The sequence below is a fragment of the Lithobates pipiens genome, unplaced genomic scaffold, assembly GCF_037356315.1.
Source record: "Lithobates pipiens isolate NorthernLeopardFrog02 unplaced genomic scaffold, aLitPip1_a1.2 Scaffold_13, whole genome shotgun sequence".
Classification (NCBI taxonomy): Eukaryota; Metazoa; Chordata; class Amphibia; order Anura; family Ranidae; genus Lithobates; species Lithobates pipiens.
This window is the reverse complement of record NW_027507718.1, coordinates 424,484,032-424,620,059: the sequence shown is the minus strand read 5'-3', so window position 1 is coordinate 424,620,059 and position 136,028 is coordinate 424,484,032. Positions and strand designations below refer to the sequence as shown.

At 43.2% G+C, this 136,028-nt stretch overlaps 1 protein-coding gene across 2 annotated transcripts; it reads right to left on the bottom strand.

Moving 5' to 3' along the window:
- Positions 1 to 23,754: 23,754 nt before the first annotated feature.
- Positions 23,755 to 122,101, bottom strand: RELL1 (RELT like 1). Of its 2 annotated transcripts, none has more exons than XM_077477656.1 (8): positions 121,926 to 122,101; positions 65,173 to 65,397; positions 61,424 to 61,498; positions 58,872 to 58,947; positions 48,597 to 48,815; positions 40,821 to 40,956; positions 31,960 to 31,989; positions 23,755 to 24,897 (listed from the first exon to the last, which is right to left on the bottom strand). In XM_077477656.1, the coding sequence occupies exons 1-7, from the start codon at positions 121,990 to 121,992 to the stop codon at positions 31,966 to 31,968; spliced, it is 822 nt and encodes a 273-aa protein (XP_077333782.1). In that variant the 5' UTR covers positions 121,993 to 122,101; the 3' UTR covers positions 23,755 to 24,897; positions 31,960 to 31,965. The 2 variants fall into 2 exon arrangements, with proteins under 2 accessions (XP_077333782.1, XP_077333780.1); XM_077477654.1 differs by having other exon boundaries at positions 31,956 to 31,989; positions 121,926 to 122,098.
- Positions 122,102 to 136,028: the final 13,927 nt, after the last annotated feature.

Below are 136,028 nucleotides of genomic sequence, written 5' to 3'. Positions count from 1 at the left end.
CACTACACAGGCGGGGGAAGCTTCTCATTCGCCAGGAGCGATCGAGAGGGGATGGCCAGAAACCAACGGCCATCCCCTCATCCCGGATCGCTCCTGAAGCGAAACGGACCACTGCAGCCAGCGGGAGGGGGTCCGATCGGACCCCCAATAGGCTGGAAGGCAAGCACGTACATGTACGTGCTTGTGCCTGTCGGTGCCATTATGCAGATGTACATTGACATGCGGCGGTCCTTAAGTGGTTAATATGGGAGGCAGGATGGAAACTGGTAGAATGTAAAAGAGTATTCCCTGCTGTCTCTTTATGGTACAGGGTGGTACTGATACTCCCATTTTCAATCATAACAGTTGTATCCAAAAATGGGATTGATTGTTTGTTCTGATGCATAGTGAATTTTTAATTATATACATTGTGGCCCAGGTCGAGCATGAAGTTAGCTAGGTCAGCGGTGGAACCAGTCCATAACATCACAACATCGTCTGTAAACCGATTCAACGTAAGGATAAAGTCCCAGTATTTTAGATCTCTTAAACCCCAAAACACAGTTCATTCTCACCCCCCCACCCCAGGTACAGGTTGGCATACGATGGGGCACACAAGGTCACCATCCCAACCCCCTGCACCTGGAGGTAGTGGGAGTCATTGAAGGTAAATACATTGCATGTAAGAATGTGCTCAAGGATAGAGAGAATAAACTTGCTAAAACACCATGAATTCTGTGCCATTTACCTTAAAAATTCCTGTATGACAGAAAGTCCACAGGGGGTGTGGAATACTGCTGTAAAGTGCTTCAATATCAATGGCTACCAGAATAGTATTGGTAGGTACATGGATATTCTCTAAGCGTCGTAGAAGATCTGGTGTACCCTGTACATAAGACAGAAGTGACATAATGTGGGTACGAAGATATATGTAGACTAGTTGGCTGGTCAGTTCCGTATAGGCACCATTGCCTTATATAATTGGCCTCCCAGGGGGACATAATAGGTCTTTGTGAGTCTTTGGCAAGAAATAAAAGGTTAGAATTTTAGGATGTTTGACTAGAATGGCTTCATATAGATCTTTGGTAATGACACCTTGGTGAAAACAGTCCAAGAGGAGTAAATGGAACTCATCCTGGACTTTGCTTACATCGTCAGAACCCGTTTTATATCAATCCCCATTCTCTAGTATCCTGTCACACATGGCAATATATTGAGCTTTATCCATAAAGACAATATTCCCCCCTTTGTCAGAGGATTTTATAATAATTTCCTTGTGTGAACAAAGCTTTTTCAAAGCTTGTTTCTGGGTAGGGGACAGATTGTCTACATTTTGGGGGTAAATTTCTTGAATTCTTTTGTAACCTCTGTAACTAAGGCCCAGATATTTGGATTGGTTTGTAAGGAGGTATCTGATCTGGTACCTGATTTATTTCTCATGGACATATAGGGAAGGAAGATGAAGCAGACCAGAGGAAGAAGCGGAGGAAGATGGAGGACGAAGTGAGGGAAGAAGAAGCTGGAGGAATAAGGAGAAAAGAAGGCCGGAGAAAGGTGCGGGAAAAGAAGAAGACATTTAAAAAACCGGCTATTGTCTTTTGTCACGTTTCACTACTTTTTTGGGTGAATGTGTAGGGGTATAATATACCCCATACCCATTCACATGAGGGGCAGGATCTGGGGGCCCTCTTTTTAAAGAGGGCTTCCAGATTCCGATAAGCCTCCCGCCCGCAGACCCCCACAACCATTGAGCAAGGGATGTGGGAATGAGGCCCTTGTCCCCATCAACATGGGGACAAGATGCTTTGGGGGAGACTCCAAAGCACCCTCCCCATGTTGAGGGCATGTGGCCTGGTAGGGTTCAGGAGGGGGGGCGCTCTCTTGTCCCCCCTCTTTTCCTGTGGCTTGCCAGGTTGCATGCTCAGATAAGGGTCTGGTATGGATTTTGAGGGGACCCCCATGCCATTTTTTTTTCAAATTTTGGTGCAAGGTTCCCCTTAATATCCATACCAGACCCTATGGAGTTTGGGGAGACACCTACACCATTTTTTTTATTTTTACCTGGAATTCCCCTTAAAGTCCATACCAGATCCGAAGCATACATAGAAAATACTATTACAAATGTTTGATTCCTTTAATTGTATGCAATAATGTTTTGTATTTGAGGCATTAATATATTGGTACCAACCGTGCTCATGTGCCATTGGGTAGGGATGAGCCGAACACCCCCAGAACAGAACTTGCGAAGAGGCCAAAAATTTGTGCGAACATCATTAAAGTCTATGGGACTTTACACACTGGAGTGAGAGGAGTCTCTTTACAGGCGCTATTTTTTAGCACTATAGCACCTGTAAAGCGTCTCCAGTGTGAAAGCAGCCTAAGATATAAAATATCTTGCACTTCCCCAAAACCACCACCCCCAAAATGAATTAAAAAGAAGAAAGAAAAGAGAAAAAAAAAACGCAACAAGCTCAATAATGTTCTTTTATTTTGCCAGCATAAACAAAATGATGTACATTCATTTACTAGCTTCAAAAAAATGTCTACAGGATATATGGTGCTACATTTAGCTAAACCTTAGAGAGGACACAGCTTTACGTTCAGTATAACGGGCAACACATCACATTTTTTGGTGATGGGGAATTGAACCAGCAACCCCAGTGCTAGCTAGACAAAATTGCTACCCAGACAGAATTGCTACCCACTTAGCCAGCAGGCAGCCTCAAACATGTTCTCTGCGGTGTGAACCAGCCCTAAGTCCATAGCCATGCTCAGTGTCACAAGCAATATACAATATATTGACCTAAGCATTGGGATGCCTGCATTTAAACGCACATGAACTGTAATGGCATCCCAGTCTTAGTCCGTTGCAGCTATAACAGCTTCAACTCTTCTGGGAAGGCTGTCCACAAGGTTTAGGAGTGTTTCTATGAGAATGTTTGAGCATTCCTTCAAGTGCATTTGTGAGGTCAGCCATTGGACGAGAAGGCCTGGTTTACAGTCTCCGCTCTATTTCATCCCCAAGGTCTTCTGTTGTGTTGAGGTCAGGACTCTGACCAGGCCAGTCAAGCTCCTCCACCCCAAACTGACTCATACATGTCTTTATAATTTGTGCACTGATTCAAATCATTTGGTGGAGGGGGGGATTATGATGTGGGGTTGTTTTTCAGGGGTTGGTCTTGGCCTCTTAGTTTGGGGATAGCCCCTTCCTGTTCCAACATGACTGCATAAAGCAAAATCCATAAAGACATGGATGGAATTAGAGCAGCGACTGCGAGCCAGGCCTTCCCATCCAACATCAGTGCCTGGCCTCACAAATGCACTTATAGAAGAATGGTCAAACATTCCTACACTAAACCTTATGGACAGCCTTCCCCCAAGCTGTAGAGAGAGATATCACAGCTCCAGGTAGGTCAAGCAACAGTAGAAAATCTTCTCATCCAGCTTGGAAGCCCAGGTGCCGGCAATGCATATAGCAATCAAAAACAGGACGAAGATCTGGACAGCCACACTGAAAAAACGTTTTTTTTCCTTTTATTCAAAAATTCTTGTGAACAAAAATACAAGCCACAGCAGGAACAGACAGGAGATAATGCATTTTGCACTTCAATGTAGTGTTTAGTCATAAGCGATGACTAAGCACTACATTGAAGTGTGAAAAGCTCCTGACTGTTCCTGTTGTTCCTACAATGCAAGTTTATAAGTATGGTCATATATACTGTTATGCTTTTCTTATAAGTACTACATTAACTGACAATTGCTCAGTCATGCAACAATTTATGCAAATTACATTTATATCATTTTACAAACATAATCCTTTCTTCTGGTGGTATCTGGTCACAACTGGGTTTTTTAAATTGTTGCTATACAAATAAAACAAAAAACCTGAACATTTTGGGAAAAAAAACGAATAATGTACTCTGCTACATGTGTTTGGTAAAAAAAAAAAATCCAATAAGTATATATTAATTAGTTTTGCGGGAAAGTTATAGTGTCTACAAACTATGGTATATACAGTATATTTTTAAAATTGATCAATACTGATGTACTGATGACCATTTAGTGAGGTCCTTAAAATGCCGGGACAGTACAAATAACCCCCAAATTACCCCTTTTTGCAAAGTAGACAGTCTGAGGCATTTAGTAAGAGGCATTGTGAGTTTTTTAAAATGTTTATTTTTTTGTCATAATTTTTGGGAAAATCAAGAAATTCAATTAAATTGGGGGGGGGGGTTCTCCTTTTTTTTCACATGCAGTACAATGTGATCATTTGACAGTGTGGCGGTGATGAGGGAAACTGACAGGTAACAGTATGTTAAAAAAAATTAAAATTATATATATGTATATAAAAATGTATAGCTATATATATTTTTTACTTTTTGTTTTACATACCTTCATCAGAGTAGTTCAGTGTTACATTAGTGACACTGTACAACCCTGAGGGGTGATCAGTGATTATTTTATTTTTTTACACTTTAATTGCTGTTACAGTGATTATCACTTTAACAGCAATGTTTTGAACTGTCATAGTTACACAGTAGGTGAGGTGGAAAAAAAGACACAAGTCCATCAAATGTGTGTGATTATATGTCAGTATTACATTGTATATCCCTGTATGTTGTGGTCATTCCCACAAAAGTGTTTTTTATTTATTTTAGTGATAAATGTATATACACACATGTGCAATTAATAAATAGAAAGTAGCAAAGTATTATACAGACAGTTGGGTTTTATCTTTGTGTTTTTGTGTTACCTTCTCAGCTCAGCGAAGCTGGCCCCCCTACAATCAGCACAAATAAAAATTCAAGTGTGTTTCTTTGGTGCTACATTTGTGCTGTTTTGTGCTGTAAAAATTTACATTTGTGCTGCTTTTATTTTTAAGATATTGGCAGACTATGACATCACATAGCCCCCCTACAACAGCCAAATGGCACAAAACTGGTCTCGTTGGTTAGTGCTACGTTTGTGCTGTTTTGTGCTGCTAAAATTTCCATTCTATCTTTTTTGCGTTAGTAATAATTTATTAAAGGTCACCAAAGGTCACTGAGCCACCCTACAACACCCAAAAGACACAAAATTGAGCTGGTTGGTTAGTGCCTCATTTGTGCTGGTTTGTGCTGTTAAAATTTTTATTTGTGCTGTTATGGTTTTTTAGTTAAGAGCTTGTTAATATTTGATAACACCCCAGCCACTTTGCACCCCATGTTATTAAATCTTAAAAACAAACATACTATTTGTTAGTGCTACGTTTGTGCTACTTTGTGTCATAAAAAAAAAAATTTGCGCTGCTTTTATTTTTAAGATAATAGCAATTTAGTTTTTTTCCAGACGATGACATCACCCCGTCCTCCTGTCACGTACCTGGTTAGTGAGCTCCTGGTTAGATAGCAGCCATGGGAGCACAGGAAGGTATGAGTGTCTGTGATGAGTCCAGTAGACTGCGTGGTGGCAGCAGTCAGGAGGTGGATGTGGCAGCAGAACCAGCTGGTGGCAGATGAGCTGGCACTAGCTGTGTGAAGTTGGCACCCCATGTTTGTAAAACCTGAATACTATTCGTTTGTGCTGATTTGTTCCGCAAAAATGAGCGTTTGTACTGGTTCGGTTTCTGAGATATTAGATATTCAATTTAATGTAAGCCCCGCCCACTTTGCACCACATGTTGCTGAATGCCATCCGTTTTTGTGCCGCATTTGTGCTGGTTTGTACCGCAAAAATAAACGTTTGTGCTGTTTTGGTTTCAGAGATATTGGGGTTTATTTAACTAAAGGCAAATCTACTTTGCACTACAAGTGCAGTCGCTGTAGATTCGAGGGGGACATGCAAGGAAAATAAAACAGCATTTTAGCTTGCATATGATTGGATACTAAAATCAGCAGAACTTCCACTCATTTCAGATTTACCCCTTAGATTTAGAGCGACTGCACTTCCAAGTGCACTTGTAGTGCAAAGTAGATTTGCCTTTCGTAAATAACCCCCATTGTGTGTTTTAGTTGCTGAAACCCCACCCACTTTGCACCCCATGTTGCTGAATTTTAAAAACAAACACACCATTGGTTTGTGCTGGTTTGTGCCACAAAAATAAACTTTTGTGCTGCTTTGGTTTTGGAGATATTGTGCATTATATGTTGCCAAACTACACTGATTTTACACCTCGTTATTAACCACTTGCTTACTGGGCACTTAAACCTCCCTCCTGCCAAGACCAATTTTCAGCTTTCGGTGCTCTCACACTTTGAATGACAAATACTCAGTCATGTAACACTGTACCCAAATTAATTTTTTGTCCTTTTTCCCCACAAATAGAGCTTCTTCTTCTTTTGGTGGTATTTTATCACCTCTGGGTTTTTTTTTTTTTTTTTTTGCGCTATAAATGAAAAAAGACTGACATTTTATTTTAAAAAAAAAAAGCATTTTTCTTTGTTTCTGTGATAACATTTTGCAAATTATTAATTTTTCTTCATAACTTTTGGCCAAAATGTATACTGCTATATATCTTAGGTAAAAATAACCCAAATTAGTGGATATTATTTGGTCTTTGTGAAAGTTAGAGAGTCTACAAGCTGTGGTGCAAATCATACAAAATTGATCACACCTGATGTACTGGTGGTCTATCTCATTTCTTGCAACCCGAAATAGCCAGGAAAGTACAAATACCCCCCAAATGACCCCTTTTTTGAAAGTAGACATTCCAAGGTATTTAGTAAGAGGAATGGTGAGCTTTTTTATGTAATTTTTTCCCACAATTCTTTGCAAAATGAAGATATTTTATTAAACATTTTTTCCACAAAATTGTCATTGTAATAGGTTATTTCTCTCACTTGGCATGTGTATACCACAAATAATGCCCCAAAATAAATTCTGATACTCCTCCTGAGTATTACGATACCACATGTATGGGACTTTTTCACAGCCTAGCCACTTAGAGAGGCCCAACATGCAGGGAGCGCCATCACATGTTCTAGGAGCATAAATTACATCTAACTTGTTGACTACCTATTACACTTTTGAACGCACTGGAGCACCAGGACAATGACACGTGACACCGACGTGGCACTGATGACAGATGGCACTGATGACATGTGACACTGATGACAGATGGCACATACATGGCACGTGGCACTAATACGTGTCACGGATGACACATGGAACTAATACGTGGCACTGACAGATGGCACAAATATGTGGCACTGATGACCTGTCACACTGATGACAGATGGCACTGATGCCTGGCATTGGTGACACTGATAACAGATGGCACGTGACACTGATATATGTGGCACTGATGACAGGTGGCACTGGGGGCAGATGGCAGTGGGGACAGATGGGCACTTTGTTTTTTTTTTGTTTTGTTTTTATTTACACTAACCGCTGCAGCAGTTCATCTCTCCCTCCTCACACGCTGTCTGTGTGAGGAGGGGAGCCGGCGATGAGATCTTCTCTCATTGGACACGCCGTTCGCGCTGTAAACGGCTGCTGTGCATGGCCGTTTACAGCGATCTGTGACTGGCTGTGGCCGAGGGACACGGCCAGCACAGAACTTCCCCGATGTGTGCCCGCGGCGGCGCGCAGAGGGGAAGTAAACAGAAGGACATCCAGGGATGCCCTCCCGGCAGTTAGTGTCCACGCTGTAGCCGTCTTTTGGCTATAGCGCGAGCGCGAAGTGGTTAAATCTTGCATACAGAACTTACATAACCTATACTCAGCTTGGGTTTCCTTCATTTAATGCTCCTCCCACTGTAATGGGCACTGCACTTCATACTTTACCCTGGAAAAGGCATGACCATTATAGAACAGATGTTCCATCATTAGCCAATAACTGCCAGACCAACCCCATACTCCATCCCACCCGTACCATTAAATCCCATTAATGGAGACCACACCATAAATGGAGTAAAAATTTGGCCATAGGAGCCTCTTTATTAACAAATAAACGTAAATGAACATAAACTGTAAAAAACATTAGTTAAACCAAAAACCCATCAGTCACTAATCGTTGGTCTTTGCAGGAACCCCAAACTATTGTATGTTCAAGAATGCACTCCGGTACCTTTTACTATACACAGCCTAACCGCAGTGCACCCATTAACCAATTCCAGCTAAACCACGTTACCTGGAATACACCAGAGGGACCTATACCACCAATGGGTCCCGAATTCTTCCTTATAGGTTTCTTCATTCACCAGCAAAGACCAACCTCTGCTACAGCGCACAAGGAGAAGACCTTACCCTTGAGTGCCCCTCCACACCCTCAAAGCTCTCTGAATACCATCCTGCAACACCAGGGCCCAAAAAACGATTCCCACCACATTGAGCTGTAGTCCATCACCCCAAAGGTATCCCCAAGTATCGGTTTCTAGTTCCAACTGCCAGATAACCAAGCCCCCATTCCTAACTACAAATCTGCCTACCTCCCTGTTGACCTTCCTGGGGGCCTTATTGAGCCGATCCACCGACTTAGCCAAATGCCAAGTCGTCTGTGCAATGATGTTGGACCACATGACGAGCATATCCGGGAAGGCCATGAGGCACCACAGGAAATCAAAACTTGACATCACAAATGATGTCCAACATGGACCTCAGTCCTAAATCACTGCCGCCAACATGTAGCACCAGAACATTCGGTGGTCTATCCAGTCGTGCAAAGCGATGCACTTCCGGAACCACTCTGCTCCACAGCATGCCCGGTACATCCGACGAGCGAACGCAAACTTCCTGCCTAGAAATGCCTGGTTGCCTACCATTGGGCCTAACATCTGCTCGCCTGGCCCCCCAAAACACATAGGAGTGGCCCAGTATCCAGACAAGGCCCATCACGCCACCTGAAAGAGAAGAAACAACACCACAAATAAACCAAACCAGCACGCAAAACACAGGTTTACCAACACAGAACACTCACAAAATGAACTAGCCCCCCCTAATCAGACAACAGATGAGGATGAACATATAGCTGGAACCTCTTCGATTCCCACCTACCAATACCCTTGGCCACTTCGTCATCCAACCCACATCTGGCGGCTCCCGTTGGCTGCCCCAATTCAGAATGAGTGCGAGATGAATTCTTTCTCCTCCAAACCCAATGCCCTTAAACATTTACGGAAAATGGATATGAATTGAAATATGGACAAGGGAGACCCATCTGCATGTAACAAAAAGGACCCAGCCAAACCCGGGTGCACTGTGAGAAACTCTCCGACAGCACCCACTGGACACAAGGGCAAAGCCGGCACAGCAAAAATCTGAACCCTTCTGCCCCTACCAGCCTGATCCGTTTTGGACCATCGCAAAAGCAGTGATACCCTGTCCTCCCACAGGTGACCTCCCGATCCAACATACCCCCACGGACCCTCTTGGAAGGGCTGACTAGTTCCCTAATCTGAAAAGCTACAAAAAAAGCCGGAGAGAAGGCCAATTTAAACAAAGAGACCTTGTAGGCTGAGGAACACAGGGAAACCAACTGGGCTAAAACATTTTGCAGAATATCAAATGAAAAACAGGGCGCCTGGAATCCCTGCGCTTCTGAGACCTACAATACCCCTTTAGAGCCTGTCAGACCCAAAACTATTTTGTGAAATCACGACAGCCCTGCAATTTCAAGAAAAATGCTAATCCTGCCAATTTCCGCTCCACGAATGACACCAACACCCCCTCCTCAAGGTTCCATGAAACAAAGTAAAGGACCAGCAACCTCACCTCTGGGCCCACCTCAGCCTGCTGCAGCAAAGACAACCTATCTTGCCATAATTTATTATAGGCTGCACACGTTGTCACACACGGACCGTCTGATCCATCAGGAGATGACCCAAGGCAATCCTCCACAATCATTTGGGACAAGGGACCCTGCATTGCTCCACTGCCAGTGCCAACTCTTGGAACCTGCCCCACTGAAAGCGAGACAATGCGTCAGCTAAGCCATTCTCAACTCCTGGGAGGTAAACAGCATAAAGAAAAACATTTAACTGTAGACAATGTAACACCAGGTGCTGAAGAAGTCGGACCACAGGTAGCGACGAGGCTGTGACACGGTTGATAAACTGTACCACCCCAAGACTGTCACTGTGAAAACGCACTTTAAGGTCCTTCTTAGGCACAACCCCCAGGGGCGACGGCACCAAATCTGCTAAAGGCTGCGAGGTGAAAGGGCCACCCATGCTGCCCAATGCAAGTTCCTTTCACAATTTCTCAGAAACCATTGCAGGATGTTGCAAGGCCGAATGTGAGTTCTGGGACACTGGTGGAACAGAGGCTAGGGAACAAGGTACACGAAAGCCTTTGGAGAAACCAATCCCTAAAAGTCGAGAAGCCTCCCAATCGGGATATCCGCATCCTTTCCACCCTCACTAACATCATCCCTTTTGTTAAGACTCACCGGCACGGCCCTTCCCCTGCTTGAAGCAGCGGGACAATGAATGCAAACCTCCGCAGCCGGAGCACTTGTGCTGGCAACGGCAAACCCCTCCAAACTTGCAGGAGCCCTCATACTGCCCGCAGACACCTCTTTTCTTTGCAGGTGGTCGTCCAGGGGTAGATGTGCCACCGGCCCGCCCTGGAAAAAACGTATTAGGGGCCTGCGCTGAGGTCATAAGTCACATCCACAAACTAATATCCTTGTGGTCCCACCGCAAGGACGGGTGCATAGATCTCTGCTGCCGGAACTGCTAGTCTTACCTCAACCATGCGGATACCCCGTAGACTCTGTAGGCATCAAGATAACAGTGTTCCAGATTCTTCTCCAAAACGACACTTGCCATAATGGAAAAAACCTGCAGCCAATTAGGTAAAGTCCGTGGGATCAGCCTGTACAGCCATTTTTCTTCATTCTCCTTTTTGCTCTCCTCTGGCTTGACCCTATCCAGATTTTTCCAGGGGTAGCAGAGAGAATATCCCCACATACTCACCCTTCCAAATTTTTTTGCGGAATTCCGGCCTCAGGTGCGCACCCAGAGGCCCCTCAAAACAAACGTAAACCTCACATTTCACAGAGACCGCCAATCTGACTGAATCCGGTTTGGCAACAGCCTCCCTTGATGACTCAGCCTTGTCCCTCAACACCAACTTGTGCCCCGCCACAAACTGGCCTGGCGCCACAGGGGGGATCAACCCTGGACACTGAAGTCAGCCTCGTCGCCTCTGACTCACCGACGGGATCCACACCGATGACGGCATGGCTTGGTCACTCGTTTCTGGTTCAAATGGCTGGACCAGCTCCCTCAAACCCAAAAGGAACCCCTGCAACCCCTCATCTGACCTAGATGGAGACGGGAGAGAAGCGATCCAGGGGCCGAGCTCGTATGGACGCCTGCCCCCCTGTCCCTGACCCGGAGGCTCGATCTCGCAGGACAGATGAGATCTGCTCCTGCAGCCACTCCGCTCCTCTGGATGCCTCCTCCACCCTGAGCTGGAAAAGCAGCCTGTCTGCCATCTCATCCAGCAACTGCGGGGGATCCAAGTTGCTACCCACGCTGTGAGATCCTCTGGATGTGGGGTTTCAGCAACTATAACACACAATATCTATATATTATAATATAACCAAAGCGGCACAAAGTTTATCTTTGTGCCGCATTTCTGCTGGTTTGTGCCACAAACTAATGGCGTGTTTTAAAATGCAACAACATGGGGTGCAAAGTGGGCGGGGTTTCAGCAAGTATAACGCACAATAGCTCCGAAACCAAAGTGGCACAAAACTTTTATTTTTGTGGCACAAACCAGCACAAATCCGGCACAAACGAATGGCATGTTCCATTTTAAAATTCAGCAATATGGGGTGCAAAATGGCTTACATTAAAATGAATGTTTAATATCTCAGAAACCGAACCGGCACAAACGAATGGTATGTTTTTATTCAGGTTTTACAAAACATGGGGTGCCAACTTCACACAGCTCAAAACGTAGCACTAAGCAACGAGACTAGTTTTGTGTCATTTGGGTGTTGTATGGGGGCTAAGTAATCTTTGGTGACCTTTAATAAATAAATCATTAATAACGCAAAAATGATAAAAGTCATAAAGGAAATTTAAACAGCACAAACGTAGCACTAAAGAAACACACTTGAGTTTTTATTTGTGTTGATTGTAGGGTGGGCAAAGTGAGTGTGGTTTGAAAAAAAAACGGTTATAACTTAAAAACCATAACAGCACAAACCAGCACAAATGTAGCACTAACCAACGAGACCAGTTTCGTGTCATTTGGGTGTTGTAGGGGGGCCGAGTGACCTTTAATAAATCATTCATAATGCAAAAATGATTAAAGATAGACCAGAAATTTTAGCAGCACAAATGTAGCACTAACCAACGAGACCAGTTTCGTGTCATTTGGGCATTGTAGAGGGGCTGAGTGACCTTTAATAAATCATTAACGCAAAAATGATAAAAGATAGAATGGAAATTTTAGCAGCACAAACATAGCACTAACCAACGAGACCAGTTTCGTGCCATTTGGCTGTTGTAGGGGGGCTAGGTGATGCCATAATCTGGAAAAAACAATTACTAATATCTTAAAAATAAAAGCAGCACAAATGTAAATTTTTAGGGCACAAAACAGCACAAACGTAGCACCAAAGAAACACACTTGAGTTTTTATTTGTGCTGATTGTAGGGGGGCCAGCTTCACCGAGCTTACCTTCTCTACATTATTTGTGTAAGCTTTGGCTCTGCAAAAGGAAAGAAAGGGACTTCTAGTTAGATGTATGATACAGTTCACTATGTACCAGAACAAACTAGTGAATGTCAGATAATTGCAAGAGGGATTCTCTGTATTTTGAAAATATATAAAGATCAAGCCACAAAACAGAAGCAATTTTGAAGTTTCTACAATGCAAGTTTATTTTTTCATAGTGAGTAGAGCATAAAAGCATTACAGACACGAATATGTTAATGTGTTTAAGCCAATTCTGGCCTAAGTCATAGCAAAGTATGGACAGATCCTCCTATATTTATATACCCACCTATCAAGCAAGGCAAGATGATTATGGCAATGCCAAAACTGGATTACCAACGGGATCCTGAAATTACACATATTTTAACCACTTCAGCCCTGGAAGAATTTACCCACTTCCTGACCAGAGCACTTTTTGCTATAAGGCACTGCGTCTTTTTAACTGACTATTTCGCGGCCGTGCGACATTGCACCAAAACAAAATGGGCATCCTTTGATTCCCACAAATAGAGCGTTCTTTAGGTGGCATTTGATCACCTCTGCGGTTTTTAATTTTTGCGCTATAAACAAAAAAAGAGTGACAATTTTGAAAAAAAAAAATATTTTTTACTTTTTGCTATAAGTATCCCCAAAAAATATATAAAAAAAATAATTTATTTCTCAGTTTAGGCTGATATGTATTTTTCTACATATTTTTGATAAAAAAAATAAAAATAAATCACAATAAGCTTATATTGATTGGTTTGCGCAAAAGTTCCAGCATCTACCAAATAAGGGCTATGACTAAGCAACGTGTTCGGTGTGAAACATGTCAGCGGCTGTGCAGTCTGTTTACCAGCCTAGATGCTATGATTTTAATTACATTTTTTAAATAAAGTTGAATAATTCGGAGTGTGGCTATCCAGCTACATCTTTTCTACTATCTACAAAATAAGGGATAGATTTATGGCATTTTTTTTTATTTATTTTTTTTATTAGTAATGGCAATCTGCGATTTTTATCGTGACTGCGAGATTATTGTGGACACATCGGACACTTTTGACACTATTTTGGGACCATTGTCATTTATACAGCGATCAGTGCTCTAAAAATGCACTGATTACTGTATGAATGACACTGGCAGGAAGGGGTTAAACACTAGGGGGCGATCAAGGGGTTAAGTGTATTCTAGGGAGTGATTCTAACTGTGGGGGGGTGGGCTACCACTGACACAACAGTGATCACTGCTCCTGATGACAGGGAGCAGTAGATCCCTGTCATGTCACCAGGCAGAACAGGGAAATGCCTTGTTTACATAGGCATCTCCCCATTATGCTGCTCTGCGACATGATCGCGGGACACCGGTGGACATTAAGTCCACGGGACCCACGGACACGGTCACGGAGTATGCATGTGCCCACAATGCCGCTTCTTAAAGGGGATGAACAGGTATGGCCATTTGGGCAGCTGTACCATTGTGCCAACGTATATTGTCATTGACTGGTCGGCAAGTGGTTAAAAAAATATATCAACACATACAAAAATGCTTCCCAGGCATTAAACACGGGCAACACTATGTGAACAAAGGGAGAAAAAATCAACATTGCCTGCTGCCATTTTAAAACGTCAAAATACTGTCTTATTAAAGCTGTACCAGTGGGTGAATTTACATGGGCTAAAAGGAATTGTTTGGATAATAAGTAATTTGGTTTAGAAACTGAGGTCATTATGGAATAATTAAGACAGAGAAAATATCTAAAGTGTACTCTGAATTTATAGTGCTTTGAAAAAGTATTCATACATGAAATTTTCTACATGTTGTCATGTTACAACGAAAAACGTAAATGTATTTTATTGTGATTTTATGCGATGGACCAACACAAAGTGGCACATAATTGTGGAGAGGAAGGAAATTTTTTTACAAATAAATCATTGAAAAGTGTGGCATCAATTTGTATTCAGCCCCTTTACTCTAATACCGCTAACTAAAATCGAGTGGAACCAATTGCCTTCAGAAGTCACCTAATTAGTAAATAGAGTTCACCTGTGTGTAATTTAATCTCAGTATAAGCACACGTGTTCTGTGAAGTCCTCAGAGGTTTGTTAGAGAACCTTAGGGAACATACAGCATCATGAAGGCCAAGTAACACACCAGACAGATCAGGGGTAAAGTTGTGGAGAAGTTTAAAGCAAGGTTAGGTTATAAAAAAAAATATCCCAAGCTTTGAACAATTCTGGAGCAGTGTTCAATCCCTCATCTGAAAATGGAAAGAGTATGGCACAATCACAAACCTACTAAGGCATGGCTGTCCACCTAAACTGACAGGCCAGGCAAGGAAAGCATTAATCAGAGAAGCAGCCAAGAGGCCCATAGTAATTCTGGAGGAGCTGCAGAGATCCACAGCTCAGGTGGGAGAATCTGTCCACAGGACAACTATTAGTCGTGCTCTCCACAAATTGGGCCTTTGTGGAAAAGTGGCAAGAAGAAAGCCATTATTGAAATAAAGTTACACAGCAAACACATGGAAGAAGTTCTTCTGGTCAAATGAGACCAAAATTTTACTTTTTGGCCTAAAAGCAAAACTCTTTGTATGGCAGAAAACGAACACTGCACATCACCCTTAACACACCATGACCATCGTGAAACATGGTGTTGTGGGGATGCTTTTCTTCAGCAGGGACAGGGAAGCTGGTCAGATTTGATGGAAAGATTGATGACGTCAAATAAAGGACAATCTTCGAAGAAAACCTGTTAGAGTCTGCAAGAGACTTGAGACTGAGGCTAGATTCACCTTCCAGCAGGACAACGACCCTAAACATACAGCCAGAGCTACAGCCCGACCTACTAATGGTTTAGATCAAAGCATATTCATGTGTTAGTATGGCCCAGTCAAAGTCCAGACCTAAATCGAGAATCCGTGACAAGATTTTAAAATTGCTGTTCACAGATGCTCTCCATCCAATCTGACAGAGCTTGAGCTATTTTGCAAAGAATGGGCAAAAATGTCACTCTCTAGATGTGCAACAGTTATAGAGACATATCCAAAAGTTGCAGCTGTAATTTCAGCAAAAGGTGGTTCTACAAAGTATTGACTCCGGGAGGGCTGAATACAAATGCACTCCACACTTTTCAGATATTTATTTGTAAAAAATCTTGAAAACCATTTATTATTTTCCTTCCATCTAACAACTATGTGCCACTTTGTGTTGATCTATCACATAAAATCCCAATAAAATACATTTATCATTTTGGTTGTAACATGACAAAATGCGGAAACTTTCAAGGGGTATGAATACTTTTTGAAGGCACCGTATTAACTTTGTATCACTTGCCCATCCCTTTAGATTGTAGGCTCTCGCAAGCAAAGCCTTACTAATGCCTAGTACACATGGGTCAAATGTCAGGCAACATCAACCGGTTCAATGGCCAACTGATCAACATTCGGCCCGTGTGTATAGCAGCCGATTCCGACAGAAGCTGGCCATTCTGCCAGCTTCTGTCAAAGGGTCTTTTGTCCAGCTCTCAATGCCAATGGCCGAGAATTCTGATTGAAGTGTTCTGGCAGGGGGGAGTGTCCCCTGTCAGAACACAATAGCTCAGCAGGGGAGATCACTTTTCTAACATTGGTTTGCTAGTTCAGCAGCTCCAACCTGAGCGGTCAGTTTTTTTTTCGTTCAACCAGCTGGGTTGGACAAAAAAAAATATATAGTGTGTACCAAGCTTAACCATCTTGCCTTGAATTGTAACTATACAGTCTCTCTTTATTTTGTAAAACACTGTTGGTATTGTATAAATTCTGTATAACAATTTCTCAAGGTGGGTTTCCTGATGTGAAGTAATTTAACATGCCTGCATAATGTGTGTTGAAACAAACAGACAATCGTGCGACAGGGTAATAACACAACTTTAATCAACATGTTAAAGACTATATGAGATTTTAGTGAATGTGTTTACATATATTTTAAAGACTGCTGTCTCATTAAAGTATTCATTGTTTTTGATATGTTTTCAGTCTTTTGTAGCTTAAGTTTTTGGTTTGATTATGCCCAAGCACACTAGCTATATAGAATGCATCTGTGCTAGTCTGAGCGTAGCATATAAAATTGCTTTTATTTAATTAAATTAAAAGTTAATGCACTCACAGTGTGGGAAGTAAGAAACAGCATTAGCAGACAGTGGGACGTTCTGTATCCATCCCAGGAGGCTGTAGGTGTGTGCCGATAACCAGACGTGGCTGAGCTGGGGTACCCAGAGCTCCAGGGCTGGCAGGCGGGCACTGGCTGACAGCTGTGACATCACCCGATCAGGACAGCAGAGGACTTAGTAGCACGCCTTTGGAGCATGCGTGCCCCTTCTTCAGACCATCTGAAGGAGCACATGTGCTGCCATGTCCTCTGCTGTACATAGAAACACCCCTTATGTAGGCTTTCACCAAGGAGTAAGAGGCAAGCAATCTTCAAAAAATATGCATTCCAGGTGAAATAGTAGACTTTGCAAGAAATCCATTTCCCAGCCTTTAAAAGAATATGGATAGCTGATGCCAACAAGAACTATCTACAAGGTTGGCACAGTGGTGTAGTGGGTAGCACTCTCACCTAGCAGTAAAAAGGGTTACTGGTTTGAATCCCAACCACAGCATTACCTGTCTGGAGTTTGCATGTTCTCCCCATGCCTGTGTGGGTTTCCTCCCACACTTCAAAGACATGCTGGTAGGTTAATTGGCTTCAGTCTGAAATGGCCCTAGCATATGAATGTAAGTTAGGAACCTTAGATTGTAAGCTCCTTGAATGTAGGGGCCGGTATGAATGTACAATGTATATGCAAAGTGCTGTGTAAATTGATGGTGCTATAGAAGTACCCTAAATAAATATTAATGATAAGGCCTTGGGCTTCAACAATTAGGGTGGTAAATCCAGTGACAGAGAAGCAGGGTGGTAAACTAGTCCCTGGGGCAGAACATTTGGACAATCTGGCAGGGCCCCATTGTGAGTTCGCCAGAAGTTTAATGGAGTATGAATACCACATTCACCTGGCCAGTTTGGTGGGATCACTGAATGCAGTCAAACCTACAGATTAGGTGAAGAACTAGTTTCAGTAGAGGAAGGGAATATATACATTTGAATTGGTCCCACAGAGTCACCAGTGCATCCACTGTGAAGGCTAGAGGATCCCTGGACCTGAAGACAAACCTGCAACCCAGAATTTCCACATCCTGCATCAGATATCTCGAATCACCACAGGGTGGTGTACAGACATTGAAAACTGAACAAATCCATCTGCCAATATTTTCCATGCTTGGGAAAGGCATAGGGGACAGGGCTGAATGTGACATTCTGCCCAAGCAAGAATCAAATTCACTTCCCCTTAAACTGTGAGACTTTGTTTTTTTTCCCCTGCAGGTTGATGTAAGCCACTGCCATGGCATTGTCCGACTGAATCCTGATCAAATGACAATGTAGTTGAGAAGTTCAGTATTGACAGCATAACTGAACTGCTCTGAGCTCCAGAATATTGAACGGAAGACAAGCTTCCTCCAGCAACCAAGACTCCTACACTTAGTATTGTCTCAGTACTCTCTGCACACAAGGGCAAAGCCAGGACTTATCAAATGGCGAGTGCTCACGGTTAGTGATGCCTCCAGGAACGCGATTCGTTTTTCCATATATACTGGCCTATGGAACATCTACTAAATCTATTGGTTGTCGGTCATCCATCTACTACTGTATATCGCCTCCTTGATATATAGAACCTATGGAGACTCTTATGGCATGTTTGCATAATACCATAGATGAACATAATGTGATTTGGACTCTTGGTATAGCAAGGAAGACATGCCTTACCTGGACCTCTTGACACCCACCCACCCTTGTGTGGCCGATGTCTGAATCGAGGGGAGGTGGAGAGATGGGTACTTTCTTCAATTTGTTTTTGTATTTTTAAGCCCCCTTTTGCTTTGTATTTTTTTTCTCTCTATTGGTTCCTTTCTTCATCTTATCCTTTTCAAGTCCATTTTGATAGGGTGGTCAAATTAGCATGCAAGATCGACACATTGGGGGTTATTTACAAAAGGCAAATCCACTTTGCACTACAAGTGCAGTCTCTGCAGATCCTAGGGGGACATGCAAGAAAATAAAAAAAATTTCCTTTCGTAAATAACCCCCATTATGTGTATTATAATGAGCCTAATTTTGTTAGCTGGCTCATGATCATTCCTATTAGGTACAGCTTACCCTGGTAATTATAGCTGAATACAGGATGACCATCTATTCTACTTAAAATGTACCTGGTCTACTATATGATCCTATTTGGAGATTTTTTTTTTTTACTGGCTTATTGTTATCTTGTTTATGAATACCTGACGTCTATTCCCAGATTTCTACTGCAGAATGTTATACAGCGTGTGTATATATATATATATATATATATATATATATATATATATATATATATATATATATATATATATATATATATATAAATAACCCAATTTTTTTTTTTTTTTTTACAAACATGAATTATAACTAAATCTAGCTAGAGATAACATTTTGATTTTTAAACCTTTATCATTTGGTTTTGTCTCCCTCTGCTGGACATTTATTAGCTGGTTCATAAGGGTCTATAACAGGAAAATAAAACGTAAAACAAATTATTTTTCCTTTCCATGGCAAATCTGCTTAATTTAGTATAAATTTGTTTTAAATAGTTAAAAGCCATGTCATTTAACTCTATAGCACAGAGAAGGGTTACAGAGTTTTGCTCTACCTAACCTCTCTATCTGTGCTATACAACGCTCACCGCCAATCCTGGAGACAATGTGACCAGCACCTACTGGACTCAGCCTTAGAATACATGGAGAATGCTCTCCTTCAGGCTGGGTTCATATTATTGTGAGTTGGATGTGCAGTTTCTCCTCATCCAATTCTCAATAGCAGGAGATTTTGACCAGCTCTCTATGGTGTCGGTTCACATATCTCCACTGTGGTTCCGGAACGAATTTGCTCAGGAGCCCTGTGCGTCTTTTGGTCTGTTTCAGGTCTGAATTCAGACAAAAAATCCGTCTGAATCAGACCTGAAACAGTGAACCGGGAAGCACTGGACCTCTGCTGTGAGCCGGATGTGGCGATAGTGTGAACCCAGCATAAAGTAGAAGTGTAGGCAAAACTTTTTTTTTTCCCCCCATTTTGGATATAGTAGAGGGGGGGTTATAATCCCTGTCAGATTTTTTTTTTCCCCGCCATCTGTTTACCATTGCGAAGATTTTCCTTCACTTCCTGTCCGATACCGAAACAAAAAGTGAGCAGAAATCCCTGAAAATCAAGGGAATTCCTTGGGGACCCCCAGGTCACCAGAACTAGTGTCCCCATTTCCCCACTATTACTTTCCTTGGGACAACCCACAATTTGGGTTTTTCTTTTACTTTCAATCATAATGGTAAAAGAGGGTGAATCACCTTAATAGGGCACAGACAGCAATACAATCTGACAGGGTTTCTAATCCTTCTCCACTCAGGCCAAAACTAAAAAAAAAAAAAAAAAAAAAAAAGTTTTGCTTTTAGTTAAGTCTTGTAGTAGTTTAATCTTGGGAGAGGCCACTGAGGCTGGAAGTAAGAGGAAATATTTTGAATGCAAAAATACAGTACATAGAGACCTGCAGAACCCCTTCCCACTCTATACAAAACATAGGGAAGGCGATTGATAGTCCAAAGAAATAGCTGGACACAAAATTATAATAATAAGTGTGTGATACAACATGATAAAAGTGATGTGATGAGGTGAAAGTGCAGAAATGTATTGACTCAGATTTCAGCAGGAACAACAGGTATTTTTGGCATCAGATATAAAATTCAATGGCAGAATAAGCAGGGGGATGACCTAATCAGTGTACTGCTGCTCGTATACCGTCCAGTCAGAATGCTGCAAGTGGTGTCATCCTCATTACTGTGCAAACCTCAGAAATGGGTAGACAAAAAAAAATACATGTTTGTTATGCAAAACTATTCCCAAACATGCATTTCATTGTTGCATTTGGCAATTTCCTGACATTTGGCTTTATTAAATTTGAGCAAAAAAAAAAAATGCTCTGTTGTAGCTCTTTGGATGCAGTCTCGATTTGCAGAGTTTATAGTTCTGTTCATAGATACAGATACTGTCATCATTTTATATCTGTATCATAACCCCAAGATTGTCATCGTCTAGCCTGCAGATTTCCGTTTGTGAAATTCTTAACTCCTTGCTGCAGTGTTCTCCTAGATCGGACTCCATTTCACATGTGCTGCTGGCCTCTCTGTTTACCTATGTCTGTCACCTTCTCTAATGGGGTTTTATATCCTTTTCCCCTTCTTTAACTTTCTTGATTGCCTCCCATACATATATACACATATATACACGTGCTGAGTGCAGGCAGCACTGCCTTAGAAACGTTTCAGTTGAGCCCCTGTCGGTATACTACTCGTGTATCCTGTCTGATTACGCATGTACCAATCCCAGCTCAGTTTACGGTCTTTGCATCACTGCCGCCAGCTCCAACCTTCACTTGTTTCTTGGCTTTTCATTCCATCTCCTGCTGTTGTACTCTGCACTCGCAAAGTGGTCTCCCCATTCTCAGCTAGGCATACCTGGGGGCCATGTGTTTGATATTTTTGGGAAGCACACCTGCACATTTAAATAGTGATTTGCTAGGTTTTATTCCAAGATTAAGTGTGCTGCATTTGAGTTTAGACTGAAGCGCACAACATTTTACTTCATTATATACCTGGGGGCAATGAGCTGGTTCCACCTTGCTGCACGGCCATCCCCAAAACAGGGAACTGGTGAAGCAGAAGGCTGGGGCTTAGACTCCACGCTCTTGGAAACCCCAAGTTACGCCAAACTACTATTACAGACAGCTGTCAAAGATATAATCTTCTCCCTCGTCTTCTACCTTGTGATAGCTAATCTGAAATCATTTATCTCTGATAATTTGTAACCCAAGGTAGCCAATCTACCCTACGAAAGTTTGTATGTTCAAATGCTCAGTGTTTGATTTCGTTTCTGCCAAGAACTCTGTGTGTTTGCGTAATGTTTTTCCAGCATGTTGTAATTTTCTGTACATCTATGCATTTTCCTCAATAAAAACTGTCTTTAAAAGAAAAAAAAAAAAGAAGATATAATCTTGGGACCCAGTAGACCCAATCCCAATCTGTACAATATGCTCACAAGAACCACCAAACACCAGCCATTTCTGAACCACTACCCCAACTACACAACCCATTTCAAACTAAAGATTTCTGGATCTGGTGTCAGTTATGCCATGGGCAGAACAGTGGCCAAATTAATTAGCATCTTTGTCCTGCAGCACCAGAGGCCCATGTTTGACTTCCACTAAGGACTTGCTTGCATAGGGTCCCTTAGGCTGATTTAATAAGAACGTGAGAATTTTTACACAATAAATATTCAGATAAAGTATCCTGTTTACTTATCTCATCTGTATGATTGGGTAACTAAAGTAAATATTTACAACACTTATTTCATGAAGAGTCCCAATGCTTTTACTTAATTAGCCCAAGTATATCCTCTCCTTGCTTATATTGTCCAGGTACTACAACTCAAACCTACATTGGTAAGCAAATTGGCATTTAAGAATTTTTTGGAATTTTGTTTGTGTCATTTAATGATGTACATAATTACATTAAAATATATGTGCGTTGTGCAAACCTACATATACAAATGAAAACAATTTTCAAACAAAATAGTTTATATTTTGTCACAGTGAGCATACAAAAAATTTAATTTATAAAAGTATGTAAAATTAAAATTAAAAGCTGCACAGAAAAAAAAAAAAAAAAAAATCTTAGTCAAAAAGCATAGAATAGAATAGAAAATTAAAAATACTTTCTTTAGACTTAAACAGCATTAAAAAAGGTCTTAAAGAGTGTATACCATTATTATAAAATTATCTACCAAGTTTAAAACACAATCACATTTGTTTTGAAGTTACACTATAAGGCACCATAGACAATAAGGCATAGATGGGAACAGTAATAAAGGTTATTCAATTTTAGAAACATTACATTGCAGGCAATCTTCTTATAGTGAATAATCTGAATTTGCAATATTATAAATATAATAGTCATTTACATAATTGTGTCTATTCAAATCTACCACTGGGGTTAGAAAAGTGGCTAACAGACCACAAGCTACTCAAATCTACCAAGCTGAAGTAAAACTTTACTTCCTAGAGCAAATCATGGCACTAGAGTTCTAAGAATGTTGTGGTATTCCAGCAATCGCCATAACCAGGCATGTCAGCCAAATTAATAACTAGGTTCTTGGCCAGCAGTGGCATTTGCCAACAAGAGTTTCAGTAAATGAAAGACTTGGCAAGAATACAGAAGGCATTCTTGCCCATAAGGACACAGCTTGTGCCTCACTACATAGGCATCATCACCTAACAGGCTTCTAGCAAACAAATACCTAATGAGGTCTGCAAGGCAAAACAAGTCCTATAGATTACACAGTTCTGCATGTGACCTGGGTAATCAGCTTTTTGTTTAGAGTGAGGTAAACCTGCCTATGAACTGGAATGAGAAAATCGGACTCCGAATTACATTATACTGGCACTACAGAACAGTGCCCCTTTGTATCTGCCAGGGAAAAGAAAAACCAGGCTTGATTTGCTATAACCTTTTGTAATTAACTTTTAAAAGTTGATATCATACAAAGTAATCACATCATACTATTGTTCCATACCTATCCTCACAAATGCTTTGTGGTCAGGCCGGCAATATCTAGTTTACATAATTTATCCATTTATTAGTACGTGCAAACAATAAATATTTGTCACTGGCGTCTGCCATTGATATTTTTCTTTGGTATTGGTGAGCTACTGGGTATAAAAGGCCAACAACAAAGATCTTCAACAGGAACTACAAATATGTTTAGTGAGAACTGCAAACTAGTGAGAACTGCCCATTGGCAAAAAAAAGGTTGGGCAGATGGGGGAAAGCTTGTGGGTACATACATAATGTGCTCAGTGCGGCTATGAGATGTGTGTACAGTAAAACCTTGGACTGTGAGCATAATTTGTTCCAGAAAGATGCTTGTAATCCAAAGCCCTCTTCTATCAAAGGGAATTTCCCCATAAGAAATAATGGAAACTCAAATGGATTCATTCCACAACCATTTATTCACAATTCCTTTGTTTTATAGTCCACATAAAAAGATTATAGCAATGTGATAGGTTGTGTAATCATAATATGTCCATCCACAAATGGAAGCCTCCACAAGGAGATTAGAAGCAAAATCCAGCAGGAGCTACAGAGTATAAAAGAGAAGAGAGGTGCCACTAAGTGTAGCAATATGGTTACAATAATGAAGGTACAAAATTTAGCAACTCACATGGTTGATGATTAAAAGAGGCACATTAAGTATGCAGGCAGCTGGGGTAAAACTGTCCACATAGACCATCCCCCGCACTGCCAGCTCTCACCGTTGTAAGTCCGCAATCGTACCCTGCAGTAGAGCGATCTGAAAGAGGCTTGAAGTGCTCGTGGAGTGCAATGTGGAAGAGATGACATTGATGACAATGCAGAGGATGGTCTATGTGGACAGCTTTACCCCAGGTGCCTGCATACTTAGATGTGCCCGTTTTAAATCATCAACCAATGCGAGTTGCTAAAAGTTGTACCTTCATTAAATGTAACCATATTGCTACAGTTAGAGGCACCTTTCTTATCTTTTATACTCAGTTGTGAAATGACGCTACTTGTATATCAAGACATCGCTTGTATATCAAGTCAAAATGTATTAAAAAAAAAAAAATGTTGCTCGCCTTGTAAAAAGCTCTCAAACCAAGGTTTTACTGTATTACAAAAAAATAATAGTAATAAAAGAAATAATAATCTACACTGGTATGTTGTGCCTTTCTACAAACCAAAAAGTAAAATAATATACAGGCAATAAGTATAACAATCAAAATAGGCTATGAATAACAGATAGGGGGTCCTGGTTTCCGTCCCCTATTCCTATGGGCAATCCACTAGGGTGGATTACCATTATTAGTGTTGTATTAATATACAAAATGTACAAATTTTTTTTATACATAAAAAATTATTACACATTTACAAAAGCGCACAACTAAAATGCTAAGAAAATTCATGAATTGTACTGATAAAAAGAGAAGACCCATGTTTCCTGCTACAAGCTACACACTTCTTCTGGACGCCACCGGCTAGATATGCTCTCTAAAAACATCCCGTTCCCATCTTCTCCAGAACACAGAGGACTGAGGAATTTCCGAACACTAGAGCACTACAAGAGGGAAAATACCGGAGTCAGTAAAAGGAAGCATCACAAATTAAAGAGTCATTTTACCCAAATCTGACATACTAGCGGGGGGGGGGTTTGTTAGCAGGTTGACTCACACACATTCTTTGTGGCAGTAGTGGTCAACTTTCTTGAAATAAGCATCAAGTGCAGCCCCCAGACTTCACCAAAGGGCAATGGGCAATACATAACATTCAGAGGACTACTACAGCAACTGGCCCGAGACTACAGCCATACTATTAGAAATAGTCAGAGATTACAACGATGACTTAGAAACTACTACAGACTACAGACGTTTTGCAAAAAATATATAGTCAGACGTTTCTCAAAACTGCTAGAACTCACAGTTGTTTTTTTTCAATCTAATAGATAGGTTTCCTTTACTGGCTTCGAGTATAAATCTTGGCTGGGATATCTATCAATCAGACTCTAAATCCTGGTACAGTCTTCTTCCATTCAACCCAGCGGGTTGCTGTCAGCTCCGGGCATAGCCAATGTACTAACCATGCAAAGTTAGTGCAGCGATCTCCCCTCAACCCTCTCTGCCATTGGCTGAGCACGCTGTTCAGGAGTTGGTTGGCTGTTGGTTTTCCCAGCATGTTCATCCAACAGACCGACATATACACGGGCCCGAATGTCAGCTTTTTTTTTTTTTTTTTAACTGGCCAATGTCTCCAGACATTCAGCCCATGTGTATCAGGTTTTACTAATTTGGCACTAGGGCTTGAGTAACTAGAGGTAATATACAAGAACTAGACACCTCTGATCTACCCCCACCTCCCTTAAAAAGGCCAAAAAATAGGTCTTAGGCAGGCTCATAGATGATGCGATTTTCTTTCCTGAAATCTGTTACAGGAAAGAAAATCACTGGATTCCCCCTAACACAGTCAGTGTTGATGGAGGAATTCTTCCCATGGAGCTATTGTGTTTCCTGGCAGGGGTGCAGGGAGGCGTCCCTGCCAGAAGAACACAGTGATTATTGCTGGGGGCTATAGCCGCTGGCAATAATTGCATGTAAAACCTGGCATGCTGGTTGTACTCAAGTCGATCAATAGATCGACTTGGGTACAATCGGCCTTCTCATAGATAGTTTGAATATCAGCGGGTCCCTGCTGAATCGACCAAGATTCGAATCATCTATGGCCGGCTTTACTCTTCTTAGACCCATCCTTCGCTTAGGCATTGCACTCAAAGCTCTATGGCAGAAGAAAAGGCTTGTTTAGATAATCTTTTAGATTATCTCTGTTTAGGTTTATATACACTGTGTACTTTAAAAGTTCTTCATTTTAAGGACTATTTAGAGAAGGAAAAGAAAGCGTGCTTGCTCATGCTGCACAATCCTATTTCACCACTTCAGCCCCTGAAGGTTTTACCCACTTCCTGACCAGGCAATTTTTGCGATACGGCACTGCGTAATTTTAACTGACAATTGCGTGGCCGTGCGACGCTGTACCCAAATAAAATTGTCATAATTTTTTCCACAAATATCAAGCTTTCTTTTGGAGGCATTTGATCACCTCTGCGTTTATTTTGTGCGCTATAAAACAAAAACAAACAAAAAATCAACAATTTTTTAGAAAAAACAAAACTTTTTTACATTGCTATAAAACAGTGTAAAAAAAATAAATGTCTTCATAAATTTACGCCAATATGTATTCTGCTGCATATTTTTGGTTAAAAAAATCCCAATAAGCATATACTGTTTGCGCAAAAGTTATAGCGTCTACGAACAACGGGAAAGATTTAGGGATTTTTTTTTTTCGTTACTTGTAATGGTGGCGATCTGCGTTTTTTAGCGGGACTGCAACATAAAAAAAAAAAAAAAAAAAAAAGCACTGATCCCTGTATAAATGACACAGGCAGGGAAGGGGTTAACACTAGAGGGCGATCAAGGGGTTAAATGTGTTCCCTGGGAGTTGTTTATAACTGTGGGGTGGGGGTGGACTCACTGGAGGAAAAGAGATCGTGATTCAGCTTAAACCGCGTGCAAGAAGTCACTTACAGGTATGCGATTTTGGGTGCCCGGGCCGCCCTGCTGCAGTAAATGTACATGGGGCGGTCTGGAAGCGGTTCTAAATTCAGAAGTTTTTTTTTTTAATCTTAATGCATTCTCTGCAATGAAGATGAAAAAAAACCTTCAGTGTGCAGCAGCCCCCCCCTCTAATACTTATCTGAGCTTACATAAGAGCCTTGGATGTCTGGGAATCTCCCTCCTGATTGACTGAGAAACAGCAGTAGGCGCCATTGGCTCCTGCTGCTGTCAAAGTCAGTGAGCCAATGAGGAGATAGAGAGGACATGACCAAGCCATAGTGCCATGTCCCAAAGGACACAAAGAGCAGTGGCTCGGCTCGGGTGCCCCCACAGCAAGCTGTCTGCTGAGGGGGCACTCAGCAGGAGGGAGGGGCCAGGAGCGCCGATGAGGGCCCTGAGAACTAGAGGATCTGTGCTGCTCTGTGCAAAACCACTGCACATAGCAGGTAAGTATAACATTTTTTTTTTATTTTTTGTTTAAAAAAATAGCAAACACGAATCATCACTAAAAATAAAGTCTGATTGGCAAGGATGGGCAGCTTTAAACTTTCCGTTCATTTTTATTCTCACTTTCCTTGTGGAACTAGCTGCCCTTGGCTTACGTACAGTGTGCAGTTGAGATCACCTTGGCTTATAAACAGTGAGTTGACATTTTAGTTGATACACATTTAGCATCATTTACATAATGTCCCTCTGCTGTATGATATTCGAGAGGCTTAGGGGAGAAGCACACACAGTAATGTAATACATTACAATAAAGAATCCTACATTTTTATTACTATAGGGAGAGTTTTAGATTTAAACCACTGACTTTATATGCCTCGTGTGCAACAACTAAGACTAGCAGAAAACAGCTTCACATGTTGGGAATAAGTTTCTTTATTAGATTGCAGACCTGGTTACCCTGCTGTGTTATTAACATGCTGTAAACTCTGATGGTTCTTAGTAGGGAAGTGTGAAATGGCCAAAATACCAGGGGCCTGTGGGACCAGTTGGATTAAACAGAGCAGAAAGAAAGCATGTCAATTCATTTCACAGATGGAAGGACTCCAACATTCCGCTGACACAATATAAAGAAGTACAACAGTAGCATGGATAGCTATAGCGACCCAAGGATGAGGTTATTTAGATAAGAAATATAATGGAGAGAGACAGGAGCATTAAACAATCTACGTATTTTTCTTTTAAAAGGGAATCAGCCACCCTTGACATCTAACTATAGTGTTCTAAAGGACACAGAAGATGCTGCAAAAAGTGTTTTTACGTTTCAAAGTGTACCTACATCCAAAACATTTTTGGAATAGATGGAGCAGGAAAATTTAATGCGAACAAAATGCCAACTCTTAAGCTGGCCATAGGCGGTTCGAATCTTGGCCAGTTCAGCAGGAACCTGCTGAGATTCGAATATATAGGCTGAATGTACCCAAATTATTCAGTTGATCAACTTGAGTACAACCAGCCTGTTAGATCTTACATGCGATTGTTGTTAGCAGCTGTTATAGCCGCTAGAAATAATTACGGTGTTTTCACAGCTTTCCCCCGCAGGGAGAACACAATGGCTCAGTGGCAATTTGCTTTCCTGCAACCCATGATTGCAGGAAAGAAATATTCTCCATCTATAGCAGTGATTCTCAACCAGGGTTCTGTGGAATCCTAGGGTTATTACAGAGGATGCTAGGGGTTCCTTCAGCATTGTGAAATTTCTGCTTCTCAGATAAGTTCCCACTGACACCATTGATCTTTTTAGCCACCTGTAAGGAGGTAATTCTTCCCAATGATCACAAGTGTAAGGACCATTCTTCCCACTGACCATCACACTAATGTATCATGAGTTGTAGATTTCTAATTTTTAGCAGGGGTTCCCCCAAGACTGGAGAACTATTTCAAGGGTTGCTCTGTGTTGAAAAGTTTGAGAAAGGCTGATCTATAGCCAATCTTACCAAGCCTGCAGTATTCATTATTGCACCGTCGTATCCCCACTAAAAATTTTGGCCCTTATTTCCGGTCATCTGTCTCCACCCCTCCGCAAAAGACAAAACAAAAAAAAAACAACTTTCTACTTTAAATTTATGCTGCCACAATCAGCACTGCAGAATTCAGTGCAAAGAATTTATTATGGCTGCGGCCAGGTTTAATTTATTATTCTGTAATAATAATATAGACTAACAAACACGTTGGGATTTATTTACTAAAACTAGAAGGTAAAAAATTTAGTGCAGCTGTACATCGCCAATCAGCTTCTAACTTCTGCTTGTTCAATTAGGCTTTGACAAAAAAAACAAAAAAAAAAAAAAAACAAACACTTAAAAGTAGATCGGTTTCTATGCAGAGATGCACCAGATTTTGCACTTTCCCGTTTTAGTAAACCAACCCTATATGTCAAAAATGAACTGCTATAAGCATCATTGCATTGTTAGGATATACCGTATATACTCGAGTATAAGCCGAGATTTTCAGCCTCTTTTTTGAGGCTGAAAGTGCCCCCCTCGGCTTATACTCGAGTCATCGCTGTCTGCCCGCTCGATCAGCGTGTCGAGCAGACAGACAGCGGCCATTCGATTCAAAAGCCGCGCCTCCGGCTCCGCCTTCGCCTGTGATAGGCGGAACACTGAATTTCCCAGCAGCCTGTGTTCCGCCTATCACGGACATCGTATCATCCTCGTACTACGGACGAGGATGATACGACGTCTGTGATAGGCGGAACACAGGCTGCTGGGAAATTCAGTGTTCCGCCTATCACAGGCGAAGGCGGCGGCGCAACTTTTGAACTTTACAATGGCCGCCGACGAAGAGGGCACGGGACGGCACGGCACAGGACGGGACGGGACGGGGGCAAGGCAAGGCAAGGCAAGGCAAGGCAAGGCACGACACGACACGGGACGGGACGGATGCAAGGAGGCAAGGCACGGGACGGAGGCAAGGAGGCAAGGCACGGGACGGAGGCTCGGGACAAAGGTAGGCTGGACACACACACACACACACACACACACACACACACACACACACACACACACACACGGATGGAGACACACACAGGGATGGATGGATGGATGGATGGAGACACACACACACAGGGATGGATGGATGGATGGATGGAGACACACACACACAGGGATGGATGGATGGATGGACACACACACACAGGGATGGATGGATGGATGGACACACAGGGATGGATGGACGGACACACAGGGATGGACGGACACACAGGGATGGACGGACACACACACAGGGATGGACAGGCATGTCTCACCCTCGGCTTATACACGAGTCAATAAGTTTGCCAGTTTTTTTGGGGGTAAATTGGGGGCCTCGGCTTATATTCGGGTCGGCCTATACTCGAGTATATACGGTACCTACTTTGATTATGAAGTTTGCCCTTCACACCTCCCTTTACCACCATCTGTGCCTTGTTATTGGACATTAAATGTGATGGGTAGCCTCAGATAACAGCAGCGAGGTCTCGGCAAGTGCCACAGCACTAATATTCTAGATGAAGTTGATATTTGCTGAGGCACACAAGTTTCAGGGCTCTTGGGGTACTATGATAAGAAAAAACCCTAAAGGGTCTGTGCTTTAAAGTCCACGTTCCAGTTTATTTATATATACAAATGTAGACTATGTTCACATCTGTGCATGTCGAGAAGCCGTGTATAATAGCATTTTCTGACCCACAGGCAAATCGCTCTGCTCTTCAGCAGACATGCAGGGGCAGGCAGTTGTTAATGGCACCCCCACGCATCGGAAAATACTGTGATTATTCATGCGTCATGTAATCTAGTTTAGCCACTTGGCATCCACGCTATAGTCAAATGATGGCTACAGCGCGGACATGAATTTCCGGGAGGCAGTCATGACGGCCTCCCCTTTGCACGCTCCCCATGCACTCCCTGCAGGGCACACGCAGCGTGCACTGCGATCACCGAGACTCGGGTGATCACAGTTCCCGGCCCCTTACCATGTGATCAGCTGTCAGCCAATGACAGCTGATCATGTGTGTAAACAAAAGCTCGGTAATCAGGTTTTTTTCTTCTCACTCCGACAGTGTAAGGAGAAAAGAAAGCCAATCACTGGCTTATGTGCAAGGGACATCGGTCCCGAAGAGGAAGGAGGCACATCTGCCTCATCTGTGCCAATAAGTACCCCCTGCCAGTGCCCACCAGTGCTACCTATCAATACCCACCAGTGGTGCCAATCAGTGCTGCCTATCAGTGTAACCTACCAGAGCCGATCAGTGCCCATTATTGCCACCCATCAGTGGCCACCTATCAATGCCCTTCAGTGCCACCTCTCAGTGCACACCAGTGCAGCCTATCGGTGCCCATCAGTGCAGCCTCATCAGCGTATATCAATAAAGGAGAAAAAATTACCTGGTTGGAAAATGTTATAACAAAATATAAAAAAAAAAAAAATTACTTTTTTTTTTTTTTAAGTCAGGCTTTTTCAATTTGTTTTAACAAAAAATAAAACACAGCAGAGGTGATCAAATACCGCCAAAAGAAAGCTCTATTTGTGGAGGAAAAAAATGGTAAAAATGTCATCTGGGTACAGTGTTGTATGGCCACGCAATTGTCAAAGTGCGACAGCGCTGAAAGCTGAAGATTGGTCTAGACCGGAGGGGTTTTAAGTGCCCAGTAAGCAAGTGGGGGGGAAGAAAGAAGAACATTTTCCTGCCTTTCCTGTAAGTACAAATAAATAGCTTGCTGTGCCTGTGCAAATGCAGTGTGCAGCATCCACAATAGTGGGAACCTAGGTTAAATTAGGTTTTAGATGCAAAGAATTGTTATCCTCTCTTCAACAAAGAATTTCAGCACTTCTTTTCAAAAACTGCACAATTCAAAACAAAGGAGGAAAAATCTGGTGTAAAAACTAGATGTACCACCAATCATCAGGATAATTTTTGGGTAATTATTTGAGAAGGTACCAGGTTTTCAAATTCTTCTAATTATCCTGGACAACAACATGTTCTATACATATTATAAGAAATCAGAAAAACAAAATGTAGTTTTACCCACTGAACTTCAAGTGTCCACTGTGCTTTGATTCTGAAACAAAAAAAATAAAATAAATAATTATAATAATAATAAAATCAGACAGTTAGTTTTCACACCAATGCCACCAAATAAGTAGGTTACCCCACCCTCTCACTACCTGTTCTAGCCTCCGCAACAATTCCTAAACACTTACCAGAGTCCTGTCACCAATCTAGCACTGTCCCAGCTTCAGCACTGCTCTCCTCCCTTCTATAGGCTTCTGCTGCTGTCAGTGAAACTCCAGTGAGGAAGGAGCAGGGACATGACATATTGGCACTGTGCACTGTGGATCACTCTGCAGTCTGAATCAGAAGCGTGCCCACACAGGTGCCCCCATAGTGTTGCCAAAGAGGAGGTAAGGGACTGCTCCAAGCAGACAAGTATAGTATTGTGTATATATACACACATACATACATATACATATATTAGTCAGATTTCGGTGATGTAAAAAAAAAAAAAAAAAAAAAAAAAAAAAAAGAAGACAAATGAGACAAAGAAATCATTTCAGAACTTTTTCCACCTTTAACGTTACCTATAAACTGTACAACTCAGTTGAACAATAAAATCTTTTAGGCGGAGGGAAGCAAAACTAAAATAAATAATGTGGTTGCATAAGTGTGCACACACTAATACTTTGTTGAAGCACCTTTTGATTTTATTACAGCACTCAGTCTTTCAGGTATGATTCTATCACCATGGCACATCTGGACTTGCCAATATTTGTCCACTCTTCTTTGCAAAAACACTCCAAATATGTCAGATTGCAAGGGCATTTCCTGTGCACAGCCCTCTTCAGATCACCCCACAGAATTTCAATCAGATTTAGGTATGGGCTCTGGCTGGGGCATTCCAAAACTTTAACCACTTGCACGGTGGGGGACCCAATACGTGTGGCTGGCGGCCACAGTGTCCGTGATCTGACAGGGGAGGAGAGACAGATCTTCTGTTCCTAGTGATTAGAAACAGCGATAGGTCTCCTCCAGCCAATCCCATCTCCCCCCCCCCCCCCCAGTTAGAAGCACACATGAGGGAACACATTTAACCTCTTGATCTCCCCCTGGTATTAACCCCTTCCCTACCAGTGACATTTATACAGCAATCAGTGCATTTTTATAGCACTGATCGCTGTATAAATGTCAATGGTCCCAAAAAAAAAGTGTCAAAGTGTCTGATCTGTCCACAACGTCGCAGTCCCACTAAAAATCGCAGATTGCCATTTACTAGTAAAAAAAATAATAAAAAAGCCATAAATCTATCCCCTATTTTGTAGACGCTACTGCAGGGTTTTTTTTTTTTTTACCAAAAATATGAGGAAGAATATCAGTCTAAATTGAGGAAGAAATGTCTTTTTTTTGGATATTATAGCAGGTTTTTTTCGCAAAATGGTTGTTCTTTCAGCGTTTATAGCGCAAAAAATAAAAACCGCAGAGGTGATCAAATACCCCCAAAAGAAAGCTCTAAAAATGTTATTTGGCTACATGGGGACACGGCCGTGCTATTGTCAGTTAAAGCGTTGCAGTGCCGTATCGCAAAAAATGGCCTGGTCAGGGGGAAAATCTTCCGGTCTAAGTGGCGTATTTTCTTCTGGTGGACCCATTCCTTTGTTGATTTGGATGCATGCTTTGGGTTGTTGTCATGCTGAAAGATGAGGTTTCTCTTAATGTTCAGCTTTCTAGCAAAAGCCTGAAGGTTTTGTGCCAATATTGACTGGTATTTGGAACTGTTCATAATTCCCTCCACCTTGACTAAAGCTCCTGTTTCAGCTGAAGAAAAACAGCCCCATTGGTTTCATCAGATCAGAACACATTCTTCCAAATGCTTTTGGGAGACTTCAGATGTGTTTTTGCTAAATTTAGCCGGGCTTGGATGTTTTTCTTGGTAAGAAAATTGGATTTTTGTACTCACCGTAAAATCTTTTTCTTTGATGTTCCTTGGCGGACAGCACTTTAATCCTGACCTTGGGGTTATATCTCCACCTTTAAGAGAGCACTAGGCAGAACACGAACACCACAACACAGCCCAGGGGTGGTCCTACTGTCTATAACCTCTCACTCCGCTTCCAGCAGCTCAGTTCATCAAAAAGCAGTACAAACAAACAGGAGGGGTGGGTGCTATGTCTGTCAATGAACATCAGAGAAAAGGATTTACAAAAATCCTATTTTCTCTTTCGTTCATTGATGGACACAGCACTTTAATCTTGACCTTAGGGACTTCCCCAAGCAGTGTCAAAAACGAGGGGTGGGAACAGCAATAAAAAATAAAATAAAAACTCCACCCATAACAAAAAGAACTCCTCCTCAGAGGAGTCACAACCTCAAGTGGCCGCCTGCAAAACCTTGCGCCGAAGCACGCATCCGAAGATGCGCCCACATCAACTTTGTAAAATTTGGTGAAAGTATGAACGGACGACCAAATCGACGCCTTACACACCTGGGAAACGGATGCTTGATGTCGGAAAGCCCAAGAAGCACCAATTGCCCTGGTAGAATGTGCCATGACAGGAAAGGGAGGCACCCCTTATGGCATAAGCCTGAACGACGATCTGTCTGATCCACCGAGAAATGGTGGCTGACGAGACCGACGGGACCTTCTTCGGACCAGCTACCGTTACAGAGTCCGACCTCTGGAAAGGAGCCGTAGCAGACAGATACACCCGAAGCGTCCAGAGCAAAGCAACCTCTTTGGGATGCAACGGCCAAGGACAAAGACGGGAGCACAATGTCCTCATTTAGATGAAAAGCCGAAACAACCTTCGGAAGAAAAGGCTGTGGATGCAGCACCACTTCATCGCCTTAAGACTACTTTCTGAGAGAGTGTCAACAGGATCTCCCTCTTATTTTCAAATGGCAGTTTCTGAAGCACCGAGAGCACCAGATTCAAAACCCAGTGGTGGTCGTACAGGAGGAGCCACATGCTGAACCCCCTGAACAAACGTACGCACCAATGAGTGAGTTACCAACAGTCGCTGAAAAGACAGCCAAAGCGGATACCTGCCCCTTAATGGTGATCAATGCAAGTTTCTGATGCACTCCTCACTGCAAAAACAGCAGGATTCTGGAAACTGAATATGTACGCATATGCCACCTTATCTTCTCACATTTGGAGATGTAGGCCTTTCATGTGCGATGATAAAACTTCAGAGAAGAAGACTTCCGCGCCCCCTCAGCATAGTGGAAATCACGGAAGCAAACAGTCCTCGGTCCCTCAGCACCTGGCTTTCAACAGCCATGCCATTAAAACCAGCGACGATAAAGCAGGGTGAAGTATCAGACCTTGCGACAGCAGGTCCTCAAGCATCAGCAGCCACCAAGGAACATCCACCACCATTCATACTATGTCGGCGTACCAAGGACGTTGAGGCCAATCTGGGTTAATCAGAAATCAACTCGTCTGACGCGTCCACCCAGGGATCCTTGCCGCTGTCGCTAGGCCAAAGGAAAGAGCTACAAATTGGTAGTGCTTGTCCCCGACTGCAAATCGCAGACACATATGGGGACATGCAAGTATGCGTCCTTGATGTCCAAAGACGCCAAGAAATCCCCTTGATGAAGTGCGACCACGGAACAAACAGATTCCATCCTGAAGCAATTGAAGGCCTTGAGATCCAGGACCGGACGGACCTCTTCCTTCTCCGGGACTACAAACGGATTGGAGTAGAATCCCTAAAACCTTTCCGACATCGGGACAGGTACCATCACCCCACACAGCAGTAGGTCCTGTACTGCCCCAAACAGGGCCTCCCGACAAGCCAAAAGAAGGTGACGGTTGGAGAGGAAAAAAAAAAAAAAAGAAATCTGTTTGGCAGACAAGAAAAAAAAAAAAAAAAAAAAAAAACTAACTAACTATCTTGAAAAATAAAATAGAAAAAATGTGATGCGCTAATTTCAAACTATTCGATAATCGCAGTGAACCACTAATGTGCAATTATAAAATTATATAAAGTGCAACTGTGCGTGAATAAATCAGAGAATGCCTCTGTGCATAAAATCCCTGATTTTGCAAGCCGAACAAGCCTGCAAGCAAATCCTGTTGCCGCATGAAGGTTTGCCCCCACCCGACTCTTGAATGGGGGGTCGCCTTTGGGAGTTTGCTTTCCTTTCTGACCAGTGGGTCCGCAAACTGGTTTCGTCAGGCTACAAGATAGTTAGTTAGTGTATCTAAAGACTTCTGCGCTCTATGGAAAAAATTATAAATTGCCCTTTAGGGATTTACTAATTTCACAAAGGGACGGGAGAATAGAAACCAAGACACACTTCAAAAGTGTAGATAAAAATAGCTATCTCCCGCTGACCAGTTGCCATCACCAAAACTGGCTCTTCAATATCCCTAAAGGGCAATTTATGCGCCTGCGGAGAAATTGCAGCAAAAAAGAAATGTTCCTTGAACAAGCTGAGTCCATTGGACAGAGATTCCAGGAGAAAGGCTACGACAAGAGTGTAATTCAAGAAAAAATATCAGAAGTGGAAAAGATGGACCGTGAATATCTCCTTAAAGACAAAAAAACACAATGTAAAGATAAAAAAGGTGTAGAAGGAGCAATAATTTTAGATTATAATAACCAATATAAAAATATAGAAAGAATAATCAAAAAACACTGGCACATCCTCTTGAATGATAAAGATTTACACAAAGTTCTACCCCCCAAACCGAAGTTCATTTACAGACGCGCCCCTAACCTTAGAGACATGTTAGTCAAAAACATACCCGATCCTCCCGTGAATAACTACGTTTTTCACGGGGAAAGGTTTCTTCCCCTGTAAAAGGTGCTTAGCGTGCACTAGAGCGAGTAAACCAACTAAAGTCTTTGAATTTTTAGCTACAAGTACCGGCAATACCCATAAGGTTAAAGATTTCATTTGCTGCAACACAGTTTACGCTGTTTACGTCTTAGAGTGTAGTTGCGGCTTACAATACGTAGGCCGCACAAAAAGGCCTTTAAAAACTCGACTGAAAGAGCACATACAAAATATACAGAAGGGGTACGATAAACATAATGTTTCTAAACATTTCGCTATTTATCATAATAGAGACCCCAAGCATTTGAAATTCTGGGGTATTGTCCCCTATGTCAAACATTGGAGGGGAGGGCATAAGGTGAGGACCTTGAGTCAGATAGAGTCCAAATGGATATATACCCTTGACACTTTTGCCCCCAGGGGATTAAATATAGAGTTCGACTTGAACTGCTTTATTAGCGATTTTTAGCCCCCCAAGGATATATATTTTTTATGTGCGATTTCGCGCCATGGTTCTTTTATGTTCTGCCAATATTTTTAATTTTTCATATATCTTTTAAAGCGACTCATTTGTATACTATTATCTTAATTCCATGCGTTTTTTAAGACATGCTTCCATGGTTTTAGGTCTAAAATTTTTTTATGCGATTTTATGTATTTTAATCTTTTAGATCCTAATCAATTTGCTATGTTTGGATGTTATCCCTAATATGTACGCCATCTCCGTGTCTCCACAAAAGTATACATTTTTGTGTATATATAATTTGCCTAGCAACCTTCTCTTTTTGGACATTATCTTATTTTAAATTATGTATCTCCGTCTCTCAAATACAGCTGTTCATGCACAGTTTCCTGTACCTGTACCTATTGATACAAGGTGTATATACATAAATTCTTTTTTTGACTGATTATCCACTATCCTCTCTGATCTATTAGGATAGATTAATATCCATTGTGGTCTTGCGTTTGGTGTGGTCCCATATCTTTGCTTTATTAAACTTCGTCTTTAGTCATTACTGATATAAAACTACTGCCTCAGACGCTGTCAGACCACCGAAAATATGGCCACCTACAGACTTTAAAATCAACTCCAACAAAATGGCCGCCGGGCGTGCTCTATCGCCTTAGAGTGACAGATAGCACGCTATAAATGACAGCACGGCGCTGTCTGCAGCTAAAACTTAATACCAAGCTATTATAATTTCTCTAGTTTGCCAGATCCAGTATAGTGCTCGTTCCACCCCTCCTGCCCTTGTATTTGTCCCCCGCTTTGCGCTGCTGTCCATTAATGTTATACATGTTTAGATGGGAAGTTACCCAGCGTATCTATTTTGAATTGGTCCGCCCCCATTGACATTACTGGGTCTACACAGCGGCGCATCGGTATACTAATGAAATGGGCGGCGTAGTTCCGCCCAGTACACCTATAAGTCACTTCCTGTACCCTGTGTAAACATCCCAGTTGAAGTCTCCACGACGTAACGCGTAGGAACCCGGAAGTGACGTCCATATCCGGTTTTGCTTTATGCTGTCTGTCATATGTGCTTACCTCTACTTCGCTTGTGAGTAGTCTTAAATCTTTTAATAAAATTGATACATGTTTTAAATACTACACTATGGCGGTTCTTTTTAATCTATTTCCTTGAGTTTAACTACCATCCATGAAGAAGTTAGAGAAGTCTCCTAAAGATTGTGTTTCACAGCCGTCCCTGCAATCATCCTGGTGTCCATTACTTATTTTGCTGTTTACCCACAGGAGTGAGGTAATTGCATAGCATTTGCATTTTTTGCACGGATCATCACGGATGAATTGATTGCCCAGCACGTTGCACGTTTAATTTAGTGTGCCTACCGAATTGCACGATTTGATTTGATTGTGTATGGGACATTTTTCACGTTGGTCACTTGGATTTAATATTTAATATTTTATATATATTTTTTCCTTTTTTATACCTGTTTTTACCTCATTATATACACATTATATGTTTACACAGCCTATATATGCATCTTGGTCTATATGGTAAATTTGCGTTTTTTGCACATAGAGTCACTTTATGGTCTATGCACTAGTTATCACTCTATTTTATGCACAGTTGCACTTTATATAATTTTATAATTGCACATTAGTGGTTCACTGCGATTATCGAATAGTTTGAAATTAGCGCATCACATTTTTTCTATTTTATTTTTCCAGTAGTGAGAGACAACTCATTCAGTGATTGCTGCTTTTTTCACTAGCTATTTTTACCTTGTCATAATTTTTTCCATAGAGCGCAGAAGTCTTTAGATACACTAACTAACTATCTTGTAGCCTGACGAAACCAGTTTGCGGACCCACTGGTCAGAAAGGAAAGCAAACTCCCAAAGGCGACCCCCCATTCAAGAGTCGGGTGGGGGCAAACCTTCATGCGGCAACAGGATTTGCTTGCAGGCTTGTTCGGCTTGCAAAATCAGGGATGCTTTTGTCCCTCAGTGGTCACCTTGTCGGACTGGGAATGCTTACCTCCCAACCCGGGCAGACGAAAAATCTGCTTCTGAGTGGAAAAGGAGGGCCCCTGCCTATGGCATGGCTCCTTACCCTTTCTGGACTGTGGGAGCAAAGTACTATTTCCCCCAGTAACATTCTCAATAATGTCATCCAGTGAGGCTCCAAATAGCCTCTCACTTTGGAAAGGAAAATCCGCCAGCATTTTCTTAGATGCCTGGTCCGCAGACCAACATTTAAGCCAAATCAAGCACTGAAGAAGTCACGCCTCACCTGAGGGAGGTCTAAGACTGGTCAAGCCAGTAAAGAGAGAAAGGGTGAAACGGATGGATTATGAGCTCCACACCAGGCTGATTCCTTGATTACCCCAGTGGGGATCTGCTTTATCTGACCTGCTGGTAAAACAGGGGTCAGATTTTAAGGTGAGTGGCTAGGATATTGAGGTAGAAGAGAGAACCAGCACTTTTTATTTGTTGTGCACTATTTGGTGACGTTTCCGATTTGGAAGCAACTGAAGACGTGTCACTTTGGACTTTGACCGATTTATAATTGGAATGTTATAATTTTATGTGTTGTTAGCGCAGTGTCGGTCTATTCATTTGATCAGGGACTAGCAGCCATTTGGTGGGGGTGTAGTTTTACACCCTATTTTGCACTGAGATTGTATGTTTTGCACACTGTATTTTGCACATTTTGTTGCTGGTAAAATTGATCTAGTAATAATCTTATTATTCGCACATTTATATGATTGGCAGCCAGCACTGTTTGGTTATATATAAACCACACTGATCATCTTAAGAGACTGATGGGTCACTTCACGTACTACCTGGTTCATATAGGTAATCTGGAAGTCTTGCTTAGAGCCCAGGCTCATAGCAACAGAGAAGGCGGCCAAGAAGGACTTTGCGAAAGGATATACCATCCTGAGAGAGGGTTCCCCCAAATGCTCTACAAATCCCAGACATAGGGAGAGGGACAGAACCCCAGGACTGTAGATGAAGGGCCCGGTGGTACAAAGGATGTAGATCTTTCAGCAGAAAGTTCAAAGAAAGAAAGTTCACTACAAGAGTGGTAACATTCCACATTAAGGAAATTTCCACAGTTCCAGCAAAGGGCACTAGTGTCAACGCTCCGAAAAGTAGCAGTTGCATCCAAACATCCAGAACCGATACTGGTTGACCTTGCAAGTCAGGCAGCCCCCTGGAGAGGAGGGATGCTTGGTACCATGTACCACAGGGGATTTAACAGTATCCAAGCACAGAGGATTTGCGAGTGTCCAGATGGGTTAGCGAAATACAGTATTTTTTTTTCAGCAAGGAAAGGCATTAATCCTCCAATGCTTCCAAACACTGGCTAGAGGAGGGATTTTACAAGGGCTGACTTGCCATTTCTCTGTTTATAAGCCGCCTACAGTAGGTTTGGTAATCAGCATGTATCTGAATTCCTGTGTTGCTCAATGAACAAAAGAAATACATTTTTAAATGTAAGCCGGTGTATTTACCTAAGCTGTAACCTCCTGTATTACCTTGCACAGCAATCAGACACATTTTATATCTGAAAGCGAAGAAATCCTGTCACAGCAATATATTTTTCATGCAGAAGCACCATTTAAGTCTGCTTACCTCTGTTTCTGGGCCATTTCTTTGCCGAGTATCTACACTAACTGGTGTGGCAAGAACATCATCCTTTGATGCTTCTGTCCCAGACATTAAGCGCTTCCGTTCCTTGGACTTTGGCTCCACTTTAGTTACTCTGAATCTGAAAATCAAATGATAAGAACATACTGAACTCATGTTTCCTTATTATTGGCAAATGTTAAAAGAGAAAATATAATGCATTTTAGTCAAATTTTATACATTTGTAAACTGGTATTATATATATTTTTTTTACTTTCAAATAGTTTTATTAAGAGATTAAATAATACACAACAGAAAGAGCAGAGCATTTTACATTAGTAGCAATACTAAAGAGTAACCTGATATACAGCACTTAAAGTTTGCGGATATAGTTACGTCAAAGATCCAAGACAGATCTGAAAACAATACATACACAGTGCATATCCATTATAAAGGACCCAACAGGGGAGCTGGGTTGGAGCAAACTAAGGCTCGGTTCACACAGGGGCGACACGACTTCAGGACGACTTTGTGAGGCAATTTGAAGACTACTTGAACACGACTTTTAGACACGACCTGGGGCGACTTACAAGTCGCCCCAGGCCAGGCGACTTTTGCCGTGGCCAATCAGAGAATGAGCTCTGAAGGGGGAACTCCACGCCAAATTTCTGAAAAAAATTTGGCGTGGGTTCCCCCTCCGAGAGCATACCAGGCCCTTAGGTCTGGTATGGATTCCAAGAGGAACCCCCTACGCCGAAAAAACGGCGTGAGGATCCCCCCCAGATCCATACCAGACCCTTATCCGAGCACGTTACCCAGCCGGCCAGGAAAGGGGGTGGGGACGAGCTTGCAGCCCCCCCACCCCAAAGCACCTTGTCCCCATGTTGATGAGGACAAGGGCCTCTACCCGACAACCCTGGCCGTTGGTTGTCAAGGTCTGCGGGCGGGGGGCTTATTGGAATCCGGGAGCCCCCTTTAATAAGGGGGCCCCCGGATACCAGCCCCCCACCCTATGTGAATGAGTATGGGGTACAATGTACCCCTACCCATTCACCTGTAAAATAAAGTACAAAAAAAAAACCACAACACACAAGATAAAATCGTTTATTGCACAGCTCCGGGGGTCTTCCGTCTTCGGGGGCCTTCTCGCCGGACTCCTCCGCTATCTTCTTCTAGCTCTTTTACTAGCGGAGGAGCCCGGCTTTCTTCCTCGCCGCCGCCCTCTTCTTCCGACTTTGGGGGTCTTGTCCCCCTCTTCGGTTCTTCTGCCGGGCCACCGCGCCTTCTTATAGCTCTTTTACAGGCGGTGGCCCGGTCTTCTGTCGCCGCCTTCCATTCTTCTTCTTCTCCTGGAGATGTTGACTCGACGCTCTCTCCGGCCGCAATGCCAGGGGCGCGCTGCGCGACGACTTATATAGGGACAAGGGGCGGGGTCATCGGTTGATGTCACATGGGTTGATGTCACATGGGTTGATGTCACATGGGTTGATGTCACGTGGCGACAGTCCCAGCATCCTCCGGGACTGTGACATCGTAAGGGGGCAGAGTCACCATGTGACATCAACCCATGTGACATCAACCCCGCCCCTTGTCCCTATATAAGTCGCCACGCAGCGCGCCCCTGGCATTGCGGCCGGAGAGAGCATCGAGTCAACATCTCCAGTAGAAGAAGAACGGAAGGCGGCGGCGACAGAAGACCGGGCCACCGCCTGTAAAAGAGCTATAAGAAGGCGCGGTGGCCCGGCAGAAGAATCGCTCGTCCCCACCCCCTTTCCTGGCCGGCCGGGTAGCGTGCTTGGATAAGGGTCTGGTATGGATCTGGGGGGGACCCCCACGCCGTTTTTCCGGCGTAGAGGGTTCCCCTTGGAATCCATACCAGACCTAAGGGCCTGGTATGCTCTCGGAGGGGGAACCCACGCCAAATTTTTTTCAGAAATTTGGCGTGGAGTTCCCCCTTCAGAGCTAATAATTCTGTCTAAGTTGCCTTTGTACATACAGATATCCGACTTGGAGGCGACCTCCATTGAAATCAATGGGTACAAGTCGTCTACAAGTCGGATTGAAGTAGTACAGGAACTTCTTTTTGAAGTCGGAGCGACTTCAGTAGCGTGCATTAAGACGGCTCTCATTCACTTACATTGATTTTTAAATGTTGTCCGACCTGAGGCGACTAGGGGCGACCTGAAGTCGGATCTGAGTCGCCCCTGTGTGAACCGAGCCTAACGATCACAAAAAGCGGAGAGGCATGTAAACAACATCTTCGAAATGTTAGCCATCACAAGAGGTAACTAAAGATGGTCAAGTTCCGCGTGTCAAATTTTACATACAGAAAAAGAGAAAGAAGAAGGGAAAGTTAGAGAAGAGATGTAAAGACTTATAGGGGAGAGAGGAGGTACATGAGAGAGGGGAAGGGTAAGAGAAAGGGAATGGCCGGATGGCCCACGCGAACCCCGGGCAGCATCTATCGCGCCCAGACGGCCACCGTTCTGGGCTAAGGAGCCATGAGGCGAGTGTCTAAATCTTTTGGTAGAAAGTTTTCTACCCAAGGTTGCCATATTTTATTAAATTGGGGGATTTTGTCCAGGATTACTGCCTCTATCCTACTATGGATCATAGCCTGCGTGATTCTATACTTTAATTCAGAGATATTCAGGTTGGGTGTCCTCCAGGCCTTCGCAATAGTTTGCTTGGCTGCGGTCATCACCTGGAGAAAGAGACGATTTTGGGCTTTAGTAAATTGTTGGGGTAACCAGTTCAATAAAGCCATTGCAGGGTCAGGGTCTATGGGGCGTTGCATCAATAAGGATAATATTTGGAAAATTGTAGTCCAAAAACTCTTCACTACTGGGCATGTCCACCATATATGGACATGGTTGCCCTGATCCTTGCAGCCCTTAAAACAGTTTGGTGAGTAGTTGGGTACAAATTTGGCAATTCTAGAGGGAACCAGGTACCATCGCATTAGGAGCTTATAGTTGGCTTCAGAGGAGACAACGTTCTGTGAGGAATTTTTTGTGTTGGCCCACATGTCAGTCCATGACTCAGCATCGGGATTGACCGATAGGTATGTGGCCCACTGTACAGCGTATCGGAGGGTCATCAGATGTGGAGGATAGGCAGGTATAAAGACATGAGATAATACCCGGGACGTGCGGGTCTGAGGAGCATATGGATTCAAATGGAGACAAAGAGCTGAGGTTGGGACAGGGTTTGATCATTGTCTGGAGAAAGTGAACTATCTGGAGATAGCGAAAACACTCTTTAGGGGGTAATTGCGCCTGTGCCTGCAGATCCAGGAACGCAGTGAAAGAGTTGCCCGAAGACAGGTCACATACACGAGTCAGGCCGGCGCGGGACCACGCCAAAAAGGCACTTGGCTCCACACAGGCTGGATAAAAGTTCGGATGACCCAAGAACGAGAGCAAGGGCAGGTGCAGTGATTGCAAATTTAAAAGGAATGCCTACCGTGTGCCAAATTTTGAGGGAATGACAGGTAACAGGATTGGTGAGTAATTTACGTGTCTGAGGAGGGAGCCAAAGTAAATTTGAAACTGATATGGGATGGGCCTCTACAGCCTCCATACTAACCCACAGTGGGATTTCAGATGTAGCGTGATATAGGGCCTATATATATTTTTTTTTTAATGTAAAACTCCTGGTCAGTGAAACAGAGTAAGGCATAATCAACAGAGATGCAGACATCGTCAGAAACCAGATTGTAACTCTTTTATACTCAAACCAAAAAATTGGTTGCAGTAACACCAAGTCTAGGGAGATTTCCAAACATCAAGGAATATTATATAACTTTCTGGACCCTTATACAGTGCCCAGCTATATAACAGTTTGCCCAGCGCTTTACAGCATTGGGGCAGATAGTAGAATTACAATACAGGGAGGAATCACAGGGCCCTGCTCGTTAGAGCTTACAACCTAGGAGGGAGGGTCAAGCGATACAAATGGTAATAACTGGGAGATGAGCGGATGAAGAAAATGAATGTAGTTTTTAGGTGGAGGCAGGATAGACAGACTGTGTGCAAAGACCATTTGTCTTAAACTCAACAACTATCCAAGCACTGGCCCAGCAAAGCCTTATAGCACTTGTAAAATATAAAACTTTTTTTAATACAAACATTTTATATTTACTTTCTCTGTGCAAAGGTTTTGCAGAGGGGCCCCAATCCTCTTCTGGGGTCCCCCGCTGGTGCTCCTGACATATTTTCCCTTCTGAGTGCCTACATGGGAAGCCGCTTCCAATGGGGACACTTGTGCATGCTCAAACCTTAGCTGGGCTTTTGCGGTCTATTCAGACACATAGCGCAGCTCAGCCTCGCCCCCCCCCCCCCCGCTCACAGGTTTTGAGCGGGGGGAGCCAAAGTATTTGGGGGGGGGGGGGTGAGGACCACTATGGAAAGCGGCTTCTTTTCTCTTCCATCAGCATTAATCACTTCTGACAAGCTTTCCTGATACCAAGAGAAAAAAGATGACCTCCAGCGGATTGAAAGCCTCTGCACTATTCCTGTGTGCTGTGTGAAGGGGGGGTGTCCCTTCCCTCCAATCATCTCTCAGAGCTCTCCTCACTGAGCACAAGAACAATGGAACCGTCACCGAGCACTGAGAACAATGGAATCGCCATTGGTTGTATGAAGGCTTACCGGAGTGAAGGGATTCAAATGGGCATACACTCAATGAGTCAGCAAGGCTTGTGGCGTGAACACCAAAGTATGGAACCTTTGCGCCTGTATTCAGATCAAGATGGAGGATGGTCCATCCGTTCAGGGAATGATTCAGAAAAGCAGTCCTCAGAAGTGGAATATAGTCAAAACAGTGTAACCAGAAAAGTAAATACTCCACATAGTGTGAATCCGTAAATAATGTTGAAATGTAATTAAAAATTTGGGAACACTCACATTTGGTAAGTAGATCAAGCGCTTCATGTCTCTTTAGACAACGCGTTTGAACGAGTCCTGCTGATATTGCATTTCCTAGACTGTAGATTTCAAGCGCTTGATCTACTCCATCATCATTTGTCACAGCTCATATTGACAGGGTTTGCCCACACTTGTTAGTGTACCCGTGGGACCTTTCCCACACATCTTCAGTCTTGTTCTCCCCGCTTCTCTCTCCTTGCCCTGGAAAACATCCCCCTTGGACAGCACTGGGCTGTTCTTGTCGGCCTTGGTCAGGTGGTGTGTGTGGCTGCATAAACGTCCTGGGTATAGGTCCCAATTAGGACCTATGACGATTCTGGTTGCTGAGGCTGTGCCAGTGTTGTAATCTCGGCCCTGGCCCATCCCATTGAGCCGTTCTGTCCTATCCGGCTTGCTGGGCAGGTCACCATGCAGAGGTTAGCTCTGCCTGCCTCCGTCCATACTTCCGTGCCATGTGATGCAACGTGTCACGTGATGGTCTGTCCACCGCTTTCGCACCCTGGAACGCGTAAGTGAACTGACGTCACCGACCGAGTGGGGGGTATATAGGGCCGTTCTGTCCAGCTCCCCATCACCTGGATTTTAGGGACAGCCATTTCGTCACATCAACTGACTTTAGGTAAACTTGTAACCCACACTTTCTTTGCTCCTGTTATTGTGGGACTGTGGTGTTTGACTGAACTCATTTAGTTTAGTATTGTAAACACTAGGGTGTTTACTTGTATACCTGACAAATTATTGGCATATAACACACACTTTTTTCCCCCTTAAAATCAGGGGGAAATTGTGGGTGCGTGTTATACGCCGATCCCCACTGATTGTCATGATGGGCATAACACAGGGACTGGGCGTGACCAAGCGGAGCTATCCGAGCCTAGCCGAGTACACTCGGCTATGTATGTATATGGACGGTGCTCGGCTCGCTCACAGTCACGCCCATTGGACCTGTGTTATGTCCACCATAGAGCGGGACTACGAGAGGAGCCGAGATACACAGGACCGGCTCTGTATCTCGGCGGCACCATTTTCAAACTGCAGTGACACTGACATGTCACTGCAGTTTAACTGCAGCCTGGGCAAGGTTGCAAATGACACTAAGAAGGCTGCAAGGCTGCAGATGGACGCTGTGCAAGGATGCATTGATGGGCATTTAAATGTAAGTTTTTTTCCTTAAAATTCCCTCCTAAACTTGAGGTACATATTATACACTGATACATACGGTAAATGAGTGTCTGTATCCTTTTCTCCACTTATTCTCTACTTCTGCTGCATGTCCACAATAGGACATATGCTAATGTGTTCTGTGCTATTACGTTATTTGTTCTTTTTTTTTTTTTATCATTACCAATATTTCATCCCAACCCTATTCCACTTTTTTATTTTAACTTGTATATCTCAAACTACTTCATATAACACCCCCCCCCCCCCCGCTCCCTCTTTCTACTTTTACCTACCGTACAGTTAATTTTTTGACTATTTTTCTATTTTTTTCTCTTCCCCCCCCCCCCCCCACCCTCCCTTCCCACTCATTGATCGATTCTATTCCTCTTATCCCATTTATTTCTTGCCTATATCCCCCTTTTTTTTTTTACAGTGGGTTTCTATGATGATGACATAACCCTAACCTTTGTAAATTGGTTTCTGTGACGCCCTTGTGCCCACATTTTTCCATAGCAGAGTATATGTAATTATTCAGGCCATGTTACCCACAACATATGACTAGGTTATGTCCAATAATATAGACTGTCCTCTTCTCCTTTTTCAATTTTAATTTAGCCTGGGGTCCCTGTATGCCCCCTGCAGCTTCATGAATACAACCCCCATTGCTGCGGCTGCTGGACTGTTGGGATGCAGACACCCTTTGCAGGACTCCTTGGTAAGTTGGGTGGGATTTGCGCGGTGGGAATAGTTATGACACACGATTTTTGTCTATTAGGTTTCTTTTTTTCACACTTGTTATTTTTTTTTTTATATAATCTTGTTATGTTTGGATTATTGAAATGCTGTTTATGTATTTATTATTACTAGAGCCATTGCTGAATACTGGTGATCACATAAACCCCTGAAGAAGTCACTGACTGGCGAAACATGTAGGGACCTGCTATGCATCAGTAACCATCCTACACATATGGATACTTTGGCCAGTATTAATATTCATACGTTTACCCCATCTTTTATGCACTCTTGACTGCTCTTGTTATATATTCATGTAATAAAAATAAAATTCAAGTAAAATTGTATATCTTAAGTATTTAGGCACCGTTATAATCCCAAACTCAAATCCCTTTGTATCTATTCTATCAATAAGGGATGAGGTGCCAGATCTCATGAGGTCACTCAATTCACACCCTAACTCTATATGACAGCATATGGACTTCGATTATCTCAGTTTGTGATCTTCAAACCACTTTTCACCGTTTTGTTATTCCTTTTATTGTTGTGGTTATTTCACACTATATATAAACATTGGCTTTTATACACATAAGTTTGTAGTAGTACAAATTTAAGCGCTGCAGATAATTTTCTCTTTATATTTAGTTTGTTTATACTTGTTCTAGTGTTGTGCTAGCTGCTATCTGATAGTATTTTGGGTGTCAGCGCTATATACACCATTTTTCCATGTCTGAGGGTTTACAACCAGTTTAATGCAGAGAATAAAAGAAAAATGCAACTTTAATGCATTAAGAAAAAAAAAAGAAAAGAGAAAAACATTTTCCTTGACAATCACTTTAAAGCTCTGGTAAAACTGCAATACCCAAGCCTTCTCCAACCACAACTACTACAAAATATCAACCAAATAAGCTTTAATGGAAAAAATATGAACTCTGAACACTGTAGAATATGGCAACTTTACCTTCCCACCGCCAGAACAGTGACAGAAGGCCGGGTCTTCCTTGAATCTTTATGTTTCGGTGGGGTCTTAAATGGGTTCCAACGTTTCTGGGCGCATCGACTACATACATTTTTATCTGCCACTCCTCCAATAGTGTGAAGGTGACAAGAGTGTTTAGTAGGTGTTCCGATTGGTGAGGTTGGGCTTGTAGGACTTAAAGGAGTATTTGGTGTTGTAGGTCTACACAAAAAAAAACAACACAATGATAATACAGAAATGGAAGAGTTTAAAATAAGTTCATTTTAAATACTATACAGTATTTTTACTTTTCTTCTTCTGCTCTTTTTGGATAAAAAAAACCATTTAATTGAAACGGTTTAATTTTCAATTAAGTGGAGAATCTTTTATGTACGTGTTACTTCAAGGAAAGGAATGGCTCCCGATATTTGGCCCCTGTGTACAGCCCTTTAAACATTTAATCAAACAACCTCTTTTAGCTACTGTACTTTTCCAGTTAACTGTATCACAAACATATAATTTGCGAGCTACATTAATATTACTCACACCTTCATAGGCATTCGCCAACATGACAGATTTCACAACAGGGCATACAGTTCAAAATTTGATTAATATAGTAATAAATTATAACAGGAGTTCCCTTTGTAAAAAAATTTAACATACACACATTGAAAACAGCATTTTTTTTTTTTGCAAGAAAATTTACATAGAGACCCCAAACAATATACATTATAGAAATCAGACGTTCTGAAGAATAAAATGGTGTACTGCCATTTATCAAATGCATATTTTTGGGAAAAAATTACTTTTGTAAATGTATGGACAAACAAAACCCAATTTTTTTGGTGAAATATAAAAGATGTTGTTGTGTCAAGTAATTAGATATCAAACATGTCAAGATTTAAAATTGTGTGCACCTGAAATGGCGACAATCTATGGTACCAAACATTGTCCACAGGCAGAGTTTTAAGTCTTGACAGGTTACCACTTTAGAGTTAAACAATAGCTCTGTTTCTAGAATGATTTCTCTCAATCTGATGTTCATGGCGATACATTACGTGTAGTGCAATCACCATTTATAATAAGCATGTGCAGGTTTGCATTTTTTTTGCAGAAAACAAAATTATTTTTTTATTTTATTTCATTTTTCTTTTTGCTATCACAAGGGATGATTAACAGCGATAGCTTGGACAGTGGCAGGTACTCTTTATAAAGTGATCTGGGGTCTACTAGACCTCTGATCCCTCTTCTGCCCTTCCAAGCATCTGATCAAACACAGATCATCAGGTGTTTCTCAGGCCAGTACGCAGAATCAAAACCAGAAAATGACAAAACCCTCAGTCCCTTCGACTTGTTTTATCACAGAGAAGATGGGGGAATGAATGTTCTTCCATCGTCTCCGCGGGCAGCCAGCCTGACTTCCTGGAGCAGTCCATGGCTTCCTGATGGAACGGGAGAGCCCAAAATAGCGGTGGGCAGGAGGGGATGAGGGGATGCCCCCCCTTCCAAGCCTTGTACAAATGATAAAAGAAGCTGTAAAGCCACTCAGTTCACTATTACCTGAAAGCTGGTTACCAGCTGTAAAAAATCAATACCAGGATCATAGCTGCAACTACAGCCATGATTTTGGCATAACTGCTTCCTCCTGAGGCCGTATATATACACAGTGGATATAAAAAGTCTACACACCCCTGTTAAATTGTCAGGTTTCTGTGACGTAAAAAAAATAAAAATGAGACAAAGATAAATCATTTCAGAACTTTTTCCACCTTCAATGTGACCTATAAACCATACTCTACTCAATTGAAAAACAAACTGAAATCTTTTAATAATAAAAAAAACTAAAATAAATAATATGGTTGCAGAAGTGTGCATACCCTCTTATAACTAGGGATGTAGTGGTGTTGAGAATTAAGCAATTGCATTCAAACTCATGTTAAAAAGGAGTCAGTACACAACTGCTATCTTTTAACTGCTTAAGGACCGCTTCCTGCACATATACGTCGACAGAATGGCACGGCTGGGCACAATCACGTACCGGTATGTGGCTCTTTAAGAGCCCAGCCATGGGTCGAGAGCGGGCCGCTGGTGGCACGCTCCTGGCCTGGTCCTGAGCTCCACGACTGTGGCCGCGGGACCAGCGGACACGATCACTGCTGGTGTCCCGCGATCGGGTCACAGAGCTGAAGAACGAGGAGAGGTCTCCTCGTGCTTCCTACTGTGGCTGTCACCAATCGTCTGTACCCTGTTATAGGGAAAGACGATCAGTGATGTCACATGCCAGGCCACGCCCCCCTACAATAAAAAAAAAAAAAACACACACACACATAACGTCACACATAGTGGTTAACTCCTTCACTGCCAGTGTCATTTACACAAGAATCAGTGCATTTAAATAGCACTGATTGCTGTATAAATGACAATGGTCCCAAAAATGTGTCAAAAATGTCCAATGTGTTCACCATAATGTCGCTGATCGCCACCATTACTAGTAAAAAAAAAATGCTATAAAACTATCCCCTATTTTGTAAACGCTATAACTTTTGCGCAAACCAATCAATAATCGCTAATTGCGTTTTTTTAAACCAAAAATATGTAGAAGAATACGTGTCAGCCAAAACAGAGGGAAAAAAATGTTTTTTATACATTTTTTGGGGATATTTATTATAGCAAAAAATATTGAATTTTTTTCAAAATTGTCGCTCTATTTTTGTTTATAGCGTAAAAAATAAAAACCGCAGAGGTGATCAAATACCACCAAAAGAAAGCTCTATTTGTGTGGGGGGGGGAAGGACACCAATTTTGTTTGGGAGCCATCTCGCACGACCGTGCAATTGTCAGTTAAAGCGACGCAGTGCCGAAATGCAAAAAGGGGCCTGGTCCTTTGGCTGCAAATTGGTCTGGGGCTTAAGTGGTTAAAGTGTAGACTTTTTATATCTACTACTGTATGCCTCTGGGCTGGAAGTGGTTAAACAGTGTACAGAATGAGGCCAATTTACTAAATAAGTTGCGAATGTCCCCTCAAAGAAAGTGAAGATTAATATTAAGTCTCCAATTATGTGAACATCGAATTCCTGTTTTTAGATCGCCTGAACATGACTGGTTAACGGAAGTAAATCTTCACTTTTTTGTGAACATAGGTCAACTCCTTCAGTAAATCAGTCTTGCCATATAGATTCTGTGCCCTCCAATTTACTATTCCAAATAATCCTGCATTATATACCAATACCCTCAAGAGGGCGGCAGTGCTCTAATGCTAACCAGGCTTCAAAAATGCAATTACATTAAAGCAAACCAATACCATGCAGGGAAGCACAACCATGTAATTAGGTATACTTTCATTGCCTTTCCACTACCATTAATTAAAATACATTTTCTTTGTATTCTACCTCAACATGAACTTTTTCCCCCATTTTAGAGTTGGTAATGGTTAAAACTCCCATCTCTGTCCCACTGGGGAGATTTCCTTCCAATGCTGTAGACACAACATAAAAGGATGAGGAATTCTCTCCAATACAAGAGAAATCCTAAAGGTGTCTGTCTAAAAGAGAAGAATTTCCCTTGATTGCTGCTTTAATGAAAGCCAAAATGTTTGCATTTTCTCTCACTTTTAGATCAGTTATCAGTGGCCGAACCCAAGCCATGTAAAAACATGACAGGTGGTCTAACCCTTCCTCACTCAATTTAAAACTGAAAAATATTTTGGCTTTAGATTTTCAACGGTTGCCCACTATGCCTTGTGCTTTTCAGCTTCTATATCACATACAATGTTCCAGCACCCCAAGTCCGCATCTGGCTGGAAACAGTCAAGAGCCAGCAACTACACTAGACGAAAAAAAAATATATCAGCTCCGCTCTTCTAAATTCAATAGTTCTCAAAATTTTGGGTTCCAGTTGCTGACTGGAGAGATGCTCTACGTTTTTTTCTAGCTCCTAGAGCAGAACTTGGGTAATGTTTCTACATAAAGCGAGTCCCTTTTTTTTTTCCTCCTCATTTTAAATATTGTATTTTGTTTGTATGCTTTGTCTTTTTTAACCTTCTTCCCCTAAAGTGTGCAGGGAAACTAACATTTTGGGGAGTGTTGATCTGGTCAATCCTGTAATGGCACACGCAGGCAAGAGAGAACGAGAGCCGCGTGGCACCCGGGGCATAGACACTCCCCGTTTCAGTCTAGCTCACTACAGTTTTCCTCCAGTGCCAAGTTTCCCATTCCCAATTCTCAGGAAAAGAAACTCACCAAAATATCCAATGAACAGCAATAGGAAGGAAAAAAAAAAGAAAAGAAATTAAGACCACATTCTTTAGTAATACAAATTCAATATGACCCAACAATGTACTTTTATATTATATTTTCTTTTTTAAATAATGACTATGTACAGGTTTTTTGTTTTGTTTTGTTTTTTTAATTGTATAAAGAAAAAGGTGGTCAATTACATTTTAGCAGTTTGTGTTGATAAATTTTAACAAATACTTGAGGGCAGCACATTGGCAGCTGGGACACTACAAGAAACGGGTAATGCCAACAATGCATAGACAAAATGCCTGGCCAATAACAGCAGCCCACACCTCCCCACTAGTCCGACAAGAAAATGAAATATTTTCTCTTGTTGTATAAAACTTGAAAGTGCAGTTAAGGACAGGACAGTTTTAGACCCCATTCACACCTGAGCGTTTTGTAGCTTGACGCCTGAAGCTACAAAACGCTGGAGGGGAAAAAATACATTATTCTCAATGGAGATGCTTCACATCTCCACTCCAAGTTGCCTGAAGCCCTACGCCTGAAGCTCAAACAAGTTCCGGACCCTTTTTTGTCACGCGAATTGGGCTGATTTGGGCGTTTTTCTTCTTTTAACATTGGTGACCTTTTGCCCTGCACAAATTCGCGGCAAATCGCGGTAAAAAAAGCCACAAATCGCCGTAAAAAACGCCGCAAAAAACGATTGAAAGCGCTACGCTCAGGTGTGAATGCAGCCTTAAAGTAAAAGAAACTCAATTGACAACCATAAGCATGCACACGGGGTATGTTTGGGCACCCCCTAAACATACCATGCTCCAGGGCGGTTGATAAGGCAGTACAGCCAGCCTTCCTGTACTGGGCCCAGGCCCCATCAGTTCAAAAGGGCGCCTGAGCGCCTGCCCAGCAGGAGGACCGGACTATACAGCTTTATTGGAGACAACGTTCCTCTTGTTGCTCCCCCTGCAGCACTGCTGCCTTGTCTCCCGCTCTCCAGCTGCACTGCAGGGGGATCAGCTCTAGGATCTGTGTCCCGACCCCCTGTGTCCCCATCCCCCTGCTGTCCGACCCCCTGCTGTCCTCATCCCCCCCCCTTCTGAATTCAAATTCAGAAATGCTTTCTCATGCTGAATAAAATGTGACATTTTGGTTATCCAAAATATTACATATTTAAATGGGAAATCAAAAGGATTCGAAGAAGCCCAGCATCCCCTCTTGTTGCCAGGTCTCATTGCCTGCTTGTACGTTCAGAATATTGAATAGAAATACAAGGTTTTCCTAATTTTCATCTGGCCAAATCCTGAATATTTCCAGGGTTGGTGTTATTGTGATGATCCAGGAGGACACTGTGCCCCTTTCTTAACACCTATGTACACTGTCACCAAATAACCTACCTGGTGACAGTAATAGGATGAACTGGAGAAAAAAAAATGATTACAAAAATCCCAAACTGGATCTAGGTCCTAATTTGTAGCCTTTTTGTATTCAGTTTAAAAGTACATGTGCATCCTAAACTACCCTTTCATCAGGGTGACAAACTGTTACAGGAGGACTCAGAAAAGAAAACTACTGACAGATGTTTACATATGATATTTTATTTTGCCCATTCTAAATAGTTTTGAATACCATATACCATGTTGGCAAGTTCTTACTGGCAGGGTCCTCCTTTCCTCCTTCGATATGTCTCTGTACAGGCATACCCCACTTTTAAAGTACACATTGGGGTTTATTTACTAAAACTGGAAAGTGCAACATCAGGCTCACTTCTGCATAGAAACCAATGAGGTTCTAACCCCAGCTTGTTCAATTAAGCTTTGCTAATAAAACCTGGAAGCTCATTTGTTTCTATGCAGAAGTGAGCCTGATTTTGCACTTTCCAGCTTTACCAGCTTTAGTAAATAAACCCCATTGTGTACTTAAAAGTGGGGTATGCCTGTACTTGTTTTATATCTGAAGTTTGTATTTGGTACCCCTTTAACTGCTTCAATACTAGGTACTTTTACCTCCTTCCTGCCCAGGCCAATTTTCAGCGCTGTCACACACTGAGTGGCAATTGCGCAGTCATGCAACACTGCACCCAAACTAAACTTATATTGCTTTGTTCACACAAATAAGAGCTTTCTTTTGGTAGTATTTAATCACTTCTAGGTTTTTTATATTTTGCTAAATAAACAAAAAAAAAAACCCAAAGTTTTTGTTTCTGCTCTAAATTTTTGCAAATAAATCATCTTTCTTCATAAAATTTCGGTCAAAATGTATTTTGCGCCATGTCTGGTGAAAATATCCCAAAATGAGCATTTATTATATAGCCTGCAGAAAGTTAGAGAGTCCACAAACTATGACATATCTGAAAATTGATCAGTCCTGATGTACGGACACCCCAAATGCCAGGACAGTACAACTACCACCAACTTTTTATTTTTACATCTGTGCAGTAGAGTGTTATCAAATGTCTGGTTGGCTATGATCAGGGACACTGGCTGGTGACAGTATGGGGGGGGGGAGAAGGACGGACTTAAATTTTCTTTTACATTTTTCTTATTTCCCCAACACACTGTGACCAGAGCAATACAGTGTTACCAAAGAAACGCTGTACTACTCTGGAGAAGTGATTAGGATTTTTTTTTTTACACACACACACACACACACACACACACACACACACACACACACACACTACGATTGCTTATACCAGAGAACCATTTTTACTGAATGAAACTGGTTCATTCAGTATCTTTTGTTGTGATTAGCTGTGATTGGCCAAAGCTAATTACATGGTACAGATGGGCTGTGATTGGCCCTGTCTATACTATGTGATTAATCACAGTTAGCAATTGTGTACAATGGATGGCATGAAAGGAAGCCATCCATTGCTTAATGTAATGTAATCTGCTGCGATCGGTCACAGCGATCACATGGTACTGTGAGCAGGCCGGTGCAATGATCAGTCATATGAAATCCTCCCAGAACAACGTCCCCCCGGTCATCATTTCACTGGGCAAGAAGGGAGTCCTTTTTAAATTTGTTAAAATTATAAGCTCATTGGGAATTACATATATCAAGACTGTCCTCTTTAACCGCATAAGGACCGCCGCATGCCAATGTACGTCATCACAATGGCATGTACAGGCACAAGCACGTACATGTAGGTGCTTGCCTTCCAGCGGGTGGGGGGGTCCGATCGGACCCCCTCCCGCTGGATGCGGCGGTCCGTTTCGCTGCAGGAGCGATCCGGGATGAGGGGGTGGCCGTTGGTTTTCTGGCCATCCCCTCTCGATCGCTCCTGGCGAATGAGAAGCTTTCTCCCACTGTGTATATTAAACACAGGCAGGGAGGAAGTGATGTCATTCTCCTCGGGGCGGTCTTTTTGACCGGACTACGAGGTGAAGAGTGAAAGTAAGTGTGCACCAACACTACACTGACATGTAGGCACACATAGGCACACAACCCCCCCCCCCCCCCCGATCACCCCCTCTCCCCCCCAGTCACAGTGTCACTGATTGCAGAGATCATTTATTTACTGATCACTGCATTCAGTGTCAGTTGTAAAAGTAAAAACTGTCAGGGCAGTTAGTGTTAGGTCCAGGGTAGCCCCCTACCACCCCCCAATAAAGGTTTAACCCCCTGATTGCCCCTAGAGTTAACCCTTTCACCCCCTTTTGCCAGTGTCACTAAGCGATCATTTTTCTGATCGGTGCATTAGTGTCACTGGTGCCGCTAAGTAGCTAGTTATTTTTTTAGGTTCACCGCCAGGTTTTTATAGCGCTAGGTACCCCCGATATACTACCCAATAATGGTTTTAACCCCCCGATTGCCCCTAGTTAACCCTTTCACCAGCGATCACCGTATAAGTGCCACTGGTGACGCTGGTTAGCCAGTTAGTTATTTAGGTTCCCCGTCAGGTTTTTATATAGCGCCAGGGACCCCCATTCACTACCTAATAAAGATTTTAACCCCCTGATTGCCCCTAGTTAACCCTTTCACCAGTGATCACCGTATAAGTGTTACGGGTGACTCTGGTTAGTTAGTTTGCTTTTTATAGCATCAGGGCACCCACCATTTATTACCTAATAAAGGTTTAACCCCCTGATCACCCGGCGGGTGATATCAATTAGGTTTTAGGGTCAGGGTCTGCGTCGCCCCAGGCAGCGCTAGGTTAGTGCCAGTACCGCTAACACCCACGCGCAAAGCATACACCTCCCGTAGTGGTATAGAATCTGAACAGATCAATATCTGATCGGATTAGAGCTATACTAGCGTCCCCAGCAATTTAGGGTTCCAAAAAAACGCATTGTTAGCGGGATCAGCCCAGATACCTGTTGGCACCTGCGTTTTGCCCTTCCGCCCAGCCCACCCAAGTGCAGTATCGATCGATCACTGTCACTTACAAAACACTAAACACATAACTGCAGCGTTCGCAGAGTCAGGCCTGATCCCTGCGATCGCTAACAGTTTTTTTTGTAGCGTTTTATATTTAAATCCGGAAGGCAGTGCTTGGTTTTCGGGGTCCCGTACGTGGCTAGACTCCCAAAAAGTCCCCCACATGTGGTATCCCCGTACTCGGGAGAAGTAGCAGAATTTATTTTGGGGTGTAATTTCACTTAAACCCATAGCATGTGTGAGCAATATATCATTTAGTGACAACTTTGTGAAAAGAAAAAAAATTTTTAATATTCCTGCAACTTGTGGCAAAATATAAAATATTTAATGGACTCAACATGCCTCTCAGTAAATAGCTTGGGGTGTCTACTTTCCAAAATGGGGTCATTTGGGGGGGTTTTGTGCTATTTTGCCATTTTATGGCCTTTGAAACTGTGATAGGTAGTGAGGAGTGAAATCAAAATTTTGCACCCTTAGAAATCCTGAAGGCAGTGATTGGTTTTCGGGGTGCCGTACGCGGCTAGACTCCCAAAAAGCCCCGTACTCAGGAGAAGCAGCAGAATATATTTTGGGGTGCAATTCCACATATAACTATGGCATGTGTGAGCAATATATCATTTAGTGACAACTTTTTGTAAACTTTTTTTTTTTTGTGTGTGTCATTATTCAATCACTTGGGACAAAAAAAAATATATATTCAATGGGCTCAACATGCCCCTCAGCAATTTCCTTGGGGTGTCTACTTTCCAAAATGGGGTCATTTGGGGGGGGGGGGGGTAGTACTGCCCTGCCATTTTAGCACCTCAAGAAATGAGATAGGCAGTCATAAATTAAAAGCTGTGTAAATTCCAGAAAATGTACTCTAGTTTGTAGACGCTATAACTTTTGCGCAAACCAATAAATATACGCTTATTGACATTTTTTTTACTAAAGACATGTGGCTGAATACACTTTGTTCTAAATGTATGACTAAAATTGAGTTTATTCGATTTTTCTTATAATAAAAAGTAGAAAATCTTTTTTTCCTCGAAATTTTCGGTCTTTTTCCATTTATATCGCAAAAAGTAAAAATTGCAGAGGCAATCAAATACCATCAAAAGAAAGCTCTATTTGTGGGAAGAAAAGGACGCAAATTTCGTTTGGATACAACATTGCATGACCGCGCAATTACCAGTTAAAGCAGTGCAGTGCGAAATTGTAAAAAGACCTCTGGTCCTTAGGCTGTTAATTTGTCCGGGGCTGAAGTGGTTAAAATAAGGAAAAGCTTCTGTTTGAGCCCCCTTATTCCATTATTAGCAAAGGTCATATAAAAACAAAAATGTACAAATTAGCTTTTTCTGCTAAATGTACAAGCATATTTTGCAAGAAGACGTATATTTGCAGACTGTCTTAGGCCTGGTTCACACTAGTACGATTTCAAATGCAACTTGAGTCACACAGAATCGCATGACAATGAAAATCACAATTGTTATCAATGGTGCCTAGTCACATCAATGCAGCACGCCATGATTTTGGAAAAGGGTTCTGTGCTACTTTGGTGCGATTCCAGCAAGATTCTGGCCCCCTAGAATATGCAAACTACATCAAAGTAGCATCCAGGTTGCTTCACATAATCACACACTAAAAAAGTCAGATCAAAATCTAGTTTTAACGTTAGACTTACGTCTCTGGGTCAAACACGCTGTTGTCTGCTAGCGCAGAGTTGTCTGCCACCATGGCTTTCAGAACATCAGCATTAGCTGCAAAGACAGGAAAAGAGTTAAAGATGTGAGAGTCGAGTACCCAGATGCCTGACAATCCCTGGGGTCCTATATGGAAAATCAACAACTTCTCTGATAATGTTCTGACGCTTGATTGCGACATATAAAGTACAGCTTTATTGTAAACACTTTAGGTGCTGATTACGGTTGCCTGAAAGTCATTTTTCATCCAACTTAAAGGCTATGTTCACACTTGAGGGCAACATATTCAAGTGATTTTAGAGGAGGTGTTTTTTTTTTTGTTTGCACTTTTATGGGCATTTTTTGGAACATTTGCTGTACAGGGCTTATTTGGGGTAGATTATGCATTTTCAAGCAACAGAAAAACTTTTTTTTCATGTTTTGTTTTCAGGCACTCCTATTAAAGTCTATTGGGCCAAAACATTCAAATCTGCCTGAAAATAACCCCCTGTGTGTGCATCACGGGAAGTCAAGCGTGACGCTAACAAGCTCAGTTCCCGCAGAGCACACACAGGAGGAGAGGGGAGGAGGAGGAGTAGATCAGCTGCGTCTCCTCTCTCATCCCATGCAAGGAGGACAAAAGAAGCATGGAGAACTGTCAGCACCAAGCTCCATGCGAGATATGCTCTCCGCTCGAAGCCATGCTGAGGAGGCAGGCGGTATTAATGAGCACTGATCAGCTGCTCCGATAGGAGGCGCTGACAGGCACCAATAAGTAGGATCAATGAGCACTGATAGATGCCATTGATGAGCAATGATCTGTGTCACCGATAGGCAACACTGATGGGCATTGATGAGCACTGATAGGCGGAATTAATGGGCACCAACAGGCAACACTGATAGGTGGAATTGATGGTCACTGACAGGCAGCACTGATGTGCATTGAGCACTGATAGGCAGCACTGACAGATGGCACTGATAGGCGGAATTGATGGGTACCGATAGGCGGCACTGAAGGGCAGCACTGACAGGTGGAACTGATGGCAATTGAGCACTGATAGGTGGTACTGATGAGCACTGATAAGCAGCATTAAAATGCAGCACTGATTGGCAGCACCAATGGACACGAATAGGTGGCATTGATGAGTACCGATAGGTAGAACTGATTATCAGTATAAACAATTTACTGACATGTCAGTTAACATCTCTCCTTTCCTTACACAGACAGTGTGGGAGGAAAAGGGCTGCTGATAACCAGCAATTCTGTTGACATGTGACCAGCTAATCACATGGTAAAGAGCGCCGTGATTGTGCTGGATGTACGTCCCAGGGGCCATACAGGAGGCAGAGTTCTGGGAGGAGGTCTATGGACACCCTCCCTAAATTGGAAGGGGATCAGATGGAAGAGAAGGGGGCCCCCCAATCATGGTTTCTTGCACCAGGGCCCTGAAGGTTCTAGCAAGATGGTTATGGCCTTAGTCATGGTCTTGTGTTTTGGGTTAAGTCAGATCTGAATCACAGATTTGCACTGAAAAAACAAGAAGCAGTGAAGAACAGTCACTGCTTCATTCTACTCAAGCAGAAGTAGACTGCACATTTAGGGCTCTAACACACTGGCAGCCAAGGTGCAGTAAAAATAGATGGTTGAGTTGGTGGCTTAATGCACCTCCATCGTCCACCTCCTCCAAAAGATGAGAGGCAGCCGCTCAGGTCCGCACACATGCCGCAGTAACAATTAAAGGGTACGTTCACAAAAAAAAAAAAAAGAAGTGCATTTTACAATTTTTTATTTATTTTTTTATTAGAAGCCTGTAAATCATTGCACCAGCAATCAGCAGATCGCGGGTGCCTTGCAGAAATTACTTTCAGGTAACCAGTACAATAGTTGAACTCAAGCCATTCAAGTGAATGGTATTTTAGCCTTTTCAAAGTATATATAAAAAAAAAAAAACTAAGGAAGCCCTCTGAAAAGCCGTCGTTCATGTGAACCAAGACTAAAGCTGGCCAAAGTTTCTTTTTTATTTATTTATACGGCCTGTGGTAGATGGAAGAATCCCCAATACCGGGACATTGTATTCTGAGAGCAAACTCGGCTGCCATTCGCTACAGCCATCCATTGCTCAAACGTTTTCCAACATTCTCAATCAACTTCTGTTGATCAACTGGCTACAAACTACTTGAAATTCAGCCAATCACTGTTAAACCAGACAAACTTTAATCCATCTATAGGCAGCATTAACGAGCCAAAATGTTCTCCCATCCTCAAACATATCTTTATGAAAACGTTACACATATTTTGCAAAACAATAACTTTGGCTAGTCATCAGCATATGAATTCCTTTTTATTTCACATCCCTTTACTTATATTTTCTCTATATTTACATGCAGACCAAGCTATCCTGCAAACATTTCAGTTATATGGGTTGGGGCGAACCATATAACACTGTCTGGGGTGCTTACAATAGTCAACTTTTAATAAACAATACAATATTTCTTTAAAGAAGCTAGAAAATGATTATTTCTGCACCATCATTGTGTAATAGGGGATGCATACCTTCATTTTTCATGATGTAGCTTACAATGTGTCCAACGGTGTCATTAGTGGTGTCTGCAGCTTGATCTTGCATCTCTGATGAAGAGAAAGTAAGTTAATATTTCAAAGTAAAATAAATGGCACATTCACCAAAATAAAGCAGAACTTACCTGCAGGGGGAGATTGCTAGTGAAAGACTGTTAGGGGAAAGGATTCCAGTATTCTTTCAACAGCAGTTAATCTAATTTCCATTACCGTCCAGCAAACCATAGTGACAGATCATTTCTAAATGCCCAGTGAAATTTTTTTTCCCTGTTTTTCCAGGCAGAACTGGAGCATGTGATGTGATCACTGCTGGTGTCCTGGTCACAAAAAATGACCTGTAACTAAACACATTGAGGGGCTTTAGGTCTTAAAATCATTTAGATTAAGAAGTAATCCCGGGCCGCTGTCACCAAATAAGATTTTTTATGGTCAACAAGCCACATGGTACATGCTTTTCAAAATCAAAATTCAATGCACATAGCACTGTGGGTGCCTGAGCTGCGGTTTTATCTCCGCTCAATCACCCATTTAAAGAGAACATGCAGGGATGTACACGCACCATGGCCACAATGCATGGTCTCCCAGTAAAAAAAACATATACCCCTGCTGTGTTCGGTGGGCACTGGGCAGTATGTCATCACACATCATCCATTCAAGTGAATGGGGCAACGCCGCAAGCATGAGCCAAACGCTTGGCTTGCAGCAATGTATATACATGTGAAATGTCCATTCGGTTTAAAAATAAAATGAACGTTCAGGAGGATAACCTCTTGAATGCCTGGTGTTAACAAGCCTTTAAAGTATCATTAAGTTCCAGATTGTGCATGTTAACACAGATTTGAATGGAAGTGATGAATGCCACTTAGCTGCCAACAGGCTTTAGTACTTCAGCACTGCTTGTTAAAAGCCTGCTAGCAACTTGTTTAAAAAGTGACAGTGGGAATCTCAGCAAGGGCAATTTCACACTATGTGCGGTGACCGGAGTTTTACCGCACGGTCAAATGTCGGTCACTGCTAGGACACACACAAAACAATTGTTGTGTGTGCGTCCTAGTCACACTGCAACGCTACCTGTGCTACAGCGAGCTTCAATAAAAGGCAGAAATGCTGCATTTTAGTGAAGTGCACCATACAGGTATGCAAGTCTCTGTACAGCAGCGTATCATTTCACTTTTGTGCACTTTAAATAAAGTTTCTAAAAAAAATTCAAAGAAAAAAGGGGAGCCTTGTGATGCACAGAATCGCAAACCCCACTGCTCGATACCGCAGTTGGAATTTACAGCCGAAGGCCAGGTAACCTGCAGCACTTTAAATCTCTGGCAGCTGTTTGGTGTGAATTCAGCCTAAGCCTGTGTTTAAACGTCCCAAACTGAATTCTTTAAAGGCTTCAATAAAGCTGCTCAAAGCTTGCCAAAAACCTGCTAAAAGCTTTATAAAAGCTTGCTGGGCACGCTGTTCTTAAGAAGCTGAAGACATCTAAACAAGGTCTTAAAGCATTGTGAAAAGCAATGGTGGCTTGCCCAGCTCAGCATGGCGCCCCTTCATCCCCAGTCTGGGTGCCCCTACACAAAGGAATTGAGTTGCACTATTTTGTGTATGAAGCAGCTAATTTATTTGAAGGGCCAATTCTCACTGCAGTGCTGTTAAATCACAGAGCAGCCACAGCGATTCAGCACTCCAATCGCTCTACGTTGACAGCTGGATAGGGGGCAGTGCGGTGCATGAATCCACGCACCGCCCCATCCCTCTTATTTCTTTGTTTGTACCAGCTTTATCTGAAGTGTACAAAACATACAATTCATTCACTGAACGTTAGACGGCACGGTGCGCTGCCTGACATTGCAGTGTGATTCGGGCTGGTTCGTTAAGTTGCACCACAGTGTGAATGGGACACATAGGAGACACACAGGATTGTTTCCTGGGTCTCCTTGCATTGACAGATGTTATACAATGCGATAAAACGCCCATCAACGCACATAGGGTGAATTGGCCTGCAATGGGCTGCCAAAGCATCTCAATGGCAAATAAAAAAACGCACACATGCAATGTGGTGCATTGCAGCTTAGGTACCCTGCCCAATACCATTCTAAATAGCACTGCTAAGAAATGTGCAGCAATTGCACACCATACAAGGTATTTTAATTCTGAAGAGAAAAAAGAAACCATTAGTGTGGCGTTTCTCAACCAGGGTTCCACAGCGATCTACCAGTCAATCACAGAAAGTTGATGGGTAGATCGAGTCTAAGCCAACATGCAGAGTAACGCGGGAAGCAGCTGTAATAAGACCTCTCATAACGCGATCCTTCCCGCCAGCCCCTCCTTTCCTCCCATCCACCCAAGGTGCTTGTATGTGCTGTCACCCGGGGTGGATGGGAGGAAAAGAGGGGCCAGCAGGAAGGATCGTCTTATTACAGCCACTTCCCGTGCTACTCTGCATTCGAAACTGCCGCCAGCCATGTCCTGTATACCATGTCCCGTACCCTGCTGTGTGGCCTGTGCCCTACACCGCCATGTATCATGTTGTGTACCTGCTATGCCCAGTACCATGCTGTGAGCCTTGTGATAAGCCCTGCTGCGTGCCACATGTTCTCCTGTTTACCCCATGGTGTGCACCATGCCCTGCCATACTGTACCCTGCTGTATGCACATGCCCTGTACCATGCTGTATACCCATGTCCTGTGCCCTGCACTGCCATGCATCATGTTGTGTGCCCTGTAACATGCTGTGCGCCCCATGCCCTGCTGTGTGCCTTGCGATATGCCCTCCTGCGTGCCACATGTTCTCCTGTTTACCCCATGGTGTGCACCATGCCCTGCCATGAGCCCCATGATGTGCTCCATGTTCTGATGTGCCCCATGTTCTGCTGTGTGCCCTATGATGTTCCCCAAGTCCAGCTGTGTGTCCTATGATGTGCTCAGTGTTCTGTTGTGTTCCCCATAATGTGCTCTGCTGTGCCCCCCCCCCAACCCGTAATGTGCCCCTGTGTTACCCAATAATGTGCCCTGCTGTCCCCCCTGTATTGTGTCCTGAACTCCGTACACCGTTCCATCCTGCTGACCTCTGTACACTGCATATCTCAAGTTAAACCCAGAACTGAGCATCTGTGCAGAAAAACAGCACACGTTTCACATAAAATTAGGCAAGTTCTAATATTTATTTCTATTATTTAGAGGCATAACCCACTTTTAAGTACACATTGGGGTTTAATTACTAAAGCTGGAAAGTGCAAAATCAGGCTCACTTCTGCTTATAAACCAATGAGCTTCTAACCCCAGCTTGTTCAATTAAGCTTTGGTAATAAAATCTGGAAGCTCATTGATTTCTATGCAGAAGTGAGCCTGATTTCACACTTTCCAGCTTTAGTAGATAAATCCCATTGTGTACTTAAAAGTGGAGTATGCCTGTAATCCTATTTCTTAAAATAATTGTTGTCATATCACAGCAATGTTCCCTGAGCTATAGACCTGAACACTATTTTAGTGGTATCCGAGATCTCAAACATTTTGCTGGTGGTTCCTCAACAGTAAAAAGGTTGAGAAACACTGCATTAGTGGGTATGCAAAAAAATTTATATACTGGAAAGAGAAACGTGGAATTCCGTTCAAGACCTAACCTGTCAGCAGCCAAAACAAGACACGGCAAAGTATGCATTCATTAGCAAATTAATGCAGATGATAACTATATCCTAGGCCAGGGGATTGGTATGCAGATTTAAGGGTCTTACCTATCTTTTCGGCTGAGATTTTTACTTCTTCTTCAGGTTCCGCTGTAGTGCAGCGATATCCTTTCTTCTTGAGAATGTGACAGATCAGAACCCCCAACAGACCCATGATGAAGAAAATGGGGACCAAGATAAAGGCAACATACTCTGGATGATTATTTCCACCGCTGTTACTCCCTGTGTCACTTGAGCTTGCTGCCACCACAGGGTCCAACGATGGGGAGATGTCTGCAAAAGAAATACATCAACAATCAAAATATGAACCAGTATTTAAAGTGGAAGAAGCCTGTAACTTTATCTGTTCTTAAAACGTTCCTTCCCTCCGCTAACCGGAAAAAAATAAAATCTGTATAATAATAATAATAATAATAATAATCTATAATGTGGCATGTCAGGGGGTCGAGAGTCCTTAAAGTGGAAGTTCCACTTTTGTGTGGAAATCTGCTTTAAGTATGTGGAAGTACTACATTAGGCCAGTGAGCCTTAAAAAGAGAGACACGGGAGGGTAAAGTAGAGAGAGAAAGAGTAGATAGGATGAAAAGAAAACAGTGCATTCTGTCCTGTCCAAAAAAGCTTTAGTGTAAGTGTCCTATGAAATGTCCGAAATATGTAATCCAGGGGTCCCATATTTTAATCGAAAAAAAGTTATTTTGTCATTCAGAATCACCAAAAAGCATTTATTAACCATGATCCAGGATATTTTGGATTTTACCAAACTGAAATGGATCGTGGGAGACCTCCATGAAATGGCAATGGCAATTCTAGCTGCCAAAAAAATAAATGTTATAAGCCTTCGTGTAGGTCCCGAGGTCCCCTCCACTTGATGTCCCAACAGTGCCTGTAACAGTGATTTGGTTAGGTTCACTTGAGTAAGCGAGTAAATAAAGTTATATATGTAAGAATCCAAAATCTCCTCACTTTTGGGCAGGTCCACCAAAATGTACCTTCTTGGCCGCAGCCTCTGAAGCATAGTAGGGAGGCCCCGGGATACAAGATGCCGCTCTCACTGGCACCATGTACCACCTTAGAAAGATTTCATATTTCGCTTCAATGGGGTGTTAAGAGTTTTAGACCCAAGTTGTGCCATAAAAACATGGACCCACACCTTGTTTTTACTGTGGTATATTAAACACAACAAACATTGCTACGTCATAATTACAGGTGCATCAACCGGGCACTCCTGTTAGAATTTCCGCTCAAAAGTCATTAAAAAGACCAGCTACAATTACCATTTTGAAATGCATTAACACACATGCAAAGGCATGCATTATGTTGTATACTAAGGAAGCTTATAGAAACGAATAAGCTGCCAATGCACCAAAATGTCCAGAGAATTGGACATGTCATAACATTTGTACCATAACACACTATGGTATGTTGCAGTGCATTTAGGTGAGCTGCAATTCATTTACGGTGCTATTTAAAATGTAAGGCACTATAACGCATGGATTGTGCGTTGCCAAGCATTACTGCAAAGCAATAGCATAAACGAGTCCTAAGAGCTATTGTGTGTTAAAATATCAGTGTCAATTACAGTGCTACTGACACACTTAAAGCGGAGCTTAATCCAAAATGGGAACCTCCCCTTGTTTTTATTGGGGGGGGGGGGGGGGTTACCTGGTTTTGACAGGTACCTGCTCCCACTTCTAGGTAAGATCAGTCTATAAGCATTTCCGGCCCCTCCCCCCACTGCTTTCTGCCACAGTGCCAGTGCCTGCATCAAAGCCAATTGACGAATCAGTTTGGGATGCAGACATTGTGGGATCCTTATATTAAAAGTCAGCAGCTACAGTATTTTTTTTTTCCCCAGACTGGAGCTTCTCTTTAAACAGGCCATAGATGGTTTGAATCTGGGCCAGTTCAGCCAGGACCAGCTGAGATTCAATCCATGTATGGGCAGGTTGAATGTACCCAAATTGGGTACAACCAGATGGTCAGATTTTACGTGCAATTATTGCTAATGGCTATTGTAGCCACTAGCAATAATCTGTGTTCTCTCGGCCAGGACGGCTCCCCCCACTGGAAGAACACAGATACAACAGCCGCTAGCAATAATCGCATGTAAATTCCCGGGTGAACTGGCTGAGAATTCAAATCATCTACAGCCGGCTTAAAGAGGAACTACAGTCTAGGAAAAAAATAATAATTTAAAAAGTCGCAGCTACAAATTCTGTGTTGATCGGGAAGTCGAGCAATTTTGTTGCAGGAAAGAAAAAATGCTCCGTCTATGGCCACCTTATCTGCAAATAATAATCAGAGACGATGGTTGCTAAAAGTAAACTTTCAGCTAATTTGATGCAGATTTACAAATTTACTCTGGTTAGTTTTTTGACAAAACTACTGCTGTGGCATTTTCTCAAGGAGATTTTAGTTCTACTTTAAACCACATATGTTTTTTTCTCTAAATTTACACGACCACGATCATACATTTCCTATATAAAAACAAGGAGAAATGCATAAGCTTGATACAAGAAGTTAGTAGATCCTGTATTCAGGATAATATCCATCATAATTTAAAATAGATTATAAAGCAAAGCTTTTTCCCTCTACTTTTGATGACAAAGCTTTTATCAGACAGGAAATTTGCAATAGTGATGCCAAATAAAAAAAAATTCACATTCTTCTAGCCTTCCTCTACTCAGTGTTTTTATTTCTGTTTGCATTGTGGTTAGAGAGCTTCCCACACTTACTGTCTGGTAAAACGCTGTCCGTGATTTAAACCTCCCAATGGTAATACAGAAATGAAGCATCCGATGTCTTAATCTTGCCAATAAAGATTGTTCTTAATGGAACAGTGTGTGCAAAGACTTGCTTATTCTAGCTCCTGGACTGAACATCCTGGAGGCCTAATTATACCATCGTTATTAAGACATCATTAGATTGTTAAGCAGAACGATAATCTGAAAACACCCATATTTTCCAATGGTATTGCCTTTAGATTTCTAAATCAATGCAATGAATAAATGTGGTGCCCGTGTCTTGTTCTTAGATGGAAGTCTGAGACATATGAGGATGAGGTGTCCAGGCTTACCTTCAATACGCAGGAGAAAAGCCCCAGTATAGGGTACCTGGGAAACAAGGGGTTACTATTGGTAGCAAAAGGAGAAAACTAGAATGTAATCTAAAAATTAGGATCAAGATAAAAAAGGCAAAATATTGTATTGGTGTCCAAAATTGTGCTGCAGCTTCACAATGACCATGGCTTCCACATCTATACTACATCTATACTACAGTGAGTACATAGGGTGTGCCTACCAAACAATAAGGCCTGGAGTCTTTCCTAAAGGCACACAATATGACTGGGTACTGACATTTTTAGGTAATGTTGATTCAGGGAAAAACTGATTGCCTCTTGGGGGTCAGGAAGGAATTTTTTCCCCTGCTGTAGCAAATTGGATCCTGCTGTGCTGTTTTTTTTTTGCCTTCCTCTGGATCAACTGTGGGAATAGAATTGGGGATTGTTTGATATTTTTTTATTTTTTATGCTTGAACTAGATGGACTTGTGCATGTTTTTCCAACCTATGTAACCATGTTGTACTTGCTTGCTCTGTGCAGTAGTTTTTCCGCCTCAGCCAATGAGGGGGGGAATGGGGGGGAGAGTCCGAGATGGGCTCAGGTAAGTATTAGGGGGCCTAAGGAGGGCTGCTGTACACTAAAGGTTTTTTATCTTACTGCATAGAATGCAGCAAGATAAAAAACCTGACTTTACAATCACTTTAACTGAACTCCAATGGCCTCCACAGTCACCAGATCTCAAAATACAGTATCTTTGGGGTGAGTTGCATAAAGGGAGATTTGCCTTATGGATGTGCAGTAGGGATGCACCGATACCATTGTTCCCCCCCCCCCCCCCCCCCCCCAACAATGAGTACAAGTACCGATACTTTATTTTTTAGTACTCGCCAATACCAATTACTGATACCTACCGCAACTGTTTTGTTTTAACTTCAGCTGTCAGCAATGGTACAAAGCATTGAAAAGTTATTTACAAGTGAAATAAATTGATTATTTATATATTTATATTTATATATATATATATATATATATATATATATATATATATATATATATATATATATATATATATATATATATATATATATACCTACACACATATATACCTACACACACACACATATATACCTACACACACACACACACACTTCTATATTATGTGTAAAAATATTCACTAACAAATCAAACAAAAAAAAGTTTTAATTGTTTATCATTTATAAAATAGACGTGAACAAAAGAAAAAAAAAAAAAGTAGGAAAATAATTAAATGGAGGAGAATAGGGAGTTAATTAAGGCCGATTAGAGTAAATTCAGGGTTATTAAGGGGTCAAACAGAGGAACATTTGTTCATCCCTTTGATCTGCAGATGAAGAAACAGAAATATACAGAAAGAAACAAGGTTTCTTTTAATTTCAGTGTTCCAGGCTGAGCAATGTTGTTGTTAATAAACATCGCCAGCTGCTTTTTGTTTTTTGACAGCTCCAATTATGGGACTTCTTTAACACTGGGGAGACCAACTGACAGCTCAAAGAACTGAGCCTGAAAGTATCGGTTTCAGGTATCAGTGAATTTGTAAGAGTATCGATACTTGTGCAAATATTCGGTATCAGCACCGATACTAGTATCAGTGCAACCCTAATATGCAGCAACTAGGTGATGCTATCGTGTCAATATGGACCAACATCTCTAATGGTGTGTACACGCGACCGGACTTTGACAGCAAAGTTCTGACGGAACAAATCCGTCAGACAATTAGATCGTGTATGGGCTTCATGGGACCTTTTCTGTCGAAAAATCTGATGGGCTTTAGAAAATAGAACAGGTTTTAAATCTTTCCCCCAGAACCAGTTCCTATCAAGAAAACCGCTCGTCTGTATGCAGGTCCGATGGACCAACAACGACGCAAGGGTAGCTATTGGCTACTGGATACTGAACTTCCTTTTTCTAGTCCCGTCGTACGTCATTGCATTAAACGATCGGACTTTGGTGTGATCGCGTGTATGCAAGTCCGTTTCAGTGGAACTCAGTCGAAAAGTCCGTCAGGAGTTCATTCTGACGGAAAGTCCGGTCGTGTGTACGTGGCATTAGGAAGGTTTCCAACACTTTGTTGAATCTATGCCACAAGGAATTAAGGCAGTTCTGAAGGAAAAAGGGGGTCCAACCCAGTATTAGCAAGGTGTGCCTAATAAAGTGTACATATAAAAGTATTTCAAGGATTTAAAAAAAAAAAAAAAAAAAAAAAAAAAAAACACAGCAAGAATAAAAGTGATTTTTGGATTTTTGGGGAGAAATCTACTGATAAGTATGTAAGGGATTCTAAAGCATAACAAAACGAGAGCTATGCAATCTTCGAGTATCCATGGTATTTTCCTCAGACAAAGCTGACTGTTAAGAAAAGCAACTGTCATCAGTAAGCCTGCTTGTAGCCTAAAATAGAATATAAATGAAACAAACTGCAATTAAGACTGTCTATAAATACACGTTAAAAGTTGGTTTACCTAAAACCAGTTTTAATTACATTCCTGGGTAATTGTTTACAAATTCCAGATTAGGAGAACAGACCATACTTTAAAAAAAGGAGGGTATAGTTGGGAACGACATTTCGAAAACACAGCAGTGTTTTCAGCCTGCACCCCCATAAAATAAATATGATACCTCCATAAAAAGGGCCATGGGCTGCACAGAAAATTTAGTCAAATACCTGGGCAGAAGTATTACTGAATGGAGGTGTCCATCTAGTACACACAGAAAAGGATGTTTATTTACTAAAACTGAAGAGTGCAAAATCTGGTGCATCCAATCAGCTTCTAACTTGATTATAAAAATAAAAAAAACACACACCAAAAACACTACTATCCGATTGGTTTCTATGCACGGATGCACCATATTTTTACACCCTCCAGTTTTAGTAAATCAATCCTAGTATATCCAGCAAGAAAAAAAGTGCACTCTGCACATTAGCCCGGCCCATAGATTGGACTGGGCAGCGAGCCTGGTAGGGAGGATCCAGCTGGGTTTGATGACTCAGAGCAAAAGACAGTAATAGACAAAAGTAACATTGGCATGATACGACGCACTGCGCCCTCCTCCTGGTTCATCAGGAGCCGTCTGAAATTGGAACAGCATATGGACAGCTTTACAAGTACAAACTCATTCCTCCGTCTCTGTTCCAGTCTCTCTCCCTCGTCTGTGGAGCTCCATATAGTGTTTCAATTAGAGGGAAACAGCCTGAAAGCAAACAGCTACAGCTGTGCGCTTCCTGGAGAAAATCCATAATGTCCTGCAAATTCAGCGATCTGTGCAACCTCTATTATGAGGTGAAGGTTATAATTTCTGAATAAATAAAAAAGGTGAACTAGTTTACAGCACCCTCCCCAATTCCCCACTTATACATTCTGATCACCTCCTCCCACTGTCCACCCAATGAGGCGGTGTACCATCATAATGCACGCAAAGGGGAGCGCCCACCTGACCAATGAGAAGCTGTTCTGGGTCTCAGAGGAAAGCAGATATTCTCAGCGGTCAGATGACCGTGCTGACCAATGACGGCTCCCCGTTGCATGCACATACTAAAATTTTCAAGTGTGCAGACTACTGCACCAGCTGGGGTAGGTGGCAGGAGAAGTTGATTATAATAGATAAGTCCTGCTGGGATCAGAAGATTGTGAAGGGTGCTCTGAGCTAGTTCACCTGTTTATTTTATGAAAAGTAGAACTTAGCCTTCAAATGTCTGTTTATAATTAAGGATTTTAGATTAGTTGCACTGAGGTTTTTTACTGGAGAGTACAGATACTTTTAGTTAAGTACTCGCTAAAAACCGAGTATGATCCCTTTGCGGTGCGATTTGAACCCGTACAAAATGAATGGGCTTAAATCGCACTGCAAAGAACCCGCCTGTGATTTGAACAGGAATGTAGTGCTGTCTGAATCGCATGCGGTTTTCCACACCGCTCCTGTGTGAACTCAGGCTGAAGTCACTACGACCATTTTTGCTATTCAGCACTATTCTACTTTAACTGGCCATTGCTCAGCCATGCAAAACTGTACCCAAATCAAAGTGCTGCACTGCGGTGCTTCCTGAATGGCCCCTTCATCTTCTGGGACACACAAAGGTCCCAGAAGGCAGCGGGGGGGGGGGGGGGAGAAGAGGACTCGACGCACTGGGCCGCGGCGAGGCTGGGGCAGGAGTACACAAGGTACTTCATAAAAGATAAGGGGGGGGGGGGGGGGATTATCCAAAAATCGAGTGGCGGAGGGGTTGTCATACCTTTAAGACTGCTTTCACACTGAGGCACTTTACAGGTGCTAAAAATAGTCCTCTCACTTCAGTGTGAAAGCTCGAGTATTTTTATATTGGAGCAGTGCACTGGCAGGACGCCCAAAAAAATCCTGCAAGCAGCATCTTTAAGGCGCCATAGGAGCAATGTTTACACCACTCCTACAGTGCCCCAGCCCATTTAAATCAATGGGCAGCACCGAAGAGCCGGCAAAGCGCTGCTGCAGCGGCACTTAGTGGATGCATTAAACCTTTTTTCAGCCGTTAGCGGGGGGGCGGGTTAAAAGCGCTCCGCTAGCGGCCAAAAAGTGCCACAAAGACGGTAAAGCGCTGCACTGCAAGGTGTAGTTCCTCCCACCAACCCTACATTAGTACAGGGCACACTAGTGACGTAGGGATCAGTAAGGAACCACAGTGTATGGCTGGGGAGAGGGAATGACACTCCTACAAGTGATGCTTCTTTAGGTGGCCATAGCTTTTGAACAGAGCAAAGATGAGAGGAATGGTGGACAAGACACAAGACTATGAAAGGTCTTTTTGTATGTTTTGTCATTTTGTTTCAGTAAAATAGTCACATTAAAGATTCCCATCATCACAAACACACATCCATTAGGAGTAGTCGCAGACCATTTAAGCAGAAGGTGGACTAATATTATATAATTTTTATCCTTCCCCCCCCAATCTGAATTGTGGGAGAAAAAAAAAAAAAGTCTAAAATAAATAAAGCATAATAAATCAGCATTGGTCCTATTCCATACTGCCATGACATGCTGAAAAGGTAGTAAATACTTGAACACCAATTATAAGCATGCATGGGAAATTTGTTATTGTACTGCTTTCACAGATAGTAACTTCCTGTAATATTTTCACAGAATTTCTTGTTCATATACTATATGATTCAGATAAAGTTCCCACTTAGAAGGTCAATGAACCAGGAAAAGCCACATGCAACGGAAAAAGGGCGTCCAGTATGTGCCACATATAGCTCTGACCTAATGACCACTTCCTTTCCAAGCAGCTGATTAAATCAGGCTGAAGCATGCATCCTGTATGGAGTAAAATTCATCACTTGAAGGTACAATACTTTTTTCCCCCTACTCCCTCCTTATCAGCACATTACAATAAATTATGATTTTATTTTTTTTTTTTAACATCCATAATAAGTTTCAGATAAGACTACTGCTTAAAACCAGATGCCAGAATATGTTTGTTTTGAATATAATTTTATTTATGCCTTGTACACACGATCGGATTGTTGGCCAACAAAACCATGGAATTTTGTCCGAAGGGTGTTGGCTCAAACTTGTCTTGCATTCACACCGTCACACAATTGGTGGCCAACAATTCCGAACGTAGTAATGTACTAGACGTACTTTGTTGTTTTTCAGTTCTTTAGCGCCACCCTGTGGGCTCCTTCTGCTAATTTTGTGTTAGTAGAAGGTAGGCGAGTGTGGATTTGCACTTTTCTTTTTTGCATTTTTCATTTAGCACTTTTCAGTTCGTTTCTGAACTGCCATTCGTCAACCAGACGTGTTGCAGAATTGGAGGAGATAACGTGTTATTTATTATTGGCCTTGGAGTTATTGGTTTGACATAATTTTTTGGTTGAATAATTATTTGATTTGGTATATTTTCTACATTTTTGGATGCATAGAATGCACTTTTTGGTTAAGTTCTATTAGCAGATAGCATGTCTAATTTTATTTGTTTTCTTTTTTTAATGCACAATAAAAAAAATTGTGAAAAATAATACTTGGCTATGTGTTTTACTAAACACAACAACATAATATTATTCTTGATATCACTAGAATAAAAACAGCCTTGGAAACGTTGTTGCAATAACTCCATCAGTATCACCAGAAAAGCAGCTTCATTATTATCCCATTCAAGAAGAGAATTGTGCGCTGCATTTGGAGATTTCATAATTTGCCACGTCACAAATGTTAATTCTCCATTACAAACGCTAGTTTACAAGACCGACCGCTTCTGCTTATGTGCGTTTGTACTTTGGACTTTTGTACACACGATCGGAAAAACCGACAACACACATTTGTCCGTGGAAAATTTGAGAACCTGCTAGCCAACATTTTTTGGGCGAAAAGTCCGACAACAATTGCCTGACAGAGCGCACACACAGTCGGATTTATCGACAACAGCCTGACATCCAACATTTCCAGTCGGAACGTTTGATCATGTGTACAGGACTTTAGACAGGAATTAAAGCGGGGTTCCGCCCTAAAGTGGAACTTCCGCTGATCGGAACCCCCCCCCTCCGGTGTCCCAATTGGCACCTTACAGGGGGGAGGGGGTGGAGATACCTGTCAAAGACAGGTATTTACACCCACTTCCGGGCATAGACTCCCATGGGAGTCTATGTCATTTCCTGTCCTGCCGCGCTGTCTGCTGGGACACACACGGGTCCCAGTGACAGTGCGGACAATTCCTATTGCGCTGCGCGACTCGCGCATGCGCAGTAGGGAACCGCAAAGTGAAGCCGATTCGCTTCACTTCCTGATTCCCTCACCTAGAATGGTGACGGCAGCAGCCGAGAGATCGATCGGCCTCGGCATCGCTGGAACCCGGGACAGGTGAGTGTCCATTTATTAAAAGTCAGCAGCTGTAGTATTTATAGCTGCTGGCTTTTAATATTTTTTTTTTTTTTTTTTTTTTTTTTTTTTTAGGTGGAATCCCTCTTTAAAGGAGTATATTCAACAAGGGAGACCCCCCCTCCAAAAAAAAAAAAAAAAAAAAAAAAAAGGAAAAAATAAAGATCAGAGTGAAAGCAAGATGGAATATACATTATATTTTTGGCATACAACTAGCGCAAGTATCTGAATTTATTTTGATATCAGCACTTATAATATCCTGCACAGGCAGGGAGGGGGACTGACAGTACGATCGGCTAATCAGGCAATCCTTCAAGTTTATGAAATGATCTTGGAGGTTGAATCTTTAAGATGTAATTTGAAAGAAATGAGCACTTAAGGCAGTTGCCGTTTGTTTGCGTTGGTGGTCCTTTACCTCCAAGCATCAAACATCTGCGAAAACCCCCAGTCATCTGGGCCAGCTTCCAAGTTTACAAATGTTTTAGAATTGTGAAATCTCCACATTGAACCCAGGTTCACATCGATGCGATTTGGAATGCGATTTGTCATATCAAATTGCATGCCAAATTGGCGACTTTGCAGCGCCGCACCGATTTCCAGAAGTAGTTTATGTATTTCTTTTGGCAACTTCGGAGGGGATTTCAATAGACATCTGTGCAGGAACCTTTGGAATGTACAAACCCTATTCCAAAAAAGTTGGGATGCAGTGTAGTCTACATAAAAAACAGAATGCCACGATTTTCAAATCGCATAATAAATCCATATTATATTCACAATATAAAACATATAAAATGTTTAAACTGAAAACATGTACTATTTTAGGGGAAAAAAGATAAGGCAATTTTAAAATTGATGGCAGCAAAAAGGTCTCAAAAAAAGTTGTTACAGGACAACAAAAAGCTGGCAAAGTACTAACAAGGAAGAGCATTTTGCAACTAATTAGCTTAACTGGCAACAGGTCAGTAACATGACTGGGTATAAAAAAAGAGCATCTTAGAGAGTCATAGGAGTTGATTTACAAAAGGCCAATCCACTTTGCACTACAAGTGCACTTTGAAGTGCAGTCGCTTTAGATCTGAAAGTAAGATTCAAAATAAAGGGAAGCTCTGCTGATTTTATCATCCAAACATGTAAAAGCAAAAATGCTGTTTTTTTATTTTCCTTGCATGTCCCCCTCAGATCTACAGCGACTGCACTTCCAGGTGCACTTGTAGTGCAAAGTGGATTTGTCCTTAGTAAATAAACCCCATAGCATCTCATAAGTAGACATGGGCAGAGGCTCACCATCTATGAAAAGCAGTGTCTAGAAATTGTGGAAAAAAAACTCAGAATAATGTTCCTAAACTTAAAAAATTGCAAAGACTTTAAAAATATCATCTACAGTACAGAATATCATCAAAAGGTTCTGAGAATCTGGAGAAATCTCTGTGTTCAAAGGACAAGGCTGAAGCCTCACTGGCCAACGAAGACAGCTGAGGGCTGGCACCCAGCAGAAGATGCCAGTAAAGGACATGAACCATTGAAAGAAAAGGTAAATTTAGCTCTGCTTTAACCACTTGCTGCCCGCCTGCCGCTCTTGTTCTGGGTATGACGGTGCCCATCGATCGCGCCATATTGCTAGGACACCGGCTCTTTAACCATGTGATCAGTTGTGTCCAATCACAGACAGTCACATGTAAAACACGGAGATGGCATTAATAGGCGCTCCTTGCCTCACACTGACAGACTTTGAGGAGAGCCAATCAGTGGTATCTCCTCACAGATGACGACATCTAGGCATGTAATCAGGGCACCGATAATCAGTGCCCTGATTGCAATGAAGCACCCACAGTGCCAGAAGTGAGTGCCCACAAGTGCCAGCAATCGGTACCCACAAGCGCAGCATATTTGTGTCTCCTCATCAGTGCAGATGAAAAATTACTTTTTACAAAATGTAATGACAAAAAAAAAAAAAAAAAGTGTATACATACATACACACACACACACACACACACACACACTTGTTTCAACATTTTCAGTCTTTTTTTTATAATTTTTTATTTTTATTTTTTTAAGGAGGAAAAGAAAGGGAAAAAAAAAAAAAAAGACGTGATTAAATACCACCAAAAGAGAGCACTATTGCATGAAGGAAATAAAAAGGTCAGTGGTTACAGTGTAGCATGACTGCACAATTGTCATCCAAAGTGACAGCGCTGAAGGATGGCTTGGGCAGGAAGGGGATGTAAGTGCCCGATATTGAATTAGTTAAATCGGAGGAAAAGGTGTCACAATAATTGACCATGTGAATGTTATTCCCCCTCTGCTCTGATCTTTTTTAAATGAATATCTTCCTATAGGTGAACACAAAGCTCTGGTGCTTCTTTTCACTGTAGAGGTTCCAATAGTGCTAAATCCCCTGTGGCCCTGACATTATCTCACTAGCAGGGGAGAGAAGGGAGGGGAGAGAATTACTAGCTACATGACTGCCTACAAAAAAAACAAAGAACAAAAAAACACCATCGTATTTAAAGTAAACGTAAACCCAAAATTATCATAATATAGAGAAGATTTCCTTTCATTTGAGCCTAGTCTTGCCACAAAGAGTTAATCCAGCTCTGAGCAATCCTCTTTTAATGTTCAGTGAGATAAATTTTGACAAACAGAATAAACTTTGTCAAATCCTCCCCCTTGCTGTGATTGACAGGTGATTTACATATCTCGTGCACTAGCCTAAGATACATGCATTGTTTTTTAATTCCCTCCCACTCCTTTCTTCTGCTGCTCTGCCAGGATTGGCTTTTCCACACCTCAGCATGATTGGGCATGCTGAAGTCATGTGGTTACTTTCCTGTCTTTTCACTGGATGTTAGAGATCATGGCAGAAGTTCAGTGTAAGAAATACACAGGAGAAAAAACGTTTATAGACAAGGGGAGTGTAGAGGTGGGCGGGGAGTCTGACATCACGACTCTACCCACTGAGCCCTGGAAAACAGACCCACCCACAGAATCTGCAGTTTTTCGGATCTCATAACAGACAGAGGGGAGACATTTGACAGATAGGGATACATGCAGGAGGCATGTATATCCTTCTAGATAACCCCTATGGCCGTAGATTAGAAAGGATGACATTGGGTTTACATCCACTTTAACCAAAATGTATACAGGGAGGATCAGAGGGGGAGCAACAATTAACTGGTGATTCATGGTGATGCCTTTTCTACTACTTTGGGCATCCTTTGCTGTTTGTCATTTATTTTGTGTATATTTATATAAAAAAATAAAAAATAAAATAAAAAATTTTCCACAGCATGGCTTTTTTTCTTTTGGCCATAGGTTACCTGTAACCATAGGCCATAGGGGTTATCTAAAAGGATATACATGCCTCCTGCATGTATCTTTACCTGTCAAAGTCTCCCCTCTGTCTGTAAGAAGTATATAACCCAAAGTCCATCAATTTGTGTTTCTAATATTTCCATTTTCTGTACTTGAAATAAAAAAAAAAAAAAAAAAAAACTGGAAAGCATATTAGCTCATAGGTATTTGAGATTTTTATATTATCAGCTTCAAAGGCATCTGCGCTGAAGGTCATTATCAGTTCCCAGCAGAAATAATTATATCTACAGTTTCTGCATACAGAGTTGAGGGTGTCACTACAAGATTACGCTGCATACTAAAAAGTTCCACACAAAAGGGGTTGTAAAGTATTTTTTCCTTAATGTCTAAAGGCAAAACAGTTTTTTTTTAAACTTCGGATAGAGTGGAGATGGATTAGAACGTCAGTTCCTATTGCGGTCTGTGCCCCCCTGTTAAGGAGATTCACCCTCTATTTATCATGATTATTTAAACTGAAGTAAAATAACATCCGAAAAGAAATGGAAGGGAAATCTTCCAATGGGAACACTAGTTCTGGTGACCTGGGGACCCCAAGGATTTCCCCTCACTTCCTGATCGCTATGGAACAGGAAGTAAAAGGAGATCTTCGCAATGGGACACAGATAGGAAAAAATAAATAAAAATCTGATAGGGGTTATAACTCTCCGCCTTTTCTATCCAGAATGGAAAAAAAAAAGTTTTACCTACAATTCTATTTTAATGCATTCTCTGCATTAAGTACTATGGACACCCACAGAGCTTGGCAGAGGATTGAGCCCCCATAGGAAGCGGCTTGCTATGGGGGCACTCTACAGGGGGAGGAGCCAGAAGCTCCAGCAGGGGACCTCAGAAGAGGCGAATTGGAGATGTTCTGTGCAAAACCATTGCTCAGAGCAAGTATGACATGTTTGTTAAAAAAATAAAAATAAATAAATACAAATAAATAATGACTAGATCTGCATAGTCTTCAGACTTGTAGGCCCCTTGCAAACAAGGCAGCACTTCTCTATATACAGTTTATATTACTCAGTTACTGCAGCTCTAGATAGGTCAGCACAGCTTAGGCTTGATCCTATGAAAGCACTTCATAGTTGTCCTGATCTGTACGATTTAGCTTTGCATTAAACCGCTTAAAATTTACTGACAGTTCTATACAACCTGCTGGTTCATATAAATAAATGTGACAATTTCAATTGTACGGAGGTACAAAGAACAGACCTACTCCTTCTACATTTCTGTTCTAGGACAGAATCCTTAACCACTTCATGCCCCCACTATAGCCGGAAGAAGCTACAGCCTGGGCTTAGATTGCCAGGGGGGCATCCATGTACGTGCCCACACATCCCCTGCGGTGCGTGGGTGGCGTGCTCTGCGATCACCAGTCTTTTACCACATGATCAACTGTGAGCCAAAAATAGCTCATCACATGATGTAAGCTGATAATCTTTTTTTTTCCCCCCCATGTTGACAGGGTGAGGAGAAAAAAAACAAAAACAAAGCTGGATTGTCCGCATCTGTATGAGGGACATCGGTTCCACTCATTAAAAGACAAGTGCTGCTAGCTTGTGCCCACCAGTGTCACCTACCAGTGCCCATCATTAGTGCTAAACTGTACCCAGTGCAGCCTCTCAGTGCCTCCCAAATCCCCCCATTAGCACACATCAAGGAAAGAGAAACATTACCTGTATGCAAAATGTCATAACTATGAAAACTGACTTTTTTTTGTTTGTTTAGCAAAAAATAAAAACCCCAGTGGTGATTAAATACCACATAAAGAAAGCTCTATTTGTGTGGAAAAAAGTGATCATTTCATATGGATACAGCGTGGCATGACTGCGCAAAGAGTGACAGCAATGAGAGCTGAAAATTGGCCTGGGCAAGAAGAGGGGTACATGTGCCCAGTTAGCAAGTGGTTAATCAGTATAAGTTTCATCCTGCAATAAGTTAAGGCTTTGTTCACATCTGTGTGATGTATTTTACAGACAATTTAGAGGCGTCACGTCACATTCGGCTACCCATCACATTTTGCTACGGAAGTGACTGTTTTGTTGTAAACGTGTTGGAACGCATATGGCAGCGCCGCGCATGCGCACTCCAGCGGGTAGCCAAATGTGATGAGTCGCCATATGTGACGATACACCAGCGTTATCTTTGAACCCTATATAAAGTGGATTTTTATCTAAGATACAAGTATTTTTTTTTTTTTTATGTACCGTACTGCACCAAAAAGTAAAAAAAAAAAAAAAAAAAATAATCAAAAAAATTTCATCAGCACACCTGAAAAGACTTAACAATTTTTGTGGTGAAGAACTTATTTACATATATATTTAAATGTGAATGATGTGCCCGATTTCAATAACAAAATCAGATTGAAGCGAGGCTTCAAAGTCAAACGGAACAAATAGAACAGTCTCTATTATTATAATATAATTAAAGCGATGGAGTTCTCCCGAGATCTCGCACAAGTCTTGTGTTACAAAGGGAACCAATAAATGACAGACCGACAGTGATTGTGTTTTTATATATGTTACTTTAACTTTTGCGACGTTGATTTACCATTTAATTTTTTGATATGTTCAAGGTTTCAAAACGCTAACAGTTTTTACATTTTCAAAACTCCCACGGCACACACCTGCAAATCTCTGTGCCACTCTGTTAGCCGCTCAACATAGGGGGGCATAGACGGAGGCAAGTCTGGACAATAATAAAAAAAAAAATTTTTAAAAATGAAATGATAGGAAGGAAAAAGGAGGAGGACAGCATATATATAGAGAAATATTTTTATTGTAGTATAATAAAAGTATTTAGGGCCGGTTCACACAGGGGGCGACACGAGGCGACACGACTTGCCGTGCCGCGACCTGACAAGTCGCCCCTGTTCTGTACTACGGAACCGTTCTAAGAGGAGCGACTCGAGTAGCTCCGACTTAGAAAAAAGGTTCCTGTACTACTTTTGGGCGACCTCGGGGCGACTTGCATTGACTTCTATACAGAAGTCATTTGCAAGTCGCCGCTGAGGTCGCGGCAAGTCGTGTCGCCTCGCATCGCCCCCTGTGTGAACCGAGCCTTATTGTTATTGTTTTTTGTTATGGTTTCCAAAACGAAAAACAGGTTTCTTTAGCCAGACGGGAAACAAAACAGGCCAAACTCCTGGTACAAAAATCAAACTTTCCGCTCACCGCCTGTAAAACCTGTCCTTTAGCAGGGTTACGTCCTCACCTGCTTCAGGGGTTCAAAAGTCAGGTCACCAGCCACCTAACAGGGTCTCAGTCACAGAAGGCCACCATTCTTTCACCTGTCTGGGACCGCGTTCTGCCTCACATTCCATCTCACAGACACCTGCTTGTTTCCTTCTTTTTTTTTTTACTTAAAGACTCCCTTGAAGGTGAATTAACCATTTCAGGGTCAGAGTCTCTGTAATCAGCATTGGAGGCCCCAAAACTGCATTAAAAAATCTCCCCCTTTAAAAAGGGACCACAAACCGAATAATGGGGAAACATACCTGTCATCCTTGGCCTCCAGTACAATATATTGTACTATTAAAATAAAATAAAAAGGCATTAGGTAGCCATTTTTTTACATAGAATAAAAAAAAAAAAAAAAAAAAAAAAAAAGAAGAGTGGCATGTTCATTTAAATAAAGTTATTTAGACAATAAGGAACTCTTTTGGTGTGTACTGCGAGTGTAAATGCAATTCTCAAACAGTTTAGTTTTGCCGTGGCCCATTTGTCGCCCAAGTGACTAGATACATTTTCCCACAGATTCTGAAACAGAATACTTGTACTATGAATGGATAATGATTACCCCACCTATATACGAGCAATTAACAGAGAAAATGCTGCTCTAGATTCCCTTCAGTGCTTCTCACATAACCAAAAGATGAAGAATTTGGTCATATGATCTAGGTTCAGACATGCAGAACCTCCTCTTCAACACAGACCAAGGTCAGGAGTAGGATTTCCTCCAAGACAGACCTGTGTTTCAGTCCCCTTAAAGTGGTGTTGTCACCAAAAAAATAAAAGCTGCTTAAAATTCGTAAAAAAAATTTAATAAAAAATAATTGGCAAAAAAAATTTTTTTACTCACCTCTAAATACCGGTTGCTAGGGGGTCCCTCGTAATCTGCCTTCATTGCCCGGGCTGGTGACATCACTTCCCCTCGTGCCGCACATTCACCTGGGACCTGTCATGTGTCCCAGGTGACTGTACGGCGTATCACGGTGCCCTGCGCCGCTCGCGCATGCGCTGTGGGTGCCCGGCTGTGAAGCCACAGCCGGGTGCCCACAGTATGCATGACGGCGCCGCGAGCGGAGCGGGGAGCGAGGGGGGGCTTCGTTCCCACGCATCGCTGGACCCTGGGGCAGGTAAGTGTCGGATTATTAAAAGCCAGCAGCTGCAGTATTTGTAGCTGCTGACTTAATTTTTTTTTTTTTTTTTTTTTTAGGGGGTAGCCCACTTTAAAGTGGTTCTAAAGGCAGAAGGTTTTTTTTTTGTTTCGTTTTTTAACCACTTGAGATCCGCGCTATAGTAAAAAGACGTGTATAGCGCGGATCTCAATTTCCGGGACTACGTCTATTGACGTAGTCCCCTTTAAGAGTTCCCCGCGCGCTCCCGGGAGCGCGCATCGGGGAAAATCTGTGTTGGCCGTGTCCGCTGGACACAGCCAATCACAGATCGCTGTAAACGGCCAATCACAGCGGCCGTTTACAGCGCGATCGCCTCCTCCAATGGGTGATGATCTCAAATGTAAACAAATGAGATCATCACCCATTGCCGAACGTGTCTCCTCACACAGCGATAGCGTGTGAGGAGACCGAAGGTGTCTGTGAGTGTAAAAGTGACAGTAAACTGATAAAAAACCCACCTGTGCCCAGATCTACCCTGCCAGTGCCCAGATCTACCCTGCCAGTGCCCTGCCAGTGCCCAGATCTACCCTGCCAGTGCCCACCTGTGCCCACCTGTGCACCGCCAGTGCCCACCTGTGCACCGCCAGTACTCCATCTGTGCACCACCAGTGCCAGCCAGTGCCAATCGGTGCCCATCTGTACCAATCGGTGCCCATCTGTGCCGCCTAAGCAGTGCCCATCTGTGCCGCCTAAGCAGTGCCCATCTGTGCCGCCTAAGCAGTGCCCATCTGTGCCGCCTAAGCAGTGCCCATCTGTGCCGCCTAAGCAGTGCCCATCTGTGCCCATCTGCTGCCTTATCAGTGCACATCCGTGCAATAAATCAGTGCACATCTGTGCCGACCTATCAGTGCCCATCTGCAGACTCAGCAGTGCCCATCTGTGCCGATTCAGCAGTGCCCATCTCTGCCGCCTCAGCAGTGCCCATCTGCCGCCTCAGCAGTGCCCATCTGCCGCCTCAGCAGTGCACATCCGTGCAATAAATCAGTGCACATCCGTGCAATAAATCAGTGCACATCTGTGCTGACCCAGCAGTGCCCATCTGTGCTGACCCAGCAGTGCCCATCTGTGCCGCCTCAGCAGTGCCCATCTGTGCCGCCTCAGCAGTGCCCATCTGTGCCGCCTCAGCAGTGCCCATCTGTGCCGCCTCAGCAGTGCCCATCTGTGCCGCCTCAGCAGTGCCCATCTGTGCCGCCTCAGCAGTGCCCATCTGTGCCGCCTCAGCAGTGCACATCCGTGCAACAAATCTGCACATCTGTGCAATAAATCAGTGCACATCTGTGCCGACCCATCAGTGTCCATTTGTGCCACCTCAAAAGCGCCCATCTGTGCCACCTCAAAAACGCCCATCTGTGCCACCTCATCAGTGCCCATCAGTGCTACAATGGCTAAACGCGTCTTTTCCGCTGAGGAGGCGTACCAAATTATTTCCGCGGCCGACGAGAGCAACGGGGAGCTCTCCTCTTCCGATTCCTTTTCGGATTCGGATTCTGAAGACGTAACTTATGAGCCAGTCCTCAGCAGTGAAACACTGACTGATGAATCCGAGGAGGAAGATATCCGGCCCATCAAGCGAAGGCGTTCTAGTGAGGCAGTGCCGTCCACCAGCACCGCAGTGCCGTCCACCAGCACCGCAATGCCGTCCACCAGCACCGCAGTGCCCCAGCAAGAAAGGTCAAGTACCAGTGGGGTGTCATCTCAGCCCCAAAGGGTTAGGAGCCATGCTGGCCTTCCCTATGCCCTTCAGAACCCCTTGTGGCTTCCTCCTAATTCAGGAGAGGCCAATGTTCCCCCTTTCACCGCCCAGCCAGGAGTCCAGGTGGACACGGAGAATTTTAGCCCCATCGATTTTTTTAATTTAATTTTTACGGAGGACATGTTGGCGTCAATTGTGGCCCAGTGCAACCTGTATGCACAACAATTTATTTTTCAAAATCCGACCTCCTATTATGCCCGTCCCTACGAATGGAGAGACCTAACGGTGGAGGAGTTCAAGCTTTTTTTAGGCCTCACATTTAATATGGGACTCAACAAAAAAAACCAATTACGTACCTACTGGTCAACCCACCCCCTCCACCACTCTTCTCTGCGGTAATGCCCAGAACCAGGTATCAGATGATCCTGAGGTTCTTACATTTCAGTGACAATTCCCAATGCCTTCCACGAAATGATCCAAATTATGACCGCCTTTACAAAATTCGACCAATACTAAATTATTTTTCTGAAATATTCCCCAAATTGTTTACCCCGGACCAACACATATGTGTGGATGAGTCCCTTATTAAATTTAGTGGCAGGCTTAGGATGAAGCAATTTATGCCCAGCAAAAGGGCCCGCTATGGGGTGAAGGTCTACAAATTATGTGACCGAGCCACAGGGTACACATATTCCTTCAAGGTGTACGAAGGGAAGGACACCCAGCTACAGCCCCCTAATTGTCCGGATTATTTGGGATCCAGTGGAAAAATTGTTTGGGACCTCATATACCCCCTACTGGATAAAGGCTACCACCTCTATGTAGACAACTTCTACACATCTCTGCCCCTGTTCCACAACCTTCACCGGAAGAAGACGCCAGCATGTGGCACTGTAAAAAAGAACCGGAAGGGCTTTCCTCAAAGTCTGGTGAACAAGAAGCTGCGGAAAGGAGAAACCGCAAGTCTAAGAAACAAGGAGGTTCTGGCAGTGAAGTGGAGGGACAGAAGAGATGTGTACATGTTATCTTCTATCCACAACGATACCTTCGTAGAAATCCCCAGAAGGAATGGCCCCGTAAAGAAACCCAAATGTATTTCAGAGTATAATTTGTTCATGGGAGGAGTCGACTTCAACGACCAAATGATGGAACCATATCTGGTCTCAAGACGGACATATCATTGGTACAAAAAAGTAGTAATTTATTTTTTTCAATTGGCCATTTACAATTCATATGTAATTTACAGCAACGCCACCCAAAACCCCAAACGTTTCTTTGGCTACCAGGAGGAAGTTTTCACAGCCCTTATTTTCCCAAACGGCCCACCAGAAAATATCAGATCTGACGTTGTAAGTCGACTCTCCGAGCGCCACTTTCCGGATAAAATTCCCCGGACACCAGCAGGCAAAAGACGTCAAAAAAGATGTAAGATGTGTACCAGAGCAGGAGTCAGAAAAGACACATCTTATTATTGTGCACAATGTCCTTCCCAACCAGGCCTCTGTATAGGCGACTGTTTTCGGCGTTACCATACTTCAATACATTTTTTGTGAAGTATGGTAAACATAATCCTCAGTTCCTGCCTTCATACACCTTCACACCCCTTATGCCACTGCCTGCTCTGTAACGGACCCTGGCTTGTTATTTGACCACTCTTATGCCTGCCGATTCTGTACATACCGCTGCCTGATCTGGAACTGACCCTGGACTGTTATTCGACCACGCTTCTGCCTAACGATTCTGTACATACCTCTGCCTCATCTGGAACTGACCCTGGACTGTTATTCGACCATGCTTCTGTCTAACGATTCTGTATATATCTCTGCCTGATCTGGAACTGACCTTGGACTGTTTGACCACAATATTTGCCTGCCTCTTGGACTGATCTTGTATTCTGCAACTGGACTAGTGGGATTCAACACGGGGTCTCACATATGTGAGGGGCTCCAGTATAGTTTTTCTGGAAGAAGAAAACAATTTTCTTTGTTTTCTTATTCCTAGATTAGGGTCTGGAGACTCGGAGGCTTCAAAGAGATTTGGGAGGGAGAAGCCTCTACCCCTATCCCCATTCTGTCCTGAACGAGGCTCTACTTTTGTCTGCTGCCTGTAGGACTTACTGCCATCATGCCGCACTGACCACACCACAAGGACCTGCCTACTACCAGGACCAATATTTTTGGCACTGCTGACATCTCTGCACTAACCCTGGACTGTAATATGGACAGTATCCCTGCCTGCTGCCTGAAAAACTGTGTTCGCTGTTGCTGACCAAGTCCCTGCCTGCTGCCTGGACCAGTGATATCCTCCTGTGGACAACTGCGCTTCTAAAACCACAGGTAATCTTTTCTTTACCCTTTGCTCAGCATAATGTATTTGGGGGTGTAATTCTTGGTATGTGCAGGCTATGTGTCCCTGGAACGCCGACGGTGTTTCTTGCATGCTGCGCCTCTGTATTTGGTCAGGCTGTGTAAAAGTCTCACACATGTGGTATCGTTATACTCAGGAGGAGTAGTAGAACGTATTTTGGGGTGTTATTTTTGCTATGCAAATGCTATGCGTTGGAAATATCTTATAAACGGACAACTTTGTGTAAAAAAAAATGCGTTTTCATTTTTTTCCACATTTTCCGAAAACTTCTGGAAAAAAATGAACCATTGAAAAGACTCATTATGCCTCATAGATTATACGTTGGGGTGTTAGCTTTCCAAAATGGGGTCATTTTCTGGACGTTTCCATTGCCCTGGTGTTCCAGGGCCTTCAAAACTGTAATAGGTGGTTGAGAAATGAAATGTGTAATTTATGCTCCTAGAATGCCTGAAGGTGCTACTTCAAAATTAGGCCTCTGTATGTGGTCAGGCTGTGTAAAAGTCTCACACATTTGGTATCGTTATACTCAGGAGGAGTAGTAGAACGTATTTTGGGGTGTTATTTGTGGTATGCACATTCCGTGTGGCAGAAATAAGCTATTACAATGAAAATTTTGTGGAAAAAAAAAAAAAAAAAAAAAAAAAAAAAAATCGTCATTTTGCAAAGAATTATGGGAAAAAATGACAACTTAAAATAACTAACCATGCCTCTTACTAAATACATTGGAATGTCTACTTTCCAAAAAGGGGTCATTTGGGGGGCATTTGTACTTTCCTGGCTTGTTAGGGTCTCAAGAATGGAGATAGGCCTTAGTACATCAGATGTGATCTTTTTTTGCAAATCTTTATGATTTGCACCATAGCTTGTAGACTCTATAAATTTCACACAGATCATATAATATGCAAAAATTTGGGTTATTTTTACCAAAGATGTGTAGTAGTATAAATTGTGGCCAAAATTTATGAAGAAAAATTGCTAATTTGCTAAATTTTGTCACAGAAACGAAGAAAAATTCATTTTTTTTCAAAATTTTCGGTCTTTTTTCATTTATAGCGCAGAAAATAAAAAACCGAGAGGTGATCAAATACCACCAAAAGAAAGCTCTATTGGTATGAAGAAAAGGACAAAAAAATCATTTGGTTACAGTGTTGCATGATTGAGTACCGTATATACTCGAGTATAAGCCGAGATTTTCAGCCTCTTTTTTGAGGCTGAAAGTGCCCCCCTCGGCTTATACTCGAGTCATCGCTGTCTGCCCGCTCGATCAGCGTGTCGAGCAGACAGACAGCGGCCATTCTATGATTCAAAAGCCGCGCCTCCGGCTCCGCCTTCGCCTGTGATAGGCGGAACACTGAATTTCCCAGCAGCCTGTGTTCCGCCTATCACGGGCCTCGTCTCATCCTCGTACTACGGACGAGGATGATACGACGTCCGTGATAGGCGGAACACAGGCTGCTGGGAAATTCAGTGTTCCGCCTATCACAGGCGAAGGAGGAGGCGCGGCTTTTGAATTTTACAATGGCCGCCGACGAAGAGGGCACGGGACGGAGGCAAGGCAAGGCACGGCACGGCACGGGACGGGACGGGACGGGACGAAGGCAAGGCAAGGCACGACACGGGACGGAGGCTCGGGACAAAGGCTCGGGACACAGGTAGGCTGGACACACACACACACACACACACACACACACACACGGATGGAGACACACACACACGGATGGATGGATGGATGGATGGAGACACACACACACAGGGATGGATGGATGGATGGATGGAGACACACACACACAGGGATGGATGGATGGATGGATGGAGACACACACACACAGGGATGGATGGATGGATGGACACACACACACACACACACAGGGATGGATGGACGGACACACAGGGATGGACGGACACACAGGGATGGACGGACACACAGGGATGGACGGACACACACACAGGGATGGACAGGCATGTCTCACCCTCGGCTTATACACGAGTCAATAAGTTTGCCAGTTTTTTTGGGGGTAAATTGGGGGCCTCGGCTTATATTCGGGTCGGCCTATACTCGAGTATATACGGTAATTGTCATTCAAAATGTGAGAGCACTGAAAGCTGAAAATTGGTCTGGGACTGAGGGGGGTTTAAGTGCCCAGTAAGCAAGTGGTTAAAGTGGTTGTAAACCCTCCTGAAAAAAAAAAAAAAAAAAAAAAAAAAAAAAAACACCCTGCAAGATAAAGGCATAATGAGCTAGTATGTATATTATAAAATTACTTACCCGCAGCCATTCTTGTCCCCCCCTCCGGCCGGTGTCCAGTCAAATACTGTCCCCCGACGGATAGTGTCCGCTGTAAACTGCGCATGCGCGGTACCCATGCCAATTCCAAAGATAGCCGAAGATGAACGGTGCCTGCGCTGTGAGTCCAGGTTCAAGCCCCACCATTCAAGTGGACATAGAGTTAGAATAAAAAGAGCTGAGCGAAGAGATTTGCCCGAAGCGTGGTGAGTGAAGCGAGCCTGCAAGGGGCCCTCTAACTATGTGCAGCCCTATGTTCACTTGGGTGGTGGGGCTTGCACCTGGACTCACGGCTCAGGCGCCGTTCATCTTTGGAGATTTTACGAATCTCCTTGTGCTCCATACTGCGCAAGCACTGCGCCTGCGCAGTACACAGCGGACACTATTCTATAGATGGACATTTTTTGACAGAACACCGGCGACATCTATCCCGGAGGTTAGTTCCGGGTATCTCGGCTCCGGCGCTGTGATTACAACCACTTTAATGGATTCAGGTAAAAAAAAATCCCACTCTCTGTGCCACCCTCCTCCCTAAACACTTACCCGACACCACTCTGGATACATCACTGTCCCCGCCTGCAGCCCTACTCAGCTTTCTTTGCCTGCATTCACGGGCCTTAATGAGAGCAGCCGGAGCCATTGCTTTCTGGTGTAAAAAAATTACACCCCTCCGATACGTTTGGCAAGCGTTACCACTGGGGAACACAACCCCTTCAAATTAACCCCGGAACAAGTCAAACATTAGGCTTGTGGCTTTGGCGCTTTATTCCCATTCAAAAAGCCCATTTGGCTGTCGCAATAAGAAAAAAAAGCATTCAGGAGAAGGCAGCACTGCTTCCTGAATGACTGCCACCCGCACCTGCACTGCTCTCTGAAAAGTGATTCACTGCAGGTCACACTTCAGAGAGAGGCAGAAGTAAACAAGTCTTTAGAGCAGGGGTCTTCAAATTTTCTAACCAAAAAGGGCTGATGTACTGTCCTTCAGACTTTGGGGGGCCGGACTGTGACCAGCGAGTAGAAATTATTGTCCTAGCATCAGTGGGAGTAAACCCCCTCTTTGGTATTAGGGGAAGGAATGGTGCCTCGTTGTTGGCGTCAGTGGGAGAAATGGCGTCTAAGAGCTCATAGGACGTTTTTACAGCTGCTGTTAGGGGCTTTGATGTTTTTTTGTTTTTTTTTTGTTTGTTTTTTAACTGGCTCTAAAAGCCCCTCCCTGCACACAAACTGTCGAGGCAATTGGAGGCATAAGCGTTTCCGGGAGCAGTAAAAAGAAGAAAGAAAAAAAACACACCATAAAAGCAGCTTAGCTACATTTGAAGTTTTTAGGTGTTTTTACATTATATGGAGTGTTTATTGAAAAAACTTCAAAAAACGAGGGAAACTGCACAAAAATACACGTAACAACGCTAATATAAAAACATGGTTAAACTGCAGTTTTTAGGGCTGCTGTAGCACAGGCATTTTTAAAATGTCATGTGTGCATGAGGCCTAATTATTGATGTCAGTGGGCAAAATGGTTCTCCATTGTTGATGTCAGTAGCATGAATTATGCCCCATTTTTGGTGTCAATAGTGCCCCAAGGGCCAGATAAAGGCAAGCAAAGGGCTACATTCAGGCCCGGGCCGCAGTTTGCTTTAAACGCCCCACACCCATATACGTCAGCAGAAGGGCACGTACAGGCAAAATCACGTACCTGTACGTTGCCCTTTAAGAGGTTCTGGCGACGCGCCCGCGGGAAGCTCCACGAGTCCAGACGCGGGGATACCCACGATCGCCTCACGGAGAGGAAGAACGGAGAGATGCCGTTGTAAACAGCATCTCCCCGTCCTGCCTAACAACAAGTGACACTGATCTCTGCTCCCTGTGATTGGAGCAGAGATCAGTGATCTGTAAAACATAGCCATGCCCCCCAGTTAGCAACACGCCCCTAGGACACACTTAACCCCTAAACTGCCAGTGTCATTTATACAGGAATCAGTGCATTTGTATAGCACTGATTGCTGTATAAATGACAATGGTCCCAAAAATATGTCAAAAATGTCCGATGTGTGTCACGATAAGATATTTTTTATATATTATAAATGTAATTATTTATTTTTAAATAAAAATGTCATAAAACTATCCCCTATTTTGCAAACGCTATAACTTTTGCTCAAACCAATCAGTAATCGCTTATTGCCAATTTTTTTTTTAACAAAAAATATGTAGAAGAATACGTATCGACCTAAACTGAGGAAAAAAAAATTTTTTCTTAGATTTTTTTTGGGGATATTTATTATAGCAAAAACGTAAAAAAAATAATTCTATCAAAATTTCGCATTTCTTTGTTTATAGCGCAAAAAATAAAAGCCGCAGGGGTGACCAAATACCACCAAAAGAAAGCTCTATTTGTGGGGGGGGGGGAAGGACGTCAATTTTTTTTGGGTACATCGTCGCACGACCGCGCAGTTGTCAGTTAAAGCGATGCAGTGCTGAATCGCAAAAACTGCTCTGGTCAGAACGGGGGTAAATTCTTCCAGGGCTGAAGTGGTTAAAGTCTTTGGGAAAGAAGCGTAACAATATTCTGGAAGATCATTAGAATTACTGGGGAAAAGGCCAGGTTAGGTTAAAATAAAAAATAAAATAACTTAAATCCCTTTCACACTGGGGCAGTGGGACCATTAGCGGTAAAGTGGCACTAGTTTTAGCGGCGCTTTACCGCTGTTATAGCGGCGCTTTTCGGCCGCTAGCAGGGAACTTAATTCCTGCTAGTGACTGAGGAAAGGGTTAATAGTGGCAGTTTTGTGGCACTTTGGCAGTGCTGCCCATTCATTTCAATGGGTAGGGGCAGTGCGGGAGTGGTGTATACACCGCTCCAGCACCGCCCAAAAGATGCTGCTTGCAGAACTTTTTTTTTTCCTGTCCAGCACTCGAGCTTTCACACTGGGGTGGCTTGAGAGGCGCTTTTCAGGCACTATTTTTAGCACTAAAATGCCTGAAAAGTGCCCCAATGTGAAGGGGTCTTAAAACGAAAAATGAAGAACCCTTTCCCACTGAAGGCGCTTTACAGGCATTTTAGCGCTAAAAATAGCACCTGTAAATGGTCTCCCCTGTCTCCCAAGTGTGAAAGCCTGAGCGCTTTCACACTGGGGTGGCGCACTTGCAGGATGAAAAAAAAAAAGTCCTGCAATGTCAGCAGCCCAGCCGATCTTCGGATTGGCTGTCAGGTACAGCCGCTGCCATTGCCAGCAAGGGAACCCGGCAGTGAAGACCTAAGGCTTCACAGCTCCTACCCTACTGTGCATGTGCGAAGCGCCCCGCAGCACAGGAAGGAGGAAGGGCCGAGCTTTGCTGCAGTTCCATCTCCAGAAGTGGGAAGGGGCCTGTGAAAAACATGTCCCCATCCCCCCCCCCCCCCCCTCCCCTCGAAAGGTGCCAAACAAATGTGGCACCGGAGGGAGAGGGAGATGGATTGGCGGAAGTTACACTTTTGGGTAGAACTCCGCTTTGACAAGAAAAAAAAAAAAAATAAAAAAAAAAGTTACAACTACGAAAAAAATATAACATTTTTCAAACTAGCAAAAATGTAGTTTTTGGCAATGACAGGTAGTTGGACCAGTTTTTGTATGTACTGAAGAGTAAACACAGAACTTTATATTTCCTTTTCTATGCAATGAATGCAAATCCTTTACACGCTTTAGCAGGTGATGCTACGTGAAAAAAGACATTATTAGCTGCTATGTTTGTTTATGCAGATTTATATACAGATGCACAGAATTTGTAACACAACAGCAAGCACTGCTAAGGCCTTATATAGGAAACGATATTGGCTGGTGCTATCCGAACAGCAGCAGTGAAGTCTGCAAAGACCACAATGATCCTAAAGACATAACAATTGCTGTCCAATACAGCTTAGACTGGCAGCATCAAGAAGATCCTTCTTTCACTGTTGTAGGTTACCTACCAAATGCCTAGATAATACACTATATTGCCAAAAGTATTGGGACACCTGCCTTTATATATACACACACGAACACACACAAACACACACAAACACACACAAACACACACAAACACACACAAACACACACAAACACACACAAACACACACAAACACACACAAACACACACAAACACACACAAACACACACAAACACACACAAACACACACAAACACACACAAACTTTAATGGCATCCCAGTCTTAGTCAGTAGGGTTCAATATTGAGTTGGCCCACCCTTTGCAGCTATAACAGCTTCAACTCTTCTGGGAAGGCTGTCCACAAGGTTTAGAAGTTTGTCTATGGGAATGTCTGACCATTCTTCTAGAAGCGCATTTGTGAGGTCAGGCACTGATGTTGGACAAGAAGGCCTGGCTTGCGGTCTTTGCTCCAATTCATCCCAAAGGCAGTCTAATGGGTTGAGGTCAGGACTCTGTGCAGGCCAGTCAAGTTTCTCCACCCCAAACTTTCTCATCCATGTCTTTATGGACCTTGCTTTGTGCACTGGAGTGCAGTCATGTTGGAACAGGAAGGAGCCATCCCCAAATTGTTCCCACAAAGTTGGGAGCATGAAATTATCTTGCTATGCTGACACCTTAAGAGTACACCTCATTAGAACCAAGTGGCCAAACCCAACCCCTGAAAAAAATAAATACATAAACCCACACCATAGATCTGATCCAAATCATTTAGTGGAGGGGGATGTATGGTGTGGGGTTTTTAGTCCCAGGGGTTGGGCTTGGCCCCTTAGTTCTAATGAGGTGTACTCTTAAAGGTGTCAGCATAGCAAGACATTTTGGACAATTGAATGCTCCCAACTTTGTGGGAACAGTTTGGGGATGGCCCTTCCTGTTCCAACATGACTGCACACCAGTGCACAAAGCAAGGTCCATAAAGACATGGATGAGCGAGCTTGGGGTGGAAAAACTTGACTGGCCTGCACAGAGTCTTGACCTCAAACCAATAGAACACCTTTGGGATAAAAAGGGGTTTAAATACTGCGCTAAAAACTAATAATAATAAATTAAATCCTAAAAATATAGCTGCAGCTCAAATTTGTAAGATATATACAAACACAGTGACCAAAGAAAAAAGAAGAAAGCTGCGCATAAAATTAAGCTAAATTAATACAATAATAAAAGTAGACAGTGAATTACACCAAATGATCACCATATTGAGCATTGAATCATAATAAAAAAAATATTATATATATATATATATATATATATATATATATATATATATATATATATATATATATATATATATATATATATATATATATATATATATATATATATATATATACATATACACATATACACACACACACACATACACACACACACATATATATACATACAATATGTGATAAATAACAAATCCTAAAATAATAAAAGTCCAATGAATTGAGTGAAAATGGTGACTTAAATCCTTCTGTGCAAATAAAACACCAGTGCTTGTGAGCCTCCACCACACAACCTATGAGCTTACCGGAAGGCAAGCGATAGAGAGCCTGTAGTATTAGATCTGTAGTATCGGATCAGCATCCAGACATCTGACTAAAAATGGCAGGAAACAGCTGTGATTACGCTGAGGACCAGCCAGGTGATCCGAACTCAATGGGCAGACCAGTAAGCAACGATCACGGTCCAGGGATGCACTTCTCCTGTTTTCATTATAACAGCTCTGCTCCACATAGGCTGCTATGTGATCGTTCAGCCCCTGCACACCAAATTAGAGATCTGTCCTCCTCTCAGAGGTGTGACGTCTCCACCATCCCGCAGGTGATGTTTTGACGTTGCTTCCCCCCTGCAATGGTATGGAGATGGGTGGGGGTCATCTTCCCTTGACTCATTTCCATACCCAACAGGGAGGAGGGCACCGAAGCGTGGTGGAATGGGGCCCCCTCTCCCACCGCCGCATATAAAGTGATCTTGCAGCGAATCCGCCAGAGACCACTTTTATCTGAAAGCGGACCGCCCACTGAAGAGAATACCAGGGTTATGGTAGGTAGCTGGTGCCATAACAACCATATCCCTCTTCAAAGTACCGACGTACAATGATGACAGGCGGTTCATAAGCGGTTAACTGCTTACCTCCAGTTCACAGTACATTTACTGCAGAAGGGCAGCAAGGGCAGGCTGGATGATGTGCATGTACGTCATCCAGCCTGTTCTGAATTAGAGGCGCACATGCACGAGTCCACTGCTAACCTGCGTTGCTACTGGTTACAGCAGGATTTTGCCAGCAGACCGTGGCCAATGATTTATGGCCGATACCTGCCGATTGGCTGTAGCCAATCACAGCACAGAGTTCTGTGTTTACAAACACACAGTGCTCTGTACACAGATCAGCAATCTGGCTGTTTCTTCTCCCTGCAAAGGGAGACAAAAAGCAGCAAGATCTCTTACTAAAAGAAGCACATATTACACACATTGTCAAGCATACAGTTAACCCATTGATTGCTCTGAACACTGTATTAGCATCACTATTGATGTCAGTGTACCTCCCAGCAGGGTTATGTTAGCACCAGATTTCCCACCACACTGGGTAGGCCTGGAAACCCACACAAGCAAATATTTGAGATGAGTGAAACCTGTTGGTGATGGTTATTCTGCCTGTGGAAGCAAACCATGGCCAATTTACCAAGATATAAAATATACAGTATGTGATATTTTTTAAAAAGAAGAAACCTCATGAGCATTAAAAACAAAAATGAAAAAAAAAAAAAAAAGGCCCATACATTTGTGTCCTGTATTCACTTCTCTAATGAAACTGTTTTGAAAAGTGAAGAAAATCCCTTCTTTATTCCATGTATTGCAGGTTTTCTGCTCATCCCCTGATAGATGTAAAAATTGTAGCCACTGCCAACATGGAAGTCAGGCAGAGCGCAGATGCCATTGTCCTCAGTGAGCTTAGCTGGGGGAGGGGGGGGCCTTGTTTTTTTTTTTTGCTGCTCAGCGTTGCTAAGAAGCAGACGGCCCCTGCCACGAAGAGTCCTTAGTTGTTAGGACACAGGCGGCCCCTGTCACACAGCATTCTTGGCTACTAGGCCCTCCCACAGGGTGCCCTTGGTTGCTAGGATGCAGGCAGCTCCTGCCACTCAGCATCCTGGGTTGCAGCCTGTAACATCATTTGTTGAGATGGTGAAGACCAACAGGGGCTGCCGCCTGCGTCTTCACCAATAAAAAAAGACAGAGGGGTTGGTATAGGGGAGCTTACACGTTTGTCCACGTTCTTCACTGAAGTGAATTATACCCAAACATGGTCTGATCATTATTATGTCCCGATATATTGTTTTTGTTTATGGTATTTTAACATATTCCATCTAAATAAAGTAAGGTATATTTAAAGGGGTTCTGCACTCATAATACAACATTTGCCCATTCTGTTGCCTATAGTTAATATATCTCATAATGCCACCTGTTTTTTTTTTTTGATTCACCTACCTTTTGTAATCTTCAGTACTTTATTTTAAACCCCTGCGGCGATGGGCGGTCTCTTGCGGGGATCAGCGTAATTTCCTGTTGAAGCCCGCACTGTCTCCTGGGATCTCGTTCGTGTAATCCCGGTAGACATTGCGGCTAATGCACCCGACATCTCGCGAGATTTCGGGTGCTACAGCCGACATCTCGCAAGATTTCGGGTGCTACAGCCGACATCTCGCGTGATTTCGGTAATTACAGCCGAGATCTCGCGAGATCTCGGCTGTAATTACCAAAATCACGCGAGATGTCGGCTGTAGCACCCGAAATCTCGCGAGATGTCGGGTGCATTAGCCGCAATGTCTACCGGGATTACACGAACGAGATCCCAGGAGACAGTGCGGGCTTCAACAGGAAATTACGCTGATCCCCGCAAGAGACCGCCCATCGCCGCAAGAGACCGCCCATCGCCGCAGGGGTTTAAAATAAAGTACTGAAGATTACAAAAGGTAGGTGAATCAAAAAAAAAAAAACAGGTGGCATTATGAGATATATTAACTATAGGCAACAGAATGGGCAAATGTTGTATTATGAGTGCAGAACCCCTTTAAAGATGTATTTATTTTATAAATAATGCAGCGCTACCAACTCTTGTGACTATTTAAATAAATCTAAACACAGTGAAAAACATAAAAAAAAAAAAAAAATTCTATAATAATGAATGAATATATATATATATATATATATATATATATATATATATATATATATATATATATATATATATATATATATATATATATATATATATATATATATATATATATATATATATATATATATATATATATATATATAAAATTTAATTTTGTTTAGCACATAGCACTTCTGTGGTGAGGATTGATCTTTACAAAATATATTTAAAGACTAAGGCCTCTTTCACACGGGGCGGATCAGTAATGATCCGCCCCGTGATGATCCGCTCGCTCAGCGGGGATCGCTCCGTTGTCCCCGCTGAGCCGGCGGCGGACAGGGCAGTCTCTGCACACTGTGCAGGGATCACCCTGTCAGCTCTCCGCTTTCCTCTATGGGGATCGGATGAGCACGGACCGTCTGCCCGTGTTCATCCGATCCGCTCTGCAGACGGACAGAAAAATAGGATTTTCCTCCGTCTGCAGAATCGGACAGTTGCGGAGGCGGACAAAAGCGGGTGTCTGCGGATTGCTCATCTGCAGACACCCGCTATCCCATAGGGATGAATGTATGCCCGTATTTCATCCGCAAACGGATGGATGAAATACGGACATACCATCCGCATGTGTGAAAGGGGCCTTAGGCCCCTTTCACACTGACAGTTTTTCAGGCGGACCTGAATGGGTGCTCCATAGAGCTCTATGGAGCGTCGGATGTCAGCGGTGACATGTCTGCTGACATCCGACCCGCTCCGATCCTAAAAAGTGTAACGGAGGAAAAAGCTATTTTTCCATCCGTCTGCGGATCGGATCGGGTGACGACGGGCACTGCGGTCCGTCGTCATCCGATCTCCCATAGGGGAGAGCGGCGCTGTGACAGGTCTGTCCCTGCGCAGTGTGCAGAGACGGAGCTGTCATCTCCCTGCTCAGCGGGGATCGGCGGAGTGATCCCCGCTGAGCAAACGGATATCCACGGGGCGGATCAGAACGGATCCGCCCCGTGTGAAAGGACCCATAGGGATGTTGGCATTTACAATTGAGGTGTGACCACTTGGTTATTGTTTCTGGTTAGCAAGACAAGCACTGTCAAACTGGGTAATTAAATATTCATCTTCTTGTCAGATGAATTGTCTGAAAGCAATGAGGGGGATCAAACTCACCCCGACACCCCCCTGCACAGTCATTCAATGGGAAGCTCAGTTCTGCCTTTCATTTCTGTTTTACAAGGTGATCATTTACAAGCACTTTAAAAATGATTATAATGACCCATATGCCTTATTTTCACCTACCATTGATAAAAATAATAGTTATGGCAAACAATCTTTATAGCTTAGTGAATAGATTAAATAAAAAGGATTAAAAGTAATATTTAACACTTGAGGACAAAAAAAAAAAAAAAGTGCAGAAGCAAAAATAAATAAATAAAAATAAAACCAAACCTAGGTACAGGCAGATCAATAGATGAAACCGAGCGGACAGGCCATACAAACAGTGCAACACATCACATTCCCCCAGGAATGCAGCAAGTAAACAAAAGTTGATAGGAAAGGTCTGGTATGCTAAGACAAAGGTTCTCAACCAGTTGTACGTGTACCCCTACGTGGGGGCAAAACAGGACACGCTGTTGTTTTAATAAGTTATAGAAAATATAAAAAAGGTTACTTTGGAAGTATCCAAGTTTCATTCATTAGCCTAGGTTCACACTTGTGCGGGTGGTTGCGAGTATGAGGCAGCAGGTAAATCGTACCTATTCCTGCACCCGTAACCACCTGCAGCCAAACCACCCTGCTTCACCATTAACTTTTATTGGCACCCCCACGCATCTGAAAATGCAGCACGTTTGCAGTTGTAGGAAATGTCCCTCCAGCTGCGTTTTAAAGATAGTGCAGGAATCTTTTTTTCCTGCATAAAAACGCAGGCCTGTCCTTGCCTATGCAAATGCAGCTCACAGAGCCACATGGAGGAGAATCAAGCTACTCATCAGAATGACCATTCACACCCCCTCCAGCTTGCAGACACAGGAGGTACAGGCTGAAAGCTGAAGGGAGACTCTGCAGGAGCCTGAATTTGCATCTGCAATCTACTGATACAATACTTTGCAGTATTTTTTACTAAAAGGTGAACTTGGCCTTTAACAGGCAGAAACAGTTTGCCCAAGGGTGCACCTCTTTCTTACACCTGCAACGGGTACCCCTAACTAGTAAAAAGGCCTATGGGTGATCACCTCAGCAAAAGTCAATAATACAGCTGCTTTAAACCTTCTGCTGGCCAGCTAGTTGGGGCCCAGACCTTGTGTTGGCATGCTGAGGGTACTGTCCCTTTAAACGTCTATAGTAAAGTGTTCTTAGCCAGCAAATCTGTCTCTTAGCTAGTAGATGCAGGGTATCGTTGGCCGTCAGCTGTTCACCAGTCCTGTGTACACAAAGGCTTTTAGTCCATATTACAGGCTTCCCTCTTTCTTGCTCTGGTAGTATCCCCAGCATGTGGCTCTTTTCTGCACAGTAGGTTTCCCAGTTCCGGTCGTGCTCCACGGCTCAAGGATAGTTTCCGATTTGCTTTCAGAAAAAAAAGTAAAAATAAATCCATTGTCTACTGCTCACAGGTGGGTTATTGTCTGCATCAGCCTAGTCTCCTTGCCAAAAAAGGAGAGAGTTTTTATACTCCTTCAAACCAGAAAAATCCCTTCCATCACTCCAATTTAATGTCTCGGTCGTGGGAGTAGTCGTTTTCCAGCCAGCATGTAGTATAGCTCAATCCCCACAATCCACCACAAGCTTTCATGGTCTCTCTTGTACTCCGTGTTCACAGGCTCCGTCTGATGGATGGAATTGGAAACACTGGCTGTATCCGTGTGGAAGTCTTGTATGGACAAACACAGAGCAGCAACAGTACAGTGTCTCTGCAGCTGCTTCTCCGCTGCCTGTTGAACAATGAGCTACAGAAGGTATCTCCATTTCTGAGCTGTAGAGACACCTTAAGACCGGAGTGTGCTACTGGCCAGATCACCAGGTGAAAACAAAAGATAGATATTTAAAAAAAAAAACACACACACACACACACACACACACACACACACACACACACACACACACACACACACACACACTAATGCAGCCACCACAGTTAACCTCCTCCCACCCATCCTATAGCTGAATGACTGCTTAATTGCCAGGGGGCAGACATCGGTCCCCTCAGAGAGCCGCAGTTGCCTCATCCATGCCTACCAGTGCCACCCATCAATGCCCACCAGTGCTGCCAAAGCCCATCAGTGTCACCTGCCAGTGCCCATCGGTGCAGTTCATCAATGAAGGAGAAAAATAACCCATTTTCTAAATTTTATAAACAAACTATGAAAACTTTTTTTGTTTTGTTTTTTGTTTTTAATTTTCGGTCTTTCGTTTTTTTTAGCAAGAAATAAAAAAACAAGCAATGATTAAATACCACCAAAAGAAAGCTCTAGTTGTGTGAAAAAAAAATAACCGCGCAATTGTCATTCAAAGTGTGACAGCGCTGAAAGCAGAAAATTGGTCTGGTTTAAGTGCCCAGTAAGCAAGTGGTTAAGGATTGAAAGGCAGAAATATATCTATATCACTGTGGCCATGAACAGAGCTGGGACCTGTTTTGAGGTGACCAGTTGAGATGCTTCTGAGATCATTTAAAAATGAATTGAACCACCTGACCGCCTTTCAACCTACCCTTTAAAGTGCAAGTACATCCCCCTAACATTTGCAGCCAAGGAATCTGCCATATTGGCCTTGGTTTAATCTTCAATTGCCATGATGCAGTACATATGATCAGTTATGACACCAGCCATTGGATGGTTTGACAGTTTGGTTGTAAGCACTTCCAATATGACAGTTACATTTCAGGCACAAAACTATTTTTTGAAACTTTTAAATCTACGAGTTAAATGTCCACAGACTTGTAGAAGACTTCACAGATACAGTATCCTTATGAGCCAGATTCAGTTACTGATGTCACAGTAATAGGTTAGGAGTTGTCATTTAAGTGTACATAGATCAGGATTAGAAATGAATCATACGTTAAGCCTTTCATCACGAGGGCCATTACAGCCTCCAGCACAGGAAACACATCAATAAGAGTGACAGAACTACACAAAGCTTTGTGAGATTGTGGGAGGAGAAGACCAAACCTACACCAAATATTCCGACAGAATCAAGTGACTCGGTGACAGTACACAAGTAGGACAAAAGGCATCAATGAACACAGCTAGAAAGTCATCACATACTGGTACAGATAAATTGTGTTGTATGCAGACATACCATTAAATGTTCTAAATATTTAGCCGGAGTGTGTATGTGATTACATTCAAGGAGCATACAGATCAGCACACACCAAACTCTTGCGTTGCTCTGCAACTAGGAGTCGAGGTTATCAAACACATTTCCTGCAGCCTAAACGTACAGGCCAGTCAGGAAAGTTCAGCCTATGCTTTAAGCCAGAGGTCTCAAACTGGCGGCCCTCCAGCTGTTGCAAAACTACAAGTCCCATGAGGCATTGCAAGGTTGACAGTTACAAGCATAACTCCCAAAGGCAGAGGCATGATCGGACTAGTACAGTGATGGTGAACCTTGGCACTCCAGATGTTTTGGAACTACATTTCCCACGATGCTCAGCCACTCTGTAGTGTAGTTGAGCATCATGGGAACTGTAGTTCCAAAACATCTGGGGTGCCAAGGTTCGCCATCACTGGACTAGTAGCTTCGCAACAGCTGGAGGGCCGCCAGTTTGAGACCCCCGCTTTAGGCGAATCATTCAAGTAGAAATCCCATTATTTTTAATGTGGCTGGTTCACATTTATGCCCTTCAGCGTAGGGCTCTTCCGCAATTATTTAAATGGGCTGCCTAACGTACCACAAATGCCAAAAAATTGGGCAAGCAGCATTCTCAGCAGTGCAAAGTGCGACAACGCACAGTAATGTATTGTACTGAAACATAGGTGAGAAGGGAAGGCATATTGGGCAACATGCGAGTTCTCAGCCCACTAGTTTACACCTAAACATGTCAAATATAAAAGGTTGCGTCAATTCCCAAACATAAAATGTGCAGAAAAATTTATGTGAAAAGTCTCAAAAATAAAAGTATCAAAAGTTCACAAGTGAAGTGAAATGTTTGATTAATTCAGTCCCAAAAAATGTGCAACGTGTGTTTGAAAAGAAGGAGAAATAAAATAAAATGACCACGTCGACTCAAGAAAAAACGATATACAAAAACTGCAAACTTGCTATGTTACAGCCTTTTTCCAAAATGGATTAAATTCATAATTTTCCTCAAAATTCCACAAATAATACCCCTAATGACAACATGAAAGAAGTTTGTTTTGAAATCTTTGCCAAATTTATTAAAAATGAAAAATATATAGTCACATGTACATAAGTATTCACACCCCTTGCTCAATACTTTGTTAAAGCACCTTTGGCACCAATTACAGAAACAAGTCTGAGTATGATGCTACAAGCTTGGCACAACTATTTTTGGGCAGTTTGTCCCATTCTTCTCTGCAGGACCTCCTAAGCTCCATCAGGTTGGATGAAGAGTGTCAGTCATTTTGGAATAAGGCTGTAACATAACAAAACGTGAAAAAAAAGTGAAGCACTGAATACTTTCCAGATGCACTGTATCTTTAATAAGAACCATATTTCTGTGCCCAGGAGTCACAAGTGTTTAAATAGCCAGTACAAATGGGGCCAGGAGCACAAAAAACAGCAGCCTGTACATATAAAATGACAGGCTGATAGACACCATGCCAGTTTGGATGTAACCACGAGGAAGTTTGTGTCCAGGGTCACTCATCCATCCCTATATGCATGTAACTGCTCTAATGTGTAGTTCTATCCATACTGCCTATGTGCCATACCTGTGGGATCCACGTGGAAGCTTAAAATCACTGTAGCAGAAATCACTAATACAGTGATCTCAACTGGTCCAGGTCCCATGCCAAGCAGCTGCACTGTGAACACAGGAGGTCACCTACTCTGCAGAGGCACCATTCAGGGAACAATTTGTTCTCTCTCAATAAATGCAAAGAATTCCCTGACTGGATAAGGTGGAGACATCACAATCTCCACCTATTTAGAGAATACCTTGCACTCTTTAATACAATGGAAAGTGTTCCCTGAATGTCACTCATGCTGAATGTGAGCTACCTCCTGTGTTCACTAATCAGTAGTTCAGACACCTGGCACAGGACCAAGAAACTAGCAGCAACCATTTTAATAGTGGTGTCTAGACAACAGCGGGCTGGTAGGCTGGGATTTCAAAATACACGTTCCTGGCTACTGTAATAGACAAGACAGTGTTTAAAATACCTGTCTACCAGCCTCATTTTATAGACTGATAGACAAATGATTAATGGGTTACTATTGTCAATTGATTGTATTCTGCATGCAGTTCACACATGTAAGGGTAGTGATCAGTATAGAATTCATTGTTTCCCTATGTGCCTTTATATATTTCTTTACATTAAACATGAAACAACATTACCATAGGTTATTATTTTAGGTAGGGTTGTACCGATACCACTTTTTTTTTTTTTAAAACAGAGTACAAGTACTGATACTTTTGATGTCATGTGATAGTTTTCAAAAGCTCAATTTTGTATATTCGTAATTTTTCTCCTTCACTGATGGGCACTCATGGGGTGCCACTGATGAGGAGGTCCTAATAGGCGGCACTGACTGATGGGCCTCGATATACAGCATTGATGAGCACTGATATATGCCACTGATAGGCATCACACATGGGCACCGATAGGTGGCACTAATAGGAATGCACTGATGGGCAATTGCTGGCATAATAAAGGAGGAGATGAGAGTGAGATAACAATTCAAACAACTTGGAAAGGAAGGATTTTGCAATGCTAATAGTAGTAGCCTAGTACAAATTCAACAACGCCCACTTGGTACACCCTCCACTCAGCCGCAGCAGACATCTTGTTACACCCAGCCCATAAAGTTAGTAAACTATATGGGCTGCGTGTAACAAGATGTCCACTGCAGGTTTACTGCAGCCAAGTGCAGGGTGTACCAAGATGGGCATCGCAGTGTTTAGCCTCTGACGGCGACACGGAACGACACTTCCTTTACCGCCTGCGACGGCCCGGGTCACAGATTCTGGTGGAACATGCGGCTGCGCCCGGCATCCCTGCCCCGACCAGCTTACCATCTGCTGCGGTCAGCCTAATGAGGAGACTCGCTCTCCATTCCACCCTCCCTGCCCACTGACTTCCGGGAGTGCCTCTTCACTCCCAGGTATCGAATCAAGTACTCAAATGTAAAAGTAATGCAAATGTTCGGTATCGGTGCAACCCTAATTTTAAGTAACGCAAATAACACAGTTCCCGAGTTTCCTCATGTGACTGGACAAAATGACCTGGCGTCTGGCTGCCAAATGCATGGCATGCATTTTTTTGTGTTAGGAATGGCAGATAACGTAATGTATTGTTTTCAAACAGGCAAATCCTTCCCATCAGAAAAGACAATATTGAACAAGGACAAACTTAAGCTCCTCTCCAGGAGGTTGTCAGATAGAGAAAAGCACCCCGGTATGCAGAGTCTAAAGGGCATGTTTAAAGATCGCTTTTGTCTTTGTAGAAAATAACTTATTTGTGTAACTGGTTGTGGGGATTAGATTGCTATAGGCTTCTCATCTGACTAAGTGCTTAAAGTGCATCTACGCATCTACACCCAAAAATAAAAATGTAATATACCGCCGCCTACCAGTCCTTAGATGTGATAGCTGCATTTGTTTTTGTTATTTTCATCCGGTAATCCTGCAAATAACACACTTCCAGCCTACAATCATTTCTCCATTGTATTTATAGAAGTTGTCAAACAGTCTGTCTTTGTTCATCTACAGTGCCTTGCAAAAGTATTCACACCCCCCCCCCCCCCCCCTTGGCATTTTTTGTGTTTTGTTGCCTCACAAAGTGGAACAAGGATTGTTTGAGGATTTGCATCATTTAATTTACAGAACATGCCCACAACTTTGAAGGTTTTTATTATTTTAATTGGGAAGCAAACAAATAGGACAAAATAACAGAAAAATTCAACGTGCATAACTATTCACCCCCCTCAAGTCAATACTTTGTAGAGACACCTTTTGCGGCTATCACAGCTCCAAGTCGCTTTGGATAAGTCTCTATGAGCTTGCCACATCTTACCACTTGTTTTTTTTTATGCCCATTCCTCCTTGTAAAACTGCTACAGCTCCTTCAAGTTGGATGGTTTGCGCTTGTGAACAGCAATCTTTAAGCCTGACCACAGATTGTCAATTGGATTGAGGTCTGGGCTTTGACTAGGCCATTCCAACACATTTACATGTTTCCCCTTAAACAACTCAAGTGTTGCTTTAGCAGTGTATTTGGAGTCATTGTCCTGCTGGAAGGTGAACCTCCGTCCTAGCCTCAAATCACACAAGACTCCCCAGTCCCGACTGCTGAAAAACATCCCCACAGCATGATACTGCCACCACCATGTCTCGCTGTGGGCATGGTGTTCTTTGGGGGATGTGATGGGTTTGCACTAGAGCAGTATAATTCTGGTTAAAATGAGAATCACGATTTTTTTGCTTAGGAGATAGATCATGATTTTCTCACGATTCTCGTGGCGTTTTTGTTTTATTCATTGAAGTGTTCCCCAAAAAAATTGCGTTTGGAATACCGCTGGGCAAATACAGTGTGGCATAAAATATTGCAGCAATTGCCATTTTATTCCCTAGGGTCTCTGCTAAAAAATATATTTGGGGGGTTTCAAGTAATTTTCTAGCAAAAGATATTGATTTTAACTTAAGAAAGAAGTGTCAGAAAAAGATTTAGGCCCCTTTTACACAGACAATCTGTTCAGGTCCACTTGTCAGTTTTTCAGGCGGACCTGAACAGATGCTCCATAGAGGTCTATGGTGCATCGGATGTCAGCAGTGACAAGTCAGCTGACATCCGACTTGCTCCGATCCAAAAAGTGTGACGGAGGAAAAGCCTATTTTTCAGTCCGTCATCGGATCGGGCGACGATGGACTGTGCGGTCCGTCGTCATCCGATCTCCCATAGGGGAGAGCGGTGCTGTGACAGGTCCGTCCCTGCGCAGTGTCAGAGACAGACCTGTGCTCTGCCTGCTCAGCGGAGATCACTCCGGCGATCCCCGCTGAGCAAGCAGATATCCACGGGGTGAATCAGCACTGATCTGCCCCGTGTGAAAGGACCCTTTGACTGAGTGGTTAAACATGCCATTTTGTTTTCTGCTGAAAGTAATGGCTTCTGGTCACTCTGCCATAAAGCCCAACTCTAAGGAGCATCCAGCTTATTGTCGTCCTATGTACAGATATTCCAGTCTCTGCTGTGGAACTCTGCAGCTCCTCCAGGGTTACTTTAGGTCTCTGTGCTGCCTCTCTGATTAATTCCTTCCTTGCCCGTTCTGTGAGTTTTGGTGTGCCGCCCTCTCTTGGCAGGTTTGCTGTTGTTCCATGTTCTTTCCATTTGGTTATGATAGATTTGATGGTGCTCCTAGGGATCATCAAAGATTTTGATATTTTTTTTATAACCTAACCCCGACTTGTAATTTTCAACAACATTATTCCTTATTGTTTGGAGAGTTTCTTGGTCTTCATGGCAGTGTTTGGTTAGTGGTGCCTCTTGCTTAGGTGTTGCAGCCCCTGGGGCCTTTCAAAAAAGCTGTGTATATGTAATGACAGGTCATGTGACACTTAGATTGCACACAGGTGGACATCATTTCACTAATTATGCGACTACAGAAAGTAATTGGTTGCACCAGGACTTTTTATGGGCTTCATAACAAAGTGGGCGAATACATACACACATGCCAATTATCAGTTTTTTTTTTGTTTTTTTTTATTTCTGAAAAATTGTGCTAAGTTAGTGCCAGTACCGCTAACACCCACGCGCAAAGCATACACCTCCCGTAGTGGTATAGTATCTGAACAGATCAATATCTGATCAGATCTATACTAGCGTCCCCAGCAGTTTAGGGTTCCAAAAAAAACGCATTGTTAGCAGGATCAGCCCAGATACCTGCTGGCACCTGCGTTTTGCCCCTCCGCCCAGCTCACCCAAGTGCAGTATCAATCGATCACTGTCACTTACAAAACACTAAATGCATAACTGCAGCGTTCGCAGAGTCAGGCCTGATCCCTGCGATGGCTAACAGGTTTTTTTGGTAGCGTTTTATATTTAAATCCTGAAGGCGATGCTTGGTTTTCGGGGTCCCGTACGTGGCTAAGCTCCCAAGAAGTCCCCCACATGTGGTATCCCCGTACTCAGGAGAAGCAGAATATATTTTGGGGTGCAATTCCACATATAACTATGGCATGTGTGAGCAATATATCATTTAGGGACAACTTTTTGTAAATTTTTTATTTTTTTTGCCATCATTCAATCACTTGGGACAAAACAAAAAAAATAAATAATATTCAATGGGCTCAACATGCCCCTCAGCAATTTCCTTGGGGTGTCTACTTTCCAAAATGGGGTCATTTTGGGGGGGGGGGGGGGTTTGTACTGCCCTGCCATTTTAGCACCTCAAGAAATGAGATAGGCAGTCATAAATTAAAAGCTGTGTAAATTCCAGAAAATGTACTCTAGTTTGTAGACACTATAAAAAACTTTTGCGCAAACCAATAAATATACGCTTATTGACATTTTTTTCACTAATGACATGTGGCTGAATACATTTTGGCCTAAATGTATGACTAAAATTGAGTTTATTCGATTTTCCTTAGAACAAAAAGTAGAAAATATCTTTTTTTCAAAAGTTTCAGTCTTTTTCCTTTTATATCGTAAAAAATAAAAAAATCACAGAGGCAATCAAATACCAACAAAAGAAAGCTCTATTTGTTGGAAGAAAGGGACGCAAATTTCATTTGGGTACAACATTGCATGGCCGCGCAATTACCAGTTAAAGCAGTGCAGTGCGAAATTGTAAAAAGACCTCTGGTCCTTAGGCTGACAATTGGACGGGGCTTAAGTGGTTAAAGAGCAAGTGTCTTCTCTGTCCCACAGCAGCTCCTCCTCTGACCCGCTGTTAAATCACAGACAGTCCCATTTACTTTAATGGGACAGCTGGTAATGCGGCAGTGACACAACAAGGTGAGGGATGTGGCGGGAGCAGCTGAGGGGATGCCGCTAACAGGCACTGCCATGATGGATCACCTGATGACAGGTGCTCTTAAAATGTAAGGACTTATGCCGCGTACACACGAGTGGAATGTCCAACAGAAAGTCAGATGGAAGCTTTTCATCGTATATTCCGATTGTGTGTATGCCTCATCAGAATTGTTATTTTATTTTTTTCCCAAAAATTCTGACGGACCTAGAGATAGGAATTGGTTTTGTCGGAAATATTTAGAACAGGGATCCTCAAACTGCGGCCCTCCAGCTGTTGAGAAACTACACATCCCATGAGGCATTGTAAAACTCTTACATTCACAGACATGACTAGGCATGATGGGAATTGTAGTTTCTGAACAACTGGAGGGCCATAGTTTGAAGACCCATGATTTAGAACATGTTCTAGTGGGAAAACCGCTCGTCTGTATGCTGTTCCGACGGACCAAAAACGCATGCTGTGAAGCAAGTACGAGATGGAAGCTATTGGCTACTGGCTATTGAACTTCCTTTTTCTAGTCCCATCATACGTCACCGCGTTCTTGACGATCGGACTTTGGTGTGATCATGCGTATGCAAAACAGTTTCCGTCTCAGAGTTTATTCCGACGGGAAAACCGGTCGTGTGTACAGGGCATTTTTTCCTGCTGGTAGTAAGAATATTTAAATATTTGAAAACAAAATGAAGGTTTCCAATTTAGAATAATAAGATGTCAGGTTAGTAAAACAGAGATATCAGAACCGATTCAATCATACAGTTTGTAGTGTACATAGATTTTGAAAACAATGGGATAAAGGAATATTTCTGAACTTTGAGCTCCATTTCATGCTGAATAAACTAAAATTATTAATGGCTCTTAATAGTTTTTTTACTCCAAAAGCATTTTATTAGAATAAGTTTGAAAACAAAAAAAAACCCATCGGATTTATATCCACCCTGGTTCCCAAATGCACACTCATTTTAGCGGAACTTTGGTGCCGCTATTTCGGCAGTAGCAGTGCCTAGAAGGGGTTAAAAGCACCCATGTTGCAAAGCTTCCAAATTGGTTTTGAGCCAATTCGAAAGAGCTGTCCATTCATTGAAATGCGCAGGGGCGGTCTGAGAGCGGTGTATACACCACTCCTAAACTGCCCCAAAGATGCTTGCAGGACTTTTTCTAAAGTCCTGCAAGTGCACCGCAGAGTGCTTTCACACTGGGGTGGCAGGGGGCTATTTCTAGAGCTAAAACGCCTTAAAACTGCCCCAATGTGAAAGGGGTCTCAGTGTTTGGGACACACCCACATAGGGCCGAAACAACTAATCGATTACTATTTTCATAATCGATTAATCGGCCAGTAACATAATGGGGTTTTAAAAAAAAAAAACAGCCCTTTATAGTACAAAAAGGAGCAAATGATCGCTACTGTAAATATTACTTTCACAGTTCTACAGTGTAAAAAAAAAAAAAAAAAAAAAAAAAAAAATGAACCCCATTACAGTAGTGATCATCTGCTTTTTGTACTATAAAGGGCTAATTTTAGTTTTTTCAACCCCATTATGTTACTAAGTCTTAGACCTGGTTCACATCCATGGGTTTCTTGCAGAAACCACGTGTGCAAAAATCAAAACGCACAGCAAAAAGCACTGCAGAAACAGATCAAACGCAAATTGCATAGGTGTGTACCGAGCCTTATGCTGGTCACACCGATACATTTTCAGACGAGAATATTCAGATGAAAAATCTTTGTACGGTCGCTGAATGAAAGAATGTTTTCTCGCTTGTTTTTAACATTGTTTTTAAAATGAATGTAATTTCTGAATGAAAACCACATACGTTGTCTGAAAATTTCTTTGACCAAGCAGTTTTCTATTTCCAAATTTTCCCGTCACTGTGGTTGAAAATGAATGTCAATTTGACCCCCACTAAGGATTAGAAAATAGAACGAACGTTCTTAAAATGACTTTTTTTTTTGAAGGAAGACTTTGTTTTTAATTTAAAAAAAATTGATCTCTGAGTCTGATGATATTTACCAGATTCACCCTCTAATAGTATATACAGTATATCTCCTCTAATAGTATATACAGTACATCTCTTCTGTCTGTTATTCTCAGAGTGGATTCGATATTTTGCTCCCTAACCATATAGTTGGTTATTTATATTTACCACTGCATAGAGATATTTAAGAATAAAGTGCCTTTTTTTTTTTTTTTTTTTTTTTTTTTAAACTTGACATAGTAACTAAATTATACACCACTTTTTTTTTCTTTTTTTTAAGGTTATTAACCAATTAATCGATACAATAATCGGCCAACTAATCGATTATGAAAATAATCGTTAGTTGCAGCGCTACACCCACACATCTGTCCAACTGGGACCAGCAGTTGTTTCTGTGCAGCTGCTGCATCCGACTGCCTGCACACAGATGCATGGCACACCTGTACATCCTGCATGGGAAAGGACGGCCCTTCGCACAGATGCACTGATAGTAAATGAGGCCTTATTATCAGAGAGGGACAGGGTGCAGGGATGCCCTATAAATGAAGATTCATATATACACACACACATATGTACACTGGGGGGGGGGGGGGGGGGGGTCTTTAATATACTCAAGGGTTAAGCAACCTTTGGCACTCCACCAGTTGTGGAATTACAAGTCCCAAAAAGGCCCTGCAAGACTGACAGCCACAGGAATGACTGACATGTGATGGGATTTGTAGGGTCACAGCAGCTGGAGTGATGAACACTTCCCAACACCAATATGCTTTGTTACACTGTGTGTGCTATGCATTTACATCCTGTATCTGAGATGTAAAGAAATATATACAATTAATATCACAGATCTGCAGCATGCCAGAAAATACTAATCTGCCAAAAACGAATGCCAAATATTCCATCCACGCTGCTGATCAACCCCCACACAGTGGAAGACAGAGCCGTGCCTTGTGATACGCACCTACCCAGTCCCTGCTGTCTTCTGGGTTTGGATCAGGATATTACAAACATGAGAAGTGGCCAGGGTGGGAAGCTGTGCAATTTCAACAACGCAGGAAAAATAAAATGAAGAAGCCCTGTATGTCTGAAAATTCTAGAGCTGAACTCTTCAACCAGACGTATACGGAGCCTGCCCACAACCAGAACAAGGAGTATACGGCGCCGGCCCACAACCAGGAGAAGAAGTATACGGCGCCGGCCCACAACCAGGAGAAGAAGTATACGGCGCCGGCCCACAACCAGGAGAAGAAGTATACGGCGCCGGCCCACAACCAGGAGAAGAAGTATACGGCGCCGGCCCACAACCAGGAGAAGAAGTATACGGCGCCTGCCCACAACCAGGAGAAGAAGTATATGGCGCCTGCCCACAAGTGTACTACTGACAGATCGCGGGGTATACCTACTTGATAGAGTAATGCTGCACATGCAAGGCTGGAGTGATATGCTGTGGGTGGCCCTGTCAATACCACCCGGCTTGACAAACGTTAATTGTAAAATCAACCAAGATGAATGGAGACTGTTAGCTGAAGGGGGTGGGTTGGGATTTTAGGATGTTTTTAGATGGGGAGTGTTCCCTCATTGTGAGTTTTTTGTCATTATTTTTGTTTCTATATACACACTCACCGACCACTCTATTAGGTACACCTGTTCAATTGCTTGGTAACCCAAATTATTAATCAGCCAATCACATTTGAGCTGCCATTCATTTGGATGACAACTAAAAATCGTGGTTCGGGTCTGCCATGATAAAATCGTGCTACAATTGGGCGAACCAGGATCACGTGAAGCATGTTGCCCAAAAGTAGCTCACGCGATGCGGGTTGCCGTGAATGCAACGCAATTTATCATGCAGACAATCGTGGACCCACACCGCGATTTTAGGTTTCATTAAGATGAGCGGCACCTTGAATGTGAGTCACACAATTTGTCATTCACACATTGGCCCTTTAGAGTGGCGGCAAATCTGCCTGCGATACAAGACGCTGAAGTTTAAATGCAATCTTACAGAGAAACGTCAGAAAAAGAGGAAATATCCAGTGAACTGCAGTTGTGTGGACAAAAAGGAGGATGAGAATGGGCAGACTGGTTTGAGATGATAGAAACAGTAGTTCAAATAACTGCTCATTACAACCAAGGTATGCAGAATACCATCTCTGAATGCCCAATACCTTGGATCTTGAAGCAGATGGGCTACAGCAGTAGAAGACCACACCGGTGCCACTGCTGGCAGCTAAGAACAGGAAACTGAGGCTAAAATTCGCACAGACACTCTCACGTAGACAATAGAAGATTGGGAAAATGTGGCCTGGTCTAACGAGTCTCTATTTCAGCTGCAACATTCAGATGGTAGGGTCAGAATTTGGTGTAAACAATGTGAAATCATGGATCCATTCTGCCTTGTATTAACGGTTCAGGCTGGTGGTGGTGTAATGGTGTGGTGGATATTTTTTTGACATACCGTATATACTCGAGTATAGGCCGACCCGAGTATAAGCCGAGGCCCCCAATTTACCCCCAAAAAACTGGGAAACCTATTGACTCGTGTATAAGCCGAGGGTGAGATATGCCTGTCCATCCCTGTGTGTGTGTGTCCATCCATCCATCCATCCCTGTGTGTGTGTGTCCATCCATCCCTGTGTGTGTGTGTGTCCATCCATCCATCCATCCCTGTGTGTGTGTCCATCCATCCATCCATCCCTGTGTGTGTGTGTGTCCATCCATCCATCCATCCCTGTGTGTGTGTGTGTCCATCCATCCATCCATCCCTGTGTGTGTGTGTGTCCATCCATCCATCCATCCCTGTGTGTGTGTGTGTCCATCCATCCATCCATCCCTGTGTGTGTGTGTGTGTGTGTGGCCTTGTGTGTCCCGAGCCTCCGTCCGGTCCCGAGCCTCCGTCCGGTCCCGTCCCGTCCCGAGCCTCCGTCCGGTCCCGTCCCGTCCCGAGCCTCCGTCCGGTCCCGTCCCGAGACTCCGTCCGGTCCCGTCCCGTCCCGAGACTCCGTCCGGTCCCGTCCCGTCCCGAGACTCCGTCCGGTCCCGTCCCGTCCCGAGACTCCGTCCGGTCCCGTCCCGTCCCGAGACTCCGTCCGGTCCCGTCCCGTCCCGAGACTCCGTCCGGTCCCGTCCCGTCCCGAGACTCCGTCCGGTCCCGTCCCGAGCCGAGCCTCCGTCCGGTCCCGTCCCAGGATCACCGCTCTTCGTCGGCGCCCATTCCCCTGTTCAAATGCCGCGCCTCCCTGTCTGTGATAGGCGGAACACAATTTCCCAGCAGCCTGTGTTCCGCCTATCACGGACATCGTCTCATCCTCGTCCGTAGTACGAGGATGAGACGATGTCCGTGATAGGCGGAACACAGGCTGCTGGGAAATTCAGTGTTCCGCCTATCACAGGCGAAGGCGGAGCCGGAGGCGCGGCTTTTGAATTATAGAATGGCCGCTGTCTGTCTGCTCGACGCGCTGATCGAGCAGGCAGACAGCGATGACTCGAGTATAAGCCGAGGGGGGCACTTTCAGCCTCAAAAAAGAGGCTGAAAATCTCGGCTTATACTCGAGTATATACGGTACTTTGGGCCCCTTAGTACCAATTAACCATCGCTTAAACACCACGGCCTACCCGAGTGTTATTGCTGACCATGTCCATCCCTTTTATGACTACAGTGTACCCATCTTCTGATGGATAATTCTAGCAGGATAATGCAGCACGTCACAAAGCTCAAATCATCTCACCACTGGCTTATTGAACATGATAATGAGGTCATTGTACTCCAATGGCCTCCGCAGTCACCAGATCTCAATCCAATAGAGCACCTTTGGGATGTGGTGGAATGGTAGATACGCATCACGGATGTGCAGCCGACAAATCTGCAGCAACTGCATGATGCTAACCTGTCTGTGGACCAAAATCTCTGAGGAATGTTTCCAACACCTTGTATCTATGCCAGGAAGAATTAAGGCAGTTCTGTAAGCAAAAGGGGGTCCAACCCGGTACTAGCAAGGTGTAACTAATAAAGTGGGTTTGAATCCCTAGCCAAAAATATATTATATTGCAGTTTACTAGTTATTAGATGTGGTAGCTGCATTGGGTATTTTTTTTTGTCCCCCCCCCCCCCCCGTTTTTACCTGCTGATTCAGCCAGCAACTCACCTGTATTTGAGTGCCCCCACTCTGCATGAAGGAGCACAGGGGACACCATTAGACAGCAGCATCCTCAGTCCGGAGTAAGCGGCGTGTTAGATGTACTAGCAGATTTAACTTGAAGACCAGGCCAATTCTGGCACTTTTGCTGCAAAACTTCTTAGAACCCCCAAACATTATAGAATTATTTTTTGGCAGAAGCCCTAGAGCAGTGATGGCGAACCTTGGCACCCCAGATGTTTTGGAACTACATTTCCCATGATGCTCAAATACACTGCAGAGTGCATGAGAATCATGGAAAATGTAGTTCCAAAACATGTGAGGTGCCAAGGTTCGCCATCACTGCCCTAAAGAATAAACAATAGTGGGCGTTGCAATTTTTTTTATGTCACACAGTGATTGCACAGCAGTTTATTTTTCTGGAAAAAAAATAACATTTTAATCGGTTTCCGACCTGCTCACATAGATATACTGCTGCAGAATGGCTCTCTTGGGCGAAACCCCCTACGGGTACGGCTTTCCCTTAAAGCGGTAGTAAACCCGCTATTTTTTTTTTTTAACACCTGCAAAGCAGAAGGCATAATGAGCTAGTATGCACTGCATACTAGCTCATTATGAAATACTTACCTTAGAACGAGGCCCCGACATCTGGCCCGATCCACGCCGAGGGAGCTGACATGCTCCCTCTCCGTTTCATCCGGGTATCGCGGCTCCGGCGCTGTGAGTGGCCGGAGCCGCGATATCGTCACTCCCGCCGCGCATGCGCGCGGGAGATTTCATTCCGGCCGGCCACTGCCGGATTTTCAGGCCGAGAATCCCCTTGTGCGCATGCGCCGCTGCAGTCAGCGGCGCATACCGAGGGGGAATATCTCCTAAACCATACAGGTTTAGGAGATATTTTTTTTACCTACAGGTAAGCCTTATTATAGGCTTTGCTGTAGGTAAAAGTAAAAAAAATGAGTTTACAACCCCTTTAAAGAGCCACCGGAGGGCGATTGCATGCACGAGAACCAGCACAGGGATTTGTGTGTGTAAACAAACAAATCCCTGTTCTGTCAGGGGAGAGGAGATATATTGTTTGTTCCTACTAAGTAGGAACAACGATATGTCTCCTCCCCCAGTCAGCCCTATCCCCATACAGTTAGAATACATCTAGGGAACACTCATTTAACCCCTTGTTCGCCCCCCTAGTGTTGACCCCTTCCCTACCAGTAACATTTACACACTAATCAGTGCACATTTATAGTATTGATTGCTGTATAAATGCCAATGGTCCCAAAAATTTGTCAAAGGTTTTCGATGTGTCCGTCGCAATACTGCTAAAGAAAAGAAATAATTATAAAAATCACAGATCGCCGCCATTACTAGTAAAAAATAAAAAATGCCATAAATCTTTCCCATAGTTTGTAGACGCTATAACTTTTGCGCAAACCAATCAATATATGCTTATTGTGATTTTTATTTACCAAAAATATGAAGAATATATTTTGGCCTAAACTGAAAAACATTTGTTTTAGGGGGATATTATATCAAACTTTAAAAATGTTTTTTATTTTATTCCCTTTTTTTTTTTTTTTTTTTTTTTTTTACACTGTCCCTTTTTAATCACCTTTTCTTATCAAGCAATAAAGCATAACAGGTTCTCTTTATGGAGACATCTCTCCTCTACACTTGAAAGTATTAAATTAAAAAACAATTTACACATTGATGTCATGCTTTTTTAATTAAAAAAATGCCCGTGTTTACATCTCCGCTAACCTGAAGTGACAAATATGCTCAACTGCTTCCAGTGATTCTCAACCTCAGTCCTCAAGTCCCCCTAACATGCCATGTTTTCGGAGCTTCCCTTAGATAGAATAGCTCTTATCAATACCATGTCATTGATATTAATTTAACCCCCTCCCGCCGAGCGTACGCAAATGTGCGTACTCAGCTTCCGGGGGTTATACCGGGATGATGCCCACACCTGCAGGCATCATCCCGATACCGGTATTTTTTTTACAGCGGGCGATTGGCCATCCAGCCATAACAACCGATGCGGCTAAAAGCCGCTCGGCTGTTATGCCGGAGGGGGACATCTCCCCCTCCCGCCGCTGGTACTGGGAGCACCGATTCACGATCCGCCGCTTCTGGCTGCTGGGCAGGGACTGGAATGAAGCATTAAGCGGCTTCATTCCAGTCTCCTAATAGTAAACACGGAAGCGACGTCATAACGTCACTTCCCGTTTACTTGGCTGCCAATGGCGCCGGTTTAAAAAAATATATACACTATTCAGAATCGCCGTTTTCGTTGATCTGAATACATTGAAGTGTAAAGGAGGGATCTTTCAGACCCCCGATCCCTCCATAAAGAGTACCTGTCACCACCTATTACTGCCACAAGGGATGTTTACATTCCTTGTAACAGCAATAAAAGTGATCAATTTAAAAAAAAATAAAAAATATTTATTCATTTAAAAAAAAAAATATATATATATTTTTTAAAGCACCCGCCGTCCCCACGAGCTTGCGAAGCAAAGAAAACGCATACGGAAGTCGCGCCCGCATATGTAAACGGTGTTCAAAGCACACATGTGAGGTATCGCCGCGATCGTCAGGGCGAGAGCAATAATTCTAGCACTAGACCTCCTCTGTAACGCTAACCGTAAAAAAAATAATAATAATTTAAAGCGTTGCCTATTGAGATTTTTAGGTACTGTATTTTGTCATCATTCCACGAGTGTGTGCAATTATAAAGTGTGACATGTTTGGTATCTGTTTACTCGGGGTAACATTATCTTTCACATTATGCAAAAAAATTGGGCTAATTTTACTGTTTTTTTTTTTAATTCATGTGTCCCTTTTTCCCAAAAAGTTGCTTTTAAAACACCACTGCGCAAATACCGTGTGACATAAAATATTGCAACAATCGCCGATTTATTCTCTAGAGTCTCTGCTATATTATATATATATATATATATATATGTTTGGGGGTTCCAAGTAATTTTCTAGCAAAAAATATGGATTTTAACTTGTAAATGCCAAAAATAGGCTTAGTCATGAAAGGGTTAAAGCAGCTGTGCAAAGTTAAAGAAAACTGGAACACATGCCCCATTGGGGGTATTTGAGGACTGAGGTTGACAACCACAGAGATGATCAAAGACCTATGATCAGCTTCAATGCCAGGCTTCCCAATGACACAGGAGTGGGAGGATGGCGGGGGGATGGGACACCCCCTTCTGCAGCCCGTAAAAGCAATCCAGTAGCCAAATCAGCCAATAGGTTTGCCTTTTCCTTGTTAAGCCCCTTTCACACGAATGGACCGCTCAGGTCCGCCTGTCAGTTTTTTAGCTGGGTGCTCCATGCAGGTTTATGGCACGACGGATGTCCGCTGGCAATATGTTTGCATCCGTCCTGGTGGATCGGATGCAATCTGATGAAAATGGACATGCTGTCCATTTACGTCCAATCCCTCCATAGGAATTGGTGGCACTCTTTGACAGGCCCCACCCCGCTCAGTGAGCGGAGATGGACCCATCATTCGCCGGCTCAGCAGAGATCAATGGAGAAATCTCCTGCTGAGCTGGCAGACTCTGCGGAGCGGATCCACCTCCTGGGAATGAGGCCTTTGGCTCCATACACATTGGGCTTAAGAAAAAAGAAAAAATGTCAGTTCCCTTGGCAGAAAAAAAAATGCTCATATAGAGTGCTCTATACACAGTTTAGGTGAGTTTAGTGGGTTTTTTTTTCTGCCAGAAAGCTCCAATCAGAAACACAAACCAGTAATGCCCCTTTCGCACTGGGGTGGGGGTCAGTGGTAAAAAGAACATAAGGAATATCTGCGCTATTCGGCCGCTAGAAAGGGTTAAAAACCCTACAGCAGCGATATGCCGGCAGTATAGCCGCGCTGCTCCATTGATTTCAATGGGCAGGAGCGGTGTATACACCGCTCCAAAGATGCTTCTAGCAGGACTTTTTTGAGCGTCCTGCCAGCGCACCGCTCCAGTGTGCTCTCGGGGCTTTCTTATTGGAGAGACAGCAGTGGCTGTTTCAGGGCGCTTTGCAGGCCCATTTTTTGCGCTATAGCGCCTGCTTTGCGGGCGGTTTTAAGCCTTTTTCAGCCGCTAGTGGGGGTTAAAACCGCCTGCTATCACCCGCATACCACCGCTAAAACGACGGTAAAGCGGTGCTAAAAATTGCTAATAGCAGCGCTTTATCGCCAATGCACCTCCCACCCCAGTGTGAAAGGGGTCTAAGGGTATGTCAGGTTTCATACAAATAGACTTTTCACACCTATAACCATAACGTCATCACTATGTGACAACAACAATAATAATAATAATAATAATAATAATAATAATAATAATAATAATAATAATCTGCCACTTAAAATGCAAAATCACAAATATTAACCACTTGCCGACCAGCGCACGCCGATGTACGTTGACAGAATGGCACGGGCAGGCAAATGGGCATACATGTAAGTCCCTTTAAATTTTCCGCCCTGCCATCGGGAGCGCGCCACCGGCGGCGCGCTCCCGCGCTAGTCGGGACCCCTGTGAGTCCGGTCGCGGGACCCGCGGACTCGATCGCCGCGGGCATCCCCGCGATCGTCTCACGGGAGAGGCCGAATGAAGAAATGCCGTTGTAAACAACATTTCTCCATTCTGCCTAGCAACTAGTGACGCTGATCTCTGCTCCATGTGATTGGAGCAGAGATCAGTGTTCACTAAATGAAAGCCCAACCACCCCACAGTTAGTAACACACCCCTAGGAACACATAACCCCTACACTGCCACCCACTGGTTAACCCCTTCACTGCCAGTGTCATTTACACAGGAATCACTGCATTTATATAGCAGTGATTATTGTATAAATGACAATGGTCCCAAAAATGTGTCAAAAATGTCCGATGGGTCCCCCACAATGTCGCAGTCACAATAAAAATCGCTGATCGCCGCCATTACTAGTAAAAAAAAAAAAAAATTGTTAATAAAAATGCTATAAAACTATCCCTATTTTGTAAACGCTATAACTTTTGTGCAAACCAATCAATCGCTTATTGCGATTTTTTTTACCAAAAATATGTAGAAGAATACGTATCAGCCTAAACTGAGGGAAAAAAAATGTTTTTTTATATATTTATTATAACAAAAAGTAAAAAATAATGCGTTTTTTTCAAAATTGACGCTCTATTTTTGTTTATAGCGCAAAAAATAAAAACCGCAGAGGTGATCAAATACCACCAAAATAAAGCTCTATTTGTGGGAAAAAAAAAACACGTCAATTTTGTTTGGGAGCCACGTCGCACGACCGCGCAATTGTCAGTTAAAGCGACGCAGTGCCGAATCGCAAAAAGTGGTCTGGTCTTTGACCAGCAAAATGGTCCGGTCTGTAAGTGGTTAAAAAAAACAAATAATTCCACAAGACCAGGTCAAGTGCCAGTAGAGCTTATGCATGGAGGTCACCCGCTCTGCCAACCCTGCTTGTCGTGCACTTGATTTGAGATCGTTGCCTATTGTTGTGTTTTTTTTATCCATTTGCGCAACTGAGAACTAGACGTTTTGTCCGGTCATAAACTTTTTATTAAACCATATGAAGTGCCCTTAGAGTGTGTCCTCATATCTTCGCATATCCATCGGGCAGCTTTCCTTTCTCCAATACTGAGCACTGCTGACCTGGAAGCTTATATCTTTGGATCGCCCTGCTGGGTGTTCTATCTGGTTGGATTGAGAACCTTTGAAGCAGCACCAGGAGTTACCACCATCCCTGTGGGGATATACGCGAGATTGACCTTCTGTTCACAGAGGTCCAATCAAATTTGGTAAGCGCAGTTTGGTCTATACAGTGGAGGATATTGTCACCTATTTTACATTTGGGAGTCCATTTTCCATCACGAGGAATCTTGACAGCTCTCAATTTTTCTGGATAATTTGGACTTTATAATTACTTGTTCTCTTGCTTCATTGCGCTGCACTTACCGCCCTCTTTTAGGGGCAGCTCACACCATAGAAACGCAGTCCGGACGTGTTCCAGGTGCTTTTCTGCATGCGCATTTTTGATGCGTTCCAGTGCGTTTTTAATGCAGTCCAGTGCTTCCCCCCCCCCTTTTTTTTTGCTTAACCTTAAATAAGGACAAGTGTGTTGCAGTGCATTTAGGTGCGTTCCGTTGCGTTTTTGATGTGTTTTACAGCGTTCCAGTACAGTCCAGTGCAGAAAAAAATGCAGCATGTTCTACTTTTTTTTCTGGAACTGACTGCACTGGTGTGAACTATGCCATTGAAAACCATATAACCTACTTTCCATGCGTTTTTGATGCAGAAAAAAAAACGCACTGGACTGCATGTGGTGTGAACTGGCCCTTATAGTATGATTTAGGCATATGTGATTACCTATAGTGTCCAGCTTGCATTACTTTTGTGCTTTGTGATTTTGTTTGTGCCGATTGTTCCCCGTTTTACATGCCTAATCCATACAGCTTCCTGGTGAGTGTAAACCCCAAAGTGGAGCGCGTTGCACAGATCGCGGTGGGGTGTCTGTGATACAACATAACAAGATTTCCATCTGCGGTTTCTGGGACTGTCCTCTCACATCATCTGTCAATTACTTTCTACTCATGTGCACTTTATACACATGAAAGCTGATCATATGGTATTTAATCACTGCTGGGTTAAAAAAAAAAAAAATTTAATTTTGTAAAAAAAAAAAAAAAACCCACACAAGTTTTTTTTCTTAGCTTCTGTCAGTAGATTTTGTAAATAAGTAATTTTTCTCCTTCTTCACTGATATGGCGCACTGATCGGTGCACTGATATGGCGCACTGAAAGTCTGCGAGTCTGTGCCGACATAGTCTTTGACATGCCAAATCGCTGCAATGTGAACCAGGGCAGACAATCACTTTAACACTGGCAGTGGTGCTCACAGTGATCAGCTTTTAATGAAAAACCTTTATCCCAAAAGAAAAAAAAAAAAAAAGAAGCTGTTTCTGTAACTAATTACAAAATGTGATCTGACGTTTGTCTTCAATGTGTTCGTGTATGTAAATCTGCTAGTACATCTAGCACCCCCCCAGATTGACAAGGCTGCTGTCTACTGTGCACCTTCATCCAGAGTGTACCACTACAGGAGTTATCACTGATCAGATCACCAGGAGAGAACACAGAGGGAGGAAAGTCTAAAAAGAAAAGGAATGCAGCCAGCAGATGTACTGCTTGGTAATCTGTAATACATTGGGGTAATGGGGTACAGGTGCCTCCTGTAATGAGGGGAGGGTCACAGAGAACTCTCTATAGCCCCCAATCACTCAGTATATGGCGGGTACACATAGGAAGTCCTCTCCTCATATGACATGACCCCATCACACCCACTAATATGAATGGAGCCCGGGGACACGGACTCCGCGGCAACTTTATCCGGGTGTGGTCGCTTCACTTACCGGCACTGCGAACGGCTCTCCCGTGATCACCGAGGAGCCACACCGGAGACCCGACCGCCGGAGACATCCCGCTCTCCGATCACACTGCACTCTGCCAGCTACGGGACTCACCGGGGAACAGGGCGGGTCAGGAGGGCTGTGGGCGGGGCTCTGACGTACGGGCAAACACAGGCAGACGCTCGTTTGAATGTACTCTACGAACTGATGACACTGGGTGGACTCTGACCCCGCCCTCCGCCAGCCCCACTCCGACCTCCGCTCCTCCCACTCAGCCTTCTGTTCCCTCCCTCTCCGTACTCTTCCTATCCGCTCTCCGCTCCTCCCTCTCCGTGCTCTTCCTCGCCACCCTCTGTCCCCTCCCTCTCCGCTCTCCGTCCCCTCCCACGCTAGTAGCGAGGAGTTGGCAGTGGGCGGGGATAGGGGAGGGGTCTCACGCGGTGTGCTGTATATGAACCCCTCCCTGGCAGTATATAGGAGACAATTACACATAACGCGGGATCTCAGCACTGCTTCCTTTTTTGCTGGTACCCTGTTTCCCCTAAAATAAGACCTAGCCTGATTGTCGGTGTTGGCTGCAATATAAGCCCTACCACCCAAATAAGCCCTACCCTGTTTCCTCAAAAATAAGCCCTACCCTGAAAAGAAGACCTACAAGGACTTTAACTAGGGCTTATTTGGGGGGTAGGGCTTTTATTGCAGCTATCACCAACAATCACACTAGGTCTTATTTTAGGGGAAACAGGGTATTTTGAAGTGACTTGAGCAATGGCTGTGTATTCAGCTACGTTTCCACTAGAGTGACTTGGGACTGCAAAGTCACGTGATAAGTCGTACCCCATGATTTCCAATGAGTACCGTTCATATCTGTGCCACTTCAAAGTGGTCTCTGTACTAGTTTGGTCTGACTTTGATGCGACTTGAGGTTCTTAGACTTCAATACACAAGCATTGCTTCAAGTCGCATCAAAATTGCGGCAAAAAAAGCGCACGACTTTAAGGTCCCAATAGTGGAAACCTAGGTATCTTCAGGTCTATGGCCCTCAAGTCGCATCAAAGTCAGACCAAAGTAGTGCAGGGACTATTTTGAAGTCGCTGTGACTTGAAGTCGCACAGATATGAACGGTACTCATTGGAAATCATGGGGTAAGACTTGTCATGTGACTTTGCAGTCCCAATCGCACTAGTGGAAATGTAGCCTCAGGCCTGGTTCACACCTTTGCAGTTTGCATATTCCAGGTGCATTTTGTGTTTCAGTACACACTTTTCATCAATGACTTTTAAATGACCCTTGGGTTATTTTCTTCCTTCTGATGTGGCCTCATATGATCAGTAGACTATGAAATGTTGTGGGAACAGAACCCACCGCTGTCACCTGTTCTGGGATTTCAATTTTTGAGGCTTTACACTAGGGATGAGCCGAACACCCCCCGGTTCGGTTCGCACCAGAACTTGCGAACGACCCCCGCGTTCGGTACGAACGTTAGAACCCCATTGAAGTCTATGGGACTCGAACGTTCGAATTGGAAAGTGTTAATTTTAACGGCTAATATGCAAGATAGTGTCCTAAAAAGGGTTTGGCGACCTGCCTCCTGCCTCAGGGGACATGGGTCACAGCAAAAAAAAGTTTTAAAAACTACCGTTTTGGTGGGAGCACTGATTTTAATGACGATTAAAGTGAAAAAAAAAAAGTGAAATATTCCTTTAAATATGGTGCCTGCGGGGTGTCTGTAGTATGCCTGTGAAGTGCCACGTGTTTCCCGTGTTTAGAACAGTCCCTGCACAAAATGACATTAAACGGAAATAACACCATTTAAAACTGCTTGCGGTTTTAATGTTATATCTGGTTCCTGCAATATGGTTGAAAATCATTGAGAAACATGGCATGGGTAGCCCTCCCGGCCCATTACCAGCCTATTTGGGTCTTGTACGCATATTAAGGGGAACCCCGTACCCATATTAAAAAAAGGAAATGCGTGTGGCCCCCAGGCCCTATATACTCAGAACAGCAGTATACAGGCGGTGCAAACAAGACAGGGACTGTGTAGGTTTGTTGTGTTAAGTTGAATCTGTTTGTCATTTTCAACTGGTACATTTTTAAAGTGTAGCTCCAGTCAAAAAAACTATCTTTAAGCTTTTTGGAAAACATAGGGAAGGGTTATCACCCCTGTATAATTTGTTTTGTCGTCCGTCTTTTTTCATCTCACTTGCTGCTGTCTCCTTGCGTTTGCAAGTAGGAGATGTTTGTAAGTTGGATGTTTGAAAGTAGGGGCCTGCCCTATATTATAGCGGTATGTACTGGGTACAGAGCACGCAGACAGCACGCACTATCTCCTAACACTACTGACTGCAAGCTCTATTATTAACCACTTGTTAGCCCAATGTTTGCATAAAGTGAAAGATGAAGTTATGCTGAGTAAATAGATATCAAACATGTCACTCTTCAAAATTGCACATGCCCGTGGAATGGCGCCAAACGTCGCTACTTAAAAAATCCCCATAGGCGACGCTTTAAATATTTTTTTACTGGTTACATGTTTTGAGTTGCAGAGGAGGTCTAGGACTAGAATTATTGCTCTCGCTCTAACGTTCTCGGCGATACCTCACATGTGTGGCACATGCGAGCACATGGGGACATGGGCGCTTTAATTTTTATTTTATTTTTTTATTGTTCATTTTACTTTATTTATTTATTTTAGTTTGACATTTTTTTTCCCAAAAATATATTTTTGATCACTTTTATTCCTATTACAAGAAATGTAAACATCCCTTGTAATAGGAATATGGGGTGACAGGTCCTCTTTACAGTGAAATCTGGGGGGTCAATATGACCCCACATCTCACCTCTAGGCTGGGAAGCCTGAAATAAAAAATAAAAAAAAGATTCTGGCTTTGATCGTACTGGCGAGTTGGTAGAAGCACCGGAGGGCGGTGAGGGGTGGGGGGCGTCTATGGCTGGGTATTTCAGGGTATCACCGAGTATGGCTGGGTATCTCTGAGTATGGCTGGGTATGGCAATTTATGGCAGGGTATTACAGAGTATTGGCGGGGTATTGGCGGGGTACTACAGAGTAATAGCAGGGTACTGCACTGCAGAGTAATGGCAGGGTACTGCACTGCAGAGTAATGGCGGGGTACTGCACTGCAGAGTAATGGCGGGGTACTGCACTGCAGAGTAATGGCGGGGTACTGCAGAGTAATGGCGGGGTACTGCACTGCAGAGTAATGGCAGGGTACTGCACTGCAGAGTAATGGTGGGGTACCGCACTGCAGAGTAATGGCGGGGTACTACAGAGTAATGGCAGGGTACTGCACTGCAGAGTAATGGCAGGGTACTGCACTGCAGAGTAATGGCGGGGTACTGCACTGCAGAGTAATGGCAGGGTACTGCACTGCAGAGTAATGGTGGGGTACCGCACTGCAGAGTAATGGCGGGGTACTACAGAGTAATGGCAGGGTACTGCACTGCAGAGTAATGGCAGGGTACTGCACTGCAGAGTAATGGCGGGGTACTGCACTGCAGAGTAATGGCGGGGTACTGCACTGCAGAGTAATGGCAGGGTACTGCACTGCAGAGTAATGGTGGGGTACCGCACTGCAGAGTAATGGCGGGGTACTACAGAGTAATGGCAGGGTACTGCACTGCAGAGTAATGGCAGGGTACTGCACTGCAGAGTAATGGCGGGGTACTGCACTGCAGAGTAATGGCGGGGTACTGCACTGCAGAGTAATGGCGGGGTACTGCAGAGTAATGGCAGGGTACTGCAGAGTATGCACTGGTATTGCAGAGTATTGGCAGGGAATTGAGGGGTTAAATTCGGTGAGCAGCGATGTGGGCACTGCAGATGCAGCCCACATCGCTGCTGACACCGATCTCTTTCCCCTCCGCTGTACCGATCGGTACAGAAAGGGGAGGGAGGAACAGGCATCATAACATGACGCCGGTTTGTTTCCAAGTGATCACTCCGTCATTTGACGGAGCAATCACGTGGTAAACGGCCGCTATGAGCGGCCGTTTACCGTGATGCGCCGGGTCCTATGGACCCGGCGGTCACGGATGCTCTCGAGTGCGCACACCTCGGGGCACGCGAGAGCAGAATTCTGGGAGGCCGTTAATTAACGGCCTCTCTGAGTTAAACAACCGCCCTGAAGCCGTTAATCGGCAATGGGCAGTTGTTAAGTGGTTAAAGCTAGATCACTAGCTATATAGGTGAGGTGAATATAGTGGTGTATACTGCAGTCAGGGCACAGACAACAACCACTACACAGCAGCAAGATAGGAAATCAGCCAAAAACGATTGGTGTGTACTGTGTTGAAGGTACACAGGACACCCACTGCTTCAGATGCAAAGTAACACACTACACGAAGCCGCCTCAAAGGCGGCCTTATATAGTGTGGGGCGTGCACTACACAGCCTGAGCTATGATTGGCCACAGGCAGGATGCCTGTGGCCAATCATGGCTCTCCTCGCTGCCGGCGCTGCGATTGGCCAAGCATGCGGGGTCACAGTGCATGCTTGGCCAATCATCGGGCAGCAATGCACTGCGCCAACGCAGTGCATTGTGGTCCGCGCGCGCGTCACTCGAATTTTGACGCGAACGGCCAAAACGTTCGGAATTCGTCGAACGGCCGAACGGCCAATGTTCGAGTCGAACGTACGTTCGACTCGAACACGAAGCTCATCCCTACTTTACACAAAACATGTCTATTTTCTGTAGCACTTACTACCAGCAGGGTTTGGAGTAAATCAGCTAGCAAGGCTACAAACATCTGGACACTAGGGATGAGCTCAGGCGTGTTCGTATGGAACACGTGCAGAGTCCGCCAGGAAGTCAGCGTGGCGCTGCGCTAATCACAGGCAGTGAGACATTGCCCGATCTCTGCAGCCGCACATCGGGGCAATGTCTCACTGCCTGTGATTAGCGCAGCGCTGCACCAACTTCCTGGCGGGCTCTGCACATGTTCCATGCGAACACGCCTGAGCTCATGCCTACTGGACACCATAGGCTTGTTATCAGTGTGGAACACCAACTAATCAAGGAATCCAGCAAAAGATCTCATTACCAGCACTGGGGAAGCAGTGACTTTCCAAAGTCAACCTACATTTACTAGACAACAACTCTATCAATTAGAACAATTACATTTTGAGAGACAGAATTGTGTCCATCTCTTATGCTAGCTAATAACAAACGAAGCCCTGGTTCACACTGATGCGATTTGTATGCGTTCCAGAAAAAGCGAAATAACATGACTTGCTATGGTGACTGTTCATACAGCTGTGCTCATAAGTTTGCATACCCTGGCAGAATTTATGATTTCTTGGCCATTTTTCAGAGAATATGAATAACAAAAAACTTTTCTTTCACTCATGGTTAGTGTTTGGCTGAAGCTATTTATTATCAATCAACTGCGTTTACTCTTTATAATGGCAACAGAAACTACCCAAATGATCCTGATCAAAAGTTTACATACCCCAGTTCTTAATACCGTGTATTTCCCCCTTTAACATCAATGACAGCTTGAAGTCTTTCTTTGTGGTATTTGTGGATGAGGCTCTTTATCTTCTCAGATGGTAAAGCTGCCTATTCCTCTTGGCAAAAAGCCTCCAGTTCCTGTAAATTCTTGGGCTGTCTTGCATGAATTGCACGTTTGAGATCTTCCCCAGAGCGGCTCAATGATATTGAAGTCAGGAGACTGAGATGGCCACTCCAGGACCTTCACTTTATTCTGCTGTAGCCAATGACAGGTTGACTTGGCCTTAAAGAGGGATTCCACCAAAAAAAAAATATTAAAAGCCAGCAGCTATAAATACTACAGCTGCTGACTTTTAATAAATGGACACTCACCTGTCCCGGGTTCCAGCGATGCCGGCAGCCGAGGCCGATCGATCGCTCGGCTCTCGGCTGCTGCCGCCACCATTCTAGGTGAGGGAATCAGGAAGTGAAGCGAATCGGCTTCACTTCCCGGTTCCCTACTGCGCATACGCGAGTCGCGTCGCGCAATAGGAAATCTCCGCGCTGTCACTGGGACCCGTGTGTGTCCCAGCAGACAGCGCGGCAGGGCAGGAAATGGCGTAGACTCCCACGGGAGTCTATGCCCGGAAGTGGGTGTAAATACCTGTCTTTGACAGGTATCTCCTCCCCCCTCCCCCCTGAAAGGTGTCAATTGTGACACCGGAGGGGGGAGGGATCCGATCAGTGGCGGAATTATAGGGGTCGCCAAGATCGCCATGGCGACCGGGCCCCCTGTACTTCTGCGATAGGAGGGAAGGCTGAGAGGAGCTCACAATCATCAGCCGAACTGAAATCGGCACTGTGTGGCAGCTCCTCACAGTAGGCTTAGTAGCAGGGGTGTCCAAACTACGGCCCTCCAGCTGTTGCAGAACTACACATCCCATGAGGCATTGTAAAACTCTGACATTCAAAGACATGACTAGGCATGATGGGGATTGTAGTTCCTGAACAACTGGAGGGCCGTAGTTTGGACACCCATGGCTTAGTGAAAGCAGTGTGTGCTCTTTGTCTCCCCCTAGAGTGCAGTACCCGCCAGGAAGAGGTAAATGTCTGCTGTTTTTTTTTAATAAGCCTATCTACTGTATTTGTGTTTGTATGTGTGTGTGTGTGTGAGCATGCTTGTACGAGTGAACATGCTTGTATGTGTGTGTGTGAGCATGCTTGTATGAGTGAACATGCTTTTATGTGTGTGTGTGAGCATGCTTGTATGAGTGAACATGCTTTTATGTGTGTGTGTGAACATGCTTGTATGAGTGAACATGCTTTTATGTGTGTGTGTGTGTGAACATGTTTGTATGTATGTGTGTGTGAGCATGCTCGTATGTGCGTGTGTGTGAGCATGCTTGTATGTATGTGTGTGAGCATGCTTGTATGTGTGTGTGAGCATGCTTGTATGTGCATGTGTGTGAGCATGCTTGTGTGTGCGTGTAAGCATGCTTGTGTGTGTGTGAGCATGCCTGTATGTGCGTGTGTGTGAGCATGCTTGTGTGTGCGTGTGAGCATGCTTGTGTTTGTGCGTGTATGTGTGTGTGTGTGTGTGTGTGAGCATGCATGTGTGTGAGCATGCATGTATGTGTGTGAGCATGCATGTATGTGTGTGTGTGTGAGCATGCATGTATGTGTGTGTGAGCATGCTTGTATGTGTGTGTGAGAGCATGCATGTATGTGTGTGTGAGAGCATGCATGTATGTGTGTGTGTGTGTGTGAGAGCATGCATGTATGTATGTATGTATGTGTGTGTGTGTTCATATATGTATGCATGTGTGTGTGTGTATGTGTTTATCAGTGGTGGTGCATCCAAAAGGGTGCACAGGTTCCACCCCCTCTATGTCCAATGGATAGATTCATGCATAGCATAGCATGAATCTATCCATGGCCACCGCTGCCACCCCCATATTTAGGTGTCTGGTTCCTTTTGGGGTGCCTGAATTACAGCGGCGGGGGGTGTTTTTGCAGAGCCTGATTAGAGCCATGGGCTATAATAGGCTTCAAAATAGGTGAACTGCGAGCGCCGTGCTTGACGCTCACAGTCTACCCAGCCAGGTGTGTTAGAAAAGTGAATTAATATTCACTTTCCTAACACTGAACCGCCTCTCCACCAATCAGGTGTGCGGGTCTTTTACCCATCACTTGATTGGCTGAAACGATAGACACAGCTATTGGACGCCCATCAGGAGGAGAGGACGGGAGATGAGGATGGCAGTAGCTGCATGGAGGACCCCGCTCATGGCCGTTACCCACTGCCCCACCAAGACACGGTAAGTGGTGGGCAGACAGTGAGCGGGCAGTGGGCATTCACAGTGGCAGCATTTGATGGGCACAGTAGCAGCATTTGATGGGCACAGTAGCAGCATTTGATGGGCACAGTGGTAGCATTTGATGGGCACAGTGGTGGCATTTGATGGGCACAGCGGTAGCATTTGATGGGCACAGCGGTGGCATTTGATGGGCACAGCGGCAGAGTTTGATGGGCACAGTAGTGACATTTGATGGTACAGTGGTGGCATTAGATGGTACAGTGGTGGCGTTTGATGGGCACAGTGGCTGTAATTGATGTTTTTTAAATCGGTTCCTTTATATGCAGCCACCCACTTGGGACTGGGCCCTGGTGTTCCACCATCGGGCTCAGAGAAAAGAGCCCTGTCCGGAGGTCGGTGGGGGAGGGGCCCACCATGGTTTCCTGCATCGGGGCCCTGAAGGTTCTAGTTACGCCACTGGATCCGGTCAGCGGAGGTTCCACTTTAGGGTGGAATCCCGCTTTAAGTTCTGGATCATTGTCATGTTGGAATGTCCAAGTAAATCCCATGCGCAGCTTCCTGGCTGATAAATGCAAATGTTCCTCCAGTATTTTTTGATAACATACTATATTCATCTTGCCATCAATTTTGACCAAATTTTCTGTGCCTTTGTAGCTCACACATCCCCAAAACATCAGGGATCCACCTCCATGTTTCACAGTAGGAATGGTGTACCTTTTATCGTAGGCCTTGTTGACTCCTCTTCAAATGTAGTGTTTATGGTTGTGACCAAAAAGCAAAATTTTGGTCTCATCACTCCAAATGACTTTGAGGCAGAAGGTTTGAGGCTTGTCTCTGTGCTGTTTGGCATATTGTAAGAGGGATACTTTGTGGCATTTACGTAGTAATGGCTTTCTTCTGGTGACTCGACCATGCAGCCCATCTTTCTTCAAGTGCCTCCTTATTGTGCATCTTGAAACAGCAACACCACATGTTTTCAGAGAGTCCTGTATTTCACCTGAAGTTATTTGTGGGTTTTTCTTTCAATTTTCCTGGCAGTTGTGGCTGAAATTTTAGTTGGTCTACCTGACCGTGGTTTGGTTTCAACAGAACGCCTCATTTTCCACTTCTTGATTAGAGTTTGAACACTGCTGATTGGCATTCTCAATTCCTTGGATATCTTTTTATATCCCTTTCCTGTTTTATACAGTTCAACTACCTTTTCCCGCAGATCCTTTGACAATTCATTTGCTTTTCCCTATGACCCAGAAACCAGAAACGTCAGTGCAGCACTGGATGAAAGATGCAAGGATCTGTCAGGAGTCCAGAAACTCATTGACCTTTTTATACACACACATTAATTACAAGCAAACAGATCACATGTGAGAATGGTTACGTTTAATAGCCATTCAAACCCCTTTGTGTGCATATTATCAAGGCAAAATCACTGGGGTATGTAAACTTTTGATCAGGGTAATTTGGGTAGTTTCTGTTTTCATTATGATTTATATTCATATTTCTAGTCTAGAGTAGACCAGAATGACACCACCCCCCCCCCCCCCCCCACCTTCCCACCTGATGCCTGCTGGGATACCTATATCATGAATCCTAGGAGGTGTCATGGCTCTTTAGAACTTGCTGTGCATGTAGAGTGAGTATCATATGAAGCCCCGCTGCTAGGACCCCAGAAAAGACAACTGGTCTCCAGATTAGGGATGAGCCGAACACCCCCCGGTTCGGTTCGCACCAGAACTTGCGAACGACCCCCGCGTTCGGTACGAACGTTAGAACCCCATTGAAGTCTATGGGACTCGAACGTTCGAATTGGAAAGTGTTAATTTTAACGGCTAATATGCAAGATAGTGTCCTAAAAAGGGTTTGGCGACCTGCCTCCTGCCTCAGGGGACATGGGTCACAGCAAAAAAAAGTTTTAAAAACTACCGTTTTGGTGGGAGCACTGATTTTAATGACGATTAAAGTGAAAAAAAAAAAGTGAAATATTCCTTTAAATATGGTGCCTGCGGGGTGTCTGTAGTATGCCTGTGAAGTGCCACGTGTTTCCCGTGTTTAGAACAGTCCCTGCACAAAATGACATTAAACGGAAATAACACCATTTAAAACTGCTTGCGGTTTTAATGTTATATCTGGTTCCTGCAATATGGTTGAAAATCATTGAGAAACATGGCATGGGTAGCCCTCCCGGCCCATTACCAGCCTATTTGGGTCTTGTACGCATATTAAGGGGAACCCCGTACCCATATTAAAAAAAGGAAATGCGTGTGGCCCCCAGGCCCTATATACTCAGAACAGCAGTATACAGGCGGTGCAAACAAGACAGGGACTGTGTAGGTTTGTTGTGTTAAGTTGAATCTGTTTGTCATTTTCAACCGGTACATTTTTAAAGTGTAGCTCCAGTCAAAAAAACTATCTTTAAGCTTTTTGGAAAACATAGGGAAGGGTTATCACCCCTGTATAATTTGTTTTGTCGTCCATCTTTTTTCATCTCACTTGCTGCTGTCTCCTTGCGTTTGCAAGTAGGAGATGTTTGTAAGTTGGATGTTTGAAAGTAGGGGCCTGCCCTATATTATAGCGGTATGTACTGGGTACAGAGCACGCAGACAGCACGCACTATCTCCTAACACTACTGACTGCAAGCTCTATTATTAACCACTTGTTAGCCCAATGTTTGCATACAGTGAAAGATGAAGTTATGCTGAGTAAATAGATATCAAACATGTCACTCTTCAAATTTGCACATGCCCGTGGAATGGCGCCAAACGTCGCTACTTAAAAAATCCCCATAGGCTACGCTTTAATTTTTTTTTTACTGGTTACATGTTTTGAGTTGCAGAGGAGGTCTAGGACTAGAATTATTGCTCTCGCTCTAACATTCTCGGCGATACCTCACATGTGTGGCACATGCGAGCACATGGGGACATGGGCGCTTTAATTTTTATTTTATTTTTTTATTGTTCATTTTACTTTATTTATTTTAGTTTGACATTTTTTTCCCCAAAAATATATTTTTGATCACTTTTATTCCTATTACAAGAAATGTAAACATCCCTTGTAATAGGAATATGGGTTGACAGGTCCTCCTGTGGCTTTCACACCGGAGCGGTTTGCTGGCAGGACGTCAGGAAAAGTCCTGCCAGCAGCTTCTTTGGAGTGGTGAAGGAGCGGTGTGTTTACCGCTCCTCCACCGCTGCTCCCCATTGAAAACCTATTGCGGTGTATTGCGGGCGGTTTTAACCCTTTCTCGGCTGCTAGCTGGGGGTAAAAGCGGCCCGCTAGCGGCCGAAATGCGCTGCAAATCCGACAGTAAAACGCAGCTAAAATTAGTGGCGTTTTACCGCCGACGCTATAGGCTCGGTGGTGTGAAAGGGGTCTCAAATAAAGAAGTTCTACAGCGCCTCGAAAATATATTTATACCCCTTGAAATCTTCCACATTTTGTCATGTTACAACCAAAAACATAAATGTATTTTATTGGGATTTTATGTGATAGACCAACACAAAGTGGCACATAATTGTGAAGTGAAAGGAAAATGATAAATGGTTTCTAAATCTTCTACAAATAAATATCTGAAAAGTGTGCCATGCACTTGTTCAGCCCTCTACTCTGATACCCCTAACTAAAATCTAGTGGAACAAATTGCCTTCAGAAGTCATCTAATTAGTAAATAGAGTCCACTTGTGTATAATTTATTCTCAGTATAAATACAGTTGTTCTGTAAAGCTCTCAGAGGTTGGTGAACTTTAGTGAACAAACAGCATCATGAAGGCCAAGGAACTCACCAGACAGGTCAGGGATAAAGTTGCTGAGAAGGGTTAGGTTATAAAAAAAATCCCAATCTTTGAACATCTCACAGAGCACTGTTCAATCCATCATCCCAAAATGGAAAGAGTATGGCACTGCAAACCTACCAAGACATGGCCGTCCCCCTAAACTGACCAGCCAGACCAAGAGAGCATTAATCAGAGAAGCAGCCCAGAAGCCCATGGTAACTCTGGAGGAGCTGCAGAGACCCAAAGCTCAGGTGGGGGAATCTGTCTACAAGACAACTATTAGTTGTGCACTTCATAAATCTGGCCTTTATGGAAGAGTGGCAAGAAGAAAGCCATTGTTGAAAGAAAGCCATAAGAAGTCCCATTTGCCGTTTGCGAGAAGCCGTGTGGGGGACACAGCAAACATGTGGAAGAAGGTGCTCTGGTCAGATGAGACCAAAGTGTGAACTTTTTGGCCTAAAAGCAAAAGGCTATGAGCGGAAAACTAACCCTACACATCACACTGAACACACCATCCCCACCGTGAAACATGGTGGTGGCAGCATCAAGTTGTGGGGATACTTTTCTTCAGCAGGGACAGGGAAACTGGTCAGAGTTGAGAATCTGCAACAAGACTTGAAAATTGCTATTCACAGACACTCTCCATCCAATCTGACAGAGCTTGAGCTATTTTGCAAAAAAGAACAGACAAAAATTTCACTCTCTAGATGTGCAAAGCTAAAATTGCAAAAATTGAAAACCATTTATCATTTTCCTTTCACTTCACAATTACTATGTGTACCACTTTGCGTTGGTCTATCATGTAAAATCCCAATAAAATACATTAACGTTTTTGGTTGTAACATGACAAAATGTGGAAAATTTCAAGGGGTGTGAATACCTTTTCAACGCACCGTAGATAAAAATAAATAAAAAATAAAGAAGAAGATGGCAGCCCGGGTCCCAGAATGCAGCTGCTTTTGGTGGATCACAGACAGTGCTGGATTTGCTGGGTGGCTGAGTATGCTATTACAGCTCAACCCATCATACCAAGCATTAAGGGTTTAATATTATATTAAACCTAAGTGTGTGTGTGGGGGGGGGGCATAAAGTACCCCTGTTCCTCTTTAGGTGAACTTGTTGGCTCAATAAGGTGGTCTCAGGTTCCTTCTCTCCAGCTCAGTTTGTCTTTAGAGACAAATCCTAGGGAACCAATTAAGTACTTATAAACTACAGGGGGTTTTGGTTAATAACTGTCATGACTGCTTACACCTCTGTAATATCCAATTGGTTCCAAAATATAAACGGTAAGGGCAAGGGCAGGTGGGCCAATTATCAACCAAGAAGCTGTGTGTTTGTTCCATGCCTAATAGAACACCAACAAGTTTTAGGGATACATTGCTCCCAAATAAACAGAGTTTTAGGGGTAAACTGCTCCTAACTAAATTACCGGTAAGTTTTAGGGATACACTGCTCCCAAATAAATAAAGTTTTAGGGATACACTACTCCCTAATAAATGGAGTTTTAGGAATAAACTGCTCCTAAATAAATTAAGTTTTAGGGATACACTACTCCCTAATAAATGGAGTTTTAGGGATACACTACTCCCTAATAAATGGAGTTTTAGGGATACACTACTCCCTAATAAATGGAGTTTTAGGGATACACTACTCCCTAATAAATGGAGTTTTAGGGATACACTGCTCCCAAATAAATGAAGTTTTAGGGATACACTTCTCCCAAATAAAGTGATTTTTAGGGATACACTGCTCCCAGATAAAGTAGAGATGCACCAAGAATTGTTTGCTTAATAGACCTGAGGTCACATGATATTCATATCCATGTAACAGCCTGGAAAAAGTACCTGCACATACTTCATGATCACGTCAGGATCACAAAAGTCTAATGCCCCGTACACACAAGCGGAATTTCCGTTGGAAAAATCTTGCATGGTTTTTCAGACGGAATACCGCTCAAGATTGGGTTGCCTACACACGGTCACACAAACTGAACTTTAGACCGTCACGAACGCGGTGACGTACAACACTACGACGAGCTGAGAAAATGAAGTTCAATGCTTCCGAGCATGTGTCTAATTGTTTCCGAGCATGCGTAGGAATTTTGCGTGTCGGAATTGCTACAGATGATTGAAATTTCCGATCGGAACTTCTTCCGGCGTAAAAATAGAGAACCTGCTCTCAATCTTTTTGCTGGAGGAAATTCCGCCAGCAAAAGTCTGATGGAGCATACACACGGTCGGAATTTCTGACTAAAAGCTCACATCGGACTTTTGCTGGCGTAATTTCCGATTGTTTGTAGGGGGTATAAGTCCTAAAGCCCCATACACACTATCAGATTTTCTGCTGATTTTTTCCTTCAGATTTACCAAAACCATATAATATGAGGTCAAACCTTAGGAGTTTCAATTTGTGTGCAATCAGGCAGGCCCTTGCAATACATGGATTTGGTAAATCTGAAGACAAAAATCTCTTCGAGGAAATATTGAACACAGTGAGTTTTTTATAAATCATCTCAATGACTTTGCTGTACAAAGAAACTAGAAACTATTATAGAACATTGGCAATCAT

Bases quoted from the DNA above. Each gene is read 5' to 3' on its own strand.
- RELL1 (XM_077477656.1), bottom strand. From the start codon at position 121,992: ATGTCTCCGGCGGTCGGGTCTCCGGTGTGGCTCCTCGGTGATCACGGG. The intron at 48,816-58,871 runs GTAAGTCTAACG...TTTTTTGTGTAG, and splicing joins AGCGTGTTTGACCCAGAGAC to ACCTACAACACCAAATACTC. The intron at 31,990-40,820 runs GTAAGCAGACTT...TTTTTGTTTCAG, and splicing joins GAAATGGCCCAGAAACAGAG to AATCAAAGCACAGTGGACAC.